The 144,179-nt window shown below is 43.3% G+C and overlaps 3 protein-coding genes across 7 annotated transcripts in view; 1 reads left to right on the forward strand and 2 right to left on the reverse strand.

Moving 5' to 3' along the window:
- Positions 1-421: 421 nt before the first annotated feature.
- Positions 422-65,239, forward strand: NUP153 (nucleoporin 153). 4 transcript variants are annotated; one of them, XM_055124977.1, is made up of 22 exons: positions 422-700; positions 13,859-14,084; positions 19,273-19,521; positions 19,659-19,798; positions 19,879-20,007; positions 22,142-22,258; positions 22,776-22,820; positions 22,919-22,975; positions 27,360-27,506; positions 31,123-31,172; positions 31,407-31,533; positions 39,389-39,523; positions 40,101-40,202; positions 42,103-42,190; positions 48,307-48,432; positions 50,177-50,794; positions 54,112-54,306; positions 56,784-57,650; positions 59,251-59,607; positions 60,547-60,816; positions 63,596-63,764; positions 64,123-65,239. In XM_055124977.1, the coding sequence occupies exons 1-22, from the start codon at positions 587-589 to the stop codon at positions 64,202-64,204; spliced, it is 4,410 nt and encodes a 1,469-aa protein (XP_054980952.1). In that variant the 5' UTR covers positions 422-586; the 3' UTR covers positions 64,205-65,239. The 4 variants fall into 4 exon arrangements, with proteins under 4 accessions (XP_054980952.1, XP_054980953.1, XP_054980954.1 ...); XM_055124978.1 differs by having other exon boundaries at positions 40,104-40,202; XM_055124979.1 differs by lacking the exon at positions 48,307-48,432.
- A 5,320-nt stretch (positions 65,240-70,559) lies between these two features.
- On the reverse strand, positions 70,560-80,834 carry FAM8A1 (family with sequence similarity 8 member A1). Its single transcript, XM_055124981.1, has 5 exons — positions 80,036-80,834; positions 78,124-78,244; positions 76,299-76,422; positions 75,419-75,558; positions 70,560-73,353 (listed from the first exon to the last, which is right to left on the reverse strand). The coding sequence occupies exons 1-5, from the start codon at positions 80,703-80,705 to the stop codon at positions 73,209-73,211; spliced, it is 1,200 nt and encodes a 399-aa protein (XP_054980956.1). The 5' UTR covers positions 80,706-80,834; the 3' UTR covers positions 70,560-73,208.
- Positions 80,835-102,968: 22,134 nt separating this feature from the next.
- Positions 102,969-144,179, reverse strand: part of CAP2 (cyclase associated actin cytoskeleton regulatory protein 2) — a 165,103-nt gene continuing 123,892 nt past the window's right edge. For both annotated transcript variants that reach the window (XM_055125639.1, XM_055125638.1), the window contains exons 8-13: positions 119,742-119,931; positions 116,621-116,787; positions 114,962-115,085; positions 114,781-114,863; positions 106,803-106,943; positions 102,969-104,658 (exon numbers count right to left, since the gene is read on the reverse strand). In XM_055125639.1, the coding sequence (XP_054981614.1) occupies positions 104,575-104,658; positions 106,803-106,943; positions 114,781-114,863; positions 114,962-115,085; positions 116,621-116,787; positions 119,742-119,931 (789 nt within the window). In that variant the 3' untranslated portion in view covers positions 102,969-104,574. The remainder of the gene's footprint in view (positions 104,659-106,802; positions 106,944-114,780; positions 114,864-114,961; positions 115,086-116,620; positions 116,788-119,741; positions 119,932-144,179) is intronic.

Here is a 144,179-nt window from a genome sequence, read left to right on the forward strand (position 1 = left end):
GTGACGCGCCGTTGGCTCGCGACCGGGGCGGCCTTAGCAGCGGCAATAGGCGCCACAGCAGCAGGCGACTGCAAGGACGACGACGGAGGCGGCGGCGGCGGCGGCGGGGCGGCGGCGGGGCGGGCGTTGTGCGCGGCGGGGAGGGGGAGGCGGGCGGCGCCGGCCGCGGCGGAAGCGGACTCCCCCCCCTGAGCCGGGCGTGGGGCAGGGGGGCGGGCGGCTTTAGGCCTCGGCAGCGCCCGGAGCGGCTCGCGCGGCCGGGGGCGAGCGGGGGGCGGGGGGTGGGGTCTCCATAGAGACCGCGACCAACACGGCGGCGGGGGTCGGCGCGCGGCGGGCCGAGGCGAGCGGGCCGCACGGCCGCTCCCGCCACCCCCCGCGCGGGGGCCCCGCGCTCCGGCTCTCGCTCCCCGCGGCGGCGGCGGCGGCGGCTCCGGGCCTCGCGAGGGCGGCGGCGCGCGTGCCGCGCGGTGGGGGCCGCCTGGGTGGACTTTCGGGCCGGCCGGGGGCGGGCTCGCAGGCCGCCGCCTCTGCCTCTCCCGCCCCCTGAGCCGCCCCAGAAGCGGGAAGCGGCGGCCGCTCCGCCATGGCCTCGGGAGCCGGAGGAGTCGGAGGGGGCGGCGGCGGCGGCAAGATCCGGACGCGGCGGTGCCACCAGGGGCCGTTCAAGCCTTACCAGCAGGGGCGGCCACAGCAGCAGGTAGGGGCGCGGGGACCCCCACGTGGAGCCGGCGGGGCGCGGAGGGAGGGCCCGGGGGCCGCCGACGGGAAGTGGGCAGAGAGCGGCCCGGCGGCACCCACGTGTGCTCCGGGCCGCCCGCGCTCAACCGTCCGGCCCCGTCCGGGCCCGGGGCGGGCTCTGGGGACGACTCTTCTCTCTCTTTTAAAAAATATATCTTATATTTTCAGCGAGAGGAGCGGCGGGGGGGGGGGTATATCCGGGCTTAGATGCGGCCCCGCGCCGCCCGCCCGCTCCCCGGGACTCCCGCGGTTTCCGTCTGAGGCGGCCGCCCCGGGGGCAGCCCCGGGCGCGACGCGGGGCGCGACGCGGGGCGCGGTGACCCAGGAAGCGGGGGAAGGACGGGAGGCTCCGCGCCGAGCGCGCCGCGGCCCCGGGGGAGCCCGGACCCGGCGGGCGGGAGGCTCCGCGCCGAGCGCGCCGCGGCCCCGGGGGAGCCCGGACCCGGCGGGCGCCCTTATTTATTTATTTATTTATTTATTTATTTATTTATTTATTTATTTATTTATTTATTTCGGGGGTTTCGCCCCGGGCCACCTTTACCTGCCTCCCCGGGTCGGGTCGGCGTGGCCGCGGCGCCCTCGGGACAGTCCTTCGGCGCGGCGAGGCGCGTCTCTCCCCTCCCCTCCCCCCCCACCCCGTTCCTCGCCGCCGCGCGGGGCGCCCCGGCTTTTTCCTGCCCGAGGCTGCAATTGGCCGCCGGGCCCCCCCGAGCCCCGCGCCCCGCGCTTCCCACTTCTGATCTCATGCGCGAAATATGTTTTAATCTCCCTCGGGGCGTAGACGGGAAGTTGCGGGGTTTTGGACACTCGGGAGAATGTTGGGTGGTCGTCTTTCTTTTTTTTTTTTTTTAATTATTTTTTCCCCGTCTCTTCACTCCCCCCTCTTCGCCCCCCGTTTGTTTGTTTTTTAATTTGACCGCCTTGTGCACGCGTGCGGGGGTGGGTTGGGAGAGTTTGAATCGTGGCAGGGAGTTGATTCGGGGTTCTGAGAAAAATTCCGCCTTTTTTTAAAAAAAAAATTACATAAATGTTACTTGTTCTAGCGATTGAGGGGAAACGTGTTAGAAACTTCCGTTTTGACCAAAGTCATGGATTAAAATTCTTCATGACGCTAAAGGTGGGAAAGGTAAAAACCAGGCGTGTAGGAAATAAAGGGATCTGACAACTTGTTTTACATCTTTAAACTTCCGAGAATGCTTTATTCTGGATGATGATGAATAGTGTCTGACCCCTTCACATTTGCTATTATTATTATCGGTATGGTTATGTTAAATTGTATTATTAAACGAAAAGACCCACGCCCCGCACTTCAAAAGTAAAAATTTGAGGGAAATTTGTTAATAGTAAAAAAAAAAAAAAAAAAAGATGGTGACGGTTTGTAATACGATTGCTGTTTATGGTTAGAGGTGTTGGCATTGTTAATTCCTCCTTCTAGTACCGAAAGTGCCTGATTCAGATTTCTTTGTGAGGAACCAGGGAGACGCAGCCAGTTTTAAGATTAGAATGCCGGTCACAAGCTTGGCCATTTAACCTAATCCTTTACTAGAATGGAAGTTAGACACATGCTTTCTGTTTCTCCCTAATAAATGTGTTTGAGTGCTTTCTTAGATCTCCTAAAAGAAAATTACAACGTAAGGAACGACATGTTTTAAAATAGTCTCGAACGAAGCTAATATATTCCAGGTGGCAAAAGTTACAATAATCACAGCTTATTTTTAAACGTGCTTGGCTGAAAATCTAATTGGGAGGCATGATGGCTTAGCAAACATAACACGGAGGATCCGTATTATCTTCGAGCTGGTACGACTTACGGCTGCGTAGATGTGTGTAAGAGCTGGATAATTTATCGTTACCCCCGTCTTAAAAGTGCTCTCAGTTTCTTGCCCTGCCATTGAACTGTGAAAGAGATAACGTATTTTTAGCTTTTGAGACTTGGGAATTAAAGGTACTGGGGGGTTTCTTCATCGTAATTGTCAGTGTTGCTAAATATTGGCAGAAACTAGCAAGAAAGCATCTAGGAATACAGAAAAGGCTAATTTAATCGGCTTTTAAAATTAGGAATTTCCCTCTGCCTTGGTGGAACTTTGTGGACTGCCCCCTTGCAGTCTGCTATCTTAGGCGGTCATCTCTGCTTCGCAGCAGCTGCTGAGTCATCACGAATGGCATGGAGCTTCATGACACGGCATGTTTTCAGGCTAGTGTTATTTGATCAAGTGTGTAGGGCTTTTTGGAGGGTGGCGGTGGTGAAAAGTGAAGTTTTTAGTTACGTGGTAAAGAGTCGGACTAAGAATGAGCCGGCTGGCACTGTTGATGGATGTTTGCAGTTCTCGCCGGCACTGCAGTACCTGTGACTTGCCGGCGGCCGTCTGACTCGTAATTTCCTGTTTTGACTTCTGTTTTCACCCTTCTGAGACGCGGCTACAAGTATACATTTTTTCCCTTTTAACTTACTGTCTTTCAAATGCCTCTTGCTTGGAGGCTAGACATCTGTGGTCTCATTGAACTGAGCGAAGGGTAGTTAAGAGTTGTGAATCAGGGGCTGGAGCAATAGCAAGGAGGGGAGGGTGTTTGCCTTGCACACGCCGACCCGGGTTCGATTCCCAGCATCCCATAGGGTCCCCTGAGCACCGCCAGGAGTGATTCCTGAGTGCAGAGCCAGGAGTAACCCCTGTGAATCACCAAGTGTGACCTAAAAAGCAAAAAAAAAAAAAAAAAATTGTGAATGAATTGGATATGTTAAAAGCAGTAACAATAAGTCTCTCGATGAGAGACGTTACTGGTGCCCGCTTGAGCAAATTGATGAGCAACGGGATGACAGTGACAGTGAATGAATTGAAGAACAATGGGGGGGGTAATAGAAGCGGATCATTTTCACTTGCCTTTCCCCCTACCCTCTCTTACTTAGCCAAAAACTCAGCTTACTCCTTTCTCTCTCTTTCTCTCTCTCTCTCTCTCTCTCTCTCTCTCTCTCTCTCTCTCTCTCTCTCTCTCTCTCTCTCTCTCTCTCTCTCCCCCTCCCTCTCTCTCTCTCTCTGTGTGTGCGTGTGCGCGCGCTGCTTTCTGGGTCTTCCTCATTCTCGCTTGAGGTAGAGAGGTCACTTAAGAGGATGTGTGGTTAGTTTTTGTCACCTGTGAGTCTCCTTTCCCATTTCCTTCTTTGTGTAGACTCTCAGGCCCAGAAAGCCAGCTCTTCAGTGACCAAGCTGCTTTTCTTAATAGACACCTCAAAAACTTGAGCCCCCAGGCAAACCAGAACCTTACTCTGCCTGAATTTACTGCCACCTCCTGGTGAGCCGGAACTACTTTTTTGCCCTTTTTTTGGGTGCGGTGGGGGTGAAGAGTTGTTACTTTGTTTTGGAACTAATGGAATCCACTCTTCTGTACTATTTCTTACACATCAATTCCGGATTTAGTTATCAAAATGACGTGGGAAGGACAGGAGCCTGCAATCCTTTCTTCTGTTAAGGGCCAAGATAGTATTTTAGGCTTTATGGCTGCATGTTGTTTGTTTTGTTTTCACAGTCCCTTTAAAATAGTCTTTGCTAGAGGCCTTTCTGAAAACAGCTGGATTTGGCTCACATATGGTTTGCCTATATCTGTTTTTATGAGTGTATTGTTTCGCTTTGTTTTGGTACCTTCTATAGGATACTTTGTCCCAAGTAAGTATATCCTGTTTGTTATCTGATGGTTAAAGTATATGTTTCAGGATTTGAAAAAGGGGAATATTTAGAGGTTGAGTACTTAACTCATTTCAGAAGTCACTGCTTTTGATTTTTGTTTTATCCCAGATGTTAATATTTGCTCTGTTTCCTTGGTATTTAGTACAATCAGTGGAAATAGAAAGGGAGAGAGAACAGTTCATAGTAAAAAGATGTGCTAGAATAGTGTCAGAGCATCTAGGTTTGAATCTGGTTAGTCAGGTTACTTAATTTTGTTCTGCTTAATTAACTCTTAAATGATATATATGTAGAAGTTAAGCTGTTTTGTTGTGATTCATTAGAACTTCGGTTTAAATGTTTTGACTCTGAGCATTTAAAAGCATTTAAGTGCTGCTGCCTCAGAGATTTTTACCTTTGTATTCTCAAGCTCCTTTTATTGTTGACTCATTTTAATGTAGTTCCTTATAGAAATTCTGTCATTTAAGTGTATTGGAAAAGAAATAAATAACCAGGTTGGGGGACAGAAGTGCTAGTCAAACAGGTAGGCAGTTTACTTTGCATGCAGCCCACCTGGGTGGGTTGAATTCCTGGCATCATGTATGGTTCCCCAAGCACACCAGGAGTAATTTAAGAGTGTAGAGACAGAAGTAGCCCCAGAGTATCGCCTGGTGTTGGTCAAAGACCAAAAAATAATTTAAAAGAACTGTAGATAATTGCTTGATGTGAAGATATTTTTCTTTATGATGAAGTCCTTGTGTGTTACATTTTGTTAACAATATTTATAAGATAAATGACAGCCCTCTAGGTAGATGTTGCCTCCATTTCCTGAAAGTCCCCTGATGAGACAGTTAACATTCAGTTTGAAATTCTTCGGTATGTATGTCACTGATTAAAGTCATTCTCATTGGGGGCTGTAGTGATAGTACAGCAGGTTGGGAGTTTGTCTTGCACATGACTGACCTGGGTTTGGTTTGATCCCTGGCATCCAGTGGTGCCCCTAGCACTACTAGGAGCAACCTCTGAGAATCTTCAGGTTTGGTCCCAAAACCAAGGAAAATAATTAACACAAACCAACCAAAAAAAAAAACCCCTCCGATTAAGCACTGAGTATTATTGAAAAGACGTAATGACCTTCATTTTTATTAAAATGTGTTTTATTTGTAGCTAGTAATGCTTCCAGTCTTCCTTGTAGTTTTATGTGTAAGGGGGTGGGGGTTACCTTCCTAAGTGGTCCCAAGGGGACCCTTTGGAACATTCCCAGCAGTACTTGGCCAGCCAGTGCCGTTCACTGATGGAACTGGAGGATGTGGTGGTGCTGGCCCTGAGATGCTTTGGAGACCACCAGGGTTACCGCCAGTGGTGCTTGGGAAGCCATGTGATGTTCCCAGGTGCCTGTGTTCCTGGACTATCTCCCTGGCCCCAAATACAGTAGCATATCTTTAAAAGATTTTCTTGGGAAGTCTTACCACGGATATAATTTGTTGCATTTATTGTCAGAAACAGGATTGTAGGATGCCTTTTCATACTGTGATTTTTTAAGTATGTGTGTTAGTTTGCTTGATTTTGCTTATCGTGTAGAGTGTGACTTTAGACAAACTGCTTTCATTTTCGAACAGACTGTAAGAAAAGTGGCAGTATCTTAGCGGCTATCTCTTTTTTTTTTTTTTTTTTAAATTTTGGAAGGGATGCCAAGTACAGAACCTAGGGTCTCGTGATTTAATGCATTCTCATTCCTGGGTCTCCTGTTGGTAACTCTAGTAGACTATTTTGGGTATTATTGGGTCTCCTATTGCTGGTTCGGAAGGTCTTTGAGGTACTCCTTTTTGTTGGGGGAGGGAGGTACCTTTATTGTCCTAAAAGTATTACTAATGTCAACTTTATGATATGAATAAAAGATTAAGCTAGGTTATATGCTTTTTTGGGGGTTGAGGCACATCCAGCACATCCAGTGATGCTCAGGGCTTCCCTCTGGCTCTGCACTCAGGAAACACCCCTGAAGGTGCTCGGGGGACCATATGGGATGTCAGGGATTGACCGCAAAACAGCCTACTCATTGTACTACCACTCTGGACCAAGCCAGGTTATATTTTGAAATACCTCAAATCTAGAATATTTATTTGTGTGGGTTTTTTTTTTTTGCTTTGATATCTTGGAAGTTGAGAAGTAATGGAAAGTGTGGGTTTTGAGTGGCTAGAAAGAATTGGATGATGAGTGAATAAGAAAGGCTTGATTGCTGAATGTAAAATTTAGCTAATAGTTTAGTTTTGGTGGTTAAATTCAAATCATTAAAATTAGATTTACTGTAACTACATTAGAATTTGAATGCTTCATTTTTCCCTTCAAGTAAATGTTAAAGTTATAATAATTCATTAACATTAATAATGTCAGAATAGATGTATTAAACTAGAGATAACTGATAGAACTGCTTTTGGATTTTTGTTAACTTAGTATTTAAGATTGTGTCTATAATTAAGTACTTACAGTCTCAGGTGAAATCTTGGGGTTTTTTGACTTTCAAAAAACTTTTGGTAGAGAATGAGAGAGGTAGCATAGTGGTTAAGGCACCATAGCTGACACTGGTTTCATCCCAAACACCACATACCATCCCCTGACCTGAACACCACCAGAAATTAGCCCTGAGCATAGCTGATGTGTGTGTTTGTGTGTGTGTGAGCGCTTTGACCCTCCCCATACACAGAGAATTTTGGTGTTACTGAAATGTGTGTGGGTATGCACAGAACCCTGGAAAAAAGTTAAGAGTCAGTAACAAACCATAATGAAAGGCAGTCCCAAATCGTAGAAATCAAATCATCAGTATATTTCAGGGTTCTCAAACCCTAAAGTGTTTCATGTGTATTATGATTTATTTATTTATTTGCTTTTTGTGTTACACCTGGCGATGCACAGGGGTTACTCCTGGCTCTTCACTCAGGAATTACTCCTGACAGTGCTCGGGGAACCATATGGGATGCTGGGAATCGAACTCGGGTCGGCCGCATGCAAGGCAAATGCCCTACTCGCTGTGCTATTGCTCCAGCCCCAGTGTATTATGATTTATATTATATATTTATAGAGTTCCAGTGAGGCTGAGAAAGGAGATTCTGTAATCTGAATACTGCTGCTTAATAGATTATGATGTGAAGGAAAGTGTTGAACAACACTGAAGTCAGGAATGGGTAGGGCACTTGCCGTGCACGCAGCTAATATTGGATTGATCCTGGGTGCCCCATACGGCCTCCTGAACCTTCCAGGAGTGATTTCTGAGCACAGAGCCAGGAGTAAGCCCTGGGTCCCCTGTGGCCCCAAACCAAAATAAATAAAAAGAAAGGCTTCATAGATAGCAGTTGATTGTGTAAGATTTTTGTGGCTATTTTTTTTGGAGGGAGTGGAGTTGTCACACATGTTGGGGGCTGTGTTCCCGGGCTGTTCCTTGACTCTGCTCAGGAGAGACTTCTTGCAGTGGTGGGGGACCTGTATCATGCGGGGATCAAACTGGGCTGGCAGATGCAAGGCAGGCAGGCCCCTTACCCTCTGTGCTATCTCTGCTTATTCTGAGACTACAGGTGGGTAGATGCAAGGCAGGCGGGCTCCTTACCCTCTGTGCTATCTCTGTTTATTCTGAGACTACAGGTGGGTAGATGCAAGGCAGGCGGGCTCCTTACCCTCTGTGCTATCTCTGCTTATTCTGAGACTACAGAGGGTAGATGCAAGGCAGGGAGGCCCCTTACCCTCTGTGCTATCTCTGCTTATTCTGAGACTACAGAGGGTAGATGCAAGGCAGGGAGGCCCCTTACCCTCTGTGCTATCTCTGCTTATTCTGAGACTACAGGTGGGTAGAAGGATAAATAGCAAAATGTATTAGCTGTTTTCCCTACCCCTCTCAACTAATTTCAGGGGCAGGGGGCATACCCGGAGGAGTGTATGAGCTTCTCTCAGCTCAGAGATTGGTGGTCACTCCCGGTGAATTGGGGTCATGTTGCAGGGATCATGTCTGTACCTCCAGCAAGCAAAACATGAGCTCAGCCCATTGGGCCATTTTTCTGGCCCTAAAGCAGTTTTTATTTTTTTCCTTTCTTTTTTGGGGGTGTGTGTGGGATGGGAGTTGGGCAACACCTGATGGTGCTTGGGCTATTCCTGATCCTATTTCAGGGTCATTTCTGTAGGAGCTCGGGAGGGGAGGGGCTTGCTATGTGGTATCTGGGATTCGAATTAGTGTCATAGCTTGCAAGGCAAGTACTTAGTGCTATCTTGACCCTATAGCAAGTATTTTAAAGATTTTAATGCCCCATTTGTCTTTTTTTTTTTTAAAAAGGCCCTTCATTAATTATGCTTTATTTGGTTGTCCTTGTCTTTATTTAACTAGCTTTATGTAGTTCTAGGAGATTCAGTTTTTGTGTGGTCTTGGATAGCTACACAAGTTGTCTTATGTTTAATTATTGTATTAGAGTGATAATGAAAATTAGTACTTGCTTTAGGTGGAAGTATTATGCTTTCTGGAACAGCTGTGTTTACTGGTGTTCTTTTTAAAAAATTGTCACAAAATATTCAGATGTGGTACTGAGAAGTGGTTTGTAACCAGAGCCCTGCTGTGTCAGGCCGGAGAGGTAGCCTTATGGCCCAATGAGTGTATGCTTTGTGTACAGGATGCCTGGGGTGGCTCGTCCAAAAACAAACCCACGCTGTACTGTGTGCAGTACAGCCTGTAGACACTCTGCAGACCCGTAGTCTGCCTTCATGGAACTGATGCCCTAGTGGAGGCGATAGGCTCTTACCATCCTATCTGACAAGTATCACCATGTATAAGTACAGAGAGCATTGTTGGCACATACAGAGGAGTCACCCTCCCAGCTTGGGAAGATTTTCTTTAGGAAATGGTGTCACTTATGCTTGCTACTGAAACCTCAGCATAGACACCATCAGTCTGGTAATGCTTCTGGTTTATTTTTTCAGTTACATATAATATTTATAAAAATTGATGTAATAGGTAATGTCATAAGTAATGAATGATTATGAACATAGAGTGGTCTAGTAGGTCTTGACATTGTGGTAAAACTTATAATCGGTGTTTACCATCTTAACTGAAGTAATGGTCATTGAGGTTTTAGGTGTAGCGAATTAATTTGCACAATTGACTCAAGCTTCTTAAATTTTCATTTTTTAACATGTTAGTAGGTGGCATCAATGCTTCAAAGACTAATTTGAAGGGCTGGAGTGATAATACAGTGTGTAGGTACTTGTCTTGCACATGGCTCACTCGGGGTTGATCCCTGGTACCCCTTTTTACCCTTGAACACTGCCGGGAGTGATCCTGAGTAACCAGGAGTAAGCCCTGAGTACCATTGCGGTGGCCCAAAACAAACAAGAAAGACTGATACAGGACCTAAACTCTGGAATAAAAGATGATGTTTCTCATACTATCACATACAACTAGAGGCAAAAATGGAAGGTTTTAATATTTATAGATTTAGTCAGTTTTGCATTTATTAATAAGGTTACCAAAAGCTTGAGGAGCATGTGGCAAAAATAATGTGTTTGATTATTTCTATTTTTGTTCCCTCTGCTGTAATATTTCACTAGAAATTAGCATGGCTCATTACTGACTTTTTTCCAGATCTTTGTATAAAATCCTAAATCCTGTTCTGTTTTCCTTCTCGTTTTGTTTGTTAGTATATACATGATACATGTCTGTTTACTTAGAGGGCAGGAACTTATTCCCGGTTGTCTCCCTTGTAGCATGCTGTTAGTAAGTGCTGACTAAATTGAATGAAGTAAGACAGAAATATTGCCTTTATCTCCATGTGCTAGACAAACTTTTATTCACCAGGATAAATCTTTCTTTCTGGTCAGTTTATTTTACAGAGGTAAAGGTTGAATAACTTTAGATAGTGAGTATTTCATCAGGTGTGATGCATGTGTTCCATTACTGATAAAAATGGTAAATCTAACCTAATAGTGGGATTTAGTTTAAGGGGAAAAGTTTAACAAGTAGCACTGTCATAGCAATTAGGAATCTAGCATGAAACAGTGATTTTCTTTCACTCGGGATTCAGATAAGTTAAATTTTATTTTATTTTTACATGTTTTTGATTTTTGGACCCACCTAGTGGTGGTGCTCAGGGCTTGCTCCTGGCTTTGCATTGAGAGATGAGTCCTGGCAGGCTTGAGGACCATTTGGGGCGCTAGGGATTGAAGGCAAGGCAAGCACCCTCCCTACCTGCTGTACTATCCCTCTGGCCCACGATGAGATAAAGTTTAGTTTAGTAAAGGGGTTTCTAAGAAAAGTTCATGAGCTTTAATGAGTGAACTTTATATTTATTTTGACTCCTTCCCTTTCTTCCCTACCTAGCTGTGCTCGGGGCTTAGTTCTGGGTAAGGGATCACTCTAGGTGGGCCTGGGGGATGTCATATGGCATGCCATGGTTAATCCTGGGTCCCTTGTTTGTAAGGCAATCCCCTTACTGTCCACTGTACTGTCTTGAGCCCCTATGTTGTATCTTGTCTCTCTCTCTTTTTTTTTTTTTTGGTGGGGAGGAGGTGGTCACACCCAGTGATGCACAGGGGTTACGCCTGGCTCATGCACTCAGGAATTATTCCTGGCAGTGCTCAGGGGACCATCTGGGAATCAAACCTGGGTCAGCCGCATGCAGGGCAAACACCCTAACGCTGTGCTATCCTCCAGCCCTCCTATGTTGTATTTTGAAAGCAGGTTTATATTTTAAAATATGGAGGAGGTAAGAAAATCTGTGTTTTGTAATTATTAAAATTGGGTGCGGGTGTATTTAATCTTTCCATAGTAACTAATGTTATTAACCTAGAAAAGGGAACAGTGTATTTGTATTTTTTTTTCTAGTAATGATTATTTTAGGGCTGCTGACTGCATTTGTTGCTAGAGAGCTTATGTTGTACATGTGTTTAAATCCCTATTTGGCAAATACATGAGAAAAACATTTTTCAGTTATTCTGTTTTGAGTTTGCTCTCAAGGTTGATTTATTTTTTTTGCCTTGACTATTATTTTTTGGTTCATGCTAATTTGTTTTTTTTCCCTTGTGTGATTTTTCTCTGAAATTCTGCTAATGTTATTTTATGAAAGAAATTATTTCCTAAAATTGATTTCCTAGGTTCTAGTAGCTTGTTTTTGTCATTAGTTTAAAGCAACTAGTAAAATCAATCAGTATGTTTCTGTTACAATTTGAACATTGTCAAATTCTTCCAACAGTATTTTATTTGACCTTATAATATTTTTTTTTCCCGATATTTGGGTCACACCCAGCGGTGCACAGAGGTTATTCCTGGTTCGTGCACTCAGGGATTACTTCTGATGGTGCTTGGGGGAGCATCTGGATGTTGGGACTCGAACCTGGGTCGGCTGCATGCAAGGCAAACCCCCTACCCACTATGCTATCGCTCCATTCCCTTGACCTTACAATTCTTACCATGAATACTAGTAGGAAGAAATGCTTTTCTTTTTTACAGTAACCCTCACTCTCCTGATCCCAGAGCCTGTGCTTTCATTCTTCCTTAGATACACAATAGTGGTTGTGTTTGCGCTTTGGGTGATTTACTTCATTTTTTGTCATCAGTAAACGGGGATGATTAATAGCAATACAATTTTTGTGAGGGTTAGATTTATATAACTGTTTAAGATGCTTCCTGGCACGTATGAAGCAGCAGCAAATGTTGACAATAGTAGTTGTAGTAACACACCTTTTCTCCCTTTAAAATTTGCCTTAATAGAATTAACTCCAAACTTTTTGGTTCTTACTCTTTTTGATTTTTTTCATTTTCATTTTTATTTTTAGGTTTTATGTAGTTTATTTTTAGATTTTTATGTAGTTGTTCAAAAGAATTTATTACATTCAACATTCCAACTTCAGTTCCACCACCATCACATCTTCCACCACCATTATTTCGAATTTTCCACACCTAAGCCTCCCACCAAAGCAGATCGTAAATAATTTATTTTGCAGTGCTTGTTATGAGTAATCTGCTGAAAGTGACCCAAATGTGTTTCCTTAGGAAAGTGTGTGAAGATTGTTTTATCTCACTGTGGAGCCATTATGCCCTTCTATAAGCCATTGCTAACATGTTACAGATTGAGTCTTGTGTGTTAGTATATATTTTTTTTAATTGAGATTGATTGCTTTCTATTTTACACCCCCATCAAATGTGGTATGCTACTCGTGGTACCTCAGTGGCATAAAGTATGAGATGTCATGTGGCCACAAATTCTACAAATTTTAGAAATTCAAATAAAATTCTAAAATTTTAAATGGGATGATGGAGCTGGAATTCACTTTTTAACTGGATGCTGATTTGGGGGTCCAGAGACATCTCTGCAGCGCGCTGCTCTTTTCCGAGATGTATTTGTAAGTGTCTCGATTATGGCCGTTAATGAGTTTATATTGTGCCAGAGACAGTTCGTGGGTTTGACTGCCAGACTCCTGGGAGAACAGGGAGATGGGGAGATGTCACCCATTCCTGACTCCATGAGAACCTGGAGATTGTCGTCAGAAAACCTGTGTACCTGAGGTTTTCAGCAGATTCATTCTCATGGATGAGGTTCATCCTGTGTTTGTGGAAATCGGCTGTGGGCGTGGTGGCAATTGGGATTAAACTCCAAAGTCTTAAGGAGCCCATTTACTATAAAAAATTTGTCAACCATAAACAATGCTATTGATTTCTGGTTTTAAAAATCTCTTTGGGACCCAGAGTGATAGATAGTACACTGGGCCCCCAGAAATAGCTTTTTTTTTTTTTTTTAAATTTTATTGATTCCCCATGAGATATACTTACAAGCTTTCATGTCTGAGTTACAATCACACAGTGATCAAACACCCATCCCTCCACCAGTGCACATTGCTCACCACCAGTATCCCTAGTATACCCCCACCTTTCTCACCCTCCCCCTGCCTCCATGGCAGACAGTATTCCCCATACTCTCTCTCTCCTTCTCTCTACTTTTGGGCATTATGGCTTGCAGTGCAGATACTGAAAGGTTATCATGTTTGGCCAAAATAGCCTTTAACAAACAAGTACCTCCAGCCCCTAAGTTTTTGTTCTTAAGAGGGGATACAGTAGAAGACTTGCTTGAGGAAGCTGTTGAAGTATTGGTTTATTGTGCTTCTTTTAATATGTTTTGACTATTATGGATGTCTTTCCTTTAGGATTATGACATTTTAGTACATACTCCTTAACCTCAACTTTATATTGACTTTCTATGTGATGGCTTACTGTAGTTTTGTTACAGGTTAGAATAATTGCCATTTGGGGCAGTTGTTGATTCTTGGATACATGCTTATGCAAGTTTATTAATACTGTAGAATTTGTAAAACCACTGGCATTAGCAACTGAATTTTAGGAAATTTTGTGGAAGCTGTTTATCTTGTTAATGACTTTCTATAAGATTTTTAAGAGATAAATCTTAATTTAAACCTACTTATGTTTTTCTCCCCAACAGGGCATTCTTAGTAGGGTTACAGAATCTGTTAAGAACATTGTGCCGGGATGGCTGCAAAGATACTTTAACAAGAATGAAGATGTGTGCAGCTGTTCAACAGATACAAGAGAGGTACCTCAGTGGCCAGAAAATAGAGAAGATGACCATCTGATATATGCTGATGAGGAGAACTCTAATATTCATGATGGGAGAATCACTCCTGAGCCAGCAGTCAGTAACACAGAAGGTATATAGTGTGTCCATATTTTGTTTGGTTTTTATGGGGGTGTTTATATGGAGGTTTTGTTTTCATGACTTAGACTTACATGAGGATGTGGGGAGTACATCCAGAGATCTGTTTGAGGGGGCAAATCCTAGTGATTCTTAGTCAATCCGACTAATGGTTTAGTGCTAGGGCCCAAGTGTATGGGTGCTGGGGTGACTGTGTTGCTAGGGATTAACCTTGAGTTAGATGCATGCAATGCCCCTTTCGTGCCTTAAGTCCTGTATTAACTTTCCTAATTGATTACTTTTTTGTTTGGTTTTTGGGCCACATCTGACTCTGCTCATTGCTTAAGCCTGACTCTGCATTTAGGGACCACTCCTAGCAGAGCTAAGGAACCATTTGGGGTGCTGGGGTTGGCCATGTGCCCTGTCCACTCCTTGGTCTTATGACTTGTTTTTATATACTGGGTGTGGTAGATTTAAGTGGGTAATGCATAAACTAGAAGTGGAGTTAGCAGAATTAGAATTAGAATTTTATGAGTTTTTGGCTTATTTTGTTGGAGGCTGATAATCAGTTGAAAGTAACATGAGGGGAGAGCCCTCCTGTTGTGAATATGGAGCCCATGATTTGCTTGCGGGGAGCGCTCTCTCTCTCTCTCTCTCTCTCTCTCTCATGGGCAAGACTTGACTTTGGGTGTAAATTTTCATATCACTGATTTTTTTTGGATCATATCCAGCGATGCTCAGGGGTTACTCCTGGCTCTGTGCTCAGGAATTAACTGGCAGTGCTTGGGGAACTATATGGGATGCCAGGAATTGAACCCACTGTCACCAGTTGTTACTCATTGATTGTTTTCAAAATAATGAAGCCCTTGGAATAAATTCCTGCACTGAGGGAGTTGTATATAAATTTGTTAACTGTTCTAATGAAACTTTGTTAATGGCTTTCTTAAGACATGCTCTTGGGCATGATAAGCCACAGTCCTTTCTAGCAAACTTTCCTTTCCTCTCTAGCAAACTCAGTGGGTGGTTCCATTGGTTTTAAGAATTCAGTGATTCTACATTTTGAAGACTTGAAAACTTCTGCACCCACTTAACAGCATTTTCGTGGGGACTAGAATTATTAAAGTGCTTCAGTACAACCCATAAATGGTGTCAGAATCGGAAATAATGCTCTTATGTTACTGTATTGCTTTGTTGAGCATAGAACTCATTTAGGGTGATAGTACAGCGGGTAGGGCATATTCTTTGTACATGCCAAACCTGGGTTCATTTTTGGCACTCTATATGGTCTCCTGAGCCCACCAGGAATAAGCCCTGAGTGCAGAGCCAGGAGTAAGTCCTGAGTTTAACACTGGGTGTAACACAGGGTGTGATCATCCCCCACCCACCCAAATAAAAAACCCCAAAACATAATGTATACAGTGCTTATTGACCATTTGATATCTGAATCTGTGGAGGAATAATCTCTAGATTACTTCTAACCGTCACATGTTTTTGTTGTTGTTTGGGGTACCATAACCGTTGGTACTGGGGAGGGTGGGGCATGCTGGATACGGAATCCAGTGCCTTGTATGTGTAGGGCTTGCACTCCACTAGTTGTGTCACATCCTTGGTCCTCTTTTTCCTTTTTAACGGAGTTAGTTGGTTAAAAGAAGATGTTATGTTTAAATATTCTGTATGTATGTATTCTGTGTTTTGTTCATTATGAGTACATGACTTGCAAATATTTTCTATTCTGTGAGTTGTCATTTTGTTTTGTCCTTTATAAGCACAAAAGTTTTTAACTTGAATGAATTCGTTTCTCAGTAAATATTTCTCCTGTTGTTTCCATTCTGTGTGCTTTGAAAAAAAATAGTTTTCTAGTTCCCTGAGGTCTTTTATCCTAAATAATTGATAGAAATGTATGTCCTGCTCACATTATTGTACTAACACTTGCTTTTAGTGGTGAGATAGTTATTTCGAGCAAATGGAGGTTTTTTGAAGTAAATAATTTTTTTTTAAATTTTATTTTATCACCATGTGGAAAGTTCTCAGGTTTATGTCTCAGTTATACCGTATTCAAACACCATCCCTTCACCAGTGCCCATATTCCACCACCAAAATCCCCGGTATACCCCCGCCCCCCCACCCCAACTGTATAACTGATGAATTTCACTTCATTTTCTCTTCACCTTGATTACGATCCATATTCCAACACAAAACTCACTATTGTTGTGGGACTTATACCCCCAAACAAGATAACCCTATTAAGGAAGAATTTGATAATTACTTTTCCATTGAAAGATTGTATGTTTTCAGGTTTTAGAAAAGGTCGTGTTAGCGGCCGCGCGGCTCGGATGTGTCCCAGTCCCGAATCCCAGAGCCGTGTTAGTTGCTGCTCAGTGTCGCCAGGGCTCCGTCTGGAGAAGGTGTGCAGGCTGTACCTCCTCCTTCTGGCTCCCCGGCGTTGTTGGCCCCAATTTGGGTCCGGAGCATTTTCCGGGCCGCGTTGCTCACCAGAATGCCTGGCCGCTTCTCTCTGAAGTAAATAGATTTTATTTGGAGGTTTCTGAGGGAAGGAGGAAGGGATATGTGGGAGAGAGAATAGTAAGAATAATGCGCTCAAGAGAGAACTCGGGCTTCTCCAAGGGTGGAGGAAGCCCCTACACATAACCGAGCTTTACACACAAAAGTATGAAAACATGACAGTGCACATCTCAACGGGGGAGATGCGGGCAACACATGTGCTCGGCCACGTGGGCACAAGCAGCACGTGGGCTCAGGCAGCATATGCACCCAAATGGAGATTTTCTTAGTAACATGTTTTTACTCTAATGGCTACCATTTAAATTTTTCTCAAATACATTATTAGTTAAAATTTCGAGGCTTTATGTGGTAGACGCCTTGAACGGAATACTTCCATGTCATTGTATTTTCTGGGCACTAGAGACATCAGATGTACACTAGCATACATATTGTAGCACTGTTGTCCCCGTTGTTCATCTATGTGCTCAAGCGGGCACCAGTAATGTCTCCATTGTGAGACTTGTTACTGTTTTTGGCATATCGAATATACCACGGGTAGCTTGCCAGGCTCTGCTGTGCGGGTGGGATACTCTCAATAGCTTGCCGGGCTTTCCAAGAGGGATGGAGGAATTGAACCTGGGTCAGCCGCGTGTAAGGCAAATGCCCTACCCGCTGTGCTATCGCTCCAGTTCAGCATACATACACAGCACTGAAATCTTCCAGTCTATGGCCATACCACCCTGAACGTGCCTGATTTTGTCTGAAATTTTTTTCATTCTGTTCAGTTTGCTTATGAGGATTAGCTAATCTGAAGAAATTAGGTGTGAGATTGAATGGAATGTTTCTCATTTTGCATCTGAAGCAATTTTGTATATGTGCTTTTCTTTTTTTATTTTTAAGTTTTCAAGGTATTTTCTTTTGCATATATGTTATATGTACCTTCTTGAGTTACTTCTAAAAATTGAAGTTTTTTTGGTTTTGGATCACACCCAGAGATTCTCATGGCTTACTCCTGACTCTGCACTCTGAGATCATTCCTGGCAGGGCTCTGGGAACCATAAGGGTGCTGGGGATAGAACGCAGGCACCCTTCCTCTGAACTAGAATTACTATCGAACTATTATCACTCAAGCTCCTCAACTTTGAATTATGAAAATTTAAATTATTTGGGGTTTTTGGGTCACACTTGGTAGTGTTCAGGGCTTCTAGCTCTAAACCCAGATTTCCTGCTTGCAATGCAAGCTGGCTACCTGCTGTACAGTCTCTTTCACCCCCATGCTGGTTCTGTTTTTCTGATATCTTTGAGTATCATTATGGTTTTCACTTGCTTTTTTTGTTTTTGGGCCACACTGGGTGTTTGAGGAGTAAGTTCAGGGCTTACTACTGGCTCTGCACTCAGGAAACACTACTGGCGGTGTTCTGGACCATATGGGATGCCAAGGATCGAACCCAGGTCAGCCGCATACAAGGCAACCACCAGTCAACGGCTGTACCGCATGTGCTGTCTCTCCTTTGTTTGCATTTTTCGATGATCAGTGATGTTGAGCATCTTTTCATATGCTTTTTGGCCTATTTTTTTAAAAAGTGGGTTTTTTTTTTTGCTTTTGCTTTTTTTTGGGTCACACCTGGAGATGCACTCAGGAATTACCCCTCGTGGTGCTCAGGGGACCATATAGGATGCTGGGAATCGAACCCGGGTCGGCCATGTGCAGGCAAATGCCCTACCCACTGTGCTATCACTGCAGCCCCTGAAAAAATGTTGTCTTTTAGTGCACAGCAGCTTTCAAGCTTTTGGCGTGTGGGGCCATAGCCTGATGGTGCTTAATAACAAGGATATTCCTGCTTCTGTGCTTCAAAGTGATCCCTAGTGGTGCTTTGGGAACCATATGTTTTGGATGTGGATCAAATTGGGTTATACTGTCTCTGACCCAAAGGGATTTTTTGTTTTTGGGTCACACCCAGCAGTGCTCAGGGCTTACTCCTGGCACAAAGTTTTTAAGTTCATTATAGTCCCATATGTCTATTTATTCTACTTTTATATCCAATAAGTCATTGTGAAGACCAGTACCATGAAGCTTTCCCTCTGTTTCTTTCAGAGTTTTTGTAGTTTTGAGCCTTAGGGAGTATAATAAACAGTGTAGTACTGGTGTAACCACAATAAACCAATGGAAGAGAAAGCCCCCAAATAAACTCATGTTGAGAGCCTGGCAAGCTACTGAGAATATCTTCGCCCACACGGAAGAGCCTGCAAGCTCCTCTTGGTGTATTCGATATGCAGATACAGTAACAATAACAGGTCTCATTCCCTTGACACTGAAAGAGCCTCCAGTCGTTGGGAAAGATAAGTAAGGAGAGGCTGCTAAAATCTCAGGGCTGGGACGAATGAAGATGTTACTGGCGTCCGCTCAGAGTAAATCGATGAACAACGGGATAACAGCCATACAGTGATATCATCAAATCATCTTTAGTAAAGTGATTATGATCACTTAATAGGGAAAAAGCTCTTTAAAAAATGGTTTTGCGAAAACATGCAAAAGCATGATGCTGGACTTTCATATTTCTAGTATAAGGCTTACCTGAGAGACAGTCGTTTTGTTTTTAATTGAACATATGTTTCATTGCAATTTGTGTTCTTAACATCTTTTCTGTTTGTAAGTTCTATACATTTATAATATTAATGCTTCCCTTCCCTTCCCCACCTAGAACCCTCAACAACTAGTACTGCTTCAAACTATCCAGATGTATTAACAAGGCCTTCTCTTCACCGGAGCCATTTGAATTTCTCCATGTTGGACTCTCCTTCGTTACACTGTCAGCCCTCCACATCCTCGGCATTCCCAATTGGCAGTTCTGGTTTTTCTCTTGTGAAAGAAATTAAAGATTCTACCTCTCAGCATGATGATGATAACATCTCAACTACTAGTGGCTTTTCTTCAAGAGCTTCTGATAAAGGTATTCTTGGCATTTATTTGGTAATAAAATTTAATTCCATGAAAACTTTTCCTGTTGTAATTTTTATATTCTACTTCTGAAATTCTGGGTTCCTGTAACTAATGTATTTTTTGCATTATGTATTTTTTTGGTTGCAGATATAGCTGTTACAAAGAACACTTCAGTGCCACCTCTGTGGTCCCCAGAGGCCGAACGTTCTCATTCACTGTCACAGCACACTGCCACTAGCTCAAAGAAACCAGCATTCAATTTGTCTGCTTTTGGGACACTTTCCCCTGTGAGTATTAATTAAAGTTGATTGAATCACATTAGTTTCAAATGTTTATTGCTTATAGTTTTGTCTTTGTGTTTCTGTAGTCTCTTGGGAATTCCGCAAACCTTAAAACAAGTCAGCTTGGGGATTCTCCTTTTTATCCTGGAAAAACGACCTATGGAGGGGCAGCGGCTGCTCTAAGACAACCTAAACTACGGAACTCACCGTATCAGGTTGGTCTGCATGGAAGTAAAACTGTTGAACTTGATAGGATAAGTAACTATTGACATGAATAACTGAGTCCATTTTGTTACTCCTTAGTAAAATGATAGGTTGGGGACTAGTAAGATTCTTTTCATTTAGCTGACTATGCGAATGTAATTTTCGACCTAGAGGGACATTTTACAAATTTTGGGGTCTTTTTTTTCTTCTTTTTGGTTACACCCTGCGATGCATGGGGTGACTCCTAGCTCTGCACTCGGGAATTGCCCCTGGCGATGCTCAGGGGTCCATATGGGATGCTGGGAATCCGAACTGGGGTTGGCCACATGCAAGGCAAACACCCTACCTGCTGTTCTTTTGCTCCAACCCCAAATTTTGGGGTCTTTTTTTCCTTCTGTTTATTAAGAAAAGAGGGGATTTGTTGGAAAGAAAAGAAATTGTGAAGTATGTTTAGTCAAGCATAGGCTATAGAGCAAATTTCAAAAAAAGAAAATAGGGTTCTGGTTTTTATTTTATTTTTATTCTTTTTCTTTTTGGGTCACACCTGGCGATGCTCAGGGGCTTTCTGGCTCTGCACTCAGGAATTATTCTGGCAGTGCTCGGGAGACCATATGGGATGCTGGGAATCGAACCTGGGTCGGCTGCATGCAAGGCAAACGCCCTACCCACTATGCTATAACTCCAGCTCCAGGGCTCTGGTTTTATGCTAAATATAAAGTTAGGGTGATGTGATGGTGTGTAGGTATTTATCAATACTTCAGGATAAAAGCCATGTAAGTTTAGGAGGGGAAGAGGTGGACTCATGCATTTGAGGAAATAGTCAACACACATAATTGTGTAACACGTGTAGAAAATAGTGAAAAAACTTCATCAGAATTGATAAGTTAAGGAGTACTCCAGTGTGTTGGCTCCACTAAATATTGTCCAACTAGGGGTCTGTACCTTATCAGAACTTAGGTATTTCTGAGACTCTGTCTTGGTCCAAACAAGCCAAGAGAATTTAACTGTGACTGTTTGTGTGAGTTAATGTATTGAAGTTAGATGTCATTGATCAAGAAGTAGCCTTAGGGTTAATTAGTTTTGGACCAAAAATGTTTGCCTTTGTTTGCTGCTTACCTGGGTTCTGTCCTCTGTTCCCTGCCTGTGAGACCCAGCACCCCTCCTTCCAGTGCCAGAAAAGAAATAAACTGAGTATTTAAAATCGTGGTGCCAGAGTGGTAGTACAAGAGGGCCAGGTGCTTCCCTTCCATTCAGCCTACCCGGGTTTGATCCCAAGCACCTCATATCATTCCCCTGATTCCCATCAGACATATTCTCGAGTGCAGAGCCAGGAGTGAGACCTAAGCACTGCTGAGTGTGGCCTCAAAAATCTTATATTTAACCTTGAGAAAAATAGGTTAGTTTAACTTTTTAATTTATGTGTACTGCGGAGTATATTTCTTTGTTCAGCTATCTTGGGATTGATCAAAATTATTTCTTCCTAATTTGGTCTTTTATGTTTTCTATTTTGTTTCTGTTTTATTTTTTTCTTTTTGTGAGGCAGAGGACCTTCCTGGGCGTTTCTGAGCAGGCTTGGGGCCCCCTCTTGTCAATTCTCACCCAGTCAGGCTGGTGTCTTAATGTGAGCCTAAGAATGTAGTGCTCCTTGGCCTTGCTGTGACGTGGATTACCTAGGTTACCCAGCCAGTGCTCTGGAGCTTGTAGGCCAGCACCCAGTGATGCTCAGGGAACCATGTAGCCCGGGGTTGGAACTAGGTTTGCTCTATGTAAAGGCATTCTATTTGCTATCTGACTCCATCTTTTTGTGATCCAAATATTACATACATCAAGATACTGCTAGAACAATTTGCCTGTTATCTCATTTTTCTTTTTCAGCATAACTAGTAATAGTTCCTTAGAGAAGTGTGTGATGTCTTGGTTTTTTTTCTTTCTGTTTGTGAAGATATTATCTCGGGTGGAGAAAATAGAATGTTAGAGGGACAAAGAAAAAAGGTTGACCATAATCTTAATGTTGTCTTCCAGAGTTAAGTTGATACTGGCACATTGATTTTATTTTACTTTGAACGTTTATTTCTCAAATACTTACATTTTGTATGTACTTTAGAATTTATTATTTCAGCAAGTAATGTAAACTTTACTTTGTAGGCACCAGTCAGAAGGCAGATGAAAGCCAAACCGCTCAGTGCACAGTCCTATGGTGTGACTAGTTCAACAGCTCGGCGGATTTTGCAGTCTTTAGAGAAGATGTCCAGTCCGCTAGCGGTAAATGCTTTGCCCCCTTTATTTTATTTATTTTTTGGGGCACACACAGTATTGCTTGGGTTACTCCTGGCTCTGTGCTCAGGAATTACTCTTGGCAGTGCTCCGGTGGCCCATATGGGATTCGGGGGATCGAACCTTGGCCGACTACGTGCAGGGCAAACACCCTGCCCACTGTGCTGTCACTCCTGCCTCTCCTCCCTCCCTGTTATTTTAGGAAATTTCACTTGATGTTGTTTTGATTAGGGGAGGTGGATTTGGGCTACTCCTGGTGGTTCTCAGGCTCTTCCTGATTCTGTGCTTGGGAGTGATCCTTGCAGTGCTCAAGGGGTCATATGTGGTGTCAGGGATTCCTGCAAGGGAGAGTCACTAATGGGATGCAAGGCAAAGGTCTTAACCCCTGTACTACTATCTTTCTGGACTCGTTAACAGTAGATTTTTTTTTTAACTCCTAAGCATAGAAAAATTTGTATTTTGTGGAAATAAAAAAACCTTAATGATAATATTTTAACATCAACAGGATGCAAAAAGAATTCCATCTGTTGTTTCTTCTCCCTTGAGTTCTGTAAGTTGCCTTTAAAGCCTTTTGAAGAGATTTATTTTTATAATTGATTAGTTATTTTTCTGTTTCTACCTGTTTTAAGAATATTTTGTTTTTTTCAGCCTCTTGATAGGAGTGGGATAGATGCCACCGCAGATTTTCAGGCCAAAAGAGAAAAGGTAAGACTTGGGCCTTTTATTTATTATTATTTTTTTTTTCCCAAACTGTATCCAGCTTTATTAAAGATACTTTTCATAAACAATCATGGTATTTCAGGCAGGACGTGGGCAGACAGTCATTAACAATATATAATAACTTTCAAACTCCCTTATTCAATGGACTACCAAAATCAGAAAGCCACTATAAAACCCAATTAACATTTTCATTTGATACTCTGGACAGTGAAAGTTTAGAGTGAGGGTTGACATTTCACATTTAGTATGTTGTTTAACAACTTTTCACAAGCCGACGCTGACTTTCAAGAAATGAAAGAAAAAATGGCAGAATGATCTCCTTGGCTTTATCTGCTTTAGCGTCCCCTTCAGCCTTTCCCTTGGGCATGGTGGTGACAGCGGCGGGATGTGGGCGCTGGCCTCGGGGTGCAGCGATGCGAGGGCTTTGGTGGGTCCAGGGGTCGTTCTCGCCTCTTCCTCACCGACTTGAGCCTTTTAAATATCAGCAATTTAGTCTTTTGGGGGCTTGAGGGGCGCCACATTCGGTGATGCTCAGGAATTACTCCTGGTGGTACTCAGGGAAGCATATGGGATGCCAGGGATCCAACAGTGGGCCGACCCACTATTGCTACATCCCTGAGCTTGTTGTGTCCTTCAAAGCCAGTAAATAAATGTTTTGAATTCAGATAGTAGTTATTAGAGACCATGTTTGGAAAAACAGGACTTTTTTTTTTTCTTTTTACTTAGACATTGTAAGTTCTGAAGGCCTGGCACTATTCTGTAAATATGGTAGATACTCTCTTTTCGCAGAGTGGAGTGGGGGGAATGGGTTGGTGAGTTATTTTTTTCCATCTTTAGCATCTTGATGGTCTTCATGGGTAACTTACTTTTTGACAAATGAAAATAGGAGTGAACTCAGTTTCAAATACTTGTTTTTTGTTTTTGGGCCACGGTTGCCTGTGCTCAGTGCTTACTTTCTGGCTGCTCTGCTTTCAGGGATCACTCCTGGCAGGCTCAGTGCCGTAGGTGGTGTCTGAACCAGGTTGATTGCATACAAGGCAAGCACTTGACCCACTGTACCCCTGAAATAATACTTAGAAGTTTGTAAGTTCAAAAATGTGGGTGCCCGACTCATGCGTTTGGTGGCCAAGAGTGCCTCCTCGCCTTCGCCAGCTGGCAGATAGCAATGGATGAATGAAGAACAGGGCCACTGGCTGGTTGGGAGTCAGTGACTGTTTATTCCAGCCTCACAGTATAGTTACATAGAAATTGTGAAGGGTGTGAGTACACATAGGTGTTGAAATTATCATAACAATAAACATGTAAACCCCTCCCTTCAGGGGAAGTTCTAGACTAACTCAAAGACAACATTTCATCTGGGGGTTCAGCACTCTAGATTACTAGGTGATCCTCTAGATTACTTGGTGATCGGCTCAAGGGCAGAATTTCAACGAGGGTGTACTGCTTGCTTGCTTTCCTTACCAGTATCCATTTAAACAATCATCTTAAATTTACTTAGTAATTTTTCTAGTCATTTAATATGGATACATTTTAAAAGAGCCTGGGTGGCTCTTCCCGGGGACATTTCATTATATATCCCAGACTATAGCCCTCAGGACAGGTTAGTCTTTCCTAACCCCAGAAGGGTTCTTAATTCGGTTACTTCTTTTTGTGTCATGACAGAAATCTGTTCTATTATCATGTTCTTATTCTAATTCTTAAGGTGCTTAAGAAGCCTGTCACTTTTTGATGACAGGGCAGCTTCTGGTTGTCCTGGGTCCATCTAATTTTCTCACCGGGACTCTTCTTTTGGGGGGTGTTAGGAAGTAAGGACAATGAGGCGTGAATCAGATAAATCTGATGGATGCCCAGGAGTAAATATTATTTGGAGTCAACTCCCATGTTACAGAAACATAGCATCAACTGTCTTCCTGTGTCAGTACAAAAAGACATTGCTAATCTAATCTAAGCAAAGGACATAAAAGAAAGAGAAAAGCAATATAGGATTAGTAGTGACTGATGGAATGGGATTAGGAGTGGCTGATGGAATTGGGTGTGCCTTGGGAGCACTGTGGTGGGTGTGACTCAGTAAACAAGCTCCCTGCAGGAGGAGCAAAGACAAACCAATGTTATCCAACAGAAGTTCAGAGAATTCTGCACTCACTGAACAGAATTATCTTCGTGGACCTTTTTTTTTTTTTTTTTTTTTTTTGGCATTTTGGGGTTACAACTAGCCATGTTCAGGTTATACTCCTGGTTCTGCACTCAGGAATTACTCCTGGCAGTGCTCAGGGAACTATATAGGATGCTGGGGATCGAACCCAGGTTGGCCTTGTACAAGGCAAACTACCTACCCACTGTACTATCATTCCGGCCCCTCTTTGAGAACATTTTGTTTTGGGTGCCATGCCTGGTTATGTTCAGGGTTTACTCCTGACGCTGCACTTACTAAATTAGTCTTTGCAGTACTCTGGACCATGTGGGACGCCCAGGATTGAACCCAGGTCAGCTGCATGCAAAGCAGGCACCCTACCTGTACTATAACTCCAGCCCCCAATATTAAATTTTCTAGTAGATTAGAGCTACAGCTAGCACTTGGAATGCAGCATTATATCTCATGTTTTAAGGATGCTGATTATGTCCATAAGGTGTACAAAATGAGTAGTCTCTCTGAGTAATAAGATCCTATTTGTGAAGGATCTTAGGGAACAGGAGTCTTTCCCTGGCAATTCATGTTGTTTACAGATGTTCTGAGTGAAAGGACAATATTCACAGAATCACTGTTTCAAAAAGGAAATGTCAACTTTATCTGTACAGCAAAATCATTGTAACTAAAGACTTGACAAGAGACTTAGGTGATAAAACAGTTAGTTGGAATTCTTGGGACTGGAGAGGTGGTAGAGTGGGGAGGGCATTTACCTTTTTTGTACCTGACCCGGGTTCAATCCCTTGTACCCCATACGATTTCCTGGGCCTCAGCCTTGCCAGAAGTGATGGCTGAGCTCCCAACTAGTAGTCAACCCTGAACACTGCTGAGTGTGGGCCAAAAGTAAAAAAAAAAAACAAAAAACCAAAAAAAAACCCTCGATAATATTTTACAAATTTGATAGACTTTTTAAAAAATATATTTAAATAGTAAGACATTTTGTTTCTGTTTTTGTGGTGTTAGGAATTAGACCAAGGATTTACACTTTAGTGGTTTTTTTTGTTTTTATACTGATAAATAACTTGGAGAGTTGTTCATGTTTTTAGCAGTTAAAATATTTTCATAACTTGCTTAGAGATGTTTTATTTGTAGCTAAAGAAAATTTAGAAATTTGGGGGGAAATGTGGTTAGATCAGCTTTAGTGCATGTTTTAAAATCATTCCTTGAAAGCTTAGATTTGTGGAGAAGTTTTGAAAACAGTTCTCATTTTGTATATGTACTCTTCACAGTGAAACGTGACTAAGTCTGGAATAAAATACCATATGAAGACATTTTAGAGATACATATGTGTGCCTTAAAGTTCTTATAGCTCAACCTAGTCCCTTTGGTCCGATTACTGTTTGCTTTTCCTCTTAGCATTTGGTTATATTTATTGCTCTTACTCTAGAACAGTGCTTTCCCCTCCTCCCCTCTTTAATCTTTCTAAACATCTATATATTGTTTATTGGAGTATCAGTCATCTTTTTTGCTTAGAGAAGTTTACATTTAGGTAATCCTATGTGCTAAAAATGTTAAGTTTATTTGTGCAGTAGTACTAATTTCTTTAGACCACTTGAAAATTGTTGGCCAGCTAATCAAAATATATTTTGAGGTTTATGTTCTAGTATTTGTGAAACACATTCATCCCATCAAAACTCCTGGGTATCGGGGCTGGAGTGATAGCACAGCGGGTAGGGCATTTGCCTTGCACGCAGCCAACCTGGGTTCCATTCCCAGCATCCTGTATGGTCCCCTGAGCACTGCCAGGGGTAATTCCTGAGTGCAGAGCCAGGAGTGACCCTTGTGCATTGCCAGGTGTGACTCAAAAAGAAAAAAAATACCAAAAACAAAAAAACTCCTGGGTTCCATATAGAGCAGTATTTTCAGCCCCTGGTTCTTGGCCTGGTATCAGGATTTCTGCCAGTATGCTCAAATGTCACTGCCACAAAAGTGTTACACTTGGATGATTTAGCATTGATTACTACAAATCATAATATGTAAATACTATTGTTTACATGGTTTTGTCTTGGTGTTGCCTGAAATAGTTTTCCTTTTTCCCTGTTACAGTTGTAAAAAGATTTGACCACCACTGCTCTTGGAAGTACTGTCGTAGTCCTTGGGCTGTTTTAGCTAGTATCAGCTATTTTAAGATATACATCTCTGATAAACATGAAAATAAAGTTGTCTTTGATTTTGTTTTATTAGGTGGATTCTCAGTATCCTCCTGTTCAGAGACTCATGACCCCAAAACCAGTTTCCATAGCAACGAATCGAACTGTTTATTTTAAACCATCTCTCACCCCAACTGGTGAATTAAAGAAGACTAATCAAAGAATAGATAAAAGGCACATTGTGAGTATATGTGTTTTCACTTGTGTTTAAATACTGATTGAAATGAATAAGAGATAAACTGCAATTACTGATTACAAATTGAAATGCCTTTAAAATGGTAGGGACCCTTAAATGGTAAATTACTGTGTTTATTAAATGTTAATGTATATTTCTTTAGAATACATAGATCTTGCTAGACTTGATCTTTCTTTCCTGTTTTATGTGTGATGTCTGATAATGGTTGTTGGAAAGTTATGCATCTGTTTGTGACGTCTGTTTGTTCCTAGGGATACATTGGTATACATTTCTGGAAATTTTATTGTCATACTTTTTTGGGATGGTCCATAGTCAATCTTTTATCTTGCTCATATTTAGATGTTACTTAGATGCTTTTTTGAGCTAGAAATCAAGCAAGTTTTGCTTAATGCTTTTAGTTTGTTTTTTTAACCTCACCATTATCAAAAATGTTTTGGGAGGTGGTTGTGTGCGAAAGTTCACCCATTCTTTCTTAGGGGCTATTCCCAGTTTAGTGCATAAGAAGCTTCCTTCTGCCATCTTTGGGACCCGGCTGTAGTGCTGCAAATCAACCCCCTGCAAGTAAAGCATGCACTCAACTCACTGAATTATCTCAAGCTTCTCGCCATATTTTTTTTGGTTTATATTCGTTCACCTATTTAAACTATATAGGTCAAGGTTTTAGTATATTTTCAGAGTTGATCAGCCTCTACTATCATGGTCTCAGAACAAAATCCCATTCTCTAACCTTCCTGAGGGTCCCCCTCCTCTCCCTAACACAAATATTTACCCATACAATGGGTGCGTTGTCCTAACTCCCCGTTTCTTTCTCCTTTTGTTTTTGTTTTTGGGGCCACATCTGACGGATGTGCGGGGTTACTGTGGGCAGTGCTTGAAGGGACCATGCCATGCGTTCAGCTCCTTGATCTATCACTTGTTTTTGCACTCGCTCTGTTTATGTCTCCTTTTCTTGCACCTCTCACACCTGCATAAGTCTCTGTTCATGCCTCCCTGTTTATTATTATTATTATTATTATTATTTTTATTGAATCACCAAGTGGAGGGTTACAAAGTTCTCAGGATTATGTCAGTTATACAATATTCAAACACCCCTTCCTTCACCAGTGCCCGTCTTCCATCACCAACCCCCCCAGTATATCTGCCGCCCCCTCCCACCTCCCTAGTCCCCACCCTTGTACGTGATAAGTTTCACTTCATTTGCGCTTATCTCGATTACATTCCATGTTTCAACACACAACTCACTACCGTTGCTGGGGTTTCCCCCCAAAAAGAAAAAGACAGTCCTATTGCCAATGAGGCATTTGATAGTTCTCCATTACTAAGAATATAGAGATATTAAGTCCTGCTGTTTGTTATATAACTTTTCTTTTTCCCCCTTGCCCCGCGCCACCGAGTTCACGCCTGTTTAGTAATCGCCACGCTGTCTGACAAAGGGAAAAAAACCCGAAGAGGATGGTTATTTCTCGTCATCAGCCGGTGTGGGGCTCTGGCTTAGTTGATAGTCTAGTAGAGTGTCTGCAAGCAGTTTCTGGAACCAAAGGTCTTGCGCTGATATCGGCTCCGGCTCGAGATACCACCAGTGTCCCGCTGTTCCATGTACCTAATTTTTCCCCTTATTTCCCATTCCCACGCCACCAGGTCTGTTTGCTTAATGGACATCACATTATGTTTGACACCACACCACATTTCTTCCCGAGAAAGAAGGATATTTCTTCTCAGCCGGCGTGGGGATATAGCTTAGTTCAGTCTAGAGAGATGGCTACCATTTTGATTGCCTTCAATATTTCAACAAAATACTTACTATTCTTGTTAGGATCACCCACAAAAGTCCGACCCATTAAGAAGGAAACATTACATATTGCTGATACTAAGATGACATTAGGTCGCGCGGCCGCTGCTGCGGCCTCGCGGTTTTGGGTTTCTGTCTAAAGTCCAGGGAAAAAGTTGAAGGAGAGAGAGAGATTTCCGCACGGGGGACCTGGCGGAAACTCTCAAGTCACATACTGCAGGTTGCTGGTGGGCTGCTGGTGTCCCAGGCAGCTCCCTCCTCTTCGTCAGTCATTCTGGGGGTGTTTATTATTTTTTTAGCCTAGAAAATTGTTGCTCTTTCTGTAGAACGATTATTCTCCATATTTCATATGAAAGGATCCAAAAGTATGTGGTCTTTATTTGTAATTTCATTTAGTATATCTTCAAGGTTCATGCAAGTTAGAACAAATTTTATTCCTTTTTATATCTGGGTATTGTTTTGGCATACTAGATTTATTTATCCAATTATCAAGTTTTTGTTTATAGTTGTATGTCTTCTATCTGTTTTGTTTTTACTCCAAATTCCTTCTGAAACTAGAGCAGTTATCAAAACCAGTAACTTACATGGAGACAGTGCAATTGTCTAATCTATAGGTTTTATTTAGATATTGCCAGTTGTCCCAAAAGAAAAGAAAAACACAAGATATTATATTAAATTTAATTGTCATGACTCTTTGTCTTTAGAACAGATCTTTGCTTCTCCCCCCACCAAATATTTTTACCTTCACAACTTTTGGCATTTCTGAACAGTGCAAACAAAAAATCTCTTTGAATTCCTCCATTGTTATATTGTATATTAATTCCTCTATTATTATATTCCTCCTTTATTGCCTTATTTTGATGCTTATATTGGAAGTCTCAGGTTTTGCTTGCTTGTTGGCCGCTTGTGTTTGTTTTGAGTTTTGGTTTTTTGGACACACCAGATACTGCTCAGGGGTTCCTTCTGGGTCTGCACTCAGGGATTACTCCTGGTGAGCTCAAGGGACCATTTGGGATACTGGGGATCCAACCCAAGTTGGCCATATGCAAGACAAGAGTCCTACCAGCTGCACTAATGCTCTGGCCCCACCTGTGTTTTTATAATATTTTCTTAATTATTTTTGGAATACTTAGTTGCTTTTGCTAATGGAGAATAATATAGGCTCAATTCCTAAGCTTTAGGCCCCAGCATTGATCAGCCATTTCTTCATGGAGGAACTTACTGGAGTTCCAGAGAATCATCCAGAAGTAATTGCCTTGTAAATTTGTTTGCATATTTAATTGGCCATAACAAAAAATTGGAGGCTGGAGCGATAGCACAGCACGTAGGGCATTTGCCTTGCATGCGGCCGACCCAGGTTCGATTCCTCCGCCCCTCTCTGAGAGCCTGGCAAGCTACCAAGAGTATCCTGCCCACACGCCAGAGCCTGGCAAGCTCCCTGTGGCGTATTCGATATGCCAAAAACAGTAGCAAGTCTCACAATAGAGACGTTACCAGTGCCCGCTTGAGCAAATCTATGAGCAATGGGATGATAGTAACAGTGAACAAAAAATAAGTGTTTTTTTGTGTGCTTGGCAAATATATTAACCTTTTGTTGTGTTTTTTTCTTGAAAAGACACTTGCACACAGGCATTTTACTCATAATTCTTGGTTTCCATTCTGAGGGCAGTATAATAACGGCTGATTTTAGGATTTGTTAATGATAAAACCACCAAATTCTTGATTCTAGTTATTAAAACTTGGAGGGATCAGGTTAAGAAATTTTAAACAATTAAGCAAGTACCTAAGTGTGTCATTTTTTTTTCCTTCTAGAGTGTATGTGAAAAAAATACACTACCAGGGCAAAATAGAGAACGGGAAAGGTAATGTCATCTTTATAGTGAAACTTTAATTTTAATCAGATACGTATTTGATTTCCATATGCATTTTGAAAAATAAGAAGCCTAAACTACAATCTTTACATGTTAGAAAAATTTGTTTAAAATCATCCAGCTTTACATTTATTTTGTTTAGCAATTCTGGTTTTAAGTGTTCAGTTAGTAAGTTGTGAATATACCAGAATGATACTTAATTTAATTTTCTTTTCCTTTGCATAGTGGCTTTTCTTACCCACATTTCAGTATATCTGCAGCCAATGGTTTATCTTCTGGCGTGGGTAGTGGAGGCGGCAAGATGAGGCGAGAGCGAATACATTTTGCTGCAGCTAAAGTTCCCGAAGAAGAGGTAGGTTTATATATTTTAAATTTCTGGAAGTTTCTTAAAGGCTTTGGGTTGCTGGTGATGAGGGAAGACCTGCAGTGACTGAGGTGTGGGGAGACCTTGAACAGGGCTGGTCTGCCTGGCACAGAAGTTTGAAACCTGGTGTGGTATCATAGGAAAGCGCCTACTCCTGAAGAGAACTCTTCTTCCACTAGTACAGCAGTTGAGATATTTTCATCTCACAGAAAGAATGTTACTGTATAGTTTTTTCCCATTTTATAATAAATGGATTAGTAATCTCACCCGCGTTTTCTCATTGTAAAGTTGATCAATGTCCTGAAAGGTAACTATTTAATTCAGTGTTTCTTGTTTATTCAGCATGAGTAAGTATATCCACAGTTTATTCCAGAGGTACACTTGGGCTGGTCCTTCCATATTTATATATGCAGTGTTTTTTTCTGGGATATTTAATAGTGGATTATACAGGAATGATCATCTTCTTCAGATGTTATACTGCTTTTCGTGATAGTTTTGATAAATACTTCCACAGTGGGTTGATCTGCTTTTTCTATATTGTTACTGTTTTAGTTGGTTTTTAAATTTTTGCCAATGTCCTGAAGGCAAAGTGATATAGCCATTGGAGTTAAGTGGACGTTTTGTGTGTTTCTTGCCAGTCATGTTTTTACTTTATTCATTTAAAAAAAAAATTTATATTTTTTATTGGAGTTTTTTTAAGGGGCCATACCCACCACTGCTGGGACTCTGGGACTGTTTCTGGTTGGAGCAGTGTTTGTACTAGGTGGTGTTGGTTCTTGGGATCAGCAGAACCTCTTGAACTCTGGGCTTCTCATATTCTTGAAATACAGTGTCCAGACCGTATTTAGAGGTCACTTGTGAGCATGGAGCCTAATGTAGCACCTGAGCACTGCTGGGTGTGGCCCTAACCTACTTTTCCCCAAAGAGTTTATTCTTTTTTTTTTTTATTTTCCTTTTTGGGTCACACCTGGCGATGCACAGGGGTTACTCCTGGCTCTGCACTCAGGAATTACCCCTGGCGGTGCTCAGGGGACCATATGGGATACTGGGAATCGAACCCAGGTCGGCTTCGTGCAAGGCAAACGTTCTACCCGCTGTGCTATCGCTCCAGCCCAAAAGAGTTTATTCTTAAACAGAAATTTGGAAAAGATAGGGCCTAACATTTCTATCTGTGGATAGAAATGTTAGGCCCTTTTGTTTACTATGGACTGCTTGAAGTGTGGTCTCATTTCAGCCTTTAAAAATTAATTTCAGGGGCTGGAGCAATAGCACAGTGGGTAGGGTATTTGCCTTGCATGTGGCCGACCAGGGTTCAAATCCCAGCATCCCATGTCGTCCCCTGAACACCACCAGAAGTAATTAACTGAGTGCAGAGCCAGGAGTAACCCCTGTGCGTTTCTGGGTGTGGCCAAAAAAGAAGAAAAAAAAAATTCAGCTTTACTGGATTACTTTTGTTTTAGTGTTTTTATAGTTTAGTCTCATCAGTGTCATGATTTCTTTAGCAATGTGTACTTGTATTTTTAAGCAGCATGCCTTCAGTTAAATCTCTTATGGATCATTATACTTAAGAAACAGATTATCTTTCTTGTGCACGAGGAAATTAGTATCTGATTAATCTAGACACGCTTTTGTTTTTCAGTAAAATTTGTAACTTTTTTTTTTAACTTCGTTTTGAGGAAAACATTAACTTGGTTTAGTGTTTGCCAGAGGATATATTGATGAACTTCGATTCTTTCAGTTTTTAATTTTTTTTTTAAGTTAAGGATTTACCTGCCATTGTTCTACTACTAAAACTTCTCAATGGAAAATGAGATTTTTATGAGAAGGAAAATAAAGTTATTTTTTTCCTGTGGGGGAGCTGGGTGGGCTGTATCCTGTAGGACAACTCCCTGTTCCTTGTTGGGGTCGTTCTACCTCTAACCTCTAACCTGGCCACTTCAGCTCCCTGGGCTGCCCCAGAGTGTTCTTTATTACTTCATTTCACCTTTGTGGTTTTTGTTTGTTTTGGGGGGCCTCACCCAGCAGTTCCCATGGCTTCACTCCAGGTGCTGCACTCCACTCAGGAATTACTGCTAGAGGTGTTCAGGGGATGCTGGTGACACAACCCCGGTTGGGCATGTGCAAACACCCTACCTGCCCAACTCCCTCTCCAGCCTTCACCTCTGTAATTTTTAATAGCTTTTGAGTTTTTCCCTTTAGTTTTCTTATAATTGAAAAAATAATGGAAGTTTATAGTGAAGAAGTTTAACTAAACCACAAAAAAAAATGTTACAAACTTTTCCAAGAATAACTTGATAGAAAACTGAATAAAATATTCCTGTAAGTGTTCAATGGAGACGTTACTGGTGCCCGCTTGAGCAAATTGATGAACAACGGGTCGACAGTGCTATAATATTTGACGCCATACCCTGTGGTACTCGTGGTTCTGCTGTGGGACACTGAAGTTCCAGGGATCAGACTGGTTCCTTTTTCTTTTTTTTCCCCGAAGAGGGAGGGATTATACTTGATTCCTGACTCTGTATTGGAATGACCCTGGCAATGTATAGGGTGTCATCTGTAGGCTGCCGCCTAAGTTCATGACCACGGCCCCTGTGTACTCTTCAGCCCCTGTTTAAACAGTTTTTAAGATAAATCCTCCTAAATCTTTAATTGACGCTCAAGGTGCTTCCTGTGATTGTCTTGCAGATCATTTTTATTACAACTTACTGTCATTCTTTATAATTCAGACATTGTGGGGGTTAACTTTTTATTTACTTAATTCCCCTGTGCACTGTTTGGAACTTTATTATGGAAATAGGTGTCCCCAGACCAATTAATCATCTCCTTCCCTCCCTCTCTGGCCCCCTTCTTCATTCCAGCTAATTGCCAACTGCCAGTTTCACATCCCAGGATGCATTACACAACTCCTCTCCTAACTTTGTTTAACACTGGAATTATAGTCTCTACATTTCTGAATGAGAGGTAGTTACTGGTGGATTGCCCCAGATATTATGCTACCCTGTTTTGTTTTTAATTTTGATAGAATAGTTTTGAATAGACATGTGTATCAATGCTGCTTTTTGTTTCAGTTGTCAAGTGTATCTAGACCGCTAGTTGCTTGATTCAGTTTTAGTAATTAGGAGTTTTGATAAAAGATTAAAGATTCATTTTAAGTCTAGAGGGATTTTGGGAAAGGTTATACTGAAGAAATTTTTTTTTCCCTCATGTAATTTGTTAGATTTACACTATTGCTACTAGCAGACATTGGTTACATTTTACTTCACTAAATATTCAGGTTACTGCAGTTATATATTGAGCATGACTTATTTTGTAATATATTTAGCTTCTAACTTACCTCGGATTCCAAAACTTTATTATTATTATTATTATTATTATTATTATTATTATTATTATGTTCTTTTCTTTTTGACACGCCTAGTGGTGGTAGTGGTGGTCATGGGTAACACCCTGCTTTGCTCTGTGCTTCCTCTCAGTGCTAGATTATGTCAGGATCTACCCAGTCCCGCCCACATGAAAAGCACACATTCTCAGCTCCTTCAGCTATCTGGTCCTCATCCTGGTTTTTGTAATGAAAGAACTCAATAATGCAGGGTAGATCAGCAGTATATAAAACAAATTTTGGGGAACCAAATTGCTTCAAATTAGATAAAGTATAATTTTCCCTCTTAACTAGTGAATGACTTGTGAAGTCAGCTACCTTATCTGTATAAACAGGCTAAGAACAAATACATTAAGTCTGCGTCTCGGCGTGTTTATGTCTCAGTGTTGGAAGTATTCCACTTAATAACTTCACACCTCAGTCTGTATATGCCTTATCAAACTAAATTTTAATTCATTTTGCCTTATGATTGACCACTAATGTAGTTCTTTTTTGCCCTTTTGAAAGTTGGAATGTTATTATCACAGCAGTTTTATAGTAGACCCAGATCTTAGAGAGCGTGCACACACGTATGCAAGAGAGCAAGCGTGCGCAAATGTATACATGTACATAAAAATTTTCTCACAATTTGTCTTTTTTAACATCTTTCGGTTAGCAAGTGTTCTAATTTGTGTGTGTGTTTTGGGGCACATCCAGTGATGCTCAGGGATTACTCCTGATTCTGTGCTCAGGAGTTACTCCTGGCGATGATCAGGGGATCATATGGGATGGTGGGGATTGAACCCAGATTGGCTATGTTGCAGGATAAGCACCTTGCCTCAGTCCAGCTCCCACGATTTTTATGGTTCTTTTTGTCCCAGAAGACTTTTGCTTAAGGGCTAGAGCAATAGTGCAGCGAGTTAGGGCGCTAGCATGCACACAGCTTACCTGACTTTGATCCCTGGTACCCCATGTGGTCCCCTGAGGCAAAGTAGGACTGGAGTGCAGAGACAAAGTAAGACCTTAGAACAGCCAGGTGTGGCCCTCCCCCCACAACGAAAACCTTTTGCTCACCCCCAGGATGCAAAGAAATTTTCCTATTTATAGAAGATTTATTAGTACTTTTTTCCTCTAATTTCTTTCGTGGGTATGATTGAGCCACACCTAGTCATGCTGAGGGCTTACTCTTGCTCAAGGATCAATTGGAGGTGTTTGGGATCATCTGTGATATGGGGGATCAACCTGGTTTTGATTGCATGCAAGGCCTTACCCCTATACTATTTCTATGGCTCCTAATTTCTTTTGTGTCAAGGATTTCTTGAATTATTTGATGGATCATTTTGAGGCGTAATCATTATTTAAGTATTTTAAAATAGCATTGAGACATTTTTTATAACTTGCGTAGGGTTTTCCTTTTGAATCCTTGAAGACTTGTTGGTATAGTATTCTATATTATCAGTTGGACAACATTACTGATATCATGTATCTTGTTGAATGTCTTTCAGGGAGTTACGTGTGATTAAGTCTGTCTTTGAGAAATGGAGGCTTATTAATCCTGTACATTCTTTTAATGTTTGAAACTTTATTTAAACATCATGACTTGCAAAGTTGTTTTTAATACAGTTGTTTCAGGCACTCAATGTTCCAATACCAGTCCCTACACCAATGTCCCAGTTTTCTACCCACCCTCTAATTCTCTTAGTAGGCACAAAATCATTTACTTCATATTGCTTCTTACAACATATTACTAAAGTCATTGAGGATTTATTGAGTGCTTAAGTGCTGGTTGAGCTCTTTGTGTCACTGTTTTTGCTCAGTAAGCTTAGTGGGTTTCTGTGCAATTTTCCAACCTTATTTGCTGTGCCCCTACTCAGCTGTCTGTACTGTGAAATTTGGAGACGCATATATGGCCTGGTGCTCCAGGAGCTGAGGAACTGGGGTGATTAGCAGTTCTGTTTGTGGAGCACTGGACCTTCTGGCAGGACGCGGCCTCCGCCTGCTCCAGTCCGCCTGTGTTACTCAGCTGTGCATCTCTCCAACATGAGTCAGCTTGTTCTGTACATTTCGCTTCTCACACTGTGAGGCCCTCATTGTTCACCTGACACATCTACCTTCATAGCTTCATTCCTCAGCACCTCGTTACTGTACGAATCTGGGAACTTGGTGGGTTTGGGGTAATTGTACCCGATGGTGCTGTGGTGCTGCTCCTGGGTCTTTGGAGATTCTGTGGTGCTGGGGATCACGCCAGGCCTCTCTGCATGCAGAGCTTGCAGTGCTGGTGCTCAGCTCGTTGAGCTAGTTTCCTGGCAGAAAACTTGCTTATGTTGAAGTCTACTTAGGTTTACTTTTAAGTAGCATTTTTTTCATCCATTTATTTTTAATTGTATCCTTATGTTTAAAGCACATCTCATTGGTAGCTTATAATATGTCACTTGCCTATTTTCTGTCTTTTAACTGGAATAGTTATGGTTAATATAATTTTTTCCTTAGGGGTTACATACCTGCATAAGTGCTTCAGGGACCATGTGGGATGAGGGTAGACCAAGCATGTACTCCAGCACTTGGTGCCATCTCTCCAACCCTAATTAGTTACTTACTGGTTTGGTTGGAGCAAGGTCTACATTTTTCTCCACCCTTTCCTTTTGGCTTGACTGAATATTAGAAGTACATCTCAAGGTTTTTTTTTGTTTGTTCGTTTTTGATGCCACATCTGGGGGAGCTCAGGACTTGCTCTCCTGACTTAGTCTGTGCTCAGGGATTATCGCCTGAGGATGGATTCAGGGGCCTTTATGGGGATCTGGGGATCAAGCATGGGTTGATCATGTAAGACAAGAACTCTGCCTGCTGTATTATTACTTCAGTCTCCATTTTGAGAATTTCTTGACTTTCTGGGGGCTGGGGACATGCCTGTGTGCTTTGGGACTACACCAGTTCATGCTGGGAAGTGGTGCAGGGACAGTTTAGATGTGATGTTGGGACTTGAACTCTTGTCGTAGACATAGCCATATGCTAGGAAAGAACCTCAGCCTTGTGCTCTATGTCGGGTACTGATTTATTGGCTCTTTACCTCTAGCTGTTCACACAGTGATTCTGTTGAGTCTCAAGATTCATTGGTTCTGGGGACCTCCAGGGTCACACCTGATAGTGCTTGGAATCACTATATTTGATTGGGCTATAAGTATATAGCCTGCAATTTTGCTATTCCTGGGACTTTTCTTTTATCTGGAAGCTTTTTAGTTTTGTCTTATTGTAGGTGTGGACTTCAGCTTACGCTAGTTTTGTATGATAAATGACATGTTAATGCATTCAGATTGTGTAGCAGTGAACTTCTGAATTCAAATCTCCTCTTTGAGGTGGGCAGCTGTTAAAACTTCAGTGCCCGGTGGCTGTCTGAAAGACATTTACAGATGTATCAGCAATCTGGGACAGCTTTTATGCTTTAGGGCTCTCTTCTGTGGATCTTCATTCTTTATTGCTTCCTCTCCAGCTTTTATAATTGATTATCTTCTCTGTCCTCTTGATTCCTTAACCAGTTGATTTGTAGTTTTCACTTTGAAATCACCCAGTCATAGCAACTCAAAAAATAATAGGAATCATTCTCAGTGCCCTTCATTTCTTTCAGGGTTTTCCTCCCCTCTCAATCTGCTTTCATTTTGTTGTTTATCATTGTTTTCAGACAGTTGTGCTTTTTTGGTTTGTTTTGTGTCACACCTAGAAGTGTGGTGGCGGGGGGCAGGGGGCTCTTCCTATGTATTCCTATGGGTACCTGGAATCCAACCAGACTTTCTGTATGCAGAGCATGTGTTCTGGCCCATTGAGCTGCCTCTCCATCTCCGAGATGGTTGTTTTCGGCTATCCAAAGTTTCTTAATTGTTATTATGAAGAATACTGGTCGGTAACAGGATCTTTCACTTGCAGAGGCAGAAATCCTTTGCTCTTAGAAATCTGGATCATCAGACTTGGAATGGTCTTTGACTTAGCAGTATTAATGCTTATTAATGCTAGTGTATGGTTTACTATTAATACTACATCTATACTAACTGCACTAGTCTTTCACAAATGAGGAAATTGCTGCTGAGCACAGTTAGGTTAAAGAGTCACATGATTTGCTGGGTGGGGTAGGTGGGATTCAATTTATAATTATTTTGATTCAGAAGTCCACATTAACACTGCATGATGCTCCTCAGTACCTTTTCCCTATTTTTAATTTACCTGTAACTATATAATTTCTTTTCTTTTGTTATTTTTGTTTGGGGGCCACACTTGGTGATGCTCAGGGTGTGACTCCTGGCTCTACACTCAAGAATTACTCCTGGCAGAGCTTGGAGAATAATGGGATTAAGGAGATCAAACCCAAACCAGTCACATGCAAGGCAAATGCCCTACCCACTGCATTTTGTTCCAGCTCCTGTAGCTATATCATTTCTATCTGAAAATAAGTAGAGTTAGAAGAATGACTTGAAACATGAAATGTTTTTATTTTAGGAAATGGAAGTACCAGTATTACCGAAAATCGCTCTACCCATCACTAGTTCTTCACTGCCCACCTTCAACTTTAGCTCATCTGTGATCACAACTTCTCCGTCATCCATTAGTCCTTCACAATCATCAACAAGCAAGGTATGTTGCATGTACCAAGAGGTGACTTTGTTCTTTCTCATGTTAATTTGTTGGAGAGGTTGAAACCATGCTCAGGACTGCTGGGGACCAGTGATTTTTGTTTTTTGGGGGACTGTGCTCAGTGTGCTCAGGAGCTATACCAGCCTTGTGCACTTTGATTACTCCCGGAAGTTCTCAGGACTGTGAGTTGCTGGGAATTGAACTCCGGCCTCCAGCATGCAAAGCATATGCTTAGCCAGTTGGGCTATTTCTCTACCCCATAAAAATGTTTTTGTTCTGGGATCAAACCTAGTAGTGCGCTGGTCTTCCTGCTGGCTCTGTGCTTGAGGATTACAACTGGCCATACTTAGGAGGGCCATATGTGATGCTCAGAATCAAACTACAGTCTGCCATGTGAAAGGCAAGACTCTTACCTCTTGGAAACTCTTCGGCCCCAGTAAAAGTGAGATTTTAATCTTAAAGAGAGCAGTTCTTCGGGGTTTTTTAGACTAACTTGTGTAAGGGCTACATAGTCTCTCTCTCTCTCTCTCTCTCTCTCTTTTTTTCTATTTATCTGTTTTTGTCTCATTTGTTTAAGCAGGTACAAATGACCTCTCCAAATAGCACTGGCAGTCCCATGTTTAGATTTTCATCTCCAATTGTAAAGTCTACTGAGGCAGATGTACTACCTCCTTCATCTGTAAGTAGTAAACAAGGAATAATCCTTTATTCAAAATCATACTGTACTTTGAAAAGTAGTAACCACTCCTTGTGATCTTGAAAGTGGAGTATTTGTGGGCCACCAAGGTTATACACAGCACTGCTTGGGGGCAGTGCTAGGAATTGATCTCAGGGCTTTGCACCCATTAACCATGTGTTCTGTTATTTGTGCTATCTTGCAGGCCCACATTAAAAAAAAAGTTGGTGCGGAGGGCTAAATACATATTTTATAGTCAACTTCATGATGTAGCTGGCAGTACAAAACACCAGGGACTGGGGTTATAGACATAGCTTATTGGTAGAATGATTATATGATTTGCATGTATGAAGCCCTATGGGTACACACCCATAGGTGGTACACACCTACCTCTGCTTCCAAATACAAATATGTAGACTCTTGAAGTTTTTACCGTGTATGTACACACATTGGGGAGGTATAGCAGGTAGGGTGTTTGCCTTGCATGCTGTCAACCTGGGTTTGATTCCTCCGCCCCTCTTGGAGAGCCTGGCAAGCTAATGTAGTATCCTGCCCGCACGGCAGAGCCTGGCAAGCTCCCTGTGGTGTATTTGATATGCCAAAAACAGTAACAGCAAGTCTCACAATGGAGACGTTACTGGTGCCCGCTCGAGCAAATTTATGAAAAACGGGACGACAGTGCTACAGTACATGTACACACTTATAATATCACTACACATAGTTTTCACCTACCATTTGAAAGGTACTGACATTTTGATACCTTTAATATTTTTCCAATGATGCTCTTTTTTTTTTTTTTTTTTTTTTGCTTTTTGGGTCACACCCAGCGATGCTCAGGGGTTACTCCTGGCTTTGCACTCAGGAATTACTCCTGGCAGTGCTTGGGGGACCATATGGGATGCCGGGGATCGAACCCGGGTCGGCCGCGTGCAAGGCAAACGCCCTACCCACTGTGCTACCGCTCCGGCCCCTCCAATGATGCTCTTATGAGTCGTCTTCATATAGTTATTGTACCCAAGAAGTTTAATATGATAGTCTTTCCAGGTTATTTATTTTATGTTATTTTGTCATTTCATTGCCACATCACCAAAATTTCATTTTCCAGAAAACCTCTAGCTTTTTTGGTGGGGAAATGGCATTTAGAATCTGGGAATTAAACTGGACAGAACTGGGCATTAGAAACACTATGTACTGCTTCAAAAGAAAACCTGTGAAATTAAAACGTTGCTATTGGGGGAGTAGAGTGATAGTACAGTGGGTAGGGTACTTACTTTGCACATAGCTGACCTGGGTTGGATCCCTGGCACCCTGTATGTTCCTCAAGTCCGCTAGGAGTGATCCTTGAGTGCAGAGAGCCAGGAGTAAGCCCTGAGCACTGCCAAGTATAGCCCTGGGCACTGCCAAGTATAGTATAAATTAATTTTAATTTATAAAAAATTAAAATTAAAAAAAATGTCAGGAGTTTGGCTCTCTGGTAGAGAATTTGCCTAGCATATTTGAGGCTCTGGGTTGTTTCTTTCAACACGCACACACACGCACACACGCGCTGCTGTTACTTTTTTTTTTTTTGCCTTTTGGGTCACACTTGGCAATGCACAGGGGTTACTCCTGGCTCTGCACTCAGGACTTACTCCTGGCGGTGCTCAAGGAACCATATGGGATTCTGGGAATCGAACCCGGGTCTGCTGAGTGCAAGGCAAACGCCCTGCCCACTGTGCTATTGCTCCCGCCCCTTGATGTTAAAACTCTTAACATACCATTCATCCTAAGGAGCATTTCAATTTCAGGATCATGCAATATGAAAATTGTGAATCTTCTAAAATTCAGAGTTTTTTGTCTTGATATTTTAAAAGCAGTCTATTTCTTTCCTAAGCTGACTTCAGGATGTATATTCTCTTTACAGATTGGGTTTACGTTTAGTGTACCTGTTGCAAAAACAACTGAATTTTCTGGCTCTGGTAGTGTTTCAGAACCAATCACAAGTAGTTCGGGTAAGTAAGAATTGTTGTAAATATTTAACATAAAAATAGTTCTGTGCATTAATATTTCAGATTCTTTTTGTAGTCCTTGGCAAGTCTTGGTAATGCTATTGTTTGAATGAATTAACCTCAGAAAAGCAAGTTGGAAATAATACTAGCCTGCTGGTACTACTTTGTAGTGATTATCTTTCGTGATAGTGTTAGCTCTCTAAATTCCAACTTTCAGTTTGGTTCTGAAAGGAATAGTTAACAGCAAGTCTATCCACAGTCTTTGTTTAGTGAAAAATAGGGTGACATTTTGTAAGTGAAGTCTCAAAACAAAATAACTGTCTACATGAAGTCCATCTATGTTCACAAGCTCTCTTTTGATGGAAGAATTATGTTGGCCTCTGCATGTAGTTGATATATATATATATATATATATATATATATATCTTTTGGGCCAGACCCAGCGTTACTCACTCAGGGGTTACTCCTGCTCTGAGTTCAGGGCTTACGTCTGCCTGCTGTACTAGGTCTGTGTTTCCTAGTCTACTTTTTGAGATAAAACTGACATAAAGTTGAAGGTGTGAAGTTTTTTGTAAAAGATTTACTATAACTTTCCCTAATACCTATTATCATACATTGCAATAGTTTTTCTTAGTGTGTAAGGACATTTAAGGTTATACTTTGAGTAAATCTTAAGTATATACAAAAAAAGTATTATTGTTCTTTGTATTTTAATTAATATACTCAGGTAACTGACATCCTAAGATATGAAATGTTTCCATCTCAACAGTTTTTCCAGTGTGTCTTTCTACTAGTTCTTCTCTCACATGGGCAGAAGCTAATCTACTTTTTGAGTAAACACGCTATCCACTATCTCTCTACTGAAATTTTAATCTGAGACTGATTTTTATATGGGGTAGAATTGTTACTGTGGAAATGGTCTAGCTCTTATGTGGGTCCTTGAGTTATTGTGTATAAAATTAGCATACAACACTCTCAGTGCTCATAAAATTGCAGTTAAGAGTTTTAAGAAGTTAGTTTTGGGAGCCGGAATAGTAGTACTGTGGGTAGGACCTTTGCTTGGTACACGGTTGGTCAGATTTGATCTTTGGCATTCCATTTTGTCCCCTGAGCCCCATGAGTAGTGATCCCTGAGCACTGCTGGGTGTGGCCCAAAACACAGTTCATTTTGGATCCCCCAGTTCTGTGTCTAGGTTGCAGGCTGGTTCTTCACGGACTCCTGTGTGTGTTGTCCTATGCATGCTAATCTCTTGCTGGTGCTGTCCCTTAAAATTCGTGGACAGGGTGGGAGCTGGTGGGAGGAAAACTGTGGACATTGGTTGGGGGAAATGTACACTGGTGTAGGGACAGGTCTGGTACATCGTATAACTGAGACCCGACCATGAAAAACTTTGTGCTTCTCACCGTGATTCAGTAAAATAATAATAATTTAAAAAATTCATGGACCGGTGTGCCCCACTGTCCTTGAGCTCTGATTTCTGGAGCTGGGGCTCTAAGCCTGCCTCTCAAGGTCCGTAGTCCAAAGCTCTTTGTTTCTTTTGTTCTTCTTTGTTTTCTGGTCTAGGTAAGAACTGCTGTTTTTCCTGCCTTCTGCTTAGCACCAGAGAGGGGTCAAAGAGGAAGTTACCTGATCTCTGGTCCTTTTTAACTGTTTCTGCCCCTTAGCCATTTCCATTCTGTGACCAGTATGTTGAATGGGTGGGAATGGGTTATTCAGACTGAGGCTTCAGTAAGGGATCTGCCCTATCTGAAGTGTTTCCTTGATTTTATGCTTTGTTGGAGTTTCAAAAAAACAGACCTTCCTCAAAAGATAGATTCCGAGTTGGGTCTGATTGCCAGAACATAGACACTAGAGAGCTCTTTGGGTTTGGGGTGATTTCAAAATCCTAGATGATCAGAATAGCACAGAAGAGAAATTTGACAATCTTACTTTTTTTGTTTTGTTTTGTTTTTTGTTTTCTTTAGGCCACACCCAGCGGTGCTCAGGGTTTACTCCTGGCTCTGTGCTAAGGGATCACTCCTGGCGGTGCTCGGGGGACCATATAGGGTGCTGGGGATCGAACCCGGGTCGGCTGCGTGCAAGGCAAGCGCCCTACCCGCTGTCCTATCATAACAGCCCCAATAACAGTATTTTATTTTTTATTATATAAATAGCTTTATGTAAGAGTAGAAAGCACATTTATGGTGTACTTTTTTACAACAAGTTTTTTGTTATTTTCACTATACTGTCAATTCATGAGGATGGATATATTTAATAAGTCTATTTACATGCCTGATTTTAAGTAAAGGCACAAGTCCTTCCCCCACTCCCCGTGTTTACTAATGCTTCGGTCATGGTATCTGAATGAATGAAAATTGTTAAAACTTTTTTGTGCTTCATTACATCTGGGGTAATTACCCAGATTTTTAAGATTATCATGAGCCGCATATGCAGATTCTGAGGATGTGAATTCTTATAACAGTCTCTCTGGTTCTAGTCACTTCTATCATTAAGCTGATAGGAGATGTGGAGGTCATGATTGTGACACTTTGTGACAAGATCTTTTAATGACTTTTTTTTTTACCATGCTGCACGGAACCCTTAAAACGTAATAAAAGCAGTTCAATTTTTCTAGAAAGGAAAATACAATGCTATTAGGTGATAAAAGTGATATGCTTTGAGAATTAGTATAGAGTTTAGTTTTTTTTTACTTGTTACTGAGGTGAAAGTGACATAAGGTAAAACTAATCCTTTGAAACTGTATAGCATTTAGAACATTCACTATTGCACAGTTATTACCTTGAATTTGTGGTTTATTCAGTGCATTTTTGACACCCTTGAGAGGAAACCTGTGCTCAGTAAACAATTGGTCTCCACATTCCAACTCCTGGCAACATGCAGTTCTGTTATGTCTGCATTTACCTGTTCTGGAATCATGCCTAAAGCTATAATTTCTTTCACTTACATTTTCAGAATTTGTCTACCAGTGTTTACTTTCTTTTGTTTTACTACATTGTATGGATAGGGCATAATTTATCTTTGTGCCTTGATGCATATTTGGGCTCTTTATACCTTCTGGCTGTTGTGTTGCTGCATATAGATGTTTGCATATATTTTTTTTGTTTGGGGCTTTGCCATACCCAGTGGTTTCAGGCATTACTCCAGCTACTCAGGAATGACTTCTGGTGAGGTGCCAGGGATCAAAGGGTAATCAGCCACCTCCAGGACAAGTGCCTTACCTCTTGTATGATCTCTGTAGCCAATGTGTGCATGTGTTTGAAGACTGGCTTTAGTGCTTTAAAGCATATATACTTAGGAATGGAGTTCCTGGGTTGGTCAAATGGTAGATTTTTTGTGTGTGTGAATCACAAATCTTCTTTGCAGTTGGCTCATCTTACAGGGATCATAATTCTCCACAGTCTCACCTCATTTATTTTTCCAACTTTTTTTTTTCCCCGGGTTACTCCTGGCTTTGCACTCAGGAATTACTCGTGGCGGTGCTCAGGGGACCATATGGGATGATGGGAATCAAACCCTGGTTGGCCTCGTGCAAGGCAAACGCCCTACCTGCTGTGCTTGCTATCGCTCCAGCCCCTGTTTTTCCAATTTTAATTATAGCCATCCTCAAAGGGAGAAGTGATGCTTTATTGTGGTTTTGATTTGCACGTTCTCTAATGACTTAGTGGTCTCGAACTTCTTTTTGTGTGCTTCATGGATTTTTTAAAAAAATATTTTTTAGAGTATATTCAAATGCTTAGCTCTTGGGGGGGGCACACCTGCTGTGCTGTACTCAAGGCTGCTTACTCCTGACTCTGACTCTGCATAGAGGACTGTCACATGGACAGGTGCCAGCTGGGTTTGATGGCAAGTGTCATAACCTCTGGCGCACCCCCCCTCCGTATTTTAAATGTTCTTTTATTCTTCTTCTTGGGTTAGTATCTTTAATGTATAGACATAATCTTGTTTATTGTCTTCACTTTGTTGAGCTTAGATATATTTGTTTGGGTAATCGGAAGGAAGAGAAAGAGTTATACTCAGTTCAGGAGAACCTGAGTTTCTGCAGAGTGCTAAGTACGCATCTTAAGTTGCATAAGATAAATCCCCATGATGGAGAATGTGTGTTGGAAATTAAAGGACCCACACATATCTCAGGCAGAGCTACGGGCGACCCCAGATTGGGCAGATGGGCACCTTTGCTACTGTAAAGTTAGTGTTTATAAGGTTTTTCTAAACTACTGTTCCAGAGTCTATTGCTCCTGGGTGTTGCCAAGGGGAGGGATTGTTTCCTTTGATATTCTCAGCATCTCCTTTGTTTCCCCAAATGGGGGAATCTCTCCTCCCAAGGGGTCTAGCTTGATGCCAGGGCCTGAAATCCTGGATTTCAGGGCTCCTTAGGTGGATCCTGTATTTCACAGGTCTGGAGAGCCTGTGAGCTAGTTTGGGATTCCAGACTGTATCTTCTCCCAGTCCACAGTACCAGGGTCCCCTATGAGTCTTGCTTTAAGATTCAGCTTCTCATATGCTTCTTGACTCATTTGGAAAATTCTCTCCTTCCCTCCCTTTGGAGTGACCAGGCCTCACTGGGTGTTGAACATGAGGTTTCTGTGTTGAGCACTTAATGTTCATGCTCCCTGAGGCCATGCTCATTTACTTATGGTGCTTGCACATGTATTCACCTGGGGTCACACACTTTCCTTGTGACTCTTGCATATTTTAAATTTTTACTTGTATTGGGGGCAGGGGAAGCTGTGGTCCTGGCACACTTGCTTGCCAAGGTATCCCGGGAGAGACCACTGTACTCACAGCTTTGTCGTTGCAGTGATTATTGGGGATTGCACATTAATTTATGCTTACATGCACCTGTGTGCAGGGCTGTCAGCTGAGGGTTAGTGAACTCTTGGTCTCACAAGGCAGGCTAGCTACAGAGCAAATTTCCCACCTCCATTATCTTTTCACTCTAACTTTTATCATTTACCATATTCGGGCCATCTTCTGACCAGTCTTGCTTCTCCCTTCTACCCCCTTTATGCTCACAGATAAACCTATCAAGTAGTTTTGAAACAGTCCCAGACATTCCTTTGTAAATACAAACTTCCTTAAACTATGAAACCATTATAGTTTGAAAATGATCTCGTTTTAAGCATAGTTTGTTTTGGAACGTTTGTAATAAATATTACATCTGACGAGATATCTAAAACCTTTTAGAAATCTAAATAGCATTTACCTGTTAGTAAATGGCATATTATCCATAAATTTTTTATGGCTGTTTCACATTCTGTAGTACCAGCATTTTTAAAAATGTAATCAGCTCCTTACTGGACATTTGTCCTCTGACTTTTATTTAACTGAAGAATATATTCTCATAGAACAGATTTCTAGAAAGAAATAGTCATTTACCTTCAAGGTTTTCTTTTTTTAAATCACTGTTATAAATTGATATGTTGCAAATATGCTATTTCTTTTTAACAAAAATTTTAAAATTTAGGGGCCGGAGCGATAGCACAGCGGGTAGGGCGTTTGCCTTGCACGCGGCCGACCCGGGTTCGATCCCCGGCATCCCATATGGTCCCCCAAGCACTGCCAGGAGTAATTCCTGAGTGCAAAGCCAGGAGTAACCCCTGTGCATAGCTGGGTGTGACCCAAAAAGCAAAAAAAAAAAAAAAAAAAAAATTTAAAATTTAGACACCATGACTTCCATCAATGTTAGTAACAGGTTCCAGGACACACCCTCCACTAGAGTGTCTCGACATCTCGCCTCACACCAGCCCTTTTCTTGTAAGCTCAGTTCTGTAGAGCAGTTCTTAGGTTCTCTTGCTCTGGCCATGTATTTTATTCCCTTACTTGTTTCTTTATATCCCACATACAAGAGAAATTATTCTGTACCATTCTATAACTTTCATACAGTATATGAGTTTGCCCTTGTGGTTTTGACCTCTTTACTATTTGGTTTCCAGAGAATTCATGTGGGAATAGGTTTAATTTATACTTACTTGTAAGTCATTTGTTCAATAGTTGAGAATTCTAGTGACTTTTTGTAATGTTTTAAAGGATGGCCCAAATTTGCTTTGAAACATCTTTTTTTAACTTGAGTGTGGTGCATTTTCTTAGAATAATGTTTTTTGCAATTAAAAAATTTTAGCTCAAGATAATACTGCAGTTAATAGTAATACAAGCTGTAAGAAGCCAAATGAAGATTTTGAGGGCCCTTTTAGACCTGCAAAAATTCTGAAAGAAGGAAGTGTCCTAGATGCTCAGAAATACCCTGGTAAGATTAAGAACTGCTTTTGAAATATTATTAAATCTTAATTACAAACTCATCTCATTTTAAGGTCATTTGTGTTGTTAGGCTTTGAAAAAATATAAAACGTTTGAAAGTAACTTTTTGAATGTAAATGTATTCACTTTTAGTTCTTGAGAATACCTTAGAAATTCCACAGTGAAATCTCTGACAAGCATAGAGAAAAAAAAATAGAAAGTCTGTTAATAGTTAGATCATTATTATCAACTTAATATATCTGGACAGATGTTTTTCTGATGAAAGCATTGAATTGGCCATTATTCTCTGATTATTTTCCCAGATCTGATACTTAGATACCAAGGCCATTTGAAAAGAAAACATTTGCTGATTGTAATTGTAATACCACACACACACACACACACACACACACACACACAACAAATTGTTTTTTACTTCAAACAAGCTTTGGAAGCTAGAGGATAATAATTTAAAGTCAATATATTGAAGTCCTTGAGTAGAAATAATTATCTTAGTTGGAAAATCGAAGAGAGTAGTCCAGTGTCAGTTGTGAAGTGTACTTCAGAAGAATGCAGTAGTGGGAGGGTACTCTATGAACTCAGAAAGAATTATAAATAGCAGTAATGATAATGAAAGCAAGATAATCTAACTCCAGAATTCTCGAACTTCTCAGTCTCTTATATTACACTTTGTAACACCTACTCTTCTGCTTCTTTAACTTTGAAAACAACAAAAATTTGGAGGAGTCATGTTCTTTTGTGACAAATTAGGACTTTTTTTTTTAAATGGGAGGAAAATATTTTAACGTCTTGATAATCACTGAAAAATTTCCCACCTTTTAAATTTTTAAATTTTATTTTCATAAAGTTGTTTTACGTTAATTGATTACATTCAGTATTTCAACACCAGTCCCACCACCAATACACCTTCCTACCATCATTATTTCTGATTTTTCTACCACCACTCAAGCCTGCCTGCCACAGGCTGGTGCTAGATAATTTATTTTGTATTGCTTGTTAGGAATAGCATGAGCGGTCCCATGGCCGTGAAAGTGACTGCATGCTCCTGGGAAAATTTCTCACAATAATGACTCCTGAATAATTGATCTTTAAGATTTTATATTTAAGACTGTTGGAGCGGTAACTTGAGGCTTTTTTGTGTAATTCAGTGTTTCTAACTCGACACGAGTATTTGAATAACATGAACTTTTGTTCTCTTAGGATAGGCTGACTCTGAGTTTTTATTTCTAGGCTTTATCCCAGTGGTTTGCCACTTTTGAATTTGTCATTTGTCATTGAATAGTTTGATTTTAAAGCTTACCCACGCAAATAACCCTACCAATTGACCTTTTCTTGGAAGTAGAGGGTGCCACAATGTAGATTATGATTGTATAGAATTAAAAGGTGGCATTTAAGTAATTTCACATAGCATTGGAATCCCCTGAAGGAGACAGATGATGACAAAAGACTTCAGTGTGGTAAAAAGGCAAGAAGTATAAAACATAGTTTGTATCAGCAAGTTGGTATACATTAAAGCATAAAATTAATTAGATATTGGTTGAAGAAAATTAAGGAAACAACTCTTGTAGAATTTTAAGTGTGTCTACATGTTTTTTATTATGTTAGTAATGTGAAATGGCTCTTAGTTCATTGGGTTGTAGTAATTCTGCAGTAGGTAAATGTGTTTTCCAGTAATATATCAATAAATGTTTTGATTAGAAATTCTTTGTTTTCTTGTCTCCCCTACATTATAGGCTTCTCATCACTGAAGACAGATTCTTTCGCTGCTCAGCCTACCACCACAAGCCCAGTAGTTTATACAAGACCAGCAATAAGTAGCTTTTCTTCTAGTGGAATTGGATTTGGGGAAAGTTTAAAAGATGGATCTTTGTGGCAGTGTCAAGTTTGTCTAGTCCAGAACAAAGTTACAGACAGCAAGTGCTCCGCTTGTCAAGCAACAAAATTACCATCAAGAGATACTGCTAAACAGTCTGGAATTGGGGCACCAAGTAAAAATGGCAAACCAGTTCTTTCTGCATCAGGGACAGGCTTTGGAGACAAATTTAAACCAGCAGTAGGAACTTGGGATTGTGATACTTGCTTAGTGCAAAATAAACCGGAAGCGATCAAGTGTGTGGCTTGTGAAACACCAAAACCTGGAACTGGTGTTAAGCGAGTCCTTACATTGCCAGCAGTTTCCGAAAGTGCTGTGACTCTGGCTACTTCATCTTCCAGCTGCACTGTGACCACTGGTACCTTAGGATTTGGTGATAAATTCAAAAGGCCTGTGGGATCTTGGGAGTGTCCAGTATGCAGTGTTGTTAACAAGGCAGAAGACAGTAAATGTGTGTCCTGTATGTCTGAGAAACCAGGTATGTTGATAGCTGTTTGTGGTGACTTCTGGTCATTACTTTTTCTTTCTGAAGCTGCTTTGAATATTTTAAATGTTTGTGGACTAGCATTTCTTCATATTCCTTAATTTTGTTGTATTTTATTGATGACTAAAGTGACATTGTGAGTCAGAGGGATAGAACTGGGATTAAGGTGCTGCCTTGGACTCATCCCCAGCTGCACCTATGGTTTCCCAGCACCTCCAGGTTTGGCTCCAAAAGCAATTAAAATGACAAGGAGGGCAGGGAAATAGTCCCAGGGTTTGATCCCTGGCACTATATGATCTCCCTATAGCAGGTGGCCCCAGAACACAACCATGGTGGCTGTAGTGGTTGCTGGTGCTGCAGAACCTGAGCCCCGTGGCACCCTCAAGCCATAACCCTGAACTACTGGTCTGGCTGGCCAGATACTACCTTTCTCCCTTACCCCTCCCTGCCGCAGTAGCTTCCTACTATAGACCAGTTTTCAGTTTCTCTTGTTATTTCCTTAGTGGGCATCTCACACAAGGGAGATCATTTTGTACTGCCCCTCTCCTAACTTTACTCAGGTCCAGGTCCATTTGGTCTCAGCAGGTAGCATGATTTTGTCCTTTCTTATGGCCAGTATTTCATTGTGTATATATGCCATCTGTCCTTATTTAGGATCCTGCCCACTATTGAGAGAGGTATTAGGATAGTCTTCAGTACTCCCTGCCCCACATTTATATATTGGGGGAAGTGTGGCCACATCTAATGATGCTTAGAGGACTACCTTTGGCTTGTGGACGAACTGGGGAACCAAATGTGGTTTGAGAATCAAACCGGGGTCAGTTGCATGCCGCTCCTTAACCCGTGAGCTATTTCTCTCGCCCTCAAACCTTCATACAGAATATTGAAAGGGCCACACAGGGCGGGGTAGTGGGGACGGGGGCGCATATGTTTAGTGCAGGACATTGAACTCAGAGTCTTACTGTTGGACATGTACTCTTAGCCGAGACTAATTCCCAAATGTGTTTATCTCCACTTTTTCTGGAGCCTACCCTCTACCCTATTTGTTTTTGGATCATATCTAATAGTGCTCAGGATTACCTCTGGCTTTGTGTTCAAGAGTCATTCTGGCAGTGCTCAGGGGACCCTATCTGGAGTCGGGGATCCAACCTAGTTGGGTTGCATGCAAAGTGATCACCTAACTCACTGGCCCCAAATGTTCGCTTTAGTTTTTGTTTGAAGTCACATCTGCTGATGCTTGGGAGGCCAAGCAGTGCCACAGGTTCAACCTGGGGCTCCCACATGGAGGGCATGTGTTCCGGCCCTTTGAGTTTCTCGGACTGTCTTTCACGTAGGTAAATGTTGGATTTGCCTATTAGCTCTGTGTTATGTCCCAGGGATACTGGGACGATTCGGTAAATCGTTAATGAAAAATACTGAAACCCGGGCAAGCAAAAGGAGTATTTCTCTTTTTAAAATTGGAAATTACTTAGAATTTGTATTCTTTTAATTAGCTATAAATGATTCTTTGTTCTTCGATATATTGGTATAGGTATAGTAACATGGATACCAAGTAAAAGATAATATGACTGTCACGGGGATTTTACTTGATATTTTGATAGTATTATTCAGGAATGCATAGTTTGATGTCGGCAATGGATAACTTGAGTTAATATCTCCTAGATCACCTGTCTGAATACAACTGGTTTAGCTATATTTCTAATTCCTCTTGCAGTCTCCTTAGTATACAGTTTAAGGGGCAGAGAGATAGTTCAAAGCAGGACATTTCCTTTGCCTGAGGCCTTATGGCCCCAGAGTCCTGCCAGGAATGATCACTGAATGCAAGGCAGGAGTAAGCCCCAGCACTGCTGGGTGTGACCCCCAAAAAGGAAGGGAGGGAGAGTGGGAGAGTTTGGATTTTTCTTTTAAGATATCGGTCTCTTGATCAGGCATCTCTCCTCTTAAGCAAATAAATGAGCTACCATCTTGATTCAAGAAGTAAATCTAAACAAATTTCAAGTTGATGATAGAATAAAACTTTAGAGATGGAGTTGTTACACAAAAGAAGCTAATATATAGTTAGAACTTTGACTTCATCCTTTAAATAAAAAAATGAGTCAGCGTTTTTATTGCAGAGGAATGAGGAAGTCAAAATGAGAGTTGGGTGTTTGCTACATCCCTTTGGCTTCTTCAAACAGCTGTGAAGGTGACAAAATTGGGACACTAGAGGATAGATTAGGAAGTAGGCAAAGATAGGTATCTTTATATTTTTACTAATGAAATAAGAACAAGGTAGAATAGGTAGCATACAGGTTAAAAACATGGTGATTTCAAGCTGCTAAAGTTGCGAGGTGTTTGTGAGGCCCTTGGATGTGTGCTGATGATTGTCCTCTTTGTTGACTAGTTCATGGGAGTAGAAGTGATGTAAAGTGAGTGGAGTGAATAGAGAAGAGTGCCTAAAACTGAACTCTGCTAATTTAAGAAGTAGCAGGAATAAGCTTCAGAACAGTTAATCTTATAAAGAAGTAACCAGAGAGACAAAACAAACAGAACAGTGCGTCATTTGCTTGTTAGAAGGATGAATATCAGGGAAGATCAGAAGACTTATGAGAAGGCCATTACTATTCAAGCAAGACATGTGGGAGACTTAGAATAGTAGTAAGAGGGTCAGAAAAATAATAAAATGGATTTGAGGATTATTTAAGGGAGGGAGGCGCCCCTATGCAGACAACCTGAGCAGTAGTACCACGATTAAGGCCCTGGCCCTGCACGTGGCTAACTTGGGTTTGGTCCCAGCATCCCATATGGTTTGGGAGCACCACCTCCAGGAGTAGTGATTCCTGAAAATCCCTGAGTACAACCAGTGTGGCCCCCAAACAAACAAAACCCCCAACAAAATAAAGAACTTGTACACAGAACTGATTGCTTGAGACTGGGGAGATGATTCAATAACCAGAGCACATGCCGAGCCAGGGCACCAAATCCTTCCTCTGGTACTGCTGTGGGCCACTGTGTGTAGCCCACAAATCACTCACTTAAGGGCTGGATATTATAGCTGGCAGGGTGCTGGCCTTGCACGTGCAGTCTGGATTCAGTGCCTGGCACCGTGTGTAGTTCCGGAAGCCAGCCAGGAGTGACCCCTGGGTACAGAGCCAGAATTAGACCCCGAGAACCAGCGTGTGGCACACAAAACAAGGAGAGAGAAGAAATTTGAGGCTTATGTGCTGGTTGTAACAATGTGATGTTTATATTCTATCATTTTCTGCCTTAATTGGATACACTAATTAAAACTGAATTTTCAGACTTAATCTTACTTTGTCATTATTTTTCAGGAAGTTCTGTACCTGCTTCAAGTAGCAGCACTGTCCCTATTTCTCAGTCTTCCGGAGTCTGTTTAGGATTGGACAAGTTCAAGAAACCCGAGGGAAGCTGGGACTGTGAAGTATGCTTAGTGCAGAATAAAGCAGATTGTACCAAGTGTGCAGCATGTGGAAACGCGAAGCCAGGCACACAGGCAGAGTTTAAAGGTAAGGTACTGGTAAAGTACCTCCTCCCTTGCCATTCTAACTGTAGTTTTAGTTTCTGGGCCACATCCGGTGGTGCTTGGGGGCTATTTACACCACCACATGGAATCAGGAATTGAATAGGCCTCCTGCAAGCAGCTCCTTGTGCTATCTTTCTGACCCCAGAATTGCCATTTGAACCAGGTTGCATTTTGTATTTGATTTTGGGGTCATACCTGGCAGTATTCTGGGATCATGCAGTGCTGGTGATCAGACCCAGGGCACAGGTATGCAAAGCATGCTTTCCAGTTTACTGGCTCCAGCTTTGGTTTTTAAATTATTCTCTATTGAAAATCAGTGTAAGTGTTCAGAACTTTGTGTCAGGTTCCCTGGAAATTAAAGTGTTCATATCTGCATATAAAATATTTCATTTTACTTCAGTCAAAATTTGGACAAAACCTGAAAGAGGGGTGTGATTTTTAGATTTGAATGGGAAAAAATGAGTGATTTTAATCTCTAATAGAGTAGACTGATGTACTCCATAGTGCACGTTAAGGGCATTATAATAGAAGTGTTAGGGCCGAAGAGATATTCAGGGTTAAGGTGCTTGCCCTGCATGTTGCTGGTCCTTGTTTTAATCCCTGGCATCCCTGGGGTCTCTCAACCCCCCAGAAGGAGCCCCTGAACACTCCTGGCTGTGAGCCCCCAAACAAAAGACAGGAACACGAAACGAGTGGTAATTATATTTTGGAATAGCGAATTTCAAAGTTTTTGGATGGGAAACGGAAAGCCAATCATCTTTGATATTGTGAACTACCAAAGCACTTTTTCTTAAATTACAGAATAAAAATACTAATTACAATCTAGTAAGTTAATTACATGATTAATTAATTGCATTACAGCTGGTTTGGAAATACCATTTGGGTGATCACTGCTTTTCAGTTCACTTTAGCTCACTGTCTAGCAACCGCCTTATGACCTGGTTCTCATAATTTCTGGCCTGTTGTGTAGTAATCATCATTCTTGTAAATCTTTTTGAGGCAGTGATAACTATTATTTAGACTTCTTTATTTTAGCTTTTGTTTGTCACTTAAATATTTTAGACACCACAGTGTACTCTTTTGTTAATTCAACATTCCAATTAAAATTTACTTTGGGTGCTGGAGAGATAGCACAGCAGGTAGGGTTGCCTTGCTTGCCTTGCATGTGGCTGACCTAGGTTTGGTCCCCAGCATCCCAAATGATTCCTGTGTACTGCCAGGAGTAATTCCTGAGTGCAAAGCCTATGGTAACCTCGGAGCATCATTGGGCGTGGCACCACAAAAAAATTTAGGTGCCAGAGATGGTATCATGGTTATGTAAGATGTTTACCTTGCATATACTCAACCTGAGTTCAATCCCTAGCACCCCATATAGTCTCCTGAGCAGAGAGCCCTGAGTACCACCAGGTTTGACTCAATCCATGCCCTCTTCACTCCCTTTAGACCCCAACATTTTTTCCTTTGGGAAAGAAAGTATGTGGGTTGAATCTGGAATAGTCCCTTAGCATCCCCAAAAGTAAAAAGACTTGGTAACCACTAAAGGGGAAAATATAAAGATGAAGACTTAGAAAACTTGACTGTCATTTTTGTTTACATTTGGATAAGCAAGATAATAGACTACTAACTTGGCACTCTTTAAATAATTCTTGTTTTTTGAGTCAAATGTTTCCATTTTAGTTTATTCAACTATAGGAAAACATAATAGTACCAAGATTTTGATCACATCAGTATTCTGTGTATCTTAAAATATTGTTCTTGCTCATGAAATATTTTTGGTTTCCTTCATGTTAAATTTAAAAACAAAACTTTGGCTGGGGCCAGAGAGTAATGTCTCCTGCCTTCCGTGTGGCTCACCCCATTGGATCCCTGGGACAGCATATGGTCACCCCAGCTCTCAGCACTACCTGAATACCACTGAGTGTGGGGCCCCTTACCTACCCACGCACATGCATGTGTGCGCGCACACACATGCACATGAGAGGAGACTATCAGATGTGGCACATATGTAGCATGCCGTCTTGGATCCCTGGCACTGCTGAATGTTACCTTGATGGTACAAAGCCTTCAATCCCGTATCAACCAAGTTGAACTGAGTGTAGCACCTAAGCACTGCTTGAGAGGCCCTATTAAAAAAATATATACATATATACATATATAGTTATGTTTGGGGATCACATCTGAGGGTGCTTAGAGCTGATACCTGGCTCTGTGCTCAGGGATGAGTCTTGATAGTCCTCGGAGTTCAGTATGTGGTGACGGGGCTTACACCAGGGTTAGCTACGTGCAGGGTATAGGTGTCTTCACCTGTATTATCTCTCCCACCTCTCGTCACATTATTCCCAAGTTGACTCAGATTTATTGTCATTGCTAATAGTCTTTAAATCAATCTAAATTATTTGTATGTCCCATTTTTGAATTTTGGGTGGACAATAAAACTGCATTGGTCTTTTATTTTCAAAGGCTTTGGTACATCTTCCTCATCTTCGAATTCAGCCGCCTCAGCCTTCAAATTTGGTATTCCATCATCCTCTTCTGGGCCCACTCAGACTGTATCAAACACTGGTAACTTCAAATTTGGAGATCAGGGAGGTTTCAAAATAGGCGTGTCATCAGATTCTGGGCCTGTAAACCCCGTGAATGAAAGCTTTAAATTCCCTAAACCAGTGGGAGATTTTAAATTTGGAATTGTGTCTGATTCTAAACCTGAAGAAGCTAAAGATACTAAGACTGACGATAACTTTAAGTTTGGACTAACCACTTCTTTAAGCAATCCAGCTTCTGTAACACCATTTCAGTTTGGGGTATCTAATCTTGGGCAGCAAGAAAAGAAAGAGGAACCACCTAAACCATCACCTGCAGGCTTCAACTTTGGTGCCGCTACTGCTAACACCACGGTGACCTCTGATAGTAAGAGCAACTTCAGCTTTGGAACCCTGGAAACCAAGAGTGTCTCAGCGGCTCCTTTCACGTGTAAGACCTCCGAAGGGAAAAAAGAGGAAATGCCTGCCGCCAAAGCAGCGTTCACTTTTGTCAACACAGAACCTGCCCCTCTGCCATCTGCCTCATTGTTTGTTTTAGGAAGGACAGAAGAGAAACAGCAAGAGCCTGTCACTTCTACTTCTTTAGTGTTTGGGAAAAGCACTGATAATGAAGAGCCAAAGTGTCAGTCAGTGTTTTCCTTTGGGAGTTCAGAGCAAACCAAAGATGAGAATTCTTCAAAGTCAACCTTCAGTTTCAGTATAGCAAAACCATGTGAGAAGGAAACAGAACAGCCACAGCCAACAAAGGCCACTTTTGCTTTTGGAGTTCAAACCAGTACTACAGCTGGTAAGAATTAAATACTTTTTTTTTTTTTAAACAAAATGTCCTTGATATTTAAACAAATGTAGCAAGTCAAAGAATGCATTACTCTGAGCATAGAGTTGTAGTAATGGAAAACTCTGAAAAGAAGCATGGGACTTCACTTTTAAATTCTCCAAATTGCTATAATTCTGAATAAGTTATTTGTCGATCAGATCTTCACTAGCAAAAAGCCCCACATTAGCACATTTGTTCATGTATTTCTTCATTGGGGATTTTCTCATCAATTGATGCATAGTGTTTCTATTTTTAAAGCATTTTCTAGCATATGCTGTGTTTTCTAATAAAATCCTTGTTTTCACTTTCACTTACAGTTACAGATAACCCAACATTATTGGGCATGTGAGGAAAGCAGACAAATACAATCAGTTTCTGCGAAATAGAATTACGAGAACTAAAATCCTGAAGAAAAAAGTGATACAGCATTAAAAAAAAGTCATTCCCTGAACAAAGTATCAGGGGGAAAAAAATTGCTGATAACCATATTAGAGAACTGGAATTACCTAGAATGTAGTTCAGAATAGATTGTCTATACTAGATACCTAAGTTCCTTTGGAGTAGCAATGGAACATGGAAGTTTTCATTATAGAAGATGAAAAGCTATAGAGAAATACTGAGTGACAAAAGAAAATTTTCTTGATTCAGTCTAACCCTATAAAAATCAGTAGCTTTCCTCCAAATCAGTGAATCATTGGATTCCATATGCCATTTGTATTTTGACAAAAATACTTTTAATTTGTATTTTGTAATAACTATAGAATATGCTTGATAATTTATAACCTTTACATATCAAAAGCATATGACTTCCTGATTCAGAGTATTCCTCACTCCCCAACATAATTTCAATTCTTAGAGGAATTTTTTTTAAATTTTTTAAAATTTATTTATTTTTTATTAGTGAATCACTGTGAGGGTACAGTTACAGATTTATACATTTTTGTGCTCATGTTTCCCCCATACAAAGTTCGAGAACCCATCCCTCTTAGAGGAATTTTTGTGGAGTTTGACAAGCTAGATTCTTGAATTTTTAAAATTCTTATAAAAGTGAAAACGCACAAGGTTTTATGGGTAGAAGGATGTGTATACAATCAGTTTTGTCTTCTTCATGCAGCTATAAAGGTGCAAAATTAAAATCATGTAACATTAACTGAGGAAGTGGAAGCACATAGATTTAATGTATCATAAAGGTGAGGGAAGGACCATTAGTGCTACAGAAAAAATTTACTATCATTTAGGTAAATTGAAGTATTGGTGGCAAAGTATAAAATCTTACTCATGAAAGAGCAACAATCTCCCACTGTCTAAACTTGCTGTCCAAACACAGTTTCCACTTTTATTTGTATTGAAATGATATTAATCTGAATGCTCAGGCAGAATTTCCATGAGCCATAAAAGATAGTTGCATTTATTACAGAAAATTTATTATAAATCATCATTTGATGAAAAGCTATTAAAATTTATACAAAAACGATTGTTTTCTAGTAATCAGATTATTGGGTAGTGAAAACCTACTTTCAGAAATTAAGTTGCTTGTAAAGATTTGTGTTGGTGAATTTTTGTCTTGCAGATCAAGGTGCAGCAAAGCCGGTTTTTAATTTTTTGAACAGCAACTCCTCTAATGCAAGTACGACAGCTACTTCAACTGGTGGTAGTCTATTTGGTGGCTCCACCACTTCCTCCACTGCGCCGGTGACTGCCTTTCTGTTTGGACAGGCCAGCAGTACTGTGAGCAGCTCTGCCTTTGGCAACAGTGCTGAGTCCAGCACATCTCAGTCTTTGCTGTTTCCTCAAGAGAGCAAACCAGCAACCACCTCCAGCACAAGTACTCCTGCCACCGCGTTTGTCTTTGGTTCAGGAGCCAGCAGTAATAATACTGCAACCTCGGGGTTCAATTTTGGAGCCACAACCACATCTAGCTCTGCAGGTAGAAATGAAATTTCATATTACATGAAGATACATATTATAAAGAGATTGGCTTGAATTACAAATGTGTTCGTTCTTAGCAAATAGTTGGCCGATCATGATTCTCTTAGGTTGTCTATACATGAATGTTGTAGTTATTCACCATGTGGAGTATGTTTATTGTAACTCAGAAGTAGTTTTTCTAATTTCAAGAAAGCAAATCTTGGGACTAGAGATAGTACAGCAGTTAGGGTGTTTGCCTTGCATGCGGCCAACCCGGGTTTAGTCCCTGGCATCCCATGTGGTCCCCTGAGCCCCACTAGGAGTAACCCCTGAGCTTTCCTGAATGTGTCACCCCCCCTAAAAAAAAAAGACAACCCCCCCCCCCCACAACGATGTTTTCCCAAGAGTTCGTTTTTAAACCTTAACTTGTAAGAGAAACTATCTGATGGGGCATTAGTTCTTAGGCATTCACACATGTGTACAGCAGTAGCTGACTTTTGCCATGTGTTTCGTTTCTGAGTAGAAGTCTCAGATATGTTCTGAATCCTAAAATTTTTTGTTGTGAATTGAGTTAATGTTGTGATGAAAGTTTTATATGAATTCTATGTTTGTTTGGGGGCCATACCCAGAAATGCTCAGGGGCTACTTCTGGCTCTGTGCTCAGGAATTAACTCCTGATGGTGCTCAGGGGACCGTATGGGATGGAGGGGATCAACCTCGGGTCTGCCTCATGCAAGGCACACCTCAACCTGCTGTAGTAGCGCGCTGGCCCCAAAGGATGGCACAGCTCTGCTAGATAACTTTTTTTAAGTCATTATTTGAAACTTAATCTTGATGGGATTTATTTAGCAAAGTAAGACTGAAAAGAAACTTTAAATTTGCTTTTCAGTTTTTCAAAGTTTGGAGGGTCACCTCATTTTAGCTGTCACAGAAATGAAGTCCTTCTTTATCTCTGTAGGATCCTCCTTTGTATTCGGCACTGGGCCTTCAGCACCATCTGCCAGTCCAGCCTTCGGTGCTAACCAGACCCCGACATTTGGACAAAGTCAAAGTGCCAGCCAGCCTAATCCGTCAGGCTTTGGATCCCTGTCATCCTCAGCATTGTTTTCTGCTGGTTCTCAGCCTGCACCACCTTCTTTTGGTACGGTGTCAAGCAGTAGCCAGCCTCCTGTGTTTGGACAACAGCCTGGTCAGTCTGCATTTGGCTCGGGAACAGCTCCCAGTTCTGGTGAGTGTCAGTACTATGTTGTTCGTGTCTCTATTTAGATTTTGTGTTATCTTAAATGATTTTTAGGTGCTAGGCAGATGGCTCTAAAGGTGGTGATTGGGAATTTTGGGTTTCATCTTCACTTGCTGTGTCGTCCCCCAAGGATTATGACATGTGAGCTCCATCCCCCAAGCCCCCATTTTATTTTATTTTAGAACTTTGAAAGCATGTATATATTTGTTTTGTCTTTGGAATTGATTTGTAGAGAGGAATATTGAGCCTCTTTACCTATAAACAGCAGTTCCAGCTTTCACATGGGTAATTTTTTTTAAGATGGTGAAGTGTTTGACCAAATGTAGTTATTCTTTACTCTCTGACGTAGGTTCTGGGTTCTTTCAGTCTGTTTTTACCCGCCTGAATTTGGGAACACTATGACCAGGATTTCTCCTGTCATAGTGTTCTGCTTCAACATCACATGATGTTGAAGCTACCCTACTTTATGGTTGGATTTGCTTTTGTCAGTCTTGTGTGGTTTTGTTTGTTTTGTTTTTTGCTTGTTTTGGGGTTGCCACATGCAAAGCAAGCGCCCTGTCCGCTGTGCTATTGCTCCAGCCCACTTTAGTCAGTCTTAACCCAGCTGCAGTAACTTGGCTTGGGACAGTCTTGCCACATTGTCCTGTGTTAGTGACTTATTCATTGTAATAGCCTGCTACTTGATTTGCATATTCAACGCATTCCTGGGACAAAACTGTTTTTTACTTTGGCCCTCCAAGCAGTGCTCAGGGGATCCAGCGATCATTCCCATTGATATTTTGGCCTTGGCGGGGTGGAGGGGTGGGGGACCTTCTCCTGTGACTTAGGAAAATATGTCAAATCCCATTATTTTCTCAAAATTGTTGTTAATATTTTTCTGATTGTGAAATCCAAAAGAAAAAGCATATATGGACAGTGTGATGTTGAAGCAGTACTTTGTGGAGCCATAGCCTAGAAGTCCTTTTTATCACTAAATATTGCCTCGTTTTTACTATGAATGAAATGGAACTGTTGTCAGTCATTGCTTGAATCCTCGCACGCCCTGCCTTTCCGTAATGTTCATCTGTGTAGATCTGCTTTCATTGTTGTAGATATTACTATATCTACCACATTTGGGGAGGATGCTGCCCCCACATCCTTTATTGTTTTATTTTGAAGTGTTATCTCTTGTCTGAGGATATGAGTGAATTGATTTTTCTTTTTAACCTTCCTTGTTTTTGTTCCTGTGAAGGGGTCATAGTTGGGCCGCATCCACCTCGTTGGGGAGGGGTTGTGCTTCTTGGCCCCCGAGGCTTACACATCTCCTCAGCAGCAGTGCTGGGAATCCAAGACTGCAGAGCTGTATAGTTTTCTGCTCACCACAGGGACTAGCCCTGGGACTGACTTTCGCAGTCTAGACTTTAAGGCAGGCTTACCTAAGCCCCCGAGCCTTCCTAATGCCTCAAGAGCCCTCTCAGCCCTTTCAGAATAGTTGCTTATTTATTGTCCTATAGATTGGGGGAAAGTTACCTTTATTACTGTTATGATCTCTCTTTGGAAATACTTACCTCAAATGTCTGGTACTTACAGGTGCTTGAGTTTGTAAAAATTGTACTTTTTAACACAAAGTCTGCAACTTCACTTTGTAGACCGGCACTGGACAGTGAAACCACAGCTCTCTTTTCCCACCAGCGCTGTTCCTCTCCGCTGCTACTTTGACTGTTTTAGTACTTAATGTAATTGGATTTATGCAGTACTTGTCCTTTTGCAGTAACTTGACTTTGAATTCTTTCTAGATTCATCTGTGTTCTTGCATATTGCTAGGTTTCCTTTTTTTTTTTTGCTTTTTGGGTCACACCCGGGGATGCTCAGGGTTTAGTTCTGGCTCTGCACTCAGGAATTACTCCTGGCGGTGCTCAGGGGACCCTATGGGATGCTGGGATTCAAACCTGGGTTGGCTGCGTGCAAGGCAGACGCCCTATCCTCTGTGCTCCAAGCCCCTATAGGTTTTCTTTTTTTAATGTAAAAGAATTTGGGAGGAGTTTGGGGCCATACCCAGTGGCGCTGGGGTAGGTGGGAGACTGCTTATGTAGTTCTTAGGGTTCACTCCTGGTCAGTTTGGAACCCTGTGGTCCTTGGGTCAACACCCTGGCCTTCTGCACCAAAGCCTGTCTCTGCCCTTTGAACTACCTCTTGAGCTGTACACATGGCTATGCCGATGTTTACCGGTGAGGAACCTCCTGAGAAATGCATGCATCTGGCAACTTGGTCATTGTGCCCTGGTTAGAATTTTGACAAAGATAGAACTACACGCTTTTGTTTATAATCAGAAATCCATCTCGGGCTTCCGAGATGGGGTAAGTTGTGTCACTTTTCAGTGGTCACAGTGCTATCTAATGGAGAAACTGAAGATTATTTAATCTTTTCCCATGCTGGGATGGAACCCAGAGTGTCACCCATGAAAGGCAGTCCGCCAGTGAGCTTCATCCTAGCCCTTTATCTTAATTTTTTCCTTTTGGGAAGCCTGCTTCTGCAGTACTCAGCCACTGGGTTAGCAGTTTCCTGCTGAGGGACTCAGGCCCCCACCCACTCCCCCAGTAGCTTTCAGGGCTCATTTAGGACTGGCTTTGTCAGTCGAGTTATCCCTCAGCCCCTTCACTTCTTTCACTGGTAATAGAGCTTGGCCCTTTGTGTATGAACATCAGTTATTACTGGAAGAAAATTGCTTGAAAAAATTGGTATGTTTATTTAATCACGTTTTTCTACTTTTCTACTTGAACTGTTTTAGGCTCCGTTTTCCAGTTTGGCAGCAGCACCACCAATTTCAACTTCACAAACAACAACCCCTCGGGAGTATTCACGTTTGGTGCCAATCCGAGCGCACCTGCAGCCTCAGCGCAGCCTTCTGGCTCTGGGGCCTTTGCATTCAACCAGACTCCAGCAGCGTTCACAGTGGGGTAAGAGACCTTGTTGGCAGTTGGCGAATTTAATCTACTAACAATGTGCGTGCCTGTGCCGTGTCTGTGTCTTAGAGTCAGTTCAGTGTTGTCAAGAATGTCCTCCAATCCCAGTGCATTGCTTTATGCTTTTATGCTTCTCGTCGTATGAGTGTGTACAGTGTTGCTTGGATGTTTAGCTGTGTGCCTCGTTGTGGGTGTAGTGTGTAGTGTGTATACACAAACACATACTGTCTTATATGTACATCAGAAAATGTGTTTGTTGTTTCACACACTCCTGTCAGTGGTCACATTGAGTGTTGCAGTTCATAAGTTTTTCCTTAGCGTCATGTCATGGCTTTTATTTTTTTTTTTACAGGTCAAATGGGAAAAATATGTTTTCATCTGGAACCTCAGTTTCTGGTCGCAAGATAAAGACTGCTGTTAGACGCAGGAAATAAAGGTCACAATGGTGTTAACAGTTTTAACAGCTGTGCCCTACTTCACATACTGGATTATACTATGCTGGGGTTGTCTGAAGTCAGATCTGCCCAAGACTTCTTTAATTTTGGGACTTTCTTTTCTCTCTTTTTTTTTTTTGGTAATAGAAATCCCGTCCTCTCATTTCCCCAATCTCTTTTAAAAATAATAGCTAGACTGGTGACTGATTCTTCGGCAAAAATGTTTTTCGATTCAGCAAATTATTCACTGATATGGCATTGGCTGGCTGAACCCAGGAATAAACCCACTTTGCGAATGGCTTTGTATAGAACCTCTTTGTCAGCACTCTGTGTGCATTGCTATGCGTTTATGGAACACATGGAAATTGTAATTTTATCTGAGGAATTCTGTATAGGTTAGAGGATGTTGAAATGAATGATTTCTCTGCTGAGTTTGTGCTGGTGTATGTGTGAATTGAGTGAGTTGGGTGTATTGTGCACTAAAATTTTCTGATAGAGGAAGCCTGATTACAGAAGAGTCCATGCTAAGGACTTGTTAGATCTAGTTCCTTCTCCATTTAATAATTACATGCTATTTCTATATTTTCATTCTTCTACCACCTGTCTTGCCTTTTTCATTATTTTATTATGAAAGTTGTGTAAATACAATTTTGTTTCTGTACTTTTTTGGCATAACTAAATCTGTGAACTTGAAATTTTAATTTTGTGTTAGAAATGTTTTTGTTGTTTGTTTAGTCTTGTCTCAGATTTTATTATGTAAATCCCATTATTCAAAGTTGCCTAAATCCATTTGGAAATCTTTAAAAAAAAATTGGGGATTGTTAAAATGAATTTATTGGCTTTTCTGATCCATTTTTGTTTGGACCAAAAACCAGTATTGTACAAAGTATTAAGCATATATTTTTATATTTACTGAAATGGACTGTGGTGACTTTGGATAATAAGGAAAAGTTTAATATTAAAGCCATGTTTATTACAGTATAATTAACATGTTAAACCATGGGATAAATGCCATCAATAAAAAATTATGAAATACTTTTGGTTCTAGTGTTAAATCATAATGAAGATTCACACACAGTGTTAATGAACAGAAACTTTTTTATTATGGTTAACAAGTCATGAGTTAGAGAAATGCCAAAGAATATATTTTTAAGTGATTTAGACAACTCCTAAGGTGGAGAAAGTGTCTGGATTTACAACAGATAAGGGTACCCTGCTTTTTGTCTGGTGCTGGGAGCCATTCCTACTTTGCCTATCATAGCTTTGACATAGCTTTTTGAAATTTAAAAATAAACAGTCATTTCTGTTTGTCCTTGTATCTTTCTTGCTAGTTGTTACTGAGCTCTTGTAGAACAAACTTGACTGGTTGATTTTGGAAGTTTTAGATTTCAGATTTCTGTTGTAAGGTCTTTGGACTTGGTGCTCTGGTACAGCATCTGATCATTTTATTTGAACCATAATTTGCTGCTTTTATTTGTGCTGGATTCTTAGTTTAGAAATGTAAAATGTTTGAGCTGTTTGGTATGTTTCCAATGAAAAAAATATTTTTCTTACTGAAAATACTTTAGTGTCACTATCAGATGTTCTGCAGGTATAAATTTTTGTATTTGTAATACTCTTATTCATGGACTTGTTTTGGTGGGGTCAAAAGATGACAAATGTTGGAAGAGGTAAATGGAAAATTTGGTTTTAAAAGTGAAAAGTTAACACAATGCAGGTTTGTTTATTCTAAGCCATTCTTGAGGCCCACGTGGACTAAAATTTTAGGGTTTCTGCTCCAGAAATGTTTTATGTGGGTTTTTTGTTTGTGCCACAGCACCATTGGGCTTACTCCTGACTCTTAGGGATCACTGCTGGCAGTGCCCCGTTTGGGAGAGGCCACTGTATGTGGTGGAGATTGGTCCAGGGTTGGCTCCATGCAAGACAAGAGCCTTCCCTGGTATCCTAGTCAAAAGTATATTGTAGAACCTCAACAGACTTTCATCTATTTATGGGGTCTGCATTGGCTCTGAAATTCTGCCCCATTAGCACTGGGAGAACAACTGTGATGTCAACGCATGACACTAAGTATTATGCTAGATTATTTTGAGTAACATATGTCAAAATGTTTTTCCTGGACCTGTCTAAATGCAGTAGAAATTTTACAAAAGGCACCAGTATGATGATTAGCATGTTTAATGAATTTAAATGTTAAAATTGAGAAAATGCTGTACAGAGGGTCTTCCTTCATATGACAGATGTAGGAGGAGCTTGTCAGTTTCCATTTCCTTGTAGTGTAAGACAACTTCTATACATGTTGACAAGCCCACATAGTTACAGATTGTAGTTTGACTGGACTCATACTGTACTGTCTACAGGTTTCAGATCAGCCGTAGCTTATAGCTACATGTTTATTCTTTAAAATTTTATTCTTGAAAAATCTGTATGTATCCTCCTTTACACATGAAAGTTAGGATATGAAATGCTTATTAAGATTTAACTTCCCTAGAGGGCCGGAGCAATACAAGCAGCAGGTAGGGCATTTGCCATGCATGCCAATGAGTTGGGTTTGATCCCAGGCATTCCGTATGGTCCCCTTTTAGCACAGCTGCTGTGACATCAAAACGAAAGATTGAACTTTTCCAGTTGTCATTAACTAGCTATGAGATTTTTGCACTTGCAATATTTTTGTAAGAAATGTGGACCATACTTCACTGGTGTTAGTATGTTTAACAACTGTTCAGGGCTGGACTAAGACTGGTTTGATACTAGGCTCATTCTGAAAATTCAGAAGACAATGAAAAGACAATGCATATTTGGGATCCAAGGAATGTGATCCAGGGTACAGAGATTTAGGGAGAAAGCCTTATACAAACCACAACCACTGAAAACAGGATTGGTTTTTAGTGGTTTAAGTATTGATTAGTGTAACCTATTCTGTACATAGTTAATAACTGATAATCCTTATCAGTTCTCAGAAGCTGCCTGGATCAACTCTCAAGTCTTCGGCCTAATTCAAATGAGATCACATAATAAGCTTTCCCTGTAATGGTTCATCAGCTCCATTTTAAAAACGGCTCACAGATGTCAGCTTTTCACAACTACAGGTAACTTTTAATCTGTATTTCTGAACATAATCCTATTGACAGCAGCCAGTGATAGAAGAGCTGTATTTGGAAGCAAGAGAATTTAGAGCAACTTTTCTCACCCATCCCCACTCCCTGGCAAAATAAAACCCAAAAAACAAGAACAAAATCCTGTGGCTCCCCTAGAGCAAACTTTCATAAATGGCAAAGCAAAAACACATTGGTGACGAAATTTTTATTAATAATACAAATTAGTGGCATATAAATTGTTAAAAGTAGAATGCTGAATTTTATCTATAAGTAGGCCATCAGATACTGTTTGTAGTTTGTTTTTAACTTTGACTTGCTTTGCGGGGGGGGGATCCACACCTGGCAATGGTCAGGGGTTACTCCTAGCCCTGCACTCAGAAATTACTCCTGGCAGTGCTCAGGGAACCATATGGGATGCCAAGAATTAAAAACACACACACACTTTGAAGTAAAAAACTTTATTCGGTAAATACTAAGATTTTGGCCTTTAGTTAAGGGGATGGGGAACTCTCAAGTAACTAAAATGGTAACTGATATTATTAGGTACAGTTGTCAAAAGAAACAAAGGATAAGTGTAGCATGAAAAAATGAGCCCTTTATTCCCAAGTAGCATGTGGTTTAAATTTTCAACTCCTGTCTTTCTTCTGCTGCAAATACTTAATCATTAGTGAAACAACTAGAGCTGAAACGATTTTTGTCCTGAGATGAAACTCAAAAGAAATGAGCCAGAGGATCATCATAAATATTAAACACAAACCTAGGAAAACTGTGGTAACACAGAAAATGGTGAATCAAAAGCCTTTTTAACATGTCCAGAAAACTATCTTCACTGGTGAATTCTGTCAAGAACTTTTAAGATTCATCCCCAAACTCTTCCATAAGAACCGATCACTCCAAACCAAACTCATTTTAGGAGGCCAGATCCTAAAGTGGATAAATTCATCAAGGACTATGTATTCAGAATTCCTCAACAATATACTAATATCAAATGTGACTTATTTCAGGAATGCATGGATGATTTAAACAAACCAGTGGTATGTATGAACACACACACATATATACACTGAGATGGACATACGGTTTTTACCTTTCATATTGGCATGGGTAACCATGGATAACAGACCACAAGACAAACTAAAGACAACATGATACGTGATGGTCCATGTTCAGGAATTTAAAGAATACAGGTAAAAAGTCCACAGTATTAACCTACCTAAATGCATCTGTGTACTCAAGGGGATCCCTACCAAAATTCCAGTGACCTTTTCCACAAGGTAGAGAAAATAGTCAGAATTCCTCAAGTAGCTAAAGCAAACTCAAGCAAGGCTGGAGACCTTTATCATGCTCCCCAGTATCAAGCTTTACATCATTAAAACATTACGGTATGAAATGAAATCAGAACAATGGACAGACCTCAAAAATCCACAAATAATCGTTCTGACACTATCAGGAGAAAATATTTCCATAAGTGATGTTGGGACAGCCACAGGCAAAGCAATGAAATTTGCCCATTATAAACAGAAATGAACTCAAGGATTCGAATGTAAAACCTGAAAACTAGATGGAAACAGGCAAAAAAAAATGAACTCTGGTCTTAGCAATTTTTTCAATCACTAAAGCAATTTTGAAAAGGGGAGCTACAATCCAAGCTAAAAAACAGTATTGCTCCAACAAGCTGGAGTGATAGTACAGGGGTTAGGATACTTGGTTTGCATGTAGCCGTCAAGGGTTTGACACCTAGTACCCCTGTAGTCCCTGTAGCCCGCCAGGAGTGATCTTGAGTGCAGAGCCAGGAGTAAGCCTTGAGCACCACTGGGTGTGGCGCCAAAACTCAACAAAAAGGAAATATACTGTACTGAATAGGACAATGATTAAAGGGCTCCATCCCAAAATATAAACAATAGTTTTTTAAAAGACAACTAGAGGGGCTGGAGTGATAGCACAGTGGGTGGGCGTTTGCCTTGCACGCAGCCGACCCAGGTTCGATTCCCAGCATCCCATATGGTCCCCTGAGCACGGCCAGGTGTAATTCCTGAGTGCAGAGCCAGGAGTGACCCCTGAGCATCTCTGGGTAGTGACCCAAAAAGAAAAAAAAAAAGACAACTGGAGAATTAGAATACATTTTCCCAAAGACAGCACAGAAAACATGCTTAACATTAAACACCAGGGAAGTTAACCACAATAACTATCATTTCATACCTGTAAATACCTGTAAGAATGGCTGTCTAGACTAAGATGTGGGTGCCTTGGGGCACTGTTGGTGAGACTGTGAAATGGTGTATCAGACCACTATGAAAAACAGCATGGAGATTATACTTTAAACAGAAACACAAACCAGCAGTTCTAGAAATTTATTCAAAGAAAATGGTAATACTAGTTGAAGGACTAGGAAAATAGATCAAATGGTAGAGCACGTGCCTAGCATGTGAAGACCTGGGTTTCTATTCCCAGCACCACATGGCTCTTGAGCACTGCCAGTTGTGATCCTGGTGGCCCCTGAGAAGCCCCTACAAAGCGGAAAAAAAAAAAAAAACATGTAGCCAGGGAGCTAGCTCACAGGGCTAGTGTGCACATTTGCATGCTGGAGTCTGGGTTCAAACAACAGTACCACGTGGTCCCCTGAGAACCCCCAAGCAATGTGCCTGGAGTGTAGCCCATGAGCTCTGCAGGTGGGCTACAAAACAGAATTTAACAAAATTCTCAGCTTGCAGGATGACACGCTCCCATGTTAATAGTACTATTCACAACGGAAACAAGTTAGGCGGAAGACAATAAATTATGGCAATAACAGTGAAGTGTGGCGTATTTAACACTGAGCTGTTAGCGAATTTTTGTTGAGTGATCAGTGTAACCCAGACAGTAGAAAAGTCTACCCTCCAGGCTACACTGTATGGTATAGCCATTTGAGACTATTTCGTGATGTACGAACAACCTCACTGACCAAAATGCTGGATGCGATTCTTTACAATGAAATATTCAGCTATAGAAAAGAATGAAATCTTGTCATTAGTCATAATGACATGCTTTGAAGGCATTATGAAGTCAGAATATATGTGAAGACTTCAAAAGAAAAACAAGCTTGTACAGAGAACAGACATTATCAGAAAGCAGGGGAGCGGAAAGTATTTTCTTTACTCAAGTTATATATGGGACTGGAGAGCTGGTCAAGGGCTAAGGCGCTTACCCCAGTTTGATCACAGGCACCACATTTGGTCCCCCCAAGTGCTTCCAGAGTGACGCATGAGCATGGACAAGTGAGGCCCAAAAAACAAAGTAATGTTTAATTTCTAATCAGTTAAAAAATGAAAGTTTAAAGACAAATCATTTTTACAGATAGGTTAGTTCTCAAATACAGGTTTGTTTTTTAAAAATCCTTAATATATGGATGAAACTCAGATGATTTAGAAGTCAGTGCCACATAACTTGAGTAATATTCGAAAGGTTTAGTATCAAAAAATGTTGGCTTCATTTCAAGTTGCAGATTTGCCTTAACAAGGCTTGTTTGCTTGCTCTTCACTCATCCAAATGGCCCACCATGAACATTTATCAGCCTGTTTTCAAGGTGTAGTAGCCACTTAGGCTACTTTTTAGTAAATATATTAAGGTTTTTCTAGATGTCTGTTCTGTGGCTTTAAGGCATGTTCACTGAAATGTTTTTCTCACTCATCTCGATTCTAACAAGATATATATATGAGTAGTGCTTGTACTATGAAGACAACTTTTTTCTGCCCTAAGAGTTTTAGCATGACAATTATTTTACAGAAACAGCCATTTTGTAAATAAAATATACTTAACATTCGGTTCCCCCTCCAGAACCCAAAAGAAAGAGGTAGTTCCCCCCCCTTCTCCGCTATTTTGTCCCACAATCTGTGGTTCAAACTCTCCGTAAGTGCTAATTCACAAATGGAAATAAACTTCAATTCTGTTGTAAGACAAAGGAATAATACTTCTGTTTCACAGGGATACATAATCTACTTGAATCCTGAGATGGATATATATGGTTCCTATATGAATACAATCTAAATCAGTATCAAATGCCGAATATTTTACATAACAATACTTGATTGCTTTTGTTTTGAAGTCATCTGAAGGAAGTTAGAACAAAGCTATATTCCAGAACTACATGACCAAGAATATTTCAGTTTGTATTCCCAAATCAGTGGCAAAGTACTACATATACCATTAAGTGGTAAATCTAAATATTTCCTAATTTCTACTCTAATTAAAAAAGTTACAGGCTATTGTCCCTGCTTTGAAGGGGTATAACACTTTTATCTTCCCTGAGGCTGCAAATGACTGATCTGCTCAGTATTTTGACACACACCAGGCTTTCTGTGATGTGGTATTAATATAAAATTATTTTGATAAACATGGTTTATGAAATTTTACAATAAAAAGGCATTAGTAAGGCCAATGTTAAGGTTTTTATAATTGTCCACTGCAAATATTTTCTTAATTTAAAATGTCAAAGAAAAACCCACTTAAGAAAATGATAGCATATGTTTTGCATTAGTTATTACACTTAAGATAAAAAAAATAAGGTCTACGTTGATTGTTAAGCAATCTAATGAACTGTCCAATACAGATTAGTGTTTCTAAATATCAGAGAATGCCTAGGAAATGAAACTTTTAGTACAGAGCTAACTAGACCATCTAACTGAAGTGTGCATAAATACTCCACAACTCTGCTTCAACTAAAGAATAAATTAAAATGGCAATGTATAGTGTTACTCTGCTTAATACTTCCTTCAGTTCATCATCCCTGGCAGACCCAAAGTGTCCACAGAACTAAACACCTTAGAATAATGTCTGAATGTGCTAGCATGCCTTTGTTTAGAGAAGAGCAATAGGAAAATTGCCAACATTTCGAGGCTACTAGTATTTAATCAAGAAGTTTTAGGATTACTTAATGCCTTAATCTCAAATGTTACGCAACTGTATGAAGTATAAAAAGAAAATAGTATGTCACTATCCTGTGTATACAGGCGTTATCTTCAGAACACTGAAATGCACTAATACTTTCTTCATGCCACATACTGGGAATTTAGTTTTACAGTAAATACACAACAGTTTGATGTCATTCCCCCCACATATCTATAGTTTGATTCAGGGCACGGAAAACACTTGCAACATGAGTTTTAAGTTAAATTTACAGAAAATGTTTGCTTCCCCCCCCATTAAAGGCAATCACTAACTTACCTTTTCTCTAAAAGAAAATCAATAGTAATAGAGCAATATGACAGTACTTTTCCATTGTCATGCAAAACTTCCCCCAAATTACATTTTTTAAGCTTTAAGTATAGTTGTAAAGTTTATCATTCTCACATATACTGCAGTATAGACATAAAAACTTCCGGTAAGGGAACTGCCAGGCTTGCCCCTCTTACCCCTTTATCTTGCAGCTAACTAATCACACCTGGGCTGGAAGATTATCAAATCTGTGTCCTTTTTCCCCAACTCCCACATAAGCAAAGACAATTTCTCCAAAAACTGCTAAGTAAAAGATGAATAATGTGTTTACAAAACACAACTGGACATTTTCCATCATTTTGGGATAAACCAAAATAAATCTTTGACGTTTCATTTGGAGATTTCAAAGTTGAAAATGCTTCCAACAAGTTCTAATGCCTTAGATCTTAAGAAAGTATATATTGTCCACTGAAGATTACAAAACCAGTTGCCTTCTTTTTTATCTAAAAATTTTAACACTTGAATTTAACAGGTTTTTCTTCTGGAAAAGTTCTTTGGCATTCAAGTAAAATCAATACTTTCAGGATATCCACCTGCATCACACTGGAGTGAATGCTTTAATTTCAGAATCAATTAATATAACCTAGGGATACTGATGGCCTTAATACATAATTGAGTCTTGCATTATTCCAGAGAGCACGGAATTCAGAGCTTTGGCATCATCTGACCCCATTTCTTTTTACCACAATGGTTCCTGCTACAATGTCATAAGCTGTTCGATTATGCTGAAAAAATAGCAGCGTGATGAAAGCAGGGAAAAAGGAAGCAATAGAAAAATTCTTGATCAGAGCTCTGATAGTAGACCTAAAAATAATGCAAAAAAATCATGTTATATACCAACCACATAATGATTAATATTAGTCTAACAAGTTTCAAATGCAAACTTTAAAACTTACAGTATAACTGAGAAAAGTTTTAAAAGTACCAAACCACCTGGGCTGCTTTTAGACTTAACATAAAGACTTCAAAATGCTCACATGGAAAGTAATAATGTGCTTTAGAATGTGAATCCTTAGGCCAGAGTGAAGGCATTTGCACTGGTTCCTTCCCCTGACATCACATATGGTGCCCTAGGTACAGCCAGGGGTAATTCCTGATTACAGTTAGGAGTAACTCCTGAGCACTGCCAGGTGTGGCCCCAAAACCAAAAAGCCCCCAAAAGAGAATGTGAACCAAAGGTTTATGATATTTTGCCAGATGAATAACTGTTCTCTACTTAACCTTTTCACAGTCAATACTGTTTCAGCTGTGTTTAAATTGAGTACGTTCACTACAGTTCCACTTTCTAGTTTCTATAAAAACTACTACACTAGCAAATTATTGTGTATTTCTTTTTACTCAGTTCTTTCTTGACGGGATCCTTTAGGCAAGAGAGTGACTACTGAAGGTAAGGCATTTGCCTTGCCTGCCACCGACCTTGGTTCAATCCATGGAACCACGTCATCTCCAGAGCACCCCTGAGCAAAGTCAGAACTAGCTCCCAAGCATTATGGAGTGTGGCCCAACCCATCTTCCCCGCAAATAACAATAAACTTAAAAAAAATTTCAACCATTATTCAGAACTGTTAGAATTCTGCTTATAAGTATCTCAAAAGCCTATAGTATAGCTGTAGCTGAATGGGGGCGCTTAATTTAGTTACTACTTTTCTATCTTTTAGTTACTTTTCTACTTTACTACTTGTGTGTCACATAATAGTTCCTATAGGAACGATCTTATCAGGATTAAGTTAATACATACACAGTATATGTGATTTTGTTTGCTTGGGACCACACCCAGTGTGTTCAGGGTTTATTCCTGGCTCTGTGCTCAGGGAAGACTCCTGACAGCACCTGAGAGAACTGTTTCTGGTACTGGGCATTGAACCTGGGTTGGCTGTGTGTGTGGCAAACACCGTGCACACTGTACTGTCTCTCTGGCTTTCTGTGTTCTTAACAGTGCCTGGTGCTCAAGAGGTACTCAATAAGTATTAGCTATAATATTAACTCATTACTAGTAGCCAGAATGTCAGAAGATCAAGGCTTCTTCTAGTCTCATGTTCAGGTCTTTAGTTAAAAATCAAGCTATGAATCATTCTGGCACCACTTCCAACCAGTATCTTGTTTAACGCAACTGATAACCACCAGTCAGAGGTCGACGGATAGCCAAGAGTGCTGAGTATCTCAAGCTCTATCTCTTAAGAGTAGGATGCATGCAGGCAGCACTGTCAAAATTTTTACTGCCTATTCTATGTGATAGTGACAGGTATTAACCAAATGGAGGCTCGGTGGTGACTTACCATGGTAGATATGGAGCACAGATGAAGGTACATCACCAGGACCTAAATCAGCCTCCTGTTAATTACTGTGACATATTTCATTAAGTATTATTTTTGAGGGTTGGAGAGTGTACTTGAAAGAAGGCACTAGCCTTGCATGGAGCAATGGGGGCCACAACCCTGGTTTGCATACCTAGCATACTGCCTGAGCACCACCAGGGCTCGCTCCTGAGTATAGCCACATTAAGTGCCACTAGTGGCCAAAAAAAAAAAAGTTCTCCCCCAAATAATTTTGAAAATGTATACTGAAGAGAGTTCTCCAATTATGTAACTGAAAAAGGCTGTATTTTAAAGTTAAATAAATGAAGGGACCAGAGAACACTCAACGGGCTGGCAAACCCATTTTGCATGCCTGAGATGCAGGTTTCATTCCCAGTATCATAGGGTCTTCCACAGGAAGGTATGATCCCAAAATGAAGAAAAAATAAATGTAAACCTATTATGCCAGGAAGAAAAAAAAATTACCAATATTCTAAGAATAATTTATGAACTTGCCACATTTAAAATTTGTTATTTTCATAAGCAGAGTAGCTTAACTAAGAAAAATAACTTACGTTGTAATGCTAACATTTGAGGAAGGAATCACTAAAACCCGACTTGGTGCAATAAGCACTGATGTATCACATGTCACAACTCGAAGACCTAGCAGGAATTTTCCTGGGGTGGCTCCGCCTGCTCCCCAAATGCAAATAATCTAGGAAAAAAAGGTAATTGAACAATAATTTTCTGGTTCAATTTAAGCCAATTTTAACAGTAAAATTTTCTGTAATATTACTTTTTTTAAAACCTTCCAAGTTGAGATGGAAGTTCATACTCTAGTATGTCAATATTAAAAATATAACACTTTTTGTTACTACCAATGCTACAGTAAATAGAAATATTTTTTAAAAAATCAAGAAGCTTTAAGTCCAGTTTCAGACTTTTAATGCTCTCCGTAGTTCTCAACATCTTCAATCCCACAATCAGTTGCCTTCTGTGTTTGCTATTATCCAACATATTTCAAACTCCACAGAGCTTACTTAGAAGTATAGTTTTGAATCACAGACTGAAACATAAGAAAACTGAATTGTCTCCAATCATAGTTTTTTTTTTTTCTTTTTTGGTTCACACCCGGCAACGCACAGGGGTTACTCCTAGCTCATGCACTAAGCAATTACTCCTGGCGGTTCTCGGGGGACCATATGGGATGCTGGGAAGCTGGGAATCGAACCTGCGTCAGCCTTGTGCAAGGCAAACACTCTACCTGTTGTGCTATCGCTCCAGCCCTCATAGAGCTGTTTGAAACTTGAAAAGGACAGCTAATATTTGGAAAAATGAGAAAATCAGAGACATTTTTAAAGACATGAATTTAACCTTACATTACTTTCTCATCTTGAGCTGAGCCTAAAATTAGACTTTCAAACACAAATATTTAATATATATCTTACGACTTACCTCATAGAAACAAACTAGTAATCTGTATATGAGAGCCACAACCATCATTTTCTGCAAGTCTTCCATTGATGTATCTTCATCTATTTCTTCTATTATATAATGCATAGCAAACTTAGAGATATCCCTATACAAAATAATAGTTTTGGTTTATTAAGAATTAGTTACCAGAACAGTCGCATTATTTTTTGCCCACATTAGTTTAAGTAACAATTTAAAAAAACTTGCGGAGGGAAAGGCTATCAGGACCAGGCTCAAACCAAGCCCTTATGTATATGAAGTGTGTACCTACCACCGAGTTAAATCCATGGCTCCTCAACAAACTTTAAATAAAATTCTAAGTAAATATTTGGGTTCCCAAGTTAGCTAGTTTCACCAAACATTTATAGCTAATTCAACAAATAAGCAGCACTAGTATAGCACTGTACTATCCTTGGGGCTTTAAGGGTGAGTGAATTCAGTAGTCTTGACTTTCACAGAGGTTTTAACCTCAGAGGAAAAAGCAGAACAATCATGAAATGAAATCAGGACCAAGGTGGGGAACCACATGGTGCACTGGAAACACGTCACAGGTACATTTCATCAATGACGCTTTTCCCAGAAATGACATTTAAGCTAAATTCTAAATGATGAGAAGGGGAGAAGTTCAAGAGCTGGAATAATAAGAGAAAGTAATCTTGGAGCAAGTGGGTAACAGAAGCTATAAGCTGTTGTTTTGGGTCAGGTATTTAGTGAAGAAACTGATTAAAAAAGCATCAGGAGCCGGAGAGTGTGTACAGGGTGGAGGGAGGGGTGTGCGCATGCAGCTAGCCCAAGACAGATCCTCTACATGATACAGTCTCCTGAGCACTACCAGGAGTGAGAACAGAGCCAGGAATAGCCCATGAGGACTGTCAGGTGTAACCACTTTTCTACCCTCCCTCTCAAAAGGTAAAAAACCTAAGAACATCAGTTAAATCATTAAAATTTTATTCTGGGAGCAGAAGCATGTGGCAGACCCAGGTTTAATCCCTGGCACCGAAAACAGTTCCCCTTACCCACCAGGAGTAATCCCTGAGCAGAGCCAGGAGTGAGAACCACTGGGTGTGACTCCAAGACAGAACAAAAAACCAACAAAATTTTATTACAGTGGGAAATCACTACAGGGTCTTTTGGCAGCAAAGGGGCACAATAAGAATTTGTGATCTTTTTGGTTTTACATCAGATTTTATATTGTCCTAAGCAAACAGTATAAGCAAGCAATCCCATTTGGAAATGCCACATAAGCTGATTGCTAACAGTTCATTTACCAAAAACCCTGTCTTTGGGGCTGGAGTGATAGCATAGCGGGTAGGGTGTTTGCCTTGCACGCGGCCGACCCAGGTTCAAATCCCAGCATCCCATATGGTCCCCTGAGCACTGCCAGGAGTAATTCCTTAGTGCAGAGCCAGGAGTAACCCCTGTGCACCACCGGGTGTGACCCAAAAAGAAAGAAAACAAAAAAACCTTGTCTTTGTCTTGACATACACCAAATGGCACAGAATTTTAAGAAGGACATTATATTTCACCTAACAGAATAGTTGAATAATAACAAAACAAGGTTGGTTGGCTCCATTTACCTACATTTGATAAGTGAGACTCACAGATCTTGCAAAATTTGCTTGTTTTGCCTATGTCTAGTAATGTTTTTTTAACCAAGGGCGGGAAAACAAATCTGACAAAAGCTTCTATTAAGAAATCATGACACTGGCACATCAATTAGTCACTTGCAAGTGTGAACAAAACTGAACAAAATGAGATTTCCAGACAATAGGGTATTAAAATCTTCCTGCAGGTGACCTTAACTTACTTTATTCCACTGAGGTGCATAATGCTTAAGACAATGGTTGCCTTTATAAAGAAGAGAATAAAGAAATCCACCATTTCTGCCATAAATCTGTGGGCCAAGGATGGAATAACATACTCTCTGCCTGTAAATTAAAAAAAAAAAAAGTTAGAAAAACGAATCCACAAAGCCTTAGAATGCAAGTATGTAATAACGAGGAATGTAAAGTCAATGTACCATCACAATCACAATATCCCATTAATCACCGACTTCTCGGGTAGGCTCAGTAACATCTCATTTCGTCCTTTTCCTCAGATCTTAGGAGACTATTTCGACTTGGCCCTCCTAAGGATGTTGCACTGGGGGCTCTTCAGGGTCAGGGGAATGAGATCCAGCTTGTTACTGGATTTTGCATATGAATACACCATGGGGAGCTTGCAAGGCTGTCCCATGGGGGCAGGAAACTCTCAGAAGATTGCCAGTTTCTTCTAGTGGGAGAAGTAGGCCGCAATGTACCATAGCTAATTGAAAAAAATAAATTTTGGTCTTGCAACTATTAGTAGTGTTATCGAATCTATTGCTAACACTAGCACCTAGGGCAGTACTCTTGGCTCTGTGCTCAGGGATCATTTCTGGTGGGCTTGGGTTATCTACGTGATGCTGGGATGGAACCCAGGTCGATCACACACAAGGCAACCGCCCTACTCACTGTGCTATTGCTCCGGCCTCTTCATTGGACAGTTTAAAAATTGCTTTCACCACCCCACCCCCACTTAAAATGCTTAAAACACGTTGTCCGATTACTTAACTGAATCCATTTCACTAAGGGAATCAAATGAGTGTCTGGGGGTGATCGCAAGTCCACGACTAAACTGGACCATAATTAAGGAGACAATCAGCACAACAGGCAGTCCCCATGGTCTTGCATTACTGTCTTCACTTCCAAGGTCAGGCTTCTAAGGGATAAATCCCATCACAGATATGACAGACCTACGGTCTTCCCCTTAAGTCTGTCACCCCCCAGAACATTCTGCGGGGGGTGGAGGGCATTCAGTGGGCAACTAGGTCCTGCCCGCAACATCTGGGGCAGCACCCGGATACCGAGGTCCTGCCCAGAACATCTGGGTCTGCACCGGGAAAACTAGGTCTTGCCCACATCAGGGGCAGCACGGGGGCAACTACTCCCTGTCTGGAACATCTGGGGCAGCACCGGGGCAACCTGGGCCCTGCCTGCAACATCTGGGGCAGCACCGGGGCAACCTGGGCCCTGCCTGCAACATCTGCGGCCGCACCGGGGCAACTGGGCCCTGCCTGCAACATCTGCGGCCGCACAGGGGCAACCTGGGCCCTGCCTGCAACATCTGGGGCAGCACCGGGGCAACCTGGGCCCTGCCTGCAACATCTGGGGCTGCACCGGGGCAACCTGGGCCCTGCCTGCAACTTCTGGGGCAGCACCGGGGCAACCTGGGCCCTGCCTGCAACTTCTGGGGCAGCACCGGGGCAACCTGGGCCCTGCCTGCAACATCTGGGGCTGCACCGGGGCAACCTGCGCCCTGCCTGCAACATCTGCGGCCGCACCGCGGAAACCGCGTCTGAGCCTGGAGCTAAAGGAGCAGCAGCCAGTCCAGCGGGTCCAACGACCCGTATCGCGGCCAACAGACCGCCTGCCCGCCGGGCCGGGGGGGTCAGTGCAGGCCATTCTGGGCCGGGCCGTCCTTGTACCACCTCCCCGCCCCGCCCCGTCCCGCCGGGGGCGCATTCCCGGGACCACCGGGTAGGCGCGCGACACCCCCTCCAACACCCCCCCGCACGAAGCGGCAGTGGCCCCTGCCTTCCCCTCTCCTCGTAAACGAGCAGCAGGCGACCCCCGCGGGCGCGGCCGAGAGGGGCGTGCCGGGGGGACCCCCCCCCACCCCACCCCGCGCGCGCGCCTCACCTGCCTGCCGCCCAGTCTCGCTCGGGCTGCGCGAAGGGGCGGCGGCCGCGACCCTCGTCAGCGGCGCGGGGCGGACGGAGCCCGGCACGGGCGCGGCGCGGGGCCCCAGGCCCGCGGCGGGCGCGGGCGCGGGGAGGCCGGCGGGCGCCCCCGGCTCGGCCCCGGCCCCGGCCGCCGCGGCGCTCAGGAAGTAGAAGGGGTGGTAGTAGCCGAGCGGCGGGGGCGGCGGCGCGGCGGCGGGGGGCGCGGCGGCGGCGGCGGGGGCGCTGGTGGGCGCGGGCGGCGCGGGCGGCGGCAGCGGGGGGCTGCAGTAGGGGAAGGCGGCCAGGCCGCTGTGCCAGGTGAGGTAGCCGCAGTACGACTGCCACAGCCACTCGTGCACCTGCCGCGAGTACTCGCGGGCGCTCAGCCGCGCCGGCCGCTCCCGCTCCGCGTCCCCGCGCTTGGCGGGCTCGCGCGACCCCTCGGGCCCCTCGCTGGCGCCGGCGGGCGGGCAGGGCGGCCGGCCCGGGGCCTGGGGCTCGGCCGGCGGCCCGGCGGCGGCGGCGGGCGAGCTTCTCAGGGAAGGGCCGGGCTCGCGGTCCCCGCCGCCGCCGCCGCCGCCGTGGTCGCGGTCGTGGTCGTGCTGCCCCGGAGGGCGGCCTCGCGCTTCCTCCGCGCCCTCTGCCATCGTCGCCTCAGCAGCACCGTCGGCGGGTCCTGTCAGGGAGCCGTCGCCCGCCCCCGCCGCCCCTCCCCAACAGCCCACTCGCCACCACAGCAGCCGCAGGCGTCAACAATTCCGTCGCCGGAAGCGGAAACCCCGCCCCTCGCCGGCGTCGCGGCGCGGCGGGGCCCGGGGAGGCTGGCGACGTGCGCGGGCGCACTCGGAGGCCTCGGGGCCGGGAGGCGTGGCCACGCGGGGCGCTGAGCTTATTGGCTGTGGGGGCCACACCCCCTGCGCTGACGCCCAATGAGGGCTTAGGCCGCGGCCTCTCCCGGAAGTCCACCCGCGGGAGGTGGAACTTTGGCGCTCCCGGGAGACTTTCCCACGGGATTCCTACGGCTCAGCGCTGTCCTCCTCCTCCATCCCCGAGATGCAGCTGTGTGGGACCCTAGGATCCTCGCTTTTTCCACGATTCACTCCAATTTAATAAGCCCTGGTCGTTTTTTGGGGGTGGCCAAGACAGAGCCCCTCCGAAGATAAGAAATTAACCGGGATGGAGGCGAAGCGAGTGTGTGGTTCAGTTGCAGAGATTCTTGTTAGGCAAGGGAGTAGGCTCGTGTCACAGTTCTCAAGCTGCAAGTGACACCTCTGTCCTGAAAAATCTTGCTTTTCCACCTCTGTGGACCAAGCTAGTTACTGCTGCAAAACTGCGCTTCCTCAAATCCATTCTTTCAGTTTTCAGCTCCCCGGACTTTGGAGCCTCCTAGTTCCCTAACCAGATCTAATTGCCACTTCCTCTGAGTTATATATATAGTATCCTATTTTTTTTCCTTTTTCTTCATTTTCCCCACCCCCCCAGAGAGAGGTGGTGCCACGCCTGGCAGTGCTCAGATCACTACAGGTAGACTAATGATTGAGTCTTGGGGACTTATATGCAGAACTTTATTTCGGGCTTTTATTTAGCATTTTATTTAGCGATAGGTTTATGTAATTATAAGAAATGATTCTTGCTATATGTTATTATTTTTAATAATAGAGTATGAACCTCCAAATAAGGCTTAGGTCACTGTGACTTATCGCTGGAAAGGTTACCATGGTAATTTCATTTCAGAATCAACTCAGGAAGTTATAAGGTTCAAACAAACAAGCATTCCACATGTGGGTGGAGAAAGGCTAAAGAAACGGAAGCAAAGTCATGAAAAGGGCTTGGAATTAAAATGAAATATTGCAGATACGAGAAATGAGGACTTTTGTTTTAAATTGCTCATATAGCTGAATATGTAGCACCCAAACCTCATAGACATTCGCCTTATGGACCGTTAACTTAATCAGGACACTGCCTTGCAATGGTCAGAAATGCAATCATAATTGGTATAAGGGGAGGGAGTGAATTTATTCATTTGCATAATTTGAAAGTTCAGAGTAGTTCCAAGGATTTTTAGTTAAATATAATAGCTTGAGTAATCACCTTTTTCGATCAATTTTGCTTTTGAAAAAAAGACTACTTCTGTCTCAGTGATTTGATTATAGGTGAAGCCTATAATAAAGTCATAAAGTTAAAGTCATCAAGTACGTCATTAAGTCTTGACTGGGGGACCAGTTCTCTTTGATCTGCACAGGAAGTAATTCAAATGCAAATCAGAGAAATAAAGTATAGAAATGGTTTACTACATGTAAAAATCATAGTCTGGGCATAACCATTATTTCTAAGTAAAAAACAACTTACTAAAAGTAAGAGTTCATACTCAGATGGGGCTGGGTTGTTAATTCCAAGGACTAGTATGCAGGTTTTGCGTGGGGTAGACGTGGGTTCTGTCCCCAGCACTTTATGGTACTCTGAACATGACGGGAAGGAACCACCCAGCACTGAGCTGAGAGCAGCCCCCACTTGGACGAAGCCAAAAAAAATAAAAGAGAGAGAGACCATATTTAGAGTCCAGTGTGAACATACTCTCCTAACTTGGCTTTTACATAAACGTCTAGGTTATATCGGTTAAAACTATAGTTTAAAAACTAAACTCTAAGGGGATTGGAGTGATAGCACAGCGGGTAGGGCGTTTGCCTTGCATGCGTCCGACCTGGGTTCGATTCCCAGCATCCCATATGGTCCCCCGAACACTGCCAGGAGTGATTCCTGAGTGCAGAGCCAGGAGTGACCCCTGAGCATCGCCAGCTGTGATGACTCAAAAAGAAAAAAAAAAAGAAAAAAAGAAAACCTAAACTCTATAGCACTGAGAGTAAATTAATTAGGGACTGAATATATATGAAACTTAAAGGAGGAGGGGAGAACAAAAGCACCACCCAGATAGAATCACAGCTGGCTGCTTCCATGGGTTGCTACTGTGATTGTAATCTGTTACTGGGCCAAAGGGGTGTTTTTTTTTAAAAAGGGGTGGTTTTTTAAATGTCAATATTTTTACCTTTTAGTGCCCACCACTTGTAACTCATTAACTCTGGTTCATAGAAACATACCAGACTTCCAGACTTTGTGTACAAGGGTGTGGAAAAAAAAACCTGAGTAAAGAAAGATTTTAATCAAGAATAGAGAGAGAGGTTGTGATGTCGACATGCTAATAGTATTAGTTAATAGGTACAATAGTCAATAGTCTTTGCTTACGAACATAGACATTTGCTTAAGGGAATAACTTAAGTTTTGCAATGTCTGCATATGAAAATATTTGTTCATAAGAGGGAAAGTTTTCTGACTCCTTCCCCACAAATCAGTTGTGTACATTTATATTGGCTGTTCTCCTGAAACAACAAGAAAAATAACAACAAAACCTAATTGAAAATTAAAGAATAAAAATATCTTCTTTAACTAATAAATTCAGAAGTTTTCTGTAATAGGAGTTTCAACATTATATGTAATAGGCATTCCAAAAGAGAGGAGAGGCAAAATTCAAAGTAATAATGGCCAATTATTTTCTTAAATCGAAATTTGATTCTTTAGATTGAAGAAACGTATTGAATCTTGAAAAATATATAGTTCAAGCTGAATTTAATTAAAGAAAAACTCAATGATCTTATAGTAACAGTTTATATTGGAAGCCAAGTTCTCGAAAGTAAGAACTATATGCTGAAAGCAGTGTAATATATCTAGTACTGAGGAAAAAGAAAACCCTGTTAACCTGGAATGCTATAATCAAGTAAATAGTCACTCAAGAATAAAAAGCTGGAGTTATGGGTTCAATCTTTAGTACCATACATGGTCACCAGAGCACATATGAGACATCTCCATGTGTCCATGGACAATCCCAGGGTGGGATGCTGTAAAGAGATTAAGCACCCAAATTGGGATGCAGGTAAATCCAAAGTGGTGTGCACCATGAAGTAGAGGGGGAAAAGTTGTACACTCAGAGTAGGAGGGGTGTAGGCAACTCCCAGATGGAGTGTGCCCTAAAGTAGAGAAGAGAAACTAGCCCTACTGCACCCCAGCCCAGCTGGTATGTAGGAGTCTGCAGAAGGGAGCCCCGAGATGCTTTGGGTAACTGAGTAGATTCTTTTCCAAGCAGCCTTCGCCTGGGACTCTGTGCCGATAAGAGACTATATATGGCCAAGGACTTAGATCTCTGGTGATTTCCTAGATTCAAAGTATAACATGGCCTTTGCTCCTGTGTGGTGGGGGGAGGTAGGGTGTGGGGTATTTCTAGCCTTCTAGTTTAGGAAGGGTCGGTTTTAAATTGGAACTTCAGGGTGATTTTAAATCCTGGCTGGACTGTGGGTTTTTTTGATGTGGTTAGTTTGTTTATTTGTTTTGGGGCCACACCTGGCAATGTTCAGGGCTCACTCCTGGCTCTGCACTCAGGAATCACTCCTGGAGGTGCTCAGGGAACTGTATAGGATGCCGGGGATCAGGCCTGGGTTGGCTGTGTGCAAAGGCAGCTCCAAATAGCCAGCTCTCTGTCCCTTGACCAGGCTGTTATTTTGCTTTTGGAGTCACACTTGGCAACACACAGGGGTTATTCCTAGCTTTTCACTCAGGAACTACTCTTGGCGGTGCTTGGGGGACCATATGGGATGCTGGGAATCAAACCCGGGTTGGCCATGTGCAAGGCAAATGCCCTACTCTCTGTGCTATCGCTCCAGCCCTGACTGAGATTTTTTGAGCCTAGGGCTGGAACAGGGCAGGCTAGCTCCTCTCCAGATCACGTGTTCGTTTTGAAGCTTTCCTAAAGTCTCCCCACTACCAATTTCACAATAGTCTCTTAATCCTGAGAATAGGTGGAACATGATGAATTTTGCCCAAATCCTTGATAGAGTGAAAAAAGTGAAATGAGTCAGAAAGAGGGGAACAGACATAGAAGGACTGCACTCATTTGTGGAGTATAGAATTAACATCACATGAGGCTGACACCCAAGGACAGTAGATACAAGGACCAGGAGGACTGTCCTGTAGCGGGAAGCCTGCTTCATGAGCGGAGGGGAGAAGGCAGATGGAATAGAGAAGGGATCACTAAGAAAATGATGGCTGGAGGAATCAGTCGGGATGGGAGCTGTGTGCCAAAAGTAGATAATGGACCAAACATGAGGACCTCTCAATATCTGTGTTGCAAGCCATAATGCCCCAAAGTAGAGAGAGAGTATGGGGAATATTGTCTGCCATAGAGGCAGGGGGAGGGTGGGAAAGGAGGGGTATACTGGGGATATTGATGGTGGGGAATGTGCACTGGTGGAGGGATGGGTGTTTGATCATTGTGTGATTGTAACCCAAACATGAAAGCTTCTAATTATTTCACAGTGATTCAATAAATTTTTTAAAAAATAATAAAAGGCAAAAAAATAGAAATAAGCTAAAAATCCACTTAGGACCTCTGAAAACTCCCGTTGAAGAATTATTTCTAGCTATTGGTCATAGCATTTTCAGGTGACATGTTTTCCGAGCTTGCGATGTTCTCTGATGTCCTCAGCTATGTGGAAAGATGGCTCAGAGTCTGTCCAGGTCCAACGACTGTGGTGACCTTTCTGCAATCTCTATCAGGCGTTCCCTCTCCAGCTCACCCGGTCTTTAGGAAAAGGAGAGTCAGAGTTCTAATCAATGCAAGTCAACCAGAAAAACTGGAAATGTTATTTCAGACAGTCACAGCCAGATGTTAGAGTCATTCAGGTTGCATTCCACTTCACAGGTAAGTGGCAAAGTCTTCAAGAATAATTCAAAGAACTAGAATTCTAATCTCTGCAAAGAGGTATGTGAAGCCCCTAAGGTTTCCCCCCTGCCTTCTTCAGGGATCCGGAATGGAAACTGGAAGTCAGGACTGGGGGTGGAGGAGGGGCTCCCCAGAAGCAAGGGGCCTTTCTCTTTCTCTAGTGCCCTTGGGGCTCTTTGTTCTCAGCCTTGATCGTACCATTAAATTCATCATAGGTGGAGTCACCCTGGAACAGGCAGACCGTGTCGCTGAGGACAATGAAGGAGTCACAGATGGCCAGAGTCTCCACTGTGCTGGAATTAAAAGCAGCCCCATGGCTTAGGCGTCCAGTAAAGTCAGATCCATTCCCTTTGTGACCCTCACCAGCGCGTCTCGGGGATGCAGCTGCCGCTGCACGAGCTCCCGTTCAACAGGGAAAAGAAAGGATCTTATTTATTTTGGGGGATTCCCCAGCTGTGCTCAGGAGGTCCAGGGACCCTGTTGGGAAATCCTCCACCAATTGGGCCATCAGTTTAGCACAAGGATGTGATGCTAATTGGACCCTGCAGTGCCTGGGGTCCTGGTGGTCACCGTAACTGTGCTTTCTGCCTGAAATACCATGGGCTATTCTCTGGTCCCTCTGAGGATGTTTCAAAAACAGCCCATGGCAGGTTCTTTGATAGCTGGATTAGATTCAGGATGAGTCACCCAGGCTTTCTAATAACTCTCTGGGCTACTCTACCGTAATCACAGTGGGAACAGTCACCGGGCACAGTACATCTCTAAACAGGCCTTGCTGGTTCTCTTTGGCTGGTTTTAATTTTAGTGCCCCACCTGGTATTGTTGGGGACTATCCCAGCATGGTATTTCAGGGTGGCTCCCAGAGGGGTTGAGAGACCATATGGTGCTGGGGATAGAACCTGGGTGTCCTTCTTACGAAGCAAGTACTCACCCCTTTGGGGCATCTCTCTGCTCCAAGGCCTTGCTGGCTGACTTTAACCAACACACACTTGAGTTTCTCAAGTGAACATGGAGACCAGAGATTCCCAAATTAGTTTTGCCCAACATGCACTTTTCAAAAAAAAATTACTCAGCACTCCCTTCTCTGGAACTCTACCTTGAAGCCAACAGAAAGCACAGCTACTGCTGCCCCCCAGATTGTTCCCCTATTCTGGGAACCACTGATAGACTTTCTCACCTCCTTGCATCACACATTCATTTCTTATGCTTAATTAGCATTGTAAAGTGTTGGATACTATGCCATGTAACGGGACAAAGGTGAACTAAGTGCACACTTTGTAGTCGAGGGACAACTGGAAAAGATTAGTAGTTAGATAAGTACAGGGCAAACTCTGAGGACCCTCCCTCCCCTCAAGAAGGAGTGCTCACTTTCCCTGTGAGAATTGGTTAAGGCTTTACCTAGAGCTAACAGTCTTTCGAGTTTTTATTGAAGGATACAGACTTTATAGATTATGAGAGTTACTGAAAAGCTTTAATTAGGAAGACAATCCTTTCAAAAATCTACCTAGAACCAAATATCTATATATTGAAATCTATGTCCATATCCCTACCTGGATATGGTGGGGAACGGAAGATGGTTTGGAATGAGACAAGTGTTCAGTCAGGAGACTAGTCTAGATGAAGAAAACATGAGTAAAGGCAGGATATAAAAGAGAGAAGGTGCCCCGCGCAGACGAGACCCCAAGCGGCCACCCACGAACAGCTCTTCCGATCCTGAACGGCCATGATCCCAGAGGCACACAAACGAATCTGGGAACCCAGCAGCTTCTGGAAGAAATCACTCTGGACTTAATTGCTGAAATACCAGAAATCCAAAATCAGACATTATATGCTCTTCATTATCAGCAATAGAAAGCAAATTATCAAATGATGCCTTTTCGGCAGGTCTGATTATTGGGGGAAAATTCCAAATAAAAATAGTGGGTTTTCTGTCAAAACATTGAATGTAATCAAAGGAAAGAGAGAGTAAAGTGAAAATCATCAGCCACATAGGCAGTGTGGGGGGTGGGATGGGTGGTATACTGGGGTTCTTGGTGATGGAACATGTGCACTGGTGAAGGGATGGGGGTTTGATCATTGTATGACTGAGACTTAAATCTGAAAGTTTTCTAACTGTTCTCATGGTGATTCAATAATAAACAAACAAACAAACAAGTAAATAAATGAGAGAAGGCATTTACGTGAAATTGTGGCAAATCTCATTTGCAGAATTTAGTTCCTGAATGGACCTGAAAAAAAGCACAACACGGTATGTGGTTGAACAGCCTGACCTGAGAAGCATGCTTCACTCTGAGAAGCTCAGACAGTGGAGAGGAGGAGCAGAAAGAGACCCAGCTGGGCCCGGAGATGCTGAGTGGACAGAAAACGGGAGGAAATGGGAAGGAAAAGCCAAGAACAGAGGCCAAGAGAAAGTCAAGGAATAAAGGAAGACAGAGAAGGAGTTGGAAAATAGGAATGGAGGTCGGGCTGAGAGACCCTCCATCAGACGAGGGCCAAAACCATCAAGAAATCAAGAGGAATGAAAGCTGTGGTGGGCGTTTCCCCTTTGGACTATCGATCTGTCTGTCCTAAGACCCCAATTTCCTCTTGCTGGATCCAGCTTCTCGCTGTCTTCCTAAAGTAGGACAGTTGGGGTTGCTTTTCTGCCAGCTATGCAGTTGGATGGCCTGGGGTTTACATTCAGCCAACTGGGAATGCTCACCTGGAACTCAGAAATGAACTGAGTTATCTAGGGATGGGACAACCAGAATGTCACCAAAGACCTCAGGCTGTGGAATAGTTCTTGCTCCCTTTACTTTGTTTGGGGCCACACCTGGCAGTGCTCAGGGCTTACTCCTGGCTCTGCACTCAGGGGTCACTCCTGTCTTGGCTGGGGGCAACATATGGGGTCCCAGGGTTAGAACCTGGGTCAGTTGTGTGCAAGGCAAGTGCCCTACCCATTGCATTCTTTCTCTCCCTCTCTCTCTCCCTCTTTCTCTCTCTGGCACCTTGTTTTTTCTATACTTCAATTTCAGAGGCTGTGATATCCTTTTGATGAACTTTTTTTTTAACCTGAGGTGGCACTGGTTCTTACCATCATCCCACTAAAGAATTTTGCCATCGGGGGCTGGAGCAATAACACAGAGGGTAGGGCGTTTGCCTTGCACGCGGCTGACCCGGTTCGATTCCCAGCATCCCATATGGTACCCCAGCACTGCCAGGAGTAATTCCTGAGTGCAGAGCCAGGAGTAACCCCTGTGCGCTGCTGGGTGTGACGCAAAAAGAAAAAAAAGAATTTTGCCATCATGGTTTAATTGGGGGTTCAAGCTGAGCAATTTTGTGGAGCGAAGGATGAAAGGCAGGGTGATTGAGGAGGGCATGGAGGGATAAAGGGCAAGAAGGTAGAGAACCTTGTTGGGGTCTAATCTTCAAGGAGTTTGTCTTGGAAGAGAGGGGTACTTCTTTTCAACTATGTTTAATTCATGTTTCTGTTGTAGGACAACTGAAAAGAGATATCTGAAAATGGGGTACCGACAAATCTGTGGCTTTAGGATTGACTTGTTTAATTTTTCAGTGAGATTTAGAATGTCAGCATTTCAGCCTTCTCACTGATATGCTGTGCTGACAAATTTCTCTAGAGAGCCTCTATCTTGAGCAGAAGAAAGGCGTTTCTTATGGGAAAGGAAATAACCTGAGAAAATGCAGTAAACCTAATACCAGAGTCTTCTCTGGAAAAGATATTTAAATCACCAAATAATAGAAATATCAGATTTAGAAGTAATTTGATTTGGGGGCTAGAGAGATGGCTCAAGGGTGGAGCACATTTTTTAAAAGAATTCTTCCAAGTGTTTATTATTATTTTTTTATTGAATCACCGTGAGCTACAGTTACAAAACTTTCATGATTGAGTTTCAGTCATACAATGATCAAACACCTACTTCTCCACCAATATGCATTTTCTGCCACCAATGTCTCTCCTCTCCCCCTGCCTCTATGGCAGACAATTTCCCTATTACTCTCTCTCAACTTATGGTCATATGATTTGCAATACAGATACTAAGTGGCCATCATGTTTGGTCCTTTATCTGCTTTCAGCACACATCTCCCATCCCAAGTGATCCCTCCAACCATCACTGACTTAGTGATCCCTTCTCCCCTGGCTCATCAGGCAGGCTTCCAACCGTGGAGCAATCTTCCTGGCCCTTACCTCTGCTGACCTTGGGTGTTAGTCTCTCTCTCACTCTCCATCTCTCTCTCTCTGGCACCTTGTTTCCTATACTTCAATTTCAGAGGCTGTTAGTCTCATATTATAATATTTTATATGGGTGAAGTGCATTCTTTTTATTTATTTACTTATTTTTATTTATTTATTTATTTGCAGACTTGCAGGTTTTCATGCTTATGTTTCAGTCATATAATGATCGAGTACCCACCCCTCCACCAGTGCCCATTTTCCATCACCAGTGGTCCCAGCATCCCTCCCACCACCCCCACCCTGTCCTCTGGGTGAAGCACATTCTTAACTTGCAGGAACCCCTGGCTTTGATTGCTCCCAGTCCCCTGAACACCCCGTAAGCACGAAATCAGAAGTACTCAAGCCCTTCCAGATATGGTCCTCAAGCAAACAAACAAGGAAGATCTTTTATTCTGTCACTAACATGTAGAAATATTCATAAGGTTTAATTTTCTTTCCTAGCCCAATTATGACTAAACTGCAACACAAAGCTTTTCTGCCCTCCAGTGGCTGTTACAAAGCATTATGAAATTTATGATCTGCTTTAAAATACTTTAAAAGACCATATTTTTCCGTAATAGAAATTTTGATTTTAGGAGGTCTAGGCTATTTATTATTATTATTTTTTTTTTATAAATGTCAACACTTGTAGGAGGTCCCTGGTTTTCTTAAAACTGGGCAGAACTCATAGATAGCTTGCATGCTGTGAACTTGTGCTAGACAACCAGTAGGTGGAGGAATTTCCAAAGCTAAGACCTTCCCAAACCCAGCATCAGAACCCGAGAGGATCTTCACTGTATCATTCTAGTTGTCTCCTTATTTTTTTCTGACAGAAGCCAAGGACATTAACTGGCTCCAGGATAGTTCTACGTGGACGTGGTGCCCATGGAATGCTGGTGAATGGAAAGGCCAACTTAGGTTAGGACAGATTTTACCTGAAAAGAGGAGAACTGGGTTGGAGTGGAATTTTTGGTGAGAGCCGGGAACTGACAATCGGTAGGCAGGGCAAAGGAACCGGACTCTGACGTAAGGGGAGGAAAAAGGCCCCAAAGACAAGCAGCACCGCAGTCAAATGTTAGAAAATATTTTGATGTGCAGAGAAATTTGGGGGAGGAAGTGGGCTTGGCATCGATCCAGTGAGCCACAGAAAGCTGTTATAAAAGACAAAAGGATGTTTGAACAAAATATGAAATGGTGCAACAAATATTGGCAGAAGCTTGGACTTGTCTTTGTCTATTGTTCTTTTATGAGCTCTGGAAACAATTAATCCAGAGTGCCCCTGTCTCTCTAGCCCTTTGTCTAACTCAGTTCTTCCCTCAGATTGTCCTGGGCTGGGACCCCCCCTTTCCTCCCGAATGTCTTGAACTCTCCCCAGACTGAGCCACTAGCCTAAATGCTTCTCTCTCCTTCCCAGTTAACTTTGACTTGTATCCCCCACCTCACCCCATTGTCTTATCATTACCCTACTGGGGCCCCATTGTCGGACCAATCTGGAGGTGTAGATAATGTGGAGGACATTAACTGAAACTTCAACTCAGCATCATCAAATCACCCTTCTGTTTTTTGATCAAAAGAATGAAAAAAATGCACAATTGTGTTGGTTGCTTCTCAATTTCCTCATTCTTACCTTAGAGTTTTACCCATTGAATCTTTTTGTTTAAGGACCTGGTAGGGCCACACCTACTCAGGGCACCTAGTTCTGTGCCCAGGAATTACTCCTGGCAGTAGACTTGGGGAACCCAAGATCAGCTACACGCAAGGTTAAGTTCTTTCCGTGCTGTACTAATACCTACACAATCCTTTCTTGAATTTAATATCCTGACTCTGTTTTCACTAATCATGATCATATCTTCTTATATAGGAGGATCTCCCTTCACCCTATTTGTTTTGTGTACTTAGCCCAAATGCTGTTTCTTTTCCTTATCAAACTATAAAAAGTACTTAGCTGGATGGTACCCGGTGTTGACAAGGTAAGGAGACAGAGGATCCTTCATGCACATTGTGTGGAAGGGCAAGTTTCCATAACTTTTTTGGAAGGATAGTTTAACAGTAGTCGACAACATTCAAATCATCACCTGCGTCTGATGATTCATTAATTCCCCTTTAATATCTCATAGAACTATGAGTATAAGGTAAAGAGAAGTAAGTCAGGTACAGTTCCTATCAGATTTTTTATAAAGGTAGAACAATAAAATAAGTGAAATAATCATTAAACAATTAAAGATTTGAGAGCAAAGTGATAGTCATGATTTGTCAATAAACTGAAAACCATTTTTTGAAGAAAAGCAATTAATGCATAAAATTCTGGTAATGTTAAGAAAAATAATTACAGTTATAGGACATTAGGAATGAGAGAGAACATTTAAAATACTGAAGCTAAAACAATAGGATATTCAACTTCATTTCAACTAATTTGAATTGGTATAATCGCCAAAAAGAAAAAAAAATAAGAAAAGAAAGAACTTGGATGGGTGGGAACCTCTTAGGGACTTCAGAAAGGAAATGGCCATACTGAGAGCTGCCAGTGGAAGGGCTTTGAGCAAGGACTGAGGCTCAGTTTTGAAAGCTGAGAGATCCCAGCACATGCCGGGCAAGAGAACCTCAGGCTGGTCCTGCTGGTATAATGAACTTGGTAGAGCACCACAGGCCTTAAAGAGCTCTCGACGAGAGTTCAGTTTGACTGGCCTCTTTGCTTGATTTTTGTCTTCTAAGGTCCTGACGAGAGCCCTCAGCTACCCCGAGTCCAGAGGTCCAGAAACCGTAAGGCAACAAATTAGCACGAGTCTATTGAGTTTCTGGGTTGTGTTATGTAGCAATAGAGAGCTAATAGGATCAAAGACTCTTGAGACCATTATAGTTAGTGTGAAAGCTATTTTTCTGTGCATTGTATTTGCTTCAAAATACATTGTATTATTTATATGATTAGCACTGTGACTTTTTCATGTCGTTTTCATTCATTTGCTTATCTCATTGCTCATCTTAATAATTTAAGATGTTTTTAGATGTGGATTTATTTTTTAAATTTTTTTAGTTTTGTATTTTTTATTTTGGTCTGGAGCGATAGCACAGCAGGTAGGGCATTTGCCTTGCACACGGTGGACCCAGGTTCGATTCCTCTGCCCTTCTCGGAGAGCCTGGCAAGCAACTGAGAGTATCTCTGGCACCACAGAGCCTGGCAAGCTCCCTGTGGCATATTCGATATGCCAAAAACAGTAACAAGTCTCAAAATGGAGACGTTACTGGTGCCCACTCAAGCAAATCAATGAGCAACGCAATGACAGTGATACAGTGATTTTTTTATTTTAAACATTTTACTATTTTTAACGATTTTTATACATTTTACTTTTCATAAAGTAGTTCATAGTAGTTCATTACAGATAATATTCAAACATCCACCCAACCAGCAAGCATCTTCCAACCATAAGGGGAAGTGTTAAAGGTTGTTGATTTCATTCTGGGGTCCTTAAAGCCCGTATATCAGAGAATACAAGCAAGTATGTTAAAACCAAGCACATGTGTGCTGCTCTAGGCACATCAGTGTGCTAGAGTATAAGAGGTCGTGCGGCTTTGTGCTCCAGGAAATACTGCGTCACTGTCTTCCGGGAGCTTTCTTTTATATTCTCTGGATCTTGGCCATTGATGAGATTACATGGCGCCGGGGCAGTTTGTGGGTGTGACTGCCAACCTACTGGAAAACTGGGGATCTGGGTGGAGGAGAACCAGTCCTGATCCTAACAGGTTTGGAGATCTCAGCCACGCATCCTGCATACCTGGGTTCCACTGCTGATTCCTTCATGTGTGAAGAGTAGCTTTGAGTATGGCTGCAGCTGGGTTCTGGAGGTTTTTGGCTGCTGGGGTTTTGCTCCACGCGGGGAGGGAGACTCAATCCACCCCCCTCCAAGGGGCCCCAGTGAAGACAGCCAAATGCAGGGGTAGGAGACTCTGCCGGATTTCTTTTTTCTTTTTGGGCCACACCTGGCGATGCACAGGAATTACTCCTCGTTCTGCACTCAGGAATCACCCCTGGCAGTGATCAGAGGACCATATGGGATGCTGGGAATCGAACCTGGGTTGGCCTCGTGCAAGGCAAATGCCCTACCGGCTATACTATTGCTCTAGCCCCTGGATTTCTATTTTTAATAATAAAGCTACACTCATTATCCCAGGTGGTGCTGGGAAATGGGGGCACTTGGGGCCCACCACAGTCATGCTTTAGTCAGTTCTCTGTGTGGAGCTGGAGGTTCTGGGGGTGTCCCCAGAATGATGGGGGTAGCTAGGCATGTGCTCTGAGACCTGAACTCTGTCTTTGGGCCTAGAAGTAATATTATAAATCAAAAAGAAAATTTAAGTTTTGTCTAAGAAGTTTTTATGTTTTATATTAAAAAATTTTAGAAAAGATTTAAAAAAATTGAATCACTCTGAGATAGACCCTTATTCATGATTAGGTGTCAGTCGTACAATGTTCCAACACCCATCCCTCCACCAGTGTACACCTCTCTCTCTCTCTCTCTCTCTCTCTCTATCTATCTCTCTCTCTCTATCTCTCTCTCCCCCTCTCCCTCTCTCTTTCTCTCTCTCAACTTTCCCCAACCCCCCGTTTGGGTATTGTGGTTTGCAATACAGATACCAAAAGGTATTCCTTTACCTACTTTTAACACTCAGTTCTTGTCCAGCGTGATCATTCTAGGAAATTTTTCTAACCTTATATATATTTCCCCCACTGTGACTTTTGCCCCAAAGGGTTAAAAACCCTGCTCACCCAGGGTCCTGACTGAGACCTATCACTTGGAAGTATTTAATTTGTGGCACTGAATTAACTTGATGCTAAGCAATTATGCTGGTAAATAGCTTTTACCAATTCCTCCATCCCCACAAGCAAGCATTAAGAAATATTGACTTTTTTCCTAGAGTATATATTTTTTGTATTGCTGAAAAAGTTAAAAAAAAATTGTATTCTTCTGAAACAAAGACTGGAATCTGTATCAGGCAAAACCCAAATTGGGTGGCTCTTCTATTGGGATGCAAACCAGAGGGGCTGGTACCCAGGTGTGACTCCCTGGCAAATAGCGCCCCCAAGTGTGTGACCCTGTCACTGAGACAACAGCAGCAAAGGGAAGAAAATGGAAAAGTCAATAAAGATGATTGGATGTTTAATAATTCAATAAACAATTATTGGCATCATCAGAGTCCTGGATGTGGCTCAGTGGACAGAGCGTGTTGTGCTGTGTATGTGAGGCCCTTGGTTTCCATCCTCGGAACTTGCCAAACCTCCCTGTCTCCCCCTTCCATGAACTATAAAACTTCTAATAATCAAATATTTAGTCAAACAAATTCAAACATGAACTTTTTTTTTTGGCTTTTGGGTCACACCCGGTGATGCACAGAGGTTACTCCTGGCTTATGCACTCAGGAATTACTCCTGGCAGTGCTCAGGGGCCCATATGGGATGCTGGGAATCGAACCCGGGTCAGCCGCGTGTGCAAGGCAAATGCCCTACCCACTGTGCGGTTGCTCCAGCCCCCAAACATGAACTTTTATAAATGATTTTAAAATTTTAAATTTTGGGCCAGGGCATTAACTCCTGGCTCCGTGCTCAGGGATCACTCTTGGTGGGGCTTGGGAGACCATGTGGGATGCCTGGGATTGAACCCGGGTTGGCTGCGTGCAAGGCAAAGGCTCTTCTTGCTGTGCAATTGCTCTCTCCCTCACCATTTAAAAAAAGAATAAAATATGAGTAGTTTTGAAGAAATGTTCCATTGGAAGTATGTTGATCTGATGAGATGTCTAAGAGACACTTATTTATGTAAAACTGTAGAGTATGGAATTAATTTAATCTGAGAAAATAGTTGTCTAGCCAGTTGGTAGCAGCAGCTTGCAGAATGCAGACCATATTGCTTGTGTAATTATTTTAGAGGCGTACAAATGAAAGAACATTCTGATAATTCCCGAGTGAGCCATGTCTCAGTTGTTTAGTGGTGCGACAGCATTCCCTGAGCCCCACATTCACAGAGAGAGCTCACATGAAAATAGCCCTCCTTTCCTCTTCGGATCCTGGCAAATCAGCTATGACTGAGTGCGTTGGGAAGTGTGGGCTGTCTGGTGAGTTTGGAGAGGTTATTTAATGAACTTAGATTTTCATCTGCTATTTTGTTTTCAGTAGGCATATGCAACTTCTTTGATTTGTCATTGTAAGCAGAGCTCGTCTTTATTGATGGATTGGTTGGGGGAGGGGCACACTCCAAGCTCTGTTGCCCGGAGGCTGCTCCTAGCAGTGCTCAGAGAACCACGTGCGGTGCTGGGAATCAGACCCAGGCTTCCTGCATGCGAAGCTTGTGCCCAGCACTTCCGGCTCTCTCCAGCCTCCAGCCTCCAGCTGTGGCCTTTAGATCCAAGCTTCATAACGGTGGAGGAAATGACTCAGTTTTGCATCTAACTTTTCTCTTCCTAGGTTATGGAATGTATGCATGACTCACAACTTTTTATCTTGCTTTTTGGGTCACACCCCGTGATGCTCAGGGGTTACTCTTGGCTCTGCACTCAGGAATTACTCCTGGTGGTGATTGGGGGACTATATGGGATGCCGGGGATCAAACCCGAGTCAGCTGCATGCAAGGCAAATGCACTACCCGCTGTGCTATCGCTCCAGCCCCTCACAACTTCTTTAAGGACCATCCTGCTGTAACTGTATAGCCTTTTCCTAAAGAAACATAGCCTGCATATGTTTTTGTAATAGACTTCTATAAAACATTTCACCTCTCTCTTCTAATAATGCCATGAGACATCTTCATATCATGTGAATGACAATGTCTTTCAATATCCTAAAGGACCGTAGCTGTTGTCAATGCTTGATTGCAGGAGGAATCATTTCTTTGGAGCTGACGGTCTGGAGAAGCCTCATTCTGATATTTTTCTCTAGTGTTTTGAATGGGGTTCGATTTCTCCGCCTGTCTCGGAGATCCCAGCAAGCTACCCGGAGTATCTCACACGCATGGCAAAGCCTGGCAAACTACCCGTGGCGTATTCGATATGCCAAAAACAGTAACAAAAAGTCTCACAATGGAGACGTTACTGGTGCCCGCTCGAGTAAATTGATGAACAATGGGATGACAGTGGTAACAGTGATACAGTGATACAATGATACATTGGTGCAGGTTGCCAGGGGCACTGTGTCATTAACATCACCCCTGTTAGGGGATGTATACCATTCATGATGTGTGGCCATGATCACATCCCACGAGGACAAGGAGCAGGAGGAAACAGCCCTCCAGAACAAATTTCACCTTCTCCTCAAACAACTTTCATGCTCTCTGGGAGTTTATTGGCTCTGAAGTAGAAATACAATCATAGTGTTTTTAAAAAAACAACTAAAAATATACACCCGCACCTCCTGATGAGTTAGAGCAAGATGAGTTATTGATGGCATAGGAAATTAGCAACCGAATCTTCACAAAAATTCCTTTGCAAAATTTGGTGAATGAGGGGGTTGGGGGGGAACAAAAGAAATTTGGTGAATGAGAGTTAGAAATTAGTGTCAAAGCTTCAACGTACTGTCAATGGTGCCTTTTGTTAATCTGGATCTCCATGTCAGTTAGGAGATATCCTTTTTTTGATTTATGTGGTCTTAAAATCAAGATATTAAAAAACAGCATACTTAAAACTCAAATATGCCAAGTTGTAGTTTTAAGCAAGAAGATTGATTAACTTAACTTTGGTTTGGGGGTGTACCTGGCAGTACTCCGGGCCTACTCTCAGCTCAGTGTTTCAGGGACACTGCTGGTGGTGCTTGGGGGGTTATGGTGCTGGGGATATTTGTGCCTCTTGCATGTAAATCGCAAGTTCCAACCCTTTGAACTCTCTCTCCAGCCCTCCACCCCCAAATTTGGGAGTGCACCCAAGCAGTGCTCAGAAGAACTTGGGGGCTACTTGTGTTCCTTGGTCAACTGGACCAGGGGATTTAGTATTGCGATATGAGGCTATGAAGGTGTTCTGATCCTTCAGTGCCAAGAACCACTCAAGTTACACTCAGTGGCGATCTTGGTCTCAAAGGTCATACCTAGGGATGCTCAGGGCACCATATGATGGCGGGTTCAAATTCAAGTTCATGCTCTGCTGACCAAAATTTTATTGCTAGGAAACATCATCTGTCATTAGTTGCATATTCAATGTCAAGTTACTGAAAAAGCAATAGAGGAAGAAAAAACAATAGTGAGATCTGGATGGGTTGTCATCACTGAAATTTGGCTCTCTACCGGCAGCACAGATATACGCTTCCTCATGTACAGCAACATTGAAATGGTTAAACTTGCAAAAGAAATCTGTGAAACATTATAAATTTAGCTTGTCTCAGTTGGAGCAATTAAAGCCCTTAAAATTACAGTGGTATCTGAAGTGGTGCAGAAAGTGCCAATGGTTTAAAATAATTCTTTTGAAATGAGCATGTTTAATGAAAGTCATTTCTGGAATATTAAACTTGTGAAATGGTTCCCAAGGAGTTGGTATCAGAGACAATGGAAACGACCCCAAACTTCTGTCCAGTTCCGTACTCCGAATCTCCCACTAACTGTTACAATGATACCCTGAATCTCACAGGGGCGCTCCTCCAGAGACGGTTCTTTCAGCATCTCCTATCACAGGGAATGGCTGGTTTTAAATCTCTGATGAAAAGTGTGGGGAAGCTGCTAAGTGAAAGTAGAATGGCAGATGAGCATATGTGTGGAAAATGTGCATTAATCCTCACTGTGTTACATAAGGAGCAGGAGGATGAAACACTCGGTGGAGACTTGGAATTAGGAAACTGTGCATGCATGCGTGTGTGTGTGTGTGTGTGTGCCTCTGTGTGTGTATATGTGTATGTGTATGTGTTTGTGTGCGTGTGCAGGTGTTTGTGTTTGGTAGTCATCTGGTAATTGACTAGGTAAAGAACACAAATGAGTTTTCAAGGAGCAGGAAAGGCAGATTCCTGCCTCCCCGCCCACTTGGGGTCCTAGCTGTCACACCCACGATCTGCCTCTGGGCGCCATCTCTGCGCATGAGCGGCCTTGGTCCAGAGACACAGCGGTGAATCCCGGAAGACAGCAGCTCACTGGAGACCGCTCTGGATCTCGTACCTTGCCAACTCTATCGGGGCACCACAGATGGAGTGGGTGCACCCTCTCCGCCCACTCCAGATGCAACTCTGGTGGCCACAAGCGGTTCCAGGACTAAGGCTCCAGCCACGTGGCGGTAGCGGAGATGGTCTGGCCCTTCCGGTCTCCCTGCCCACTTGGGGTCCTGGCTGTCATGCCCACGACCCCCCTCCCAGCGCCATCTCAGCGCATCAATGGCCTTGACCCAGAAAGTCCCAGATGAATCTCAAAATGGATTAGCTCCCTACAGAGATGCCTCTGGACCCCAACCATTTACAATTTTAGAATTCCAGAGGATCGCGGCCACTTTTGCGGCCACATGACCTCTCATGATATTCATGATAAGCAACATAAAGTAAATTATCTGGCATCTGCCCCCTGGCAGGCAGGCTTGAATGGTGGTGGGAAAACTTGAAATAACGGTGGTGGAAAGGAAAGGTTAATGGTATGGGATTGGTGTTGGAATAGCGAATGTAATAAATTAATGTGAACAAACTTATGAAAATAAAATTTTTTAAAAAAAGATGGAAAGGCAGGCAGAGAAGTATGGTAGTGATTTTAGGGCACTGTTAAGGACTGCAGTGGATGAGTAACAGAATCCAATGACTGGATTTCATTACCTTTGAAATGTGGTAATACTAGAAGCCAAATTACAATAGTTATTAAAAGGAGAGAGTGTGTGCACCCATATGCGTGTGTGTGCCTATGTATGTGTATGCATGTTTTCATGCATGTGTGTGCATAGTTCTCCTCCTCCTCCTCCTCCCTCCTCCTCCTCCTCGTCCTCCTCCTCCTTCTCCTCCTCGTCCTCTTTCTTTTCCTTTTTTCCTTGCTTTTTAGGCCGTAACAGGCAGTGCTCAGGGAAAACTCCTTGTTCTGTGTTCAGTGATCGCTTTTGGGTTGCAGTGGGTCTTCGGGGGACCATATGTGGTCCAGGGATGGAATCTGTGTTGGCAGCATCCCAGCCAAGAGCCTTACACCTGTTGTACAATTGTTCTGGTCTGTTCTTGTTCTGTTTCTAACCAGTTGTTTGACTTTGCTGATGTCACTAATCTCCCTGGACCTCAATTTTTATTTTTAATCTTTACCCCTAAAATAATTGAAAGGGGCCACCACTGGTGGCCAGATATGGCCATACACAGAACCGAGAGCACTGGCATGAGAGTTGGTGCTCTAGCCTTTACAGGCACCTCCCTGGCCCCAGTTTTTTACATCGTGAAGAAGATTCCTTAATTAATTCATTTGGACTTTAAGATGTTGAAGGTGACAGTCACTGGATGAAAGAGTAAATGAATCAAGCAATAATGTATTTTTTACCATTCTAGAATTTCCATAGATAAGTGGTTAATGCTGGTTATTCAATTTAAGAAATCTTGTTATTGAAAGGAGGCTATCAGAAATGAGATTATTTCATGAATATAGTATTATCAAAAAAATTAGACAACAGAAACTGGAATTATTTTCCCATTAAAATCCTATAAAATAGTATTTTGTAACAATAAAAAATAAAAAGGTGTAGGAAACAATTGACATTTTCCTGACACATTTTCATTCTGACCTCTTGTAAACATCTATGACATGTAATTTCTGCAATGAAGGATTTCTTTTAAAAAAAATCAGTTTGGGGGGACATTGGTGCTGGGAAATTACACTGGTAGAAGGATTGAAACATTGTCTGACTGAAACCCAATCATGAACAGCTTTGTAATGCTCTATCTCATGATTATTCAATAAAATTAAAAATAATATTAAAAATAAATCAAAAGAAAAACAAAATACTAGTTTTAAAAATTAGATCTTTTTTTAGTTTATTTTTAAAATTGAAGCACTGGAATTTACAAAGTTATTCATAATTGAGCTTCAGGCAGACAATTTTCCAACACCAATCCAATCCCCAGCATCAACTATCTTCCAACAATATCCTTAATTTCCCTCAATCTACCTCCTATAAAGGCACTTTTCTTTTTTTTAAAAATTTATTTACTTATTTTTAATTAGTGAGTCACCGTGAGGATACAGTTACAAATTTACCCATTTTCGTGCTTGTGTTTCCCTCATACAATGTTCGAGCACCCATCCCTCCACCAGTGTCCATTCTCCACCACCAATGAACCCAGTATCCCTTCCACCCACCAATCCCGTCCCCTGCCCCAACCCACTACGCCTCTGTGGCAGGGTATTCCATTTTGTTCTCTCTCTCCTTTTGGTGGTTGTAGTTTGCGATAGGGGTATTGATTGGCCATCGTGTTCAGTCTCTAGTCTACTTTCAGCACGCATCTCCCTTCCTACGCGGGATCTCCAACCACATTTTACTTTGTGTTCCCTTCTCTATCCGGGCTGCCTTTCCCCCAGCATGTGAGGCTAGCTTCCAAGCCATAGAGCCAACCTCCTGGTATTATATGCTACTATTCTTGGGTGTTAGTCTCCTACTCTGTTATTTTATATTCCACAGATGAGTGCAATTAAAGGCACTTTTCTAAGTCTGATTTTTGTAGTTAGGATTTTATGCTTTGTTTTGTTGGTTTAGTGTTTCAGATATCTAGATAAAACACATCCCTTCCTCTCTGACAATATTAATAAACTTGCAATATTTGGTAACACTGGAATTCAACAATATGTCAGAAGGGAAACATACTGGAAATGATGCACTATCTCTGGTCCCCGTTTTCCTGTCCTCTGCCAAGTGTGTTTAATTCAGCATGCCTAAGAATTCCGCAGGCCACAGGACAAAAGAGTTGACAAAACAGTTGTCTAAACTTCAAGTCCAGACTTCTAGTATCTGCGGTGAAGCATTTTGAAGTTTGATGCCAAATTCAAGGTCTGTTAAAGGATTCTAAGGCTTATTTATCAATATAAAATTATACTCTATATGGGTATGTATTATGTCATTTCAAAAGTTTTTCTTCACTTGAAGGTTTTTTTTTTTTGGGGGGGAGGGCACACCAATAATACTCAGGGATTACTCCTGGCTTTGTACTCAGGGATCGCTCCTGGCATATTTGGGGACCCTTTGGGGTACCAGGTATCAAACCCAGATCAGTCATATGCAAGGCAAGTACCCTATTCTCTGTACTATCTCTCTAGCCCTATTTCTTATAGAAGTTCATATATTATCATCTAGTTACCTATACATTAAAAACATCTGTACTACCATGTTATACTTACAAACTAATTTTCTGAGATGTTTATATGAACAAGGATCTATGAGAATTTTTCCCAATGAAGAGCCCTTGCTTTATAAACCTGGATTCTAGAATTTTCTTTTTCTTTCTTTTTTTTTTTCTTTTTGGGTCACACCCAGTGATGCACAGGGGTTATTCCTGGCTCATGCACTCAGGAATTACTCCTGGCGGTGCTCAAGGGACCATATGGGATGCTGGGAATCGAACCCGGGTTGGCCACATGCATAGCAAACGCCCTATCCCCTGTGCTATCGCTTCTGCCCCCCTGGATTCTAGAATTTTCTAACTGAAAGTTACTCTAGGGCCAGGGAGGTGGCTCAGTGGTAGAGCACATGCCTTGCATAAATAAAGCTTGGCACAGATCCCTGGCACGGAGTGAGAGTAGGGGCAAGATTGCGCATGTGTGCATTCCAAGAGAAGAGTGAAGAGTCAAACGGCAAATGATATTTTGATCTGCTTGGAAGAAGTGATTGTCTTGTGAATTTACAGCATGCTGGATAAACTCTCCGATTCGGTGAGAAGGAGACAGCTGTTTTTCCTAAATCTGTCATCTTAACCAGATGTAAATTCACACAGAAAGAAAAAGAAGAAATTTTAATACCCAGAATTCATCACAGTATATAAACAATTTAGAATTTTATTTTATTTCAGAATAAGATTATAGTCGAAAAGATAGTTACTAAAAGCCACAACACTATTCATATGGATAAAACTTTTATAGCAAAACCTCAGTGCATGAGCATTAGTAATTTGAACTACATGGTATCGAAGATATTTTTAAAAAAGGAAATTATGTATTCCAAAGGCTGTAATAGGCACAATATATATACTAGTGTTAGGTCTGCAAGCATCGTACTATGTACTATAATTTATTACGTATCATCTAAGAAGTTGCAAAATTTTCAGCTGTGCTGGGAAGATACAAAGAAATATGATGGTTACTCTTATATTGAAAAGCATGTACTACCAATACTAAAAATAAGAGCAGCAAGCAAAACCAACCAATCATTCTGAAAGTTTCCGAAGACATAATCCATCTATGGCTTTTTTATGTTCATTTTTGAGACTATTAAGCACATCTGCAAGAGTAAAGAAGAAAGTGGTCATGGTATGGGATGTAGTGCAGTGTGTACGCTCTGCATGTATGTGCTCCCGGGATCCCTCCTTCCCACACACTCACACATCGTGAAACATTAACGACAGCATGTGCCAGACACTGGATATTTCATAGGGTCAAAACTGGAAAAAAAATTGAGAGCAAAATTGTGAGGTATTACAGAGCAAAGAAACAAATAAAAACCCATTTCATCACTCTCTTGTATAATACTCTTTTTTTTTTTTTGCTTTTTGGGTCACACCCAGCGATGCTCAGGGGTTACTCCTGGCTTTGCACTCAGGAATTACTCCTGGCAGTGCTTGGGGGACCATACGGGATGCCGGGGATCGAACCCGGGTTGGCCGAGTGCAAGGCAAACGCCCTACCCGCTGTGCTATCACTCCGGCCTCTCTTGTATAATACTCTTTAAAAACAAAATGAAAGGCTTTTCAAGTGATATGGCAGAAAAGGTATAAATCATTAGAATCTACTTTCTGTTTTAAGTACCTATAAACCATACAGATCTTCCAAGGACCAAGAAGTTGAATACGGTCCAATGAGAGTATAATTTTTTTGCGTAATTTTAAAAATAGGTTAAAATATGTATCCATGCTGACAGTATACTCATGCTGATAAAGGTAAGCATGTAGGAAAAAGAAGAAAGCAATCCTATTTTTCTGAGCATCTAACATACGGCATCGTAAAATGGTCAGAGGTAAAAATGTGTAATGCAGATTCTTATAGGCTTTAGTTTTTAACTAGCAATAAACCTAAGTGTAAAAGTGAACCATGCAATATTTTTACCTAGTGCTACCGTGATAACAATAGAAAGGGAACAGGACTCCTCTTCCCATTAATGCAGTGCTCACAAGTCATCACGTGGAACTCAAATCACACACACACACACAAAAGCCAATCATGAAGCAATGTGAAATACTCCAAAAATGCCCATGAAAGCGTGCCGGAAAGGATGTAGCTCGTATCAACAGAGTTGTTGGCGGTCAACACGAAAGCTGTAGGTGTTACTGCAACTTCTAGGTCTTTAATGCTGCTTTTTTTCTTTTAAAGAATCTTGATGGGGAGGGAGAAGGGGGAGGTGGGAATTGTGTCAAGGGGTCCAGTCTCTCTGTAGGCTAGGCCATAATTTCTGCAGGTTCAGTGACCAGTTTGGATCCATCCCACGCTGTCTTGAACTGTTCAGGAACGGGAAATTCTCTCTGGCAAAAAAAGGCAAGAAAGAACCAAGTTATTGAAACCAAGGCTTCCTTTTGCAAAGACAGAAGGCAGATTGGTGTCACTGCATGATGGACAAAGACCCTTGCTGGGAGTCCAAACTCATCAGAGTGGTACGGGGTCTGCCAGCACTAGCATTCCAGTTAGAATTTACCTGGAACCAAATAAAATTTTTCCCCCCTAAGCACTGAGGTATGGGAGTGTCGGTAACTGCCGTTGGAGCCAACCCTCTGGAAAGACCCTCCTCCAGGACACAGAGGCCTGGGAGGTGAAGCGGCCGGCTCCCAGGGGCCTCAAGTGGGAGCATCTCAGCCAGAATTCGAACCTAGACAAGTCTCACTTACCCTCTGGTCTCCACCAACCCCGCACAGCATCATGGGGCTTAGTCAATGCGCATGCTCCGATTGTGAACATTGCCCAAGTAACCAGCCTGAGGCTGCGTTTCCAGCAGGTTCGAGGGCAGCCCGAGGCTTGCAGTGCCCGGCAGAAAGGAGCTGGGAAGGGTTTCTCCCTTGATATCTGTGTCTCGTCTTTGGTCAGTGAGCAAACAGCACCCTCTGGGGTGTGTACGGATGTATGGCCCTTTGTCCTGCCACTGACAGGATGCGTGCGCACGCCTCACCCACACAGTGGGTGCACAGTGGACAATGCGGAATAGCCATAAGGCGGAAATGGCTCTTTCTGGTGAAGGGATTCTCCATGCAGCTCAGTGGAGAACCCAGAGAGAAGCTGTGCTCTTGGCGGTGCCTGGTGAACACTCAATGCTACAGAAACCCCAGGGATCTAAGAACCTGATGCGCGCATCTTCCTCACTGACGGGTCTAGCTATTTTATTTTTTAAACAGCTAAATTTTATGAATTATTATTATTATTATTATTATTATTATTTGCTTTTTGGGTCACACCCAGCGATGCTCAGGGTTTACTCCCGGCTCTGCGCTCAGGAATTATTCCTGGTGGTGCTTGGGGGACCATATGGGATGCCAGGGATTAAACCCGGATCAGCTGTGTGCAAAGCAAATGCCCTCCCCACTGTGCTATCACTCCAGCCTCTGGGTCTAGCTGTTTGTTTTGGAAGAATATTTTTAAGGGAAGACCCATCCCGGAATGCATGAAAATCTGTCCTGAGTTACATCCGCCCCAGAAAGGCTTCAAATTCTGAAGCCAGGAAGCCACAACTGTCATGGACCTGCTGTGTGCAGATGTACATGTTATGCGTGTCGGCCCTTGTGTGTGCAGGTGTGTGTGGTCAGGATCTTTTTGGGGGCTCTTCTGGATGAGTCACCAGGTTTGGGGTTTGCCTCCACTACCAGGTAGAGAGATTCAGCCTGAAGGCAAAGAACGCCCTCTGCCCCCTGGACTCCTTCTCTGCTCCCCCACCTACACTCAGCTGATTCGTTGTTGTTTTGGGGCCACATCCAGCTGGAGCTCAGGCCCTGTGCTCAGGGACTGACTCCTGGGAGGCTCAGGGGACCAAAAAGGGTACCAGGATGGAAGCCTTGCTGGCTGCGTGCAAGGCAAGCGCCCAATCTGCTGTGCTCATGTGGCTGACTCATGATTAGTCTGAGAACCCTCACACTTGGGTATCTCCCCACCTGCCCTTTCTTTCTTCTCCCCAAGCCATTGCATTTTCATTTCTGTTAAAGGACAATATTTAAGAATACGCAAAATAGGGGCTGGAGCTATAGTACAGCTGGTCGGTGTTTGCCTTAGAGGAGGCCAAGCCGGGTTTGCTCCTTGGTGAACCCTATGGTCCTCAAGCAACACCAGGAATAATTCCTGAGTGCAGAGCCCGGGGGTAACCCCTGAGCACTATGGGGTGTGGCTCCAAAATGAAAACAAAACAATAGACAAAATAATGTGAATGCAGGTGCAGGGTAATTTGATACAAGCCAGCCCAGCCGGTAATTATCAGTCAACTGCCTGGAAATCACAAAGGCAGGCTTGAGCTTCTAGGAGAGAAACTAAGAGGGGAGAAGATGTGTGCAAGGTCCCTCTCTGAATTCTCTCCTGCCTGGGCAGCGTATGGTCAATGGTGCGTGCAGGTTGGTAGTCAATGCATCAGTCCCCAAGAACGTCAACGACAAAGGCACAAGCATCTTCTCTCCGGTCTCTGGAAGGTACTTACATAATCCCCATCCTGAGGAATCAGGATGTTCATTTCTGACGACTTGGCACTCACAATCGCACAGTCCAGTGCCTCCTCGCTGAGGTATATGTGGCAGCCTTCCGTCTTATTAATGGAGATTGTGGGCACTTTCCCCATTACCTGCCATGGAAAAAAAAACAATAAAAAAACCTGGGAATTAAAACAAAGAGACAGGGGCCAGAGAGACAGTACAGCAGGTAGGGTGTTTGCCTTGCTCATGGTCACCCCGGGGTTTGATCCCCAGCATCCCACATGGTCCCCTGAGTGATTCCTGAGTGCAAAGCCACGAGTAAGCCTGAGCATTGCCAGGTGTGACCCAAAATAAACCATCCCCCCTGTTGGATATTTATCCTAAGTGCTTTATGTTTTATCAGTGAATTGTCCCTTTTCCACCCCCCTAGAGAAGCTTACAGTGCTTTTAGGAACATCCCTTATCCCCGTAGTTTATCTTTAACCTTTCCTTTGTGCTTTACCTCTCACCGTTACAATTCCCCAAATCAGGGTGTATTAATTGTAAGTCTAGAACTCTGGACTTTGTCTTTGTAGTAAATTACTTGCTTTTTTCAGTTCCCCTATGCCTTTTCTTTTCTCTTTTTTTTTTTTTTTTTTTTGCTTTTTGGGTCACACCCGGCAATGCACAGAGGTTACTCCTGGCTCATGCACTCAAGAATCACCCCTGGAGGTGCTCAGGGGACCATATGGGATGCTGGGAATCGAACCCGGGTCGGCTGCGTGCAAGGCAAACGCCCTACCCGTTGTGCTATTGCTCCAGCCCTCCCCTATGCCTTTTCATATTTTACTATCGAGCAATGTTCTTTGCTTAGACACAGAAACACCGTTAGTGCTGTGCTCCTAATATTTGGGCATTGATTGACTCTGAAATATATCTACTCCTGGGCATCTGTCATGATGACTTGACTCAAGCGTTGGTTGCTGTAGTTCCCAACACCCCAAAAAGGGAGGTCCCGCTGTGGACCTTGGATGGACCCAGGAAGAACAGCAAAGCTATCCCAGCATCAAAGTCTAGAAAGCATAAAAGCACGGTCTTGATGCAAGTCGTTATGACTTAAGAGATAGAACCCGCATAGGGCAGGACAAGTTGACCCGGCTTGAGGATTTACAGTAAAAGCCTTGCTTGCCCTCGGAGCCCAGAGAACTAAGTTCTGGAATCTATATCTCTTACTGTGTCCATCCAAATAACTGCAAGAATTAATAAGAAGAAAACTGGATTGTTCAATATTCACTAGGAGTGAGGGAAAGAGCAAAGTAATACAAGCAAGACAGATGTCCCCGATGTCCCTGGGAGACAGAACATCTCCTTGAGTTCTTCCCCCAAGAGAGCTGTCTCCGTTGAAAGGCTTGACCTCTGTAAATGATCAACGCCCCTCAGATGAGCTCTAAGTATGCTAACAGCTCTGCTTTAAGCAGGTCACTTTGACCCTCAGTCTGTGGTTCCCCCCATCTCTTTGATCCCCTTTGGGGAGGTCAGAAAGGTGGTTCTTGGCCACTGAATGCACACCCACACATGAACTCACGCCCCCAAACCAAACAGGAGGCAGAAGTGACAAGAACTGAGGGTAAGTATAGCTCATGTGGGGTGGGGGATGGGGTGGGGGATGGGGTGGGGTGGGGTGGGGGGGCGGTCCTCTGGGTCAGGGCAGGTGGCTGCTGTGAGGTGGCACCATGGCCCGCTGAAGGTAATGCAGCCGATGTCATGCGGGGACAGAATGAAAGGGCCACACGAGGGGATTCGCTTTCTTCCCTGAGACAGACGAGAAGGATTAAAACAGCAGCTGAATGTCTCAGAAAAAGTCTCCCAAGCTCACGGGTGGATGTGAAACATATATTTGATTTCCTGATAAAAGAAACAAGATGCATTTGCCTTTTTTTAAGTTGCTTGAAATTTTAGTTTTGACGAATCTCTACGAAAACTGGACTAAAACAAACATGAATATTGTCCTTGCAGAGTGAAATGATTCTGTAACGGAGTGGATTATTCCCCCGCCCCCCACTCCCAACCCAAGCCTAAATAAGAATAAATAGAAGCCCGGCGATTCTTTTCACAAAAGTCCTTGGCTGGATAAACATCTCCCTTGGCTGAATGCGACGACGCTTAAATGAGATCATGAGGGGAGGCATTTTGAAATGTATTAATTTCAGGAGCCCAAACCAGAGATGCGATTCGGGCTTCTCATTGTATAGGTACATAAGAGCATACAAAAGAACCCGGAGTTGGCATTGTTACCCAAATCCAAGACTTGTAAAAATACTGATCAGTTTTAAATTTCTTCTTAAGCAGTTTTCAGACCCTCCCCCTCCCACCTCTATAAGGGCAGATTACTCCCCCAATGGCCATATTACAACTCTATAATTTTCCTTCTTGTCATGGTAATTGGAGCGATAAAGAAAGCTCCTCTTTCACCCTCAGAAAGGCCTGTGTTGCCCCGTGAAGGAACCACTCCTCGAGATGGTGCAGGTGATAGAAATAATTCCTCAGGGGGATGTCTAGCCAGGTCACCGCATTTCTGCTTGCTTCTCTTTCCATAGAAACTGGACACGGAGTTGGAAATGAGCCGAGGCAAAAAAAAAAAAAAAGACAGAGGTAGTTCAAGGTCAGGTCCAGACAGGACCTGCCATAAATTAAATGATACCTCTAACTATAATGTCAAGAATGTGTCAGTGGAGATGATAGTTCCGTGGTATCTGAATTTGTTTGTTTGTTTGCTTTTTGGGTCACACCCAGCAATGCTCAGGGGTTACTTCTGGCGGTGCTTGGGGGACCATATGGGATGCTGGGGATTGAACTCAGGTCGGCTGCCTGCAAGGCAAATATGCTACCCGAGGTACTATCGCTCTGGCCCTGAATTTGCTTCTTGGAGGACCAGATCTGTCTGAAGGCCAGACAAGGAAAGATAAAAAGGGGGAATTATCAGTGAGTCTGATGGGCGGCCTGCCCTGTTAGGATGATACATCTGATTTCCATGGCTTTAGTGATGTTGCTTAAAAAATGCAGAAACAAGCAAGCTAACAATGCTGCGACGCCTTATGTAGCTGAAAAGCCAGTCCTGACCTGGTAAGTCTTGTCATTTCCGGCACTCTGGTAAACACTGAGGTCATGGACATGCTTTTCCCTATCTGCGAGCACTTTGATTTTTGAATTTGCTTTTTCCTCCATGAACCTAGAAGGTGATTTAGCTTTCCTGCCACATAATCACTTGTTCCTTCCACTTGCACCCATTCTTTATTCCATATATTTTTTTGTGTGGTGCCGGGTATCTACCCCAGGGCCTCACACATGCGCAGGAAGTGCTCTTCTGCTGAGATCCACCCGCAAACCCTTCGGGTCTCTGCTAGGAGACAGACATGGGGCACACTCAGGTCAAAACTCTTGCTTGTGATACAGGCTTTTGGATTAATCTTGTTGGCCCTAAATGAAATTCTCCATAAAATTAAAAAAAATTAAAATCCTCCATATAATATCTTAATCTCTTCTCTCCCCCATAACTCACACTTTTTTTTTCTAGAATAGTTTTACTTGTTCGCATTTCCGCCCCCCCCACCGCCCCTTCCTATAAACTTCTGTTCTTGCCCCTTTGCCTCCTTCCAATCTTTGTTAGATTTTGTTTGTGCGTTTGAGCCAGCCCGGCAGTGCTCAGGGGTGCACTGGCCCTTTAAGCTACCTCCCTGGCCCCTCCCAGTCCCAGAACAGTCTCACTGTCTCTCTGTCACAGTGCCTAGTTTCTGTCCCACTTGTCCAGATAACCAGGGTTGATCCTTCCAGATTATTTTTAGAATGCCTGCCCAAATCCTTAAAAATTAAGATACATTTTTGTTTTCAAATTTTTGGTTTTTGAGACACACCCAGAGGTGCTTAGGGCTTACTCCTGACCCGTGCTCAAGGATCACTCCCAGTAGGGACTAGAGACCATGTGGGAGTGCAGGGGATCAAAACTGGGTGTCAATGCCTTATCTGCTACACTATATCTCCAGTCTCTTAAGATATATATACATATATGTATGATTATGTATATATAAATCATATATATATCTATATATGATTGGACTGGAGCAATAACACAGTGGGTAGGGCGTTTGCCTTGCATGCGGCCGACCTGGGTTTGATTCCTCCATCCCTCTTGGAGAGCCCGGCAAGCTACCGAGAGTATCCTGCCCACACAGCAGAGCCTGGCAAGCTCCCCGAGGCATATTCAATATGCCAAAAACCAGTAACAACAAGTCTCGAAATGGAAACGTTACTGGTGCCCGCTCAAGCAAATTGATGAACAACGGGACGACACTGCGACAGTGCCTATATATGATTACAGAAATTTATTAGAAAGTAGTCTGGGGGGCAGGAGGGAAACTGGAACACTGGTGAAGGGAACTGGGCACTGGTGAAGGGATTGGTGTTAGAATATTCTATGCCTGACACTTAATCATGAATAACTTTGTAATGTTGTAATTCATGGTGATTCAATTAAAAAAAGCAGTACGCAATATATAATAAACAGTATGATGTGCCTTTACTTTCTTAAAGAAATATATTTTAAACCCAGAAACATACAAAGAATGATATTACAAACAGGATGCCTATATTTCTGTCAAACAGCTTTATCGGAATTAAAAATGTTGGCTTCTTTGCCTGTTCAGTGCTCCAAAAGAAGTGGCTCTTCTCTAGATTCTCACTCACCTGACTCCCTCCACATCGCAGATGTAACAATTCACTCAATTTTATGTTTACCCAGGTCTGTTTCTTGGGTAAGGGAACCTTGAGCCCTGAGGAATATATTTATTTGGGGCAGGAGTGATAGGGGGTAGGGCATTTGCCTTGCACATGGCTGATCTAGGTTTGGTCCCTGGCATCTGATATGGTTCACTGAGCACTGGTAGGAGTAATTTATGTCTGTTGGGCCATTCTCGGAAGTGTTCAGGGGTTGCTCATGGCAATGTTAGGGGATCATGCGTGATCGAACCTGGTTTCTCACCTGGAGAACACTAGCCCTTTAAGCTACCTTGTAGCCTTCATTAGTATATTTAACATGCATGGATTTTTTAAAAAAAATATTTTCAATCTTACTTTGCAGTGTCACATTATACAGAACTGTCATTCTGGGACTTGCCTTTATTGCTCTATTCTGCCTTTGAGACTTTTTAAATTTTTTTTTTTTTTTTGCTTTTTGGGTCACACCCAACGATGCACAGGGGTTACTCCTGGCCCTTCACTCAGGAATTACTCCTGGCAGTGCTTGGGGAACCATATGGGATGCTGGGAACCGAACCGGGTCGGCTGCGTGCAAGGCAAACACCCTACCCGCTGTGCTATTGCTCCAGCCCCCATGCCTTTGAGACTTATATGCCTTTTTAATACATATAACAATAGCTCATTCATTTTAACTACTAATTAATTTATTCACTGGCCCATTGATAAACACTGAAACCACTTCTGTTTGCATTGCCATTATTCATGATACCCTAAAACCATTTTGACCTAGATCTCATTAACATATGCTTTGGTGTCTGGCTTCTTAAACTGGGAGCTCTGGACCCCACAGGGGGTTGTGCAAACTGAATGGGAGGGCACAACAAACTTGGCAACAGTCATAGGTTTCCGGAGGCACAATGACCAGACATCGATCCAAAATCATCCGCATCACGAATCCAAGGTATTTTTGGCAGCGCTGGCATCATTGTGTGATGTCTTCTTTTGGGTACAAAGGGGTCATGAGTGGAAAAGTTTCAATGGCCCTGCTTTAGCGTATTTACCGAAGAGTGGAACTGCTTTTCCTCGAGCTATGAATATCTTTAACTGTATTAGATTATTCCATTTTGCTCTGCACAGTGAGTGGAACAGACGAACTCTGTTAATAATGACGTGTCAAGGTCGCCACTGTTTACTCCCTTATCACCCTCTAGGGTACAACGTAGTACTGTGCAGGAACACCTCAAGTGGTGCAGTTCTGACAGGCCCGAGCTTCAGTGGATTCAGTTCCTTCTGAGAAAGGGACAGTCGGAATGCAGAACTAATGAGGACCTTGGTCGGTTGCCTCAATTTACACTTCTACTTCGATTAGACAGTTATTGTCTATTGGACTGTCAGGTATTTACAAATCATATCATGTTCCTTCTCCCTTGTATCACTGTCATTCTGTTGTTCGGCGATTTATTCGAGTGGGCACCAGTAACATCTCTATTACACTCAGTCCTGAGATTTTAGCAGCCTCTCCTTACTTGTCTTTCCCAACGATTGGAGGCTCTTTCAGGGTCAGGGGAATGAGACTCATTGTTACTGTTTTTGGCATATTGAATACGGGTAGCTTGCCAGGCTCTGCCGTGCGGACGGGATAGTCTCTGTAGCTTGCTGGGCTCTCCGAGAGGTATGTATATATCTGTTACTGTATTTTGGATATGAATATGCCACGGGGAGCTTGCCAGGCTCTTTCAAGTGGGCAATAGACTCTGGGTAGCTTGTCAGGTTCTCCAAGAGGGAGAACTAGGCTATTAGATGTTGAGTGGCCGCATTGCACTTCTGGGAGCTTGGTTTTGTAGTCTCTGGATGTTGGCCGTTGATGGGATTACACGGTGCCGGGGGGCAGTCTCTGGGTGTGACTGTCTAGCTACTGGAAAATGGGGGATCTGGATGGAAGAGGCCCAGTCCCGATCTGAGCAGCCTTGAAGATCGTGGTCCTGGGTCCCGCACACCTTCTCCCTTGTACTGCATAATATTCTTAGCCCATTTTTCTCTCTTGAGTTGTTAGGTTTTTTGGTTTTGGGGCCATACCCAGTGATGCTCTGGGCTTACTCCTGGCTCTGTGCTCAGAGATCACTCCTGGTGGGCTTGAAGGACCATATATGATGCCGGGGATTGAACCTGGGTTAGCCACATGCAAGGGAAATGTCCTACCCACAGTACTATCACTCCATTTTTTTTTTTTTTTTGCTTTTTGGGTTACACCCCGCAATGCTCAGGGGTTACTCCTGGCTTTGCACTCAGGAATTACCCCTGGCGGTGCCCGGGGTACGATATGGGATGCTGGGAATCGAACCTGGGTTGGCCGCGTGCCAGGCAAACGCCCTACCCGCTGTGCTATCTCTCCAGCCCCTCCATTTTTTTTTTTTTTTAAAGTTTTCTTTTACATTTTCTTTGTGGTGTTGCCTGTCAAACCCAGGGCCCACTCATGCAAGACACTTCCTCAAAAGCCACCGAGCCTCAGCTCTGGGCAATTTTTACCTTGTTGATTTGTGCTGTTAGTTAAAAATCCTGATCACAAATCACTTTTGACTTTCTGTGTCTTTTTCAGATCCTGGTTTGTGTTTCATCTTTGTATGATGTCTTCTGTTTGAACATACAATTTTAATTTTGTGTGGTTAGAGTCATCGTTTCTTTGGGCTTTGTTTTGGGGCCACAGTGGGTGGATGCTTGGGGCTCTGGCTCTGCACTCAGGGAGCATCCCTCCTGGGGCTTGGTGGGGCCATCTGGGGTACCCGGGGTCAAACCCAGGTTGGCTGCATGCAAGGCAGGCGCTGTGCCCACCGCATTGTCTCTCCAGCCCTCTTCATGTTGGTTTGCTGGTTTGCTGTTGGGTCACACCCAGCTCTGCACTTAGCAATTATTCCCAGTGGTGCTCAGGGGACCATATGGGGTGCTGGGGATCGTACCCAGGGCAGCTGTGCGTAAGGCAAATGCCCTACCTGCAGTACTATAGCTCTAGTCCCTCCTTAACTAGATTTTTATTGAAAAGCAGATAATAAACTACTAATTGCAGTGCAAATTAGGTATTTTCGGAGGTTGAGCAAGAGGAATCCATAAGATCTAAGAGTAAGACAGGGCCACAGTGAGGCAGTGATGACAGGATTGAGGGCAAAGGGAAAAAATGTGAGTTCTGGGTGGACATGGATTGTGAAATCAGAATATAGTCAGTGCAAAGCCAGAGAAGGGACTGACTGAAGGGCCCCTTACCTGCATCTGAATGTCCCTGGAGTTGATCACTTCCACAATGCCTACCACGTTGTCAAACACAAGGCCAAACTTCTTACAGTTGTCTAGGAGAAAGATGGAAAAACCCTGCTAAGTATATCCAGCATGTTCATACAAACCATGTACATCTCATGGTTCACTCCAGAGCTTGGTTGGGTCCTACCGATTGTAATGGAATTCACTTTCCCCTTGATCTGTAGGGTCGACTTGTTGCATTGAAAAACGTAAGCCACCTGTTTCAGTTCCGTCTCTGAAATCACCAGGTCATTCCTGTCCTCTTGGTACTCCTGGAATGAAAACAGGCAAATATTAGATGCAAGGCTGGGGAGATCAATCCATAGCGTACTGAAATCACTAGCAACTTTGTGGACGAAGTTAAGAATTCAAATATCCTTTCAATGTTCTTTCTTTCCTTCCAGAGTGGGAGTTCAGGCCACACCAGGCATTGCTCAAAGCCTACTCCTAGCCACGTGAGGGGGCTGGCTGTGTGCATAGCAGTTGCCTCGCGCCTGAGCTCCAGGCCAGAGCTTCGTTTTGACAAGAGGACAGGTGGAGGTGGCTGCTACCTAACTATATGAAGAAGATGCTTAATATGGATGTGTAAAAGTGAAGATGGTAGGTTTCATGCGATGTGTACTCTGTCATCACTGTATCACTGTCACTGTCATCCCATTGCTCATCGATTTTGCTCGAGTGGGCACCAGTAACGTCTCCATTGTGAGACTTGTTGTTACTGTTTTTGGCATATTGAATATGCCATGGGTAGCTTGCCAGACTCTGCCGTGCGGGTGAGATTAATCTCGATAGCTTGCTGGGCTCTTCAAGAGAGACAGAGGAATCGAGCCCGGGTCAGCCATGTCCTGGACAAACGCTCTACCCGCTGTGCTACCACTCCAGCCTATCTTCTGTCATGATTAAAAAAAAATTTATTTTCCTAACAGGCCAGGAGGACTGGTCAGTGGTTGGTCAATGGTGTGTGAGATGAAAAGTAGTTAAGATAGAGGAGGGTCTATTATGACAATACTAGTTGGAAATGAGCACTCTGGACAAGAACTGAGTCTTGAGAGCAGGTAAAGGTTGTAGATGATCACCTTTCAACATCTGCATCACAAGCCATAATGCCAATGACGAGAGAGAGAAAGAGAGAGAGAGAGAGAGAGAGAGAGAGAGAGAGAGAGAGAGAGAGAGAGAGAGAGAGAGAGAGAGAGAGAGAGAGAGAGAGAGAGAGAGAGAAATGCCTACCATAGAGGCAGGCTGGGGTGAGGGGTAGCTTGAAGGGGTGGGAGGGAAACTGGGGACACTGGTGCTGGAAAATTACACTGGTGGAAAGATGGGTGCTGCAACATTGTCTAACTGCAATGCAATCATGAACGATTTTGTAATGCTCTATCTCACAGTGATTCAATTAAAAAAATTTTTTTTCAGGGCTGGAGGGATAGTACAGCAGGTAGGGCGTTTGCCTTGCATGTGGCCAAGCAGGGTTGGGTCCCCGGCATCGCACATGGTCTCCTGAGTGTCCCCAGGAGTAATTCTAGAGTGCACCCAGGAGTAACCCCTGAGCATTGCCGGGTATGTCGTATGACCCAAAAAGGCAAAAAATAAAATAAAATAAAATTTTTTTTTCAAGTCGTAGAAAAGTAGAAATAATGGAAAACAACAACAAGAACCCTTAAAGGAAGCTTTCAGAAACGGCTTTTGTCCTGGTCGTGGTACTGGCCTCTGTCATGCCACTCAGGAAACTCTCTCACTGCGATAAGCCTTGGCTCAGCCAGCGCTCATTGGCTGGCCCGTGCCAGGAGGGAGGGTCAAAGGTGTCACTCACGACTCGCCACTTCTTTCCTTCCAGCTCGAGTACAGGGGCGTGTTTCTGGGGCGGCTGGGAGTGGCGCGCCGAGGGAGCGGCTGCGCGGCTTTTGGTTGGCGAGGGCGTCTGAGCCCGGAGGCTGGGATTCTTATGTGTCTTCTGCTCGTCCGTGACATGCCGGAGTCCTGGGAAGGGAACACAGACACGTTTCTTTAAATCGTAGGCCACAAAAATGTCCCTCACTTCTCGGGTTAATGGGGCGTCAAGAGCGTAAGAAAGTGGGGCTGGAGCAATAGCACAGTGGGTAGGGCGTTTGCCTTGCACGTGGCCAACCTGGGTTCGATTCCCAGCATCCCATATGGTCCCCTGAGCACCGCCAGTGCAGAGTACAGAGCCAGGAGTAACCCCTGTGCATCGCCAGGTGTGACCCAAAAAGAGAAAAAAAAAGAACGTAAGAAATTTTGGAAACCGTCTCTTCGTACCAGCCTACTGCTTTCTCGAGGTTCCTGGGGGGAGTGAGTTATCGAAGACTTGTGTAAGTTTTTCTTTTTCTTTTTTTTTTTCTTTTTTGGTCACACCGGTGATGCACAAGGGTTACTCCTGGCTCATGCATTCAGGAATTACTTCTGTTGGTGCTTGGGGGACCATATGGGATGCTGGGAATTGAACCTGGGTCGACCGTGTGCAAGGCACTACCCGCTGTGCTATCGTTCCAGCTCCTACCTGTGTAAGTTCGGAGAGAATAGAAACAACCAACTGTGTGTTTTCAAGTGAGGAGTCTCTGTGTTTTGGTTTTGGGGGCCATACTCAGCAGAGTTCAGAACTTACTCCTTGCTCTGCGCTCAGGGATCACTCCAGGTGGGGCTTGGAGATGCCATGAGGTGATGAGGATAGAACCCAGATTGGTGTCATGCAAGGAAAGTGCCTTACATGCTGTACTCTCTCTGTGGCCCCAAGGAACCTCTTCTTTAAGGTAAGCCTTAAACCATAAACCTCTTCTTTACGATAGATTAAAATTCTGCATGGGGGTGGCCGGAGTGATAGTACAGCGGGTAGGGCATTTGCCTTGCATGCGGCTGACCTAGATTCAATTCCTGGCATCCCATATGGTTCCCCAAGCACTGCCAGGAGTAATTCCTGAGCACAGAGCCAGGAGTAACCCCTGAGCATCGCTGGGTGACCAAAACAAAACAAAACAAAACAAAACAAAACAAAACAAAACAAAACAAAAAAACGCTGGCTTCTTGCTTGCAAAGTGTGAACTCAAGTACAAAAAAAAAAAAAACATTTGCATGGGGTCAGAGAGATAGTACAGCGGGTAAGGTGCTTGTCTTGCATGCAGCCAACCAGGGTTCAATGCTCTGGACTCCATATGATCCCCTGAGCCTGCCAAGACCAATCCCTGAGATCAGGGCCTGGAGGAAGCCTTGAGCATAGTTGGTCAAGACTCAAAAATCAGGGGCTGGATCAATAGCACAGCGGGTAGGGCGTTTGCCTTGTATGCGGATGACCCGGGTTTGATTCCCAGCATCCCATATGTTCCCCTGAGCACCGCCAGCGGTAATTCCTGAGTGCAGAGCCAGGAGTGACCCCTGTGCATCGCCAGATGTGACCCAAAAAGAAAAAAAAAAAGACTCAAAAATCAATCAATTTGACAAAAAAACCCACCCCCCCACAAACAAAACCCTCGAATAAATAAAATTCTGCAAAAGGCAAACATCTCATTCAAAAGGATCATGTGATTTACTTCCTATATAATAAGATCAACCCCCAAACGCAGCCCTGAAGTCAGTCAGTCCAACAGTCATTATATGCTGGAGTGTGGAGCTGACCTGGGTTACAAGCCCACACCGCCACTTTGCAGATGAGGGCTCGAACAGCCAACCAGGGCCAGAGAAACACTGTGAATCTGGGTTTCTGGCTCCCAGCCCAGAGTCCAAGGACACCTACACCATCGTTCCATCATTTCATTACCTGTAAGCACTGGAGCTGCATTTGCATTAAGCTTTTGGCAACCCGATCTTGTTATTTAGAATGCAAACTACATTCCAGGCTGTGTTTTAAGGGTGATTTATTTATATCTTTCTTCGTTTATTCTGCAGGCTGGAATTGAAGCCCGGGGTCTCCCTCAGGCCAGGTATGTGCATTACCACTGAGCCACACTCCTGGCCGATTTGGTTGGTTGGTTGGTTGGTCTGGGGGTCAGTCCTGGGTGATACTCGGAGCTTAGTTTTGGCTCTGCACTCGGCAATCACTCCTGGCGGGCCTTGGGGCACCACATGGGATGTCAGGGATCGAACCCGGGTCCACTGTGTTCAAGCTGCCTTACCTACTGTATTATCACTCTGGCCCTCTGATTTTGCTTTTTCATGAATCTTTCACCCGAGGACAAAAAAATAAAAATTAAAAAAAGAAGAAAAAGAAAAAGACAAAAAGTAAGATAAAAAGAATTTTTGAAAGTGATCTAATTCTCTGACAAGCCTGGACATGATTTGAGGACAGAGATACTGGTGTTTGTCACTTTTTTCCTTTTTGGGTCACACCTGGCGATGCTCAGGGGTTACTCCTGGCTCTGCACTCAGGAATTACTCCTGGCAGTGGTCGGGGGACCATATGGGATGTTGGGAATCGAACCCGGGCCGGCTGCATGCAAAGCAAATGCCCTACCCACTGTGCTATCTCTCCGGCCCCGGTGTTTGTCACTTTGAGGGATCTTACTGTGAAGCCTCAGTTTTAGGCAGTGCTGAGGCTGAAGGGCTGTTGTGGTTCACTCAGAACCCAGAGTCAGGGGGCTGGAATGACAGATAGTGCAGCGGCCAAGGCGCTTGCCTTGCACTCGACCACTGCGGGCATCCCATATGGTCCCCCTGACCACCAGGACTAATGCCTCAGCTCGGAGCCAGGAGTTAACTCCTGAGCATCACTGGGTGTGATCAAAAAAAAAAGAAAAAAGAACCCAGAGTCTCTGAGTTCTTCCTTCCGGTCCATGCAATAGCCCTTGGAGGCCTCTCGAGCCCACGCTGATGAGCAGGCGCGGTCCCCTATGTGCCGCGGGAGGAAGAGGTACTCAGCGCCGCGCGCTCTGGGCTTCGTGCACGCCCCGAGCCGGAGGGGGACACGGTCCTGGGGGCTTCCCCACCTTTCGTGATGGCTTCCCCTTGGTTAAGCTGGGCAAACAGAGCTGAGCGAGACGGAGAGGACGGCTCTGGGCGCGGCTCTTCGTTGTCCAACAGGGGAGGTGGCCCGGGAGGAGGTGGCGGAGGAGGCGGTGGAGGCGGGGCCGGCCCCAGGCAGAGACCGGGGGAGGAGGTGCTCGAGGCCACTGGGCCCTGCGGGAGAGAGAAGGAGACACCGGCTGGAGATGGGCTGCTGCGGAGGGAGGGAGTTCCAGCCTGGCAAAGGGCACCTGGGGGTGGGGTTCGGGGTGGCACATAAGATCTGCCTAGAAGAACCCGGGGGAGTGGGTTAGGGCAGGGGTCTGCTTTGGGAACGGAGACCAACCAAGCCTTCCGGCCGGGCCCATACAAAGCGCACGTCTGGGTTCATGCTGCCAAACCCAGGGCAAGTCGAGGCATTTCCGCCCATCACTGTTCTCCAACGGTCCAGAGGAGAATAAACTGCCCTTTGGCCTGCAGAGAATGGAAACTGGTAGGAGGATTCGCCCACGGGGAATTGCAGCCGCCCGAGAGAGAGGTGCGCACGCGCAGTGATGAAACAGCAGATCTAAAGAAAAGCTTTGAACCTTTTTTTTTGTTTGTTTGTTTTGAGCAGCTAAAGAAAGAGATCTGGGAAGTCTGGAGCTCCTGGTCAATGCTGCAGGCTTCTAACAACGGACTCCCCGCGTCAGGACGAGCTGAGGTCTCAACAGAGTCGCCCCTGCAGGCGACCGAGTTCCAAGGTCCCTCTGATGGGTTGGTTCGGCCAGTGCTGACCGCTCTCGGTCCTATGACAGCCCAGGGTCCTCCTGAACAGGATCGGGGCTTGCTCTTAACTTTTTCTGCTCTGTAAGGTGCAACCTTTGTGTTCAACATGAAGATCAAACAAATTAGAATAACAGTAAAAGGCGATGGACAATAAAGGGATTTTTTCTTGGTTTGTATTTGTGTGTGTGTGTGTGTGTGTGTGTGTGTGTGTGTGTGTGTGTGTGTGTGTTTGGGGGGAGGGGAAGAGAGTGTCTTCCATTAGGGATTCTCAGACAAATCTGGCTGGTGGTTCAATACAAAAACTAGAGGGTGTTCAAATCCTGCAGTGCTGGTGGTTTTCTGGGTGCCCCAGCGGTGCCGTGCTGGATGTGGACCTGGGCACCCCAACACCCTAATATCTCCTGACCTCTAGGGGCTGCTGTTTCAGAGGATCCTATTGATGAAGTTCCCAGAGAACTAACAGACGAGTCAGAAATGCACACAGATAACAGATTCGGTTATAAACCACCTGACTGTGCAACGCCAAAGTACGACATGATTCCCGAATAAGGAATTGCGAGCTAAGTGCAGTGAAAAGTAATCCAGAGGGGCGGAGAGATAGTGCGGTGCTATCAGATGAACTCAGATTTGATCCCCGGCACCCTGTATGGTCTCCCCAGCACCGCTAGGAGTAATTCCTGAGTACAGAGGCAGGAGTAACCCCTGAGCATCATCAGGGGTGGCCTCAAACAAACAAACAAACAAACAAACAAACAAAAATCCCGAAATGTAACACACTGAGAGCGATGGAAAAATGACACAAGGGCCACGTATTTTCACCACTGAACCGAGGGACTAAACATTACATAAAAGCTAAGTCTTTCATTCTTACCATGTATCACTATCAGGAAGTTTTTCTGGGGGGGCTTTTTGGGTCACACTCAAAGATGCTCAGAAGTTACTCCTGTCTCTGCACTCAGGAATTACTCCTGGTGGTGCTCGGGGGACCATATGAGATGATAGGGGTGGAACCCGGGTTAGCTGTGTGCAAGGCAAATGACCTACTTGCTACTGCTCCAGCCTCAGAAAGCTTTTTCAACTGCAGTCCATTTTCCAAGAAAAAAAAAAAAGCCATTTTGAAGTACTTCTATATCCCTATTAAGTAAAAAACTACTTAGCAAATAAAGAGATTCTGGTGTTAAAAGCAGAGCGGGTTGGAGGACTGGTCTGCTGAGATGGAATCTGTTTTTTTTTTTTTTTTTTCTAAGAAAGACCAGTGTGACTTTATCTATCATGATTCTCAGGTCAAGTAGAAAATGACTGCACCATTTATTTTGGAGGCTGAGCAATTTCCCCCCTGCTCCCTCCCAGTTATTTTCATTGTTTTCTATTATGTTCCTTGGGTGAAATTCTAGAATTTGCTCTAAATCAAAAAGATCAGCTCATCTGCGCATTGCACATGACACAATACTGCAGCCACGGAAAAACCACACAAGCTGACTTCTGCTTCTAAGTGCATCCCCACAACATCCAGAGAAGAAACAGGCCCCGCCCTCCCGCCGAAACACTGCAGCCTCCCCCAGCTCCTATTCTGAGGGAAGAAGAGACGAGCCTGACTTCTCCATGGTAGTTGAATCCAGCTGGTTCCTTGCTCTCAGAATACAAAGCCAGGCGCTGGAGTGGTAGTACAGTGGGTAAAGCGCTTGCCTTGCGTGCACCCGAACCCGGTTCGATCCCCGGCAACCCTTTGCCCAGGCACCACCAGGAGTGATTCTTGAGTGTAGAGCCAGGAGTGAGGAGTGACTCCCGAGCATGGCCTGGTGTGACTCCAAAACTCAAAAAAAAAAAAAAATCCAGAACTATTCTCTTTAAGTGCCATGAACAGATGCTGAAACCAATAAGCCATGGATCCAACGTTTTGGAACTTTGAAACATTCTGACGGCTGATCAAGGAACCCCAAACCAAAGAATTACTGCAAGAAATGTTGGGAGTGCAAGCCCAGAAAAAAAAAAAGAAGCAAACTCAGGATCCCCTTGAAACTCAGTCTCCCACTTCCTTTTTATACATTCTGGCTCATGCCTACCCCAGAGAGAGCACAAAACTAAGCTCTGGTTTCCAAGGCTACTTCAGGATTAGCATTCCAGCAGTGGGGAAAGAGACTCAGCAGAGACCCCCAATCAGGGGCTCTGTGAGCAGCCCCCTGAGCCTCCACAAAGCTCTCCTGTCTCCCCTGCTTCTTCCTCTCCGCCTGGTGCTTCCAACCCGGGATGCCAGGGTTCTCCACATCGTCCCAGGTGCCTGGTGGGAATCTCCGGCAAACACTCCATCCCAGAAATCCCAAGAAAGACAGAGGGCAGAGGGGAGATGGTCAAGGGTGGGAAGGAAGCGAAGAATTCCGGGAAGTCCTGCAAGTACCAACGAGCGTTTCTGTTCATGTACCAGATGTTCTACTGCCAAGAACGGGTCAGGCTGTGGGCCAGGGGTTCTCAAGCTTGTCTGGACTTCAGACTCATCTGAGGTTCCGAAGCCTGATGTTCTGAAGCCCAAACCCGGCTGCAGAAATGCCCCTCTGGGGAGCTGGGACCCAGATGGCCATGCATCTTTGAAGCCTCTGAGGTGACTCCTCATCCAGTAAGCGGACAAGTCTGGGAAGGCCAAGAGCTGAAGTGACGTTTAGTCACCACCCCACATGACGAAGATTGCTGAGATGCCCCTTGCACAGAAAAGCAAACCATTATTAAGTGACCAGTAAACAGCAGAGACATAGTTCAAGTACATATGTGCTTGGTTCTGAAGCCTTCTTCTTGGGGCCGGAGTGATAGTATAGTGGGTAGGGCATTTGCCTTGCACAGGGCCGACCTGGGTTCGATCCCCGGTGTCTCATATGGTCCCCCAAGTACCACTTGTATCACTTCTATCACTTGTCATCCCATTGATCTTTGATTTGCTCAAGCAGGCGCCAGTAACATCTCCATTTGTCCCTGTCGAGTGCTAGTGTAGCCCAATGGTATCTGCTCGCTCCAGGAACATCAAGAGCCTCAAACCATTCATTCAGGGTTTTGACGAAGAAGTCTGATCCATTCTACTCAGGTTATTTTTAAAAAATTTTATTTTAGGGCTGGAGCAATAGTACAGCGGGTAGGGTGTTTGCCTTGCATGCAGCTGACCAAGGTTCGATTCCCAGCATCCCATATGGTTCCCTGAGAAACACCAGGAGTAATTCCTGAGTGCAGAGCCGGGAGTAACCTCTGTGCATCACTGGGTGTGACCCAAAAAGCAAAAAAAAAAAAATTATTTTAGTTTTAGAAAGTTGTTCACAATATTTGATTACATTCAATATTTGAATGCTAATCCCAGCACCATTACACCTTCCCACCACCGTATTTCCATCAGGAACCCCAAACCCTGCCTGCAAAGCTGAACCAAAATAATTTATCTTATATTGCTGGTTATGAATAATCCGCTGAAAATGATCCAAAAAAGGTTTCTTAGAGGAAAGTGTGTGAAGATTGTTGAGTTTCACCCAAGAGCCATTAAGCCCTTCTATAAGAGATTAGTAACATACTATTAAAGGTTGGTTGAGTCAAGTTATTTATTTATTTATTGCTTTTTGGGTCACACCCGGTGATGCTTGGGGGTTACTCCTGACTCCGCACTCAGGAATTACTCCTGGCGGTGCTCGGGGGACCATATGGGATGCTGGGAATCGAACTTGAGTTGACCACATGCAAGGCAAACGCCCTACCCGCCGTGCTATTGCTGCAGCCCCAGTTTATTTATTTATTTATTTATTTGCTTTTGGGGTCACACCCGGCGATGCACAGATGCACAGGGGTTACTCCTGGCTCTGCAGTCAGGAATTACTCCTGGTGGTGCTCAGGGGACCATATGGGATGCTGGGAATTGAATCCGGGTCAGCCGCGTGCAAGGCAAACGCCCTACCCGCTGTGCTATTGCTCCAGCCCCCAGTTTATTTATTTTTAATCATTTATTTATTTATTTTTTGGTTTGTTTTGGGGCCACATCCAGCGGCACTCAGGGGTTAGTCCTGGCTCTGCACTCAGGAACTACTTCTGGCTGCACTGAGAGGAACTGGAGAGCACTTGAACCAACAGTTCCAGACAGGGCCTGGGTGGTCACAGTGGCTGCATTTCACTGACCTGCACTCAGAATTCCGTTCCTGGCACAGAAGTGACGGGCTGAGGTCTTCACGTGCAGAGGCCAACCAAGGCATTTGATAAAGGAAGTTGTTGTTGATTATTATTATTGTTATTATTATTATAAACTACTATGGGGGGGGGGTTGGGCTACAGCTGGTGATGCTCTGTGCTTATTCCTGGCTTCTGTGCTGAGAGATCACTCCTGGTGGTGCTTGGGGGAACCCTCTGTGGTGCTGGGGGTTGAACTAAGATACCCACATCCAAAGCAAACACTAACAACATCTTACTAATCTCTTATATATAGAAGGGCTTAATGGCGCCTGGGTGAAAGGCAACTATCTCTCTGACCCTCATAAACTATTTTAATCTTTTTGTCTTTTTTTGGGAGGGGGGTATACCCAGCAGTGCTCAGGGCTTATTCCTGACTCTGTTCTTGGGAGCACTCTTGATGGTGCTCAAGGGACCCAATCGGATGCCAGGGATCAAACCCGAGCCTGCCATGTGGAAGACAAGGTCATAACCATTATACTATTTCTCTGGCTCCACTTTCTTTCCAAATGAACCCCTTGCTTAATAAAAAAATATTTTATAGTGTTGTACTCTGAAACTTTTTTTTTTTTTAGTATAAGTGTATATATCTTAAAGCTCAGGGCCCACAGCGTTATGGCACATGTCGCATAGACTGGAAAGCAAAGTGGGGGAAAAATAAACAGAGGCATCAAGGGACTGGCTGAGGGGGCTGGAGAGATAGTACAGTGGATACGGCGTTGGCCTTGCACATGGCCGACCCAGGTTCGATCCCCGACCTGGTCCCCCAGCACTGTCAGGAGTGATTCCTGAGTGCAGAGCCAGGAGTAACCCCTGAGCATCACCAGGTGTGACCTAAAACACACACACACACATACACACACACACACACACACACACACACACACACACAAAAAGACTGGCTGAGTTCATCAGCAAGCATCCCCATACTTGCTTTTTAAAACATACTATCTTTGATATTGTTCTATTGATGAAATGAGTTTTCTGAAGTTGCTTACTTTCAGAGTGGAAAAAATAGAAAAATGTATTTTATGAAAGTCACTGTAACTGACTTATAAACACCCCCGCCCCCCGCAAATAAAAAGAAGTAGAAGCACAATTATGAATTTGAATGACCATATTCAGGGTACAAAAGTTCACTTTTGTTGCAGGAACAGAGCACAAAACCTAAAAAGGCTGTTTTTGAAGGCTCTATTAAGATTAATTTTGAGAGCAGATGTTCAATTATTTGGGGGGCTACAGGGAAGACAAAAAGACTTTAAAAACTCTGCAAATCCCTTTAAGTTAATTTCGAGAAGTGGGAACAGCTGCCTCCTCTTTTTAAATATATTAAGTATAACTATAAAATAATGAAACTATTGTAAGTGCTATAGGGAAAGTATGTCTTGCTTTAGCTATGTACTGTATTAATAAAATTATATAGCTACTATTAATATAGTTGGGTACATCCATTTTTTCATCAACTATTACTTCAAATGATTACTCCTCATTTTATTATTCTAGCCTTAGTTTTTAAAGAAAAATGTCTTGTATTTATTAAAAAAATTAAAAATAATTTGATGACTTTCGAATTTGGAGTTTATTCTAAAGAGCAACTATTTCCAGTTCTTGGAGGAAATCTCCACATTGTTCTTGCAGTGATAACTGCATATGTAATTAGCAACCCACTCTGTCCCCCACGACAAACACTGCTGCCTTCCTTAGTTATCCAGAAAATTCTAGTACAGTCGTGTTGTGGATCTAAAGAACCTACAAAAATGATTCCATGATGTGTTCTCTTGAGGGGGACCTATAAAATACCTTTTTAGAGAATTTTAAAATCTTTCCTTTCTTTTTTTTTGGAGGGCAGGGACAAACCTGGTGATGCTCAGGGATCACTCCTGGCTCTGCTCTGAGGAATTATTCCTGGTGATGCTCAGGGGACCATATGGGGTGCTGGGGACCAGATCCTGGTCTGGTGCATGCAAGGCAAGTACTGAACCTGCTATACTATTTTTCTGGCTTCTGGGCAACTATTTCTTTCTTTCCTCTTTTTTACTGGGGGGGGGGGGAGGGCGGGCTACACCTGGCAGTGCTCAGGGCTTACTCCTGGCAGGCTTGGAGACCCTATCGGGTGCCAGGGGTTGAACCCAGGTCAGTCGCAAACAAGGCAAGTGCCTTACTTGCTGGACTACTGTTCCAGTCCCTGGACAACTATTTCTTGGCCCCCATTTCTACCAATTAAAAAAAAAAGCCCCAAATAACTCCAAACCAAAGACCCGTCATTCCATTTTGGAATCACCAACACTCCCTTCTCCCCCAGGGGCTCCCTCCTCTGTCAGAAGGCTGCATTCTCTTCTGGAGGCATCACCTTTCCTCTCCCCCCTTTTAATAAAATTTACCCCACAACAAGAAGAAAACAGGAGAAAGTGGAGACTGAGGGCCAAGGCGATGGGTCAAAAGGCTGGAGCACCCGCCTTGTATGCATAAGGCCCCAGGTTCGATCCCTGGCACTGCACGACTTCGGTGCCTCCCAGCACCGATGGGAAGGCTCAAAAAAATAAATAAATAAATAAAAAGAGCAGAGACAGAGAGAGTAAAAATATCCTGTGACAACTGTGCTCCTTACGACAGCTTTTGCAATGATGTTTCTTCTACAACTGGTGTGGGGTGGTAGTATTTAGAGCTACCTGTCTTGAAACATTTGTGGACATCATAAGAATGCAGAATAAAATTGGGACAGGCTGTAGTGGTTATGGGGGTTACTCTCTCCCCAACTCATACCTCAACACCCCTGCCTGCTCTCTCTCTCTCTCTCTCTCTCTCTCTCTCTCTCTCTCTCTCTCTCTCTCCTCACCGCCTGCCCATTTCAGACTCAGTCCAGCCCATTCACCCCTGGCTTACAAGTTCATGATTCCCAGCTGGCAGTGATGACTTACAAGTGCGAATTCAATTTTTTTCATTTATTTATTTTTAAAATTTGGGCTGTAGCTATATCACAGCGGGTAGGGTGTTTGCCTTGCATGCAGCCGACCCGGGTTCGATTCCTCTGTCCCTCTTGGAGAGCTGGGCAAGCTACCGAGAGTATCCCGCCTGCACAGCAGAGCCTGGCAAGCGACCCATGGCGTATTGATGTGCCAAAAACAGTAACAACAAGTCTCACTTGGAGACGTTACTGGTGCCCGCTCGAGTCAATAGATGAGCAATGGGATGACAATGACAACAATGACAATTTATTTTTTAATGAATTGAATGCTGGAGGCTTGCCAGCTCTGATTAGTCAAAGAAACAAAGTAAATGTGGAGAGCCAGAACAGTAACACGGTGGTTGGGGCATTTGCCCTGCTTGCAGCCGACCCAGGTTAGACTCCCAGCATCACATGTGTTGTCCGACCACCATCAGGACTGATCCCTGAGTGCAGAGACAGGAGTAAGCCCTGTACGCCACCAAAGGGGGCGAGGGGAGAGAGAGTAGGGGGAGAGAGGGGAGAGTAAACTCTCTCTCTTTTTTTTTTTTGCTTTTTGGGTCACACCTGGCGATGCACAGGGGTTACTCCTGGCTCTGCACTCAGGAATTACTCCTGGCGGTGCTCAGGGGACCATATGGGATGCTGGGATTTGAACCCGGGTCGGCCGAGTGCAAGGCAAACGCCCTACCCGCTATGCTATCACTCCAGCCCCGAGAGTAAACTCTTTTTAAAAGCAGTTTGAAAATCACAAAGCCATTTCCATCACAAAGACACATCAACTGGCTGCACCCACAGGAACTCCTAATGTTTTACCTGGACTACTTTTGTAAAACCTGTATATTATTTTTCCCAAGACAAAGACTCTCGACTGGCCTATGCAATAAGGCACGTGAAAGAAGAGGAGGAGGGCTTAGAAGAAAGAACTCCCAGTTTCATAACGGAAGATAATTTTTTTTCTCTCTCTTCCTTTTTGTTTTCCATAGGGGCCATACTCAGAGGAGCTTGGGGGGCAGGTGGTACCAAAGGTTAAACTCAAGAACTTCCACAGTTAGGCATGTGCTCCGTCCTCCCGGCACTATATTTCCCTCCTAAGACTCATTTTCTCCTACTCTTGAATCAGATGGGTTTTGGGGCAGAAAAAAAAAAACCACCTTCACAAATTCATGATTTAGGGTCTGTTTATATTGTAAATGTCAAAACTAATTTCTATTTTCTGCATGACATACTTTGATCAAGGACTTGGTGAAACTTGATGCATTCCAAATATGTCAACCTCTACATTTATATTTATATCACACTTTTATTGGCAGAGAAGTATAATCAAGAAAAGAAATTGCACACAGACGTGGGGATGATCACCCTATGCAATAGGGTGCACACTAAAGCGAATTTCTTTTTTGTTTGTTTGTGTTTGGGCTATACCTGGTGATACCCAGAGGTTATCTCTGGCTCTACACTCAGAAATCACTTCTGATGGTGCTCTGGGGACCACATGGGATGCTGGGGATTGAACCTCCATTGGCCACATATACAGCCTTTCCCGCTGTATTATCTCTCCAACCCTAAATTGAATTTCTGACATTCGTCTCTATTCTCTGATATTTATCATTCACTGTAATTTTGAGACTTTTTTTTGGCTGATGAAAGCAAAGTTTCTCAGAGATCTTTCCAGGACAGCAGAATCACTAAAAATGTCCCAATAAAGCAAGCTATTTTAATACTATAATACTCACCAACATTTACTATTATATATATATACATACCAAAAAAGATGAAGGCGATTTTAAACCCATGCCAATTAACAATTTTCTTTCTTTTTTTTTTTACTTACTCAGCTTTTTATTTATTTTTTATTTTTATTTTTATTTTTTTTAAAGAAATATTTTATTGAACCACCGTGGAAACAAGAAAAAAATACAAAGCTTTCAGGTTCAAGTCACAGTCAAATACTGATTAAACCACCATCCCTTCACCAGTGCACCCGTTCCACCACCAAGAACCCCAATACACCCCCCTCCCACCCCACCCCCCATCTAAGTAGCTAATGATATTCCCATTATTCTCTATATATATTGAGTACATTTCATATTTCCATACAGAACTCACTATTATTGATTGGAAATTTTCCCCAACAAACAGGCCTGCCGAATAGGCATCATCTAATAATTTCTCTTCATTGGTAAGAGTGAAGACTTTGAGTCCGCGCGGCGGCAATAGCGGCCGCACGGTTTTGGGTTTCTAATATTTTAGCTCAGTTCACAGTCAAAATGGATGGCTGCAAGGATCCGCTCTGGTGCCAAAATGGGTTAGGAGACCTCAGGATCACAGTCAATAGGCGTGGAGGCTCTGCTTCATCTCGGTTCATCTCTGGGCGGAAGGCGCGCCGGGAACACCCCCCCTCCCAGGACCACCTACAGGCTATGTCACTAAAGAAAGTCCTACCTCCTGGTGGAGGGGTCTTAGAGGGTGGCTCTCACCGCGTGGCTGCTGCCGCTGCCGCCATTTTCGCTCAGAAAAATGGGGTGGAGAGGGAAAAAAATCCCTCCCCGGGCTGCACAAGGTTGTAGCTCAGTTCACAGTCAAAATGCATGGCTCAAGCATCCGCTCTGGTGCCAAAATGGGTTAGGAGACCTCAGGATCACAGTCAATAGGCGCGGAGGGTCTGCTTCATCTCGGTTCATCTCTGGGCGGCACCAATTAACAATTTTCTAAAGTCAATTGGGGAACTATTTCCTATTTCATTTATGACAACAGAACTCATTTTAATTTCTGATTTCCTCAAAAGAACTAATGGTATTAACATGGCATCCAAATAAAAAGGATGGTCCCAAGATTAGGAAGGAAATATGGGTGAGATACATATTGATTTATTTCCTTCAGAGGTGGAGTTCCAAACCAAATCATTCCAAAATAGAAGTACAGGAGCTGGAGTGACAGTACCGTGGGTGGGGCATTTGCCTTGCATGAAGATGATCCAGGTTCAATACCCAGCATCCCATATGGTCCCACATGCACTGCCAGGAGTAATTCCTGAGTGCAGAGCCAGGAGTAACCCCTAGCATTGCCAGGTGTGACTCAAAAAGCAAGAAAAACAAAACAAAACAAAAAAACCAAAATAAAATAGAAATACAGGCAGAAAGGTGATGGAAACCCCAAGTCTCACAGATTCCTCTCTGTAGGATAACAATGGTTTGTCCTTTCTGCCTTGTCACAGGGAGTTTAGGTTTACTGGGTTATTCCCATCACAGTGCTCTCAAGGCACTCCCATTCCTCTGTATTTATCTGTAACCTCTTTCTTTGTGCTCTGCTTCTCCAGTTGGTCAATCACCTTTATCTCCTAACCAGACTCTGTTAACTTGTAAATATTGCTTTTCTCTTCTCCTTATCTCCTTTGCATAGTTAATTCAGAGCAATATCCTTTTTGTATAGACACAGGAAGACAGTCAATGCTATGCTTTTGTAACTTGGGAGTTAATTGATTCGGAATGATATTCAATCCTGGGTATCTGTTCTCGTGACTTAAGCCTCAGTTACCCTTAATTCCTAACACCCCAACAGCAAGGTCCCAACGAAGGACTGGATGGATCCAGGGTAAGCTGTAAGCTGCCCTGGCATCAAAATGGGCCAGGCCAAAGTGCCATAATACTTAACTATAAGTTAAGAGCCTGGTCATGGACAAATTCTGTCATGATCCAAAAAGTAACAGCGGGATTAGGACCCTGCTAGGGTTAGAAAAGATTAATCTTGCCTGAGCACTGTAGTCTGGGATCCATAGCGAGATGTCCCCAGGAGAGCCACCCTATAAGCTTCATGTATCTCTCACGGTGTCCATACAAAATGACTGATATCGTTTAAATGGCTATTGGACCAAGGAAAGGAGAAAGACCCCTAGGTGGTATTGAGCCCTTGAGCAGATCTCCTGGCTGCAGGCCAGCAGGAAGGGCTTTCATATGTTGATTGTGTTACCAGACCTGGGTGTGGTTGTTGATTGTGCTACCAGACCTGGGTGTGGTTGTTGATTGTGCTACCAGACCTTGGGGGGGAGTTGGGAGAGAGCTAGGACACGACTAGAGAGACTAGAGAGATGGTCAGAACGTGGAGAGATTAACCAGGGGACAGGAGGAAAAGAGGTTTGGGGAAGGAGAGTCAGGGACAAATGGAATAAACGGCAACTGATCACCAATCAGCCTGGTCCTCATTTCCTCCCCTGTCTGCCCTTGGTGTCGGCTGTCCCAGGTGGGGAAGTGGCCCGAGACCACTGAACGGAGGTGGTGAGAATGAGTCGCGGGCTTCTTAGTCATTTTATGAATGCACACCTCACTCTGAGGGGCTCTGTTGTCCTCATCCCTCCAGTTCCAGTGACTTCTCATGTCATGGGGCGGATGGGCTGGAGGCAGGGAATTAGTGAGGGATGGAAAAGGAGGGACCAAGCCAGTTCCGAGAAGTAGAAGCAGCTTTGAATCAGAAGACAACTCAGGAGTAAACCTACCTGGTCTCCATTAGTTCAAGAACACACACTCCCAACTGCTTTCCTACTCACTCTCCTCATTTATCGAGGTGGGGAGCCTGGAACAAACCCAAGGACACGATGTCTGCTCTACAAGTTCCGTAGAAAGGGTTGATAAAAGCAGACCAGACCCTCAGAGCAGAATCCAGGAGAATGTGCTAAACACGACCGAATTTGTACAAGGGACCCAGCTCTTGCGCATAAATTCTCTTGAGGAGATGCCTTGTTTATTAGTCTGGTCTTGTTTTTGCTGCGGCTATCGGGACTGAATCTGGGCTTTCCCTGTTTTCCTTCTTGTCTGTCAGCATGGAAAATATAGTATCTCATAAAAAAAGGAAAGATAAAATTAAACTTTCCATGGGAAAAATCTCCTGAGTTAAAGATAGCCATGTACACCCCTCAAAAGACAAAACTATAGATAGCCAACAGTTAGAGGATGACCAAGAATGAATGACATGTGGGTTCGATGATCTGGGCATTGGCTTTAACTGGTCAGAAAAATCTAGATCTGAATGATCACTGAGTTAAAATGTTCCCTCCCCCCGCCCCCCAGATTTAGACTCTTTAAGAATGACTACACCTTTAAATGACCCAAACTTTTGTGAATGGCAGAGGTACGGGTGGGGGAGGGATGAGTCAGAATGATAACTGGTATAACAGGATTGACATTTGGCTCCATATTATGTATATTATGCACTCTGGTGGAAAAAGCCCTTTTAATAATAATAATAATAATAATAATAAAAAAGGGAACATCCATCAGCATCTCCAGAGCTTTATAATTGAGTCATACTAGTACTGAGTAACTTTTGTCTCTAATTCAAAAATTTATGCCTCTAATTCCAAAACTGAGTACAGAAAGTCTCCTGGGTTCTCCGACCTGGGAATGGGTCTGTGATTAGCTCAGCTGGCAACAAGGGTACAAGATCCGGAACCAGCCTGGCTTGGCTCCATGCTACATTCTACGAAGGATTTGCCTTGCCTTTAGAAGACTACCTGGATCTTTCTCTTATCCCTTCCTGAGAAAACTTTTTTTGCTTAATCTCTTAACAGCTTGCATTTCTGAAATTTCTCCCAGCTGGGGAATTAGAGGCGTTGCAAATTAGGCATTTGTAACCAATATAAATACCACGGCCTGCAACTAAAATACACGGCCTGCAACTAAAATACACGTTCATTCCCATTTCCATAACTGGGTGGAAGACATAAATGCTAGTTACGTGGCTCTTGAGCAATGAATACTGGATTAGCGTTCTAGAAACTTCATTGTGAAGAATGGCAGTGCGTAATTACTATGTCCCCTTTAGCAAATGTGACGGGACAATGAGCTCAAGGCACTACAAAAGTTCTTGTCCTCCTGGCCCTCACTTCCAGGTGGAAGGAGAACAGGACTTTGTGTCCCGTGAGTGTCTGGCACCCCTCGGACAATTCCACATCCTCAGATGATGGGAACTTGGCCTTCGTGCCTTTACTCCAGTTCTGCTTCTCTTTGGAAAGTTCTTCCCTTCTGGAAAACTCTTCCATCCTCAGACCTCCACTCAAGGTCTCTTCTCATTGGAGGGCATCTGGGACTCTCCTGAAGGCAATTTTCTGTTTCAATGACCAGGACCAGGTGGGACTACCCTGGGGATGCGCCTTCCTTCTATTCTCATATTCATCTGTGCATCAGGTATGGTCGTCCCCAGCTTGAGCACTGTAGTGCTTGAGCACTCATCATGAACCCTAATGTGCCAAAAATACCTAAATACCTACGGCCCAGGGCCCGACATATGCTAATTAGGTGTTTCACAAACATTTCCTGAAGGGAATCCCAAGCTGCTGTCCCAGGTAGAAAATGCTCATTTCATCAAAGGTGACAAGAAGTGCTCGGGAGGTTCTGTTGAGAGAAAGCCCCCATCCAGCGAGGGTGAGTAGGATGATGAGCAGAGGTCGCTTCTGGAAGGATGGATCAGACTTGACAGAGGAGGCCAGGAGGAGGGGTCCCAGGTGCAGAGACACGAGCACTGTCATTCAACACGTAAGTGCAAATGAACTATGAGGGATCAAAGAAGCACGACAGACCCACATTCATTGCCTCTTCCAGGCCACGGCCTCTGCAGCCACACTTCCTTTGGGCTGGTGAAACTCCCGCTATGCACATCTTTCTTTCAGAGTTCCCCGCAGACCTGCTCATGGGAACCCACCCAGGAAACCCCTCAGGCCCCTGGCGTCTGTTCCTTCCAACAGAACCTCCTTTAAAGAGGGTCTCCCTGGCTTCAGGCCAGGAGGAAAGATTAGATTCACCTTTGTGTGCCGGAGGTGCCAGGAATCAAACTCAGGGTTGCACACATGCAAAAGGCTAACACTCTAGACTACTTTGCTAGATCTATGCACCCCAACCCCCCTTCATACATCATCATCACCATCATCACCATCATCATCACCATCATCATCATCATCATCATCATCATCATCCCGTTGATCGTTGAATTTCTCGAGCGGTCTCAGTCACCTCTACATTCGTCCTATCCTTGAGATTTTAGAAGCCTGTCTACTCGGCCTTCCCAACGATGCCACATTGGAGGCTCTTTCAGGGTCAGGGGAATGAGACCCAGGTTGTTACTGGCTTTGGCATATGAAGACACCATGGGAAGCTTACGAGGCTCTCCCATGTGGGCAGGAAACTCTCAGAAGCTTGCCAGTTCCTCCCAGAGGGAGAAGTAGGTTATAAGATATCGTGCAGCTGCGCACCTGGGAGCTTGCTTTTAAGTCTCTAGATGTTGGCCGTTGATGGGATTACACACACCTGGGTTCCTCTGCCGGTACCTTCATGCGGGAGGCCTGTCCGAACGTGTGGAGAGGGGCCTTGAACCTGGCTGGGAGGGAAGCTGAAGCCCATCCCCTCCGAGGGGCCCCGGGGAAGATAGCCAGGCGCATGGGCAAGAGACTCTCTCCCTTCATACACCCAATTTTTTTTGGAGGAGGAAGATTTCCCATCACTTGGTATCCTGAGAAGAGATGTATTCAGGGGGGCTTAACATGCTTCTGCCCTTTCCCCCGGAGGGGTGGGGAGACAGATAAAACAATTCATCCATGCAGCGGTTGGGGGAGTCCAGTGGCAGGAAGAGGGGGTGCAGTGGGGGGCGGTTCCTGAGACTGGATCCAGATGTGGGAATCAGTGGTAAGAAGTTACGGTGACCGCACTCTACTAGACAGACACCTCTGACTGCACCCTTAGCCCTTGCCTCCCCCCCCCATTTTCCTAAGTGGGGCTGGAAATGAGAGTGGATGGCAGGGGACTCTCAGTTACCCCAACACCCTCAGCCTTGCCCTCAGCCTTGCCTTCATTAAAACGCCGTGGGGGATGGTTTAGAACCCAGCGGGGGTGTTGGAGGCCAGGCCAGTGTGCTGAAAACCTGCTCCGTGTGCAAAGGACTCCGTCCCCAGTCCTGCATTGTCCCCTCACTACCACTGGGAGTGAACTCTGAGCCCAGAACTGGACGTAGCCCCCCAAACCCTTAGGTGTGGCCCCAGGAGAGGGGGAAAAAAAGCAATTGGTAAATAAATGAGGAACATGCATTACCTTGCTGGCCCTCATGTTTAGAGAGTTTAAGTTCTTGGTTATGAAAAAGTTCTGGGTAAGTCAAATAATCTTGATCATTGAAGGAGGAGGTTTTAAAACTTATGACTGCTTTGATTTAGAGAAAGATTTAAATCCTCCAAAACATCGATTCATTCTTATCAAATAGCAATAACATTCAAAGGTGTGTCGAATTGATAAAAATAGATCTAAATACAAAGAGCTCACTTAGAGTCTCGAAGTACAGCGAAAGCTAAGCCATTGTGTATGGAAGTGGTAATATCTGTTTTCAACAGGCTCGTTCTACTGAAGATAAAATACAGGTAGAAGTAAAAATACCCAATAATCCTAACATCTCAAAAGGCAGGAATTCACTTTATGAACAACAATTCAGCAAGTGAGGAACAGCTGATCTCTAAGTAATCAAGAGATCATTACACCTCTTTTTAAAAAATATCCTTTTTTTTCTTTTTTAGTGGGGAGGGGGTGGTGAAGAGAAAAGGATGTGGGCCATACCTGGCTATGCTCAGGAGTGACTTATGGCTTAGTGCTCAGGGATCTGGGTGGGGGTGTGCTGGCAGACCATCTGTGGTTCTGGGGACCAAACATGGGATGGCTGCATGCAAGGCAACAACCTTACCTGTTGCACTCTCGCTCCAGCAGCAACCCCCTCCTCTTTTTTTTTCAGGGGGGGCCACATCTGGTGGTGCTCTGGGCTCACTCCTGACTCTGCACTCAGGGATCACTCCTGGTAGACTTAGGGGACTAAGATGAGATGTCGGGCATCGAACCGGGGCAGGGGCATGCAAGCAAGTGCTCTACCTGCTATATTATCACTCCCACCCTCCAGCCCCTTTTTCAGTCTTTAATGCTAAAGAACTGTCATTGATCTCTAACTCAACAGAAACTGCCATTGAGTGGTCACTCAAAAAGTAGATGCTGACAGGTTTGATACCAAGAGTCAGCCTCTCTCCCTTACAGCTTTGAGTCCCTGGGCCCCTTAGTTTCCTTTCTCTCTATTTTGTCTCCATCATTGAACTAACAGTGTTTTAAACACTCTGATAGGATATTTGCACTTCTGTAGCACTGTAGCACTGTTGTCCTGTTGTTCATGGATTTGCTCGAGCGGGTACCAGTAACGCCTCCATTGTGAGACTTGTTACTGTTTTTGGCAGATTGAATACGCTATGGGTAGCTTGCCAGGCTCTGCCTTGCGGGCGGGATACTCTCGGTAGCTTGCTGGGCTCTTTGAGAGAAACGGAGGAATAGAACCCAGATCAGCCGTATGCAAGGCAAACACCCTACCCACTGTGCTATCGCTCCAGTCCTTACACTTCTGTACAAGAATTTAATCCAACTTCCCATGGACAGGTGTTTGGGTAAAAAATAAAACAAAACTGTGGTATATAGGGGCTGGAGAGATAGCACAGCGGGTAGGGCGTTTGCCTTGCACGCGGCCGACCCGGGTTCGAATCCCAGCATCCCATATGGTCCCCTGAGCACGGCCAGGGGTAATTCCTGAGTGCAGAGCCAGGAGTAACCCCTGTGCATCGCCAGGTGTGACCCAAAAACCAAAAAAAAAAAAAAAAAAAAAAAAAACTGTGGTATATAGTCAGTGGAATAGTACTCAGTTCTTAGAATAAAACTGTGCCCTTTGGGTTACATACATAAAGTTTACGGATAGTTTATCAGGTGAACAAAGTGAGAAAGGGGTAGATGATAATCAAATGATTTCCCTCAGAGGTGGAATATGAATTATGAAGGCAAATAAACTGACAAGAAACCTCAGAAGTAACTCCTAGACCTGGTGAAAATGTGGGGGTTCCTACAGGGAAAGGGCTGAGGCGGAATGAGAAGAGGAGTCCTTTTGCTAGTGGGGCGGCATTAAACTTTCGTGGTAGGAGTAGTGAAATGATAATAAGGAGACATGATGCTAAACCCCTAAAATTACACAACGCTGTAAACCACGCTGAGGAAGGGATTGGCGCTTGGACACCGTATGCCTGAAACTCAATCATGAAGAACTTTGTGACTTCATGGTGATCAAATGAAAAATAACATAAACTGAAGAGAACTCAATAGCAAAACCGATAATATCTATCTATCTATCTATCTATCTATCTATCTATCTATCTATCTATCTATCTATCTATCTATCTATCTATCTATCTAAAACCAAAGTTGAGTTAAATGACATTTACATTTAAAATTTTGGGGATCTTCTTTTCTACTAAGCTCTCATTTCTGGGTCTCCCTCGTTCATCACCATTGGACTTACATTTTATGAGCCTGCTGCACGTCTGCCCATCTGACCTGCACCCAAACAAAACACGGGGGAAGCCCATCCCAACGCTATTCTTGCTTTTCTGTTGATTCCTGCTAGGAATTTCCCTATTGAAAAATAAAAGACATTTGTAGGCTTCTCCCAGACTACCAGGTTGGAAAGTTTGTGTTTAGATTTAAGTCTCTCTCTTTCCTTCTTTAAAAAGTTAACACTGCAGAAGAGAAAGTAAAGTGAAATTTATCAGCCACACAGGCGGGGTGGGGGGCTGGGGGGTTGGGGGGTGGGGGGGAGTTTTACTGTGATTCTTGGTGGTGGAATATGTGCACTGGTGAAGGGATGGGCGTTTGAGCATTATAACTGAGACTTAAGACTGAAAGCTTTGTAACTTTCCACATGGTGATTCAATAAAAAAAAATAACCAGGTCAAAAAAAAAATGCTTCATTCAAAAAAGAGAGGAGAGGTGGGACATGCTTAATAGTTATCAATTATTGGGAACTAATATATCAGGTTTCTTAGTATTGATACCCATAGTAGCATTTAAGTCTAATAATAATTATATGAGAAATATCTTTGATGTTTAATTTTTTTTGGAAAAACTGAGGTCTAGAGAAGTTAAAACTTATAGTGAATACATATTTAGTAAATGGAAATAGAACAAAAAAAAGTTAACACTGTAGCACTGTAGCACTGTCATCTGGTTGTTCATCGATTTGCTTGAGTGGGCACCAGTAATGTCTCCATTGTGAGACTTGTTGTTACTGTTTTTGGCATATCAAATATGCCACGGGGAGCTTGCCATGCGGCCGGGATACTCTCAGTAGCTTGCCAGGCTTTCCGAGAGGAACGGAGGAATCGAACCCAGGTTGGCCATGTGCAAGGCAAACGCCCTACCCGCTGTGCTATCGCTCCAGTCCTGCTATAGATCCAGTTCCTTATGTAACTCCAACTTATAACCAATCAACTAAGTACAAGTAGTGGAAAGCCCCTCAGACTGTGGCCAAAAGGGTGGTCAGTGGAAAGTCCCTGTTATATAATGTGATGCTATAAGAGCCCCTCATTTTTGAGATTCGGGGCCACTCGTTCCAAGAAGGCTGCCACTGTGTAGGTGAGGGCCCTAGCTCGAGCTAGCCAAACCAAGCCAATAGAGCCCTTTTGCTTATTGCATCACAAATCGTCTTTGTGTGATTTCTCTGGGGAGATCTTGACCTGGTTTAACAATTCCAACATTGACCAGTCCTCCTGGCCTCCATTTTCTTGGATATTAGCCTCATACTATTTTTTAGTATACACCCCACAAATGAGTGCAGTCATTCTATGTCTGTCCCTCTCTTTCTGACTCATTTCACTCAGCATGATACTCTTCATGTCCACCCACTTACAGGCAAATTTCATGACTTCATTTTCCCCAATAGCTGCATAGTATTCCACTGTGCAGATGTGCCATCATGCTGGACAAGGACTGAGTGTTGAACAAGTAGGTGAAGGGATATACATGATAACCTTTCAGTACCTGTACTGCAAAAAGCAAAGTGTCTTCCATAGAGGCAAGTGTGGCAGGGAGGAGAGTTGGGAGGTGATGGGAGGAAAACCGGGGACACTGGTGCTGGGAAATGTCCACTGGTGCAGGGATGGGGGTTGGAATACTGTATGACTGAAACCCAATCACGAACAGCTCTGTAATGGTCTATCTCACAGCAATTCAATAATAATAATAATAATAATAATAATAGCCCTGTTGTCCCATTGTTCATCAATTTGCTCGAGTGGGCACCAGTAACGTCTCCATTGTGAGACTTGTTGTTACTGTTTTTGGCATATCGAATATGCCACGGGGAGCTTGCTAGGCTCTGCCGTGTGGGCGGGATACTCTCCGTAGCTTGCTGGGCTCTCCGAGAGGGAGGAATCAAACCCGGGTCGGCTACATGCAAGGCAAACACCCTACCTGCTGTGCTATCGTTCCAGCCCAAATAATAATAATAATAATAATAATAATAATAATAATAATAATAATAATAATAAAGAACTCCTGTTGTTCTTCAAGACCCCAATTGAACGTGAGCCCTGTGCATCTTTCCTACTCCCCCAGGGTCTCATTAACCAGGCTCCTTCCCAGCGCAGCTCAGTAGCGTGGCTCTTTCCTATCCGAATAAAACCCTGCTGCTTGATGGCACAAAATGCGGCATAAACGTACTGTCTGGCATGTGTTTGGAGCATGGCCGGTGGCTAATCATGCTCATTAAGTAGGCAAATTACTAGATAAGTGCAGTAAAAATGGACAGACTCCCTCAAGGCAGAGGGAGAGATTGGGTCGAAGTTGGAAGAGTGCTTTGTGAAATATAAATATTATATGCACGCTGGGGGTAATCTCGTCCCAGTGCAGGTTCTGGTTAGGAAGCCTCTGGGGAGATGGGAATCCTGAGATGTTGCATTTCTTCTCGCAAGTTCCCAAATAGCCATCGGCCCAGGGATACGCTTTGCACTTGCCTCTTGCTGCCCCGCTACATCCTGTCCTGTTGCATTGTTTCCACATTCCCCAGGGGCCAGGTACTCGCTCTGCTTGTGTCCTACATCCATCCTGGTCTTCACAGCATTTCACACAGAGCCCAGTTACACAGCAGGTGTGGGAGTCAAGTCCGCTTAATTATGAAGCTGCTTCTAGCGGCGTCTCGCAGCCACTTCCAAATGAACTTCATTATCGGTGCACTGGGAGTGACTCCGTGAGTTAATGGCGCTCCAAACTCCCTCCAAGCAGGCTGGAGCTCTTCCATGGGAGCGTAAAACCCCCAAAGGGAGCTCGCAATTAAGTAGACTAAATGCAGCTGTGGTGAAGCAGAGGGTGGCGTCGCTGGCTCCACAGAGAGCAACTGTGCTGGGGGATTCAGTCGTCGGACAAAACAGCGGAGGCCTTCCAGGGTCACTCGGATTCAGAAGCTGGAAGCCCAGGTTTCACACGAATTCTGTGTGAAGGTTTCAGTATAAAATATTAAGAACAGCTTTGGCTCGTAAATATCAAGAAGAACCCAGAGAGGCCGGAAGACAGGAAAACTTACAGGGCATACATATTTAATGATGCGTTACAGGCTCTCCATTATTCATAGCAAGTCGGGATACCCTCTGGCTGAGTTTTAGTCTGATCGCAAGCAAACGGTTCAACTTTTTGCTTTGTTAAGGGACCTTTGGTCTTTACCTTGAGAAAGAGGCTGAAAAGAAAGTTGGAAAGGAGGAAAGGGAACAAATGGAAAGTGTCTTTCTTTGACAAAAAAAAAATAGGGATGCATCAAGTATAAAATCAAAATGGGTTAAACTCTTATTATTAACAAAAAAGAATTATTAATGTGACAGTCAAAGTGGAGGAGGCGGGGGGGGATGTGCATCTGATAAAGACAACTGGTCATTTTAGATCTTGCCTATACGAGGGGCAGCCAGTCAGATGGACAAACAGAAATGACCAAGGGGCAGGAAGAGTTCTCAAAAACTAGAAACCGAGCTTCCAGATGACCCAGCAAGTTCCGCTTCTTGGCATCTATCTACCAAGAGCCCCCAAACGCTATGCAGAAAAGCCATCCGCACTCCTATGTTCATTGTGGCACTATTCATAATAGTGAAAAAAAAATCTGGAAACAACCCCAGTGTCCAAGAAATGGATAAAGAAATGATGGTGCATTTGCACACTGGAATATTACTCTAGTATAAGAAAAGATGAAATCATGCAGTTTGCTGGTGCCCGCTCGAACAAATTGATGAGCAACGGGATGACAGGGACAGTGACAGTGACATGCAGTTTGCTACCGTGTGGATGGATCTGGAGAGTGAATGGAGTTAGTCAGAAGGAGGGGGACAGACACAGAAAGCTCTCTCTCTAATCAGTGGGATATAAAGAGACATAATGAGGGAATAACAAATGCCCAAAGGCAAGAAAAACTGAGCACTGGTCTCCAGTAGGAAGCTTACTAGCGGGTGAGGGTTGGGTAGAGGACAGAAATGGGGGGACATTGGGGCAGTGAGTGTTGGGGGGGGCGGTCAGTCACTCTGGAGGATGGTTCTGGAGCACTTTATGCATAAAACCCTCTCATTAGCAGTGTTGTAATCCTGGTAGCTAAATAAAATTTGGAAAAAGGGGGCTTAACATAGATCAGGCAACTTCCTCCCCTTTAACCTCTCACCCTGGGCCAGGGCAGACGGCAAGAGAGCAGCAGTTTTCATCCAGGCTGCCTGGGAGCAAAGGAAAGTCAAAGGGACAAAGATAAATAGGGTCACAGGTCATGACAGGCGACCGGGGATTCCGGCAACAGGCTCTGGACTGTAGACTCAGACTCAGGAGGACGGGAAGGACCTGGGGTGTCCCAGAACAGGGAGGGGCAGGGCAAGTGAAAGAGAGAGACATGACACTGGGAGGAAGCTAGATCCACCTATTAAACTGTGCAATAAAGAGACTTAATTAAAAAAATTTAAAAAATAGTCTCATCATTTTATTTTATTTATTTACTTTTGGCTCTTTGGGTCACACTCGACGATGCTCAGCGGTCACTCCTGGCTCTGCACTCAGGAATGACTCCTGGCAATGCTCAGGGGACCTAATGGAATGCTGAGGATCCAACCCAGGTTGGCCGTGTGCGAGGCAAATGCCCTACCCGCTGTCCTATTGCTCTGACCCCCAATAAAGAAACTTTAATATCAGAAACAGGGGAAGTTTGGTACATTAATCTGATACGCAGTATGACTCAAGGACCCATTCAGGAGTTAGTTTCGAGGTGACACGGTTACAGGGAGGCTTTATAAATGTTCATCTCTGTGTAGTTTTTAGCCCACAGTACAAATAATCCCAGCTGACTTGTTTCCAAAACCAAAGTACCCTGAAAGATAGGAATTGGCTAGCAAGCCTGAAAACCCTATTTTACCCTATTCATGGAATTCTTCTCATGATTCTTTTTTTTTTTTCTGCCCAGACAAATCCACACAGAACACTTTGAATGCTGACTTGGATAACTCACAGGAAAAAAAGAATCAGTTATTTCAGAAATAGTAACCACTGGCCCTTTCAACTCCCAGCGTTCGTTCTGTGACCTATTGGTTTTGTTTTGTTTGGGGACCACATCTGGTGATGCTCAGGGGTTCCTCCTGGCTCAGGAATCGCTCACGGCAGTGCTGGAGGGCCCGGCGGGATGCCGAGATCAGCAAAGCAAATGCCCTACCCACTGTCTGGCCCAGGTCTCTGATATGCCCTGTCCACAAATAACCCACATCTGATCCGCTGCGAGGAACAGTGTCTTTTGTGGGGGCTGCCCAAGCATCCATTGATTCAGCTAAGCGTGTCAGACACCGAAGTCGAGGCAACTACGACAAAGACGAGTAAACACGACAAGGACCCCCAGCAACAAACAGCCCTGCACTGCGGGCGCTTCTGCTGGAGCGCCCCTCCTCGTCCACGGTCATGTGGAAGAAAAGCTCAGTGACACGAGGAGATTCCGTCCACCGAGACATTCCAGAAGGATTCCTCCACAGCTGTTTCCCAGCCCCGCCCCGCCCCAGGGCACTTGTGCACGCACACATGCTCCCCATCTCTCCTCCCGAAATATCCCTGGCCTCCACGTCTGACATTTGGCCATGACAACTGAGCAGGGCAACAGTTGCTTGGCACAGCTGCAGCCTGAACCAAAAAAAAAAAACACAACAACTTAGACCAGGGAGCTGGTGAATTCAGTCCCTAACTGCTCATGCAGGGGGAACAATAACTGCCCTGTTTCTCCTCTCCTCCCCTCCCTCCCCTTCCTTCTCCTCTCTTTTCATTCATTCATTCATTCATTTGTTGTTGTTGTTTATTTTTGTTGTTGTTGTTATTTTCCAATAGCTTGGCAGCCACACCCATAAACTGCCCCTGACGCATGTAATCCCACAAACGGCCAACATCCATAGACTATAAGACCAAGCTCGAGGAAGCACAGGACATCTAATAGCCCTGTTCTCCCTCTTGGAGAACCTGACAAGCTACCAAGAGTCTACAGCCCACACGGGAGAGCCTTGCAAGCTCCCCATGACGTATTCATATCCCAAATACAGTATCAGATATATACATACCTCTCGGAGAGCCCGGCAAGCTACCAAGAGTATCCCACCCACATGGCAGAGCCTGGCAAGCTACCCGTTGCGTATTCGATATGACAAAAACAG

The sequence above is a fragment of the Sorex araneus genome, chromosome 2, assembly GCF_027595985.1.
Source record: "Sorex araneus isolate mSorAra2 chromosome 2, mSorAra2.pri, whole genome shotgun sequence".
Lineage (NCBI taxonomy): Eukaryota > Metazoa > Chordata > Mammalia > Eulipotyphla > Soricidae > Sorex > Sorex araneus.

Coding starts and splice junctions, on each gene's coding strand:
- NUP153 (XM_055124977.1), top strand. CDS start 587: ATGGCCTCGGGAGCCGGAGGAGTCGGAGGGGGCGGCGGCGGCGGCAAG. Junction 22,976..27,359: donor TTCAGGCCAAAAGAGAAAAG/GTAAGACTTGGG, acceptor TTGTTTTATTAG/GTGGATTCTCAGTATCCTCC. Junction 27,507..31,122: donor GAATAGATAAAAGGCACATT/GTGAGTATATGT, acceptor TTTTCCTTCTAG/AGTGTATGTGAAAAAAATAC.
- FAM8A1 (XM_055124981.1), bottom strand. CDS start 80,705: ATGGCAGAGGGCGCGGAGGAAGCGCGAGGCCGCCCTCCGGGGCAGCAC. Junction 76,423..78,123: donor ATGCACCTCAGTGGAATAAA/GTAAGTTAAGGT, acceptor TATTTTGTATAG/GGATATCTCTAAGTTTGCTA. Junction 73,354..75,418: donor TCAAATGTTAGCATTACAAC/GTAAGTTATTTT, acceptor CATTATTTTTAG/GTCTACTATCAGAGCTCTGA.